Here is a 112,692-nt window from a genome sequence, read left to right as displayed (position 1 = left end):
GGAATATAATTAGAAGGACATGTATTTAACTCGTTTATTATATATATATATATATATATATATATATATATTAAATATAAAACTAAAAATAATTACAAAAAGTCATTGATAATAAAATATAGGATTAAATATATTTATAGTCCAAAAATTTAGATGCAAAATTAGAATTTATCGTTATCTCAAACTATGACATGTTTTAGTCTCTAAATTTTAAGAATAAATAAATATAATTTTTTTAACTCAATTGCATTAAAGTTTTTTTATATGTCAAACATGTTTCAACGTTAACATTTGAGTTGTTTCCATTAGTTGACATGCTCTAGTTCAAATGTCAATCTGGAATACCATTTAACAAGTCCAACCAAAAAATAATGTTGTTGCGCTAAAAGGACATCCATTCCTTTTCATTTTCAAAGTTCATGGACCACAATATATCAAATTTTGTAATAGGGATGAATTCCAATTATGCATAAAAGTTTAAGATCTAAAAACATATTTAATCTTAAAACATAATAACAAGTCAAAGATATGACAAGTTAACTTATTATGTAATATACACTTTTCGTGAGTTTAGTTCCTTTTATATACATGTAGTGGGATCTCTTCGTATACATACATACTTAATATCTTTATCCTCCTAGGGGATATAATAATATTATATACATGTCTCTTTTCTTTCTTTCTCGTTTGTTTATGTTTTTCCTTTCTCTTCTTTAATCTTAAATGGTATCAAAGTGAGGTGTATGAAATGGATTACACATTAATGAGTAAGAGAACATATTTTCATTAAAGGAAATATGCATAAAGATATACAATATTATTTCTTGAGATAAGCAAATATATTCCATTATGTTGCAAGGAATATCCAAGAAATAAGCATATGGTTGTTCTAAAATCAAACTTACGTTTATTATAAGATCTATGTCAATACATGCATCAACCCAAGGAGCATCATTGAAAAGTTGTTAAGCGAATCCTTCGCTACATTGTTGGTACAACTCATCATGGCTCACTTCTTCAACTTGCTTCAAATTTGTGTATCCTGGATGATCGCAAATCAACTATGGGCTAATGTATCTTCCTCGACTCTAACTCATCTCATGGGTGTCACATAAGTAGAAGGTAGTCTCACGAAACAGTACAAAAGTTGAGTATAAAATCATTGCAATTGTTTTCACCAAAATTGCTTGGCTCAAACCTCTTCTCATCGAATTACTTGTTTGTGTATCCATACTCAAAGATTTCTTTGATAATCTTGGAGCAACTTTACTGGTAGCAAATTCAGTTATGCATATCAAATCCAAACATTTTGAGCTAAATTTATATTTTCATTGCGATCACGTTGAGTAGAAGCATCTTATAGTCTTATTTATGTATTAATCACTCTCCATGTTGCAGATGTTCTAACATAACCTCTCTATGGATATATTTTTCAAACTTTCACATGCAAACTTATGGTTGTTATTAATCCAACCATAAATTTAAGGGGACGTATTATGTAAAATACACATGTCGTGAGTTAAGTTCCTTCTATACATGTGTTGTGAGTTCTGTTCCTCTTTAGAGCTTTTGACAAGGCCCCTTCTTTGTGAAATATGCTACCTAAATTTTTTCTCAAAGCTCCAACCCACCGTACATTTCTAAGATCCTCCATTCATCTTTAAGCTTACATGATCTTTATTCATTCTAATTGATGTAATTCACCTTTTCCTTCAAGTTCATCCATCATTTGGTATCTATAACATAAGTCTTCAAGAGTTAAGTGGGTTTATTCGTTCTTCCTAAGTATCCCTTGTTGTAATGCTTTAATTATTTACTTATCTTGATTTGTTATTTGTTTACTTTATTACATATTATTTTCAAACTGTGATTCAATCTTATTTATATCTTTTCTTAAATCATTTTGAACGAGTAGGATTCTTATGTTTTCACGTGTTTTTTAATCGAGTCTTTCTTATTTTGTTTAGTTGATTTAAGTTATATGTAAGTATTTTTAATTTTGAAATCAATAAATTGTGTTTAAAAGTCATGTTAGTTCTTATCCTTATCATGATTCTTTTAATTTTCTGTTTTTATCTTTGAAATCCAAAAATAGTATAACCTTTTATATGTTTTTAGAATAGAGTCATATTTGCTATTAGATCATTGTCAAATTCTTAGAGTTAGGATTTTTTTTTGTGCCGTGCTTGTATTTATGCGTTTTTTTATTCCATTAAGTTTTCATATTCAACACTTTATGTTTTTTGTTTACCACTACAAAAACAAAATTCAAGTTGTCTTGCATTATTTAGTAAATGACAAAGGGAATGAGTAAATATATAACAAAAAAACTACTAAAAATACTTAAAATTGTCTTAGATGTAATTTATATAATATTCTTGGTTAAATTCATGTCCATGTAAAGCATCTTTGAGTCCACTTGAACATTAAAAGTCTATCTACTTGAACTTGCTCAACCTTTACACTTATATAACCTTGTTGGTTAAATGATTGTCTAGTGACAGACTTTCTTGAGTTTTTATTTCTACCACAAAAAAAATGAAAATCTAATAATTTCTCTCTTTAGTTTTATTAAACTACTCTAAACCTATTTATATATGAGCCAAGACTATTAGACTCATATACTATAATAGGCCATCTAATTAGCTATCTAACTAATAAAATAAATCCATAAAAAGTTGCTAACTAATAAAATATACAAATACAAAGACTCAATATAAAATGTAAAATTCTCATTCTAGTCTCAAACCTCCTTCTTAATTCTTTACCCATGCGTTCATCAAAGGTTGTATTAAGTCTATCTTATAGAACACAATTAATAAACATTTTTGTATCATAATTTATCTTCGTTAGTTGCACGATTCTCTTATTGTGTAAGTGTATAATAATTTGGTTTAATTAAAAGGTTAAAGACGTAATTTACAATTTCATTTGATGAGTCAAATACAACTCTTTTTGTCCTGGATCCTTCTATTTATGAACATTTTTATCTCGATAAAATATGACTTTTACGTGTGTTTCATGCAAATTCTTTACGAATTTGTCATAAAAGTGTTATTTCCTCTGATCCAAATCGTTTTATTTCAAAGTTCTCCAAAAACATGTTACACCAAAATTTTGAGTTTGCGTTATTTTATAGAATTTGTTAGATAGCGTCAAACAAAACTCGTGGGTTCATCTCACGTTGAATTTCATGGAATGGATGGTGAAATGAACAAAACTTCATTTGTCTTTGAATTTGTTAGACAAACAACCTCTTTATCTTATCTACCTAACAAGTGAGAGAGCATTTAGGTTGTGTTCTTGGTTACGTAACTGGTGCCTATGCAAAAGGGAGAGTGACATCGGTTACGTAACCGATGTCTTGTGTGTTGTTCTTTATATTTTTTAACTCTGTTTTTGTTATTGCAGGTCACCGAAGTTCATCAAGGTCTCCATAGCTGGTGAAGGTGGTGGCCCAGAGTTGATAAGGTCCTCCATAGGTGGTGCCATTGCTGAAGTTGAAGTTTTCTAATTTTGTGAAGGAAGTTACGTTGTGCGCTGGTAAAATGAACTCATTCTGTGTGATGATTTATGCATCCCCTTGTCCAATTCATGGCTTACATATGGTGTTACTGTTGGCACTTCAAAATATAAGTGCTTTTTGTAATTATGGTGGTGTTTGTAGGAGACCAATTTTTTGTAATTATGTTGGAAACCAACAGCTCCGGCCGATCACCTTCACTAGTTGTGGAGACACACAACTCCTCCGGCAACTCCGACGATATGCAAGCAACTCCTCCACCTGCAAAAAAACAAAACATAACGTAAAAAAAAACCCAACGACATCAGTATCGTAATCGGTGTCATTCCCTTCATAATCAAGGCACCGGTTACGTAACTGGTGCCATCCACTCAAAACACACTTGCAGTATCAGTTAGCTAACCGGTTCATATCACCACCCCACCGCCTCGTGCAATCACTCGTGCAACCACCACCACCCCTTCATCCTCTTCCTCGCCCACCACACCCAACCACTTCATCTTCTCCCTCCTCCATGGACTCAACAATCACACACACACACACACACACACACCATAACTCACCTCTCAAAATACCACTGCGAGCACCACAGACCACCATTCACAATCACATTGGTGCTTCCAATTTAAACTGATCTTCCAAAATTAAACAGTGCACTGGACTTCAAGACAAAATCTTGTTAAGTTGACCAGGAATCTTGGTCAGGAATCTCATAGATGGAAGGAATCTGGCAGCTGCTTTACTTGCATGGAAACAAGAGCAAAAAGGCAGTTTCGTCATCTGCCTAAACATTATGCACTATCTTCGCAGTTTTGAGGGGATGGATTAATCCACCCATCCCCCAAATACTCTCTTCCATATTCGTGAAAATGATCGAAAACGAACGTGCTATATCACCAAAATCTGTTCTCTTAAATATGGTGGAACAGTACAATTCACATAAACGAACACAACCTAAATCCACTAAAAAAAAATCCACAAATTCATTCATTCAAATCAACACAAATTCATCTTCACACTCTTCTCCAAATTCATAAACCAAAGGAACACATCCTTACACAAAAAATAGGAGAAGTTTAAGATTAAAAAATAATAAGAATAGGAAATTAAAGAAATAGTGATTAGAGACTTATAATGGAATAAATATACTAAGAAATCTTATTAATACCAAATTAACTGATTTCACAAATAAATAAAACAATATTATATTTTGTATACCCAAAAAATATATTATCGGAAGAAAATTATTTTGTTGAGAATTACTTTTCTTTCAACAACTCTTTTTAATGATAACTTATTATATTCAAATAATAATAATAAATATAAAATAAAATTTTAGAATAAATTAACAATTCATTTAATTATATAATAAATATATGTAAACATAAATAGAAATTTAGAGTACAATTTTAAGAATAAAATAACAATACGTTTAATTAAATAATATATGAAATGAGATGAGTGTGAAGATCACCGTATAGAAAATCCATGATATTGAACTTCCTTTGGTAAAACACACTTCAATCCAAAATTTAAAATGCCCGAAGGAAACATTTCTTCTCATTTCCAGCAGGGCGTGAGTGTACGCGCCAGAGTTGGCACGTGCTTGGTTCAAAACTGAGAACTGCACTCAGCGCTTCAATTCAAATCAAATCAAATCACATCACATCAAACTCTTACTCGTTCTGCTGCATGCCCAGTACTAGCAAATGGAACTCACCGAAGAACAACAACGACAAGTTGAAGCGAACCGCGCAGCGGCGATCGCAAAACGCAAAGCGTTCTTAGAATCCAGAGCGCAACAACAAGAACAATCTCATCGTGAAGGAGAAAACATTCCCAACCCCAATCCATGGCACCTTTTCAAGTGCCAAAAGTTCCCTAAACCCCAACCCCCAAAGTTCCTCGCCAGACTCGAAATATGCTCCCCCGATTCCTTCTCCGTCACACCCATGCCGCTTCCTCCATTTCCCTTCCCCGGTCACCACCATTGTCTCTCCACTCTCAACTCCATTCTCTCACAGGTACTTCACTTCTCTCACTCTCATTTTTAACCATCACACACCACTCTTCCGTTTTTATTTACCCTAATTTCGTTTTTCGTTTCAGGTGATGCTTTCGCACTTCACACAGACCAGCGGAGGGGTGAAGGTCTGTGTGTTCAAGCTGACGGAGTACCACGCTGTGGTCAGACAGTTGAAGGCGGAGGCGGAGGCGCTGCAGGTGGAGGAGATCCCCTGGGCGACGTTCAACGTGGTGGAGCGTCTCTCGCATTCGGTAGCTGCTGGGCGGTGGACGCCGGTGCGGCCGGAGCACTTTCCCGACGAGGAGGTTGAGCGTCTGATCGCGAAACTCCCAAGGACTCTCCTGGACGTGTTGCTCCCTTTCCAGCATGACGGACTGCGGTTCGCGTTGAGAAGAGGCGCGCGGTGTCTCATTGCCGATGATATGGGCCTCGGGAAAACGCTCCAGGTAACGTTCATTGTTGTGATGATTTCAATTTGTATTTGGCTGGATTGTGTAAACGTGATTATAAATTTCTGATGTGATTGTTTGGATGATTGTGTTAGGCTATTGCTATTGCGGGGTGTTTTCTGGATGAAGGGTCTATACTCGTGGTTTGTCCTGCTGTGTTGCGGTTCACGTGGGCGGAGGAATTGGAGCGCTGGCTTCCTTTCTGTTTGCCGGCTGATATACATCTCGGTAATGTTTTGCTTTCTAAGTAAGGTTGTGGTATTTGTTAATGACCAATAGTGGGGTTGGTCTCAATTGACAGTTGAAACTGTGAGAGTGTTGTTGAAAAGAATGTAGAGTGCTTGCGATGACAGTACAGTTCCGGTGTTTGAGATTATGTTGATGGAATTCTTAGGATGCATAGATGATTGCACTGAAGATGGTTTGGTATTGGGATATTTGAACAGTAAAAGGAAAAGATGGTTTTGGATATGGTTCCTGGACTAGATGGAAAGATTGGTTAAATATGAATCAGCCATGCTTTATAAATATATGGTTTGAAGACTTAACTGTGGAGATAACTTTGCGTGGATGGGTGTTTTGTTGATTAGGTGGTTAGTTAAGAGTGGTTTATAGTTATGCACAGATGATGATGATGATGAGTTGATAATCAAGTAGGGTGTTTTTTGGTGTTGGTAAGTGCCACATTAACTACTTATAAGATTTGGAGCTAAGCTGATTTCATTATTAGATTCAGGAATAATGAACATAGGGTTTAGTAGAACGTTTGGTCTTATGTGGTCATGGAAGTAAGTCCAACTGTTCAGCGCTTTACAACTTGGTGTGATTTCTTTGTGCATTTAATACCACGATTTTCTGAAACTTAAATGAAGCATGGGTTTGCATTAGTAGGTCACCAATTAACCAAGCTTATTGCATAAAGAAAGGGAGAGGGAAGGGGGATTAGTTCCTCACGTGATCAGTGCATTCACTGTGATCACTGAAAGCAATGAGTAAAAGTACAACTAACTGTACACATGGCATGAAGCATGGTAATGGGAATGCACATAGGACTATTCAGTTTATTGGAAGAGGGGAGAAATCCGGAGGAGGGGAAAGAGAGAGAAGAAGCAGGAAAGATCTGAGTAGATGGAATTGCAGGAATAGGCCATGGCTCTCAATGGATTTGGATAATCTGTATTTATTTTACAATTTCTGCTGCTATTTTCTCTGCTGTTATGTTTTACTGATACTGACATTCCACTGATATTTGTAGCAGAAGTGAGTTGTACACTATATGTACCATTTTCAGTAGAGATCTGGTCCCTATTTTCTATCTTTTCGCCGTGCTAGTTCTCTCAGTAGTACAACCTTATACTACTACTAGGCCAAAAAATAAGATCTGTTACTATTTGCTGAGCTTTGGCTGTAAAGGAGGAGAGTTGTATTAAGCCCTTGACAGCCAATGTAAAGCTTGTTGAAACCCTAAACATTTTTCTTATAAATGAGACATCAAAAAGCCAGTGAAATCAACATGAATATTCACATATTCAATTTTGCATTTGTGTACACACATTAAGTTGATTTGTTGCATTGTGACTGTTTAACAGTTATCCAATTTGGCACAGATTTCAAAGCCAACATGATGTGAAACATTACGAAAGATAAGCTTAAATTAAATAGCTTATATTAAAAATAAAATGACAATATGATCTGGAAAATATATTTTTTCTTGCAGGGCCTCACTATGCCCTTTCCGTTAATAACTTACGTGACAGTCTTGACAAACTGGTAATTATAAAAATGACGAGTCGTCTGTTCAGTAATTCACTTTAGTCTGCTGTATATTCAGTTAAAGGGTGTCTGGGTAATTTATTTTGAATACTACAGTAAAGCTGTTGGTGAGCACTAATATAGATTCTACTCCTAATAATTTGAAATATTGCATATTATTTTCCTTTTTCATTGTATAGCCATTTTTATTCCATGTTTTTGTTACAAAATTTTTACTTTCTTGTGCTAGCTTGTTGACATTTAGATGTTTCCTCAAATTCAGTTTTTGGCCATCAAGACAACCCTATATATTTAACAAGAAAACCTAGAGTTGTGGTTATTTCTTATACCATGCTTCATCGTCTAAGAAAGAACATGCTTGAACTTCAATGGGCTCTTCTGATTGTTGATGAATCACATCATGTGCGATGTACGAAGAAAACAGAACCAGGAGAGGTATGCAATGTTTCCATCGTGTTTCTTGTTTGTAAAATTTAAAACACCAAAAAGAAGTTACTTAAAGAGAAAAAGTGTTTAAGAGATCTTTTGGATCTCACTGTTTATTCATGTTCATATATTTATAAGGATTGCTTACAAAATAAGCTTAAGCAAGGAGAAAAGAAGAAACCCCTAGGATACTAGGTTGTGAATAGATACAACAAGAAACAACTTTTTGTTCTGAAGATAATATAAACTATTCTAACACCCCCTTCAATCTAGAGCATAGAGATTGTATGGTCCAATATAAATTGAATCCGAGCTCCTCCCATTGATTTTGTTAGAATGTTTGCAAGTTGATAATTGGATACAACAAACTCGGTGCAAATTTCCTTGGACAACAACTTTTTCAGTACCAAAATGACATTCACTTTCTATGTGTTTTGTCATCTTATGAAACACAAGGTTGGAAGCAATGTGAAGAGTTGCTTGTTTATCATATTACATTCTCATTGGTTGAATTTCACAAAACTTCTGTTGTTGGAGAAATTTTTTTATCCACACAAGCTCACAAGTGAGTGATGACATTCACAAGTTCAGCTCTTGATCAAGCAATTACATTTTTTTTCTTTCTTTTCCAAGAAATAATATTTTCTCCTATGAAAACACAATATCTAGTAGTGGAACGTCGATATATTGGAGACCTTGGTTTAATCAAAATCACAATATCCAAATATCTGGGTACTTCCCTTATCCTTCATATAGTAGACCTTGTCCTAGAATGTTTGTGAGGTATTTGATAATGTGAAAAACAACATTCCAATAATAAATGCAAGGAATTTACAAATATTGACTCACCACAGCAACTGCAAAAGGTAGGTCAGGCCTAGTAATAGTAAGATAAATAAGTTTTTTTCGTAAGTCTTCTGTATATCTTTGGATCTGGGAAGGGCTCACTTTGTTCTGCCAATATTTTATATTTTGGATCCACATGACTATCCATCGATTTATAATCAATCATTCCTGTTTTTTCTAGATATTCAATGCATATTTCAAACGTGTATTTTTGTTGAGCAATTACAAGACCTTTTGATTGAGTCACTTGAATGTCTAAGAAGTATTTGAGACACCCCAACATCTTTGGTTTGAAAAAAGTGTTTGCTCAAATGTTGCTTTAGATGAGTAGTTTTTGGTGACATCATTTCCTTTAATAACTATATCATCAACATACTCAATTAGGTCAATATATTTTCTAAGTGATGTATGACAGTAAAAGACTAAATTATCTACCTCATTGCATTTCAATCCAAAGATTTGAACAATATAACTAAACTTTTCTAACCAAACACCTGAAGATTGCTTGAGACGTAGAGGGATTATTCTAGGCTTCTTCAATAATCTTCCTACAGTCAGGATGTTTAATCCACATTAAAAGAAATTTAAATGAAGAAAAAAGATTTAATACCTCTGTATTTTTTTTTTCTTTTGCAAAACATCTATTTTTGGTTGCCTTTTGTGCATGAGTGTTTGGGTGGAAATTACTGCTGTGCTACTCCTAAGATAGAGGGTTCTTGGTTCCTATAAATGATGATGACATTATAATTGTTGTAGCTACAATTACTAGCACCATTATCTCTTTTTTTCCCTGGATTGTGAATTTGCATTTACAATATATTGTAGTTTGTACCAGTGCTGTATGAATTTGGTTTGAGGGAGGAGATTTATATCAGTGGGATAAGAAGATCTGATTGGGGTTTGGTAATCAAATAACCATATTTTAACATGTGAAGTTCATTTTCATTTTGAAGAATTGCTTTCGGAAGGCAGATTTTCATATTCTTAATATCTGCCTTGTAATTGTAATTTAGTGTATTATCTTTTATTTCTGTATCTTATATTTTGCTAAAGTCAGAAAGTTATTTTTTGTCATCTATCTTTTGTTCAAACAGATACAGGCTGTTCTTGATGTGGCTTCAAAAGTCAATCGTATAGTTCTGCTATCAGGGACGCCTTCTCTGTCAAGGTTGTTGCATAATCACAGCAAGCAGCTGCATCTGTTTTCAAATTGGAGTGAAAATGAAAAAATCTTATTTAATATTTTGGTTTTTACTCTATATTTAACTTTCTGTTCTCTGCGTCCTCTGTTCTTATTTTTATTATTTTAACAATTAAAACTTCTTACATTTTATGGTGCCTTTCTTCCTAGGTGCTCATAGACCGTACGACATATATAACCAGATAAATATTCTATGGCAAGTATATTCATATTGAGTGTTTTTGTATTTAAAATTTTCTATCTACAAAGACTCTCAATGCAATTTTCTGCAAAATGCTTCTATTTACAGGCCTGGTTTGCTGGGGAAGACTAAATACGAATTTGCAAAAACTTATTGCGATTTCAAATATATCAAAGGCAATCAAGGAAAATATTTTGCGGTAATCCTGTTATAAAAGCATTTCATATCCTCTGTATGAATGTGTGCTTGGAAAGCATCTGTATTTAGATATTTTGATATCATTATAATTCCAGCTGCTAAGAAGTTATCTCTTACAACAGAAGATCATTACCTTTTGTATGATGTATTTCAGGATGATCACTTTTGTTATTCCTTTACCTTGGTTGGTAAATATATTTAAAATATGGTTGCAGTTGGCGAATGGAGATGTTATAAAATTATTAGAAAAAAAGGGGCTAATTCAATGGTTATAGAATTCTTAGATTCTGTTTTAGCCTCTTGGAGGTGTTGTTTAATACCCCATCTTTTGCATAAAGATTGTCATCTTTTTAATCCTTCGTTACGTATGATGAGGGAAAAAAAAAGATGGAATTTATATATTTCGGTTTCATATTTCTTTTTGGGTTGTAATTCACTGTTAAGAAATTGACAGAATGGTGGGATTATGCTGCAGGATTATTCAAAGGGTGTGCGCTTGGAAGAGTTAAATGTGTTACTAAAGCAAACTGTTATGGTGGGATCCCATCCCATATTAATCATCTGATCAGTACTTCAATTGTTTTTTTTTTTTGTTTTTTTTCTTGGATTACTGGCATCAATTACATTCCTAGAAGCATTCTTCTTTTTTGTCATCTGCTCTTTAAATGTCTAGCCTGGCATTTTGAAGCTATTAGAGCAGTTTGGCTGTGAAATTTGCACAGCTAAATTAGACTCTGATGAATGGGATTTGATTTTGTTTTCATTTTGTTTATCCAATCTCACCTTGTGGGATAAGGTTTGATTTTTGCTTTAATTTGATGATTTGGTTATTACATATAGGTTTATATCCTTTTTTAGTGTATCAAACAACACCAAGGAAACATTGTTGTTTTGTAAATAATTGTATCTTGGCTTCACAGTAGTATTTACTGTTCTCACTAGCTACTGCTTATTGAGTGATTTTTTATTTTAAATCTTCATTTGGTTACTGAGTGCCTCATTTTAATTTTGAATACTTAATACTGGTGTTCATTTGATTATGTCTGTTTTGTTTTCACCTTTATTGCAAAGAACATGGTTATATGAAGTTGTCCATTGTAGATAAGGCGTCTGAAGGAACATGTGATGCTACAGTTACCTCCGAAACGTCGGCAAATTATAAGACTGTTGATAAAGAGATCGGATATAGTTGCTGCTAAAACTGCAATCGGGGCATTAAGTATTGATGCCACTGAAAGGGAAAGTGAAGACATAGCTTTTGAAAATTTGGATGAAACTGATGGTATTGTTAAGGAATCTTTAACTCTACTGCAGTACAATTTGTGTGTCATCTAATGTGTCACATGATAGACTTAAGTTCATTGGTTTACTAGATTGGGATGAAATTGCATAAAAAAATACAGCTAAGGCAGGATCAAAAGCTTTGGAAATTATTACATTATAAGAATGAATTTGATTGCCTACCACATGAATAGCAAAATTCTAGTTGAAAACCTAGACGAATTAAAATTTGCTTACGATACCAAAAAGGCATGTTATACCGATGGTCACAAGAATATCCAATAAGACCCAAAAAAGTATTAAAAAAAGTCCAATTGTTACCTGTGTTATCTAACGTTACCAACCTTCATTTGAACTATGCCAAAAATTGAAAATTAATTAAAATATCACGTTCTTGTCAACCTACGTTTTGTCAATGCACCTTGTAAAAAATGTTGCTTGGTTGTTATTTTTTTGTGTTTTTCAAAGAAAATGGTCATGCTAATTTCTAATGTATCAAAATTATAATACTATTTCTGTATGTGTGTCTCTTCTCTCTCTCTCTCTCTCTATATATATATATATTTTTTTTTTTTCTTTTTTTGTAGCAGATATGTTATTTTTGTAATGCGGAAGATTGTTATATAAGTTTCTTCTTTCATCTCTCGTACCTGTTTCCAGGCAAGCTTTCTTATCAGGAACTTGGAATTGCAAAGCTTTCTGGTTTTCGTGAATGGCTTGCCCTCCATCCAATTGTTGCAGGATCAGAGAATGCTTCAAAAATGATAATTTTTGCTCATCACCACAAAGTTCTTGATGGAGTACAGGTTTGGAAACTATTGCTTCTTGTAATCCCTTTAGCTGTTAAATAAAATTGTAGAGTGATGTCAGTGACTCAATGTTTTACCTTTTGGCATTTCTCTTTTGCTTTTTGCTGACTATCATAGTTCAGCTTTAGGTTGTATTTGGTCCAACTTATTTTAGGCTTTTCTTCTTGAAAAGAGAAGTTTGGCCTAACATATTTTCTAAAAGGTTCTTGAAAATTAAGCAACTTATTTTATAAAAGAAAAATAAAAGTAGTCAGTTTGAAAACAATGGGTGAGGGAGCTTGTAGGAGTTAAAAATGATAATTGTCAAACAGCTTCTACTTTATTTTAAAGCTAGTTTTTTGAATGTTAACTTTGAAGGAACTTTTAAAGCAATAGTGCCCTAATAAATCATGCTCCCGGACTACCTTCATGAAGTAAATAAGAGGTACATTTTACTTTTGGAATCACCTTTGACTAGTAGTAATCCTGTGTAGTGGCTGGAGGATGATGTTCTCCTGCTGTCTTCATTTATTTGATTGGTTATCATAATAATTTTTGTTTTACATTGGCCTCTTGTGATTTGATGACTATTATGTCTAACAAACATTTATATCTATTTTTTTTATATGAATTTTATCTTTCTGAACTATTCAGGAGTTTGTATGTGAGAAAGGTATAAATTTTGTGCGAATTGATGGAAATACTCTTGCCAGAGATAGGCAATCCGCAGTAGTCTCATTTCGGTCGTCACCAGAGGTATCACAACCATTGCCTTTTTTGTTCTCAAGTTATTGTGAGGTCTATTATTTTGTTTGCCTATTTATGATATTTTCTATGTTTATGTTATTGTGTTTGAAATTATAACTTGTTTTACTTTCCATTTCTCATGTTGCACTATTAAAAACTTTGAAGTTGCATTTTCTGACAATTAGACTCAGTTTTATTGTCATTGTTGTATTGTTCTATTTTCCAAATTGATGATTTTTTTTAATCTTGTTGGGGGCATGCATCGATACTTGGCTCGGCAAATTTTTTAAGCAAATTAAGTCACATTATATTAAGTCTCTTGCTCCACTCATTAAAAAGACAATTTGTTGTGTTGTGTATGCTTAAAGAAAGAACCATGTCATTCCTAACATCAACTATCTTGAGCATTTCTGTAATCATCAAACTCCTTTTACTGCCGTACTTTCTTATGCACTTACATGCAACATGTGTTCTGAATTCCAGGTTACTGACTTATAGGTTTCATTCTTCGTTTAAGTTTACTGACTTATGGGTTACATTTTTATGTAAGGTTAAAATTGCAATAATAGGTATTCTAGCAGCAGGTTTTGGACTTGATTTCTCAACAGCACAACATGTAGTGTTCTTGGAGCTACCACAAAGCCCAACTCTAATGCTCCAGGTTCTGTTTGGAATACCACTTCATTGATTAATTTGTATTTATAACTATTGTTGGGTTGTTGAATTGGTATCATATACTAGTGACTTGTGTTTTCTGTTTGTGACATTGATTTGGTTTGTGTCAAACCTGTGTTCCTATGACGATACTAGTGATTTATTTATATTGAGAAAATGAAATCAATTCAATAAATAGAGGAGATTTGGTATGATACCCGAATAAATGTCACTAGTAATACCAATATAATCTTGATATTTCTAAATATGATCCTTATTTTTTTTAATTACAAAACCCTACCTCAAGTTGGAGCATATAATATGTGTTCAGCTTGCTACACATTTTATTAATCCTTGATCCTTTTAAAGACTTGGTGAATATGTCTGTTAGCTCTATAGTTGACAAATGTTGTGGTGATATCTTTAGGTTCCAAGTTTTCTCTTATGATTTTACAAGGTACACATTTGGTTCTTTCATGAAAGACAAGATCAGAGGCAGTGTGTAATGCTGATTACTTGTCACATATATGGTGCTGTTGTTAGTATGATATTAAATGTTCTACTAGAAGCTGTTAGAATGTTCGAGATATAGTTTTGTAATTATTACTTTAGGGTTAGAGTTCTCTGTATATAGATACTGGTGTACTATTTTAGATGAATCAATTTGAATATATTTCTTCTTTCTTTCATGTTAATCCTTTAAAGTGGTGCATCTGGGGATTTTCATAAAATTTAAGTTCTTTGAGAAATTACTTTAGCCATATCAGGTCATAGGTGACTAAAGCCATTCATTGCCTTGGATTTTGCTTCTACACTTGATCTTGATACAATATTTTTGTTTCTTGTTATTCAGAGATATTAAAGTATTCCTAACAAGAACACAATATCTTGAAATAGAAGTGTCTATTACTAGGTGAGGTTGCTCTGTTAGCATCAATGTGCTAAACCATTTGTGTATTTCCCTTATCTTCATACATATGGCCTTTTCCAAGAATATTTCTTAGGATTTGTACAACTGCATCGCAATGATCTTGACAAGGAGAGTTCAAGAATTAACTTATTGCATTCATTGCAAAGACAATGTTAGGACGAGTCACAATGAGTTAATTTAGTTTACCAACTAATGGTGTACATATCCGAGGGTCTGACTACAACTCTTTGGTCAGATACAAGTTTGATACTTGGTTCATTGGTGTGTCAACTGACTTAGCTTTTAAAATTCCTGTTTGTTCTCAAATATCTAGAGCATATTTCCTTTGTGACATGACCAAACCAACCTTGGATTGAGCAACCTTACTACAAAGTAAGTACCATAGTTGTTCTGGGACTATTGAGCAAACTATTGTTTTAGATGGAAAATACGCTCCTTGTACACTACCTTTGATAACAATGACATTTACATTTACAATAAGGAAGATGCATCCTCGCAAGGAATGATGGTGAAATGTTGAATGATCAAATTTCACTTTGTAATATTCCAAATTGTTGGATGCCATGTTGAAAAATTCTGAACCATAAATGAGGTTCGTGCTTAAGGTCATAAAGGAACATGTGTAGGTGATACACCTTATTGGATGACTACATATGTCTTCATTTGAAGAAACAAATGGAAGTTATGGAATAGACTCAAAGAAGAAACATTAGTAGAATAAAAAGTATTGGTTAAGATCAGGAGAGAAACAACAACCCTTTTTGAGAGCAGTGATATCCCAGGAAGATCATTTGGAAAGATCTAGGAGAAAGTTTGTCTCAACTTAGTGAGGTTATGTGCAAAATAAAATGGAACCAAATACATTGGGCAAATTGTATATAGGGGAATGCGGAAAAAATATGGAGTTAGGATAAAGGTAGAAAATTTGATATCCTCTAATGATACAAATATGATCTTGATATTTCTAATTATGAAGAGATCCTCATTTCTGTAATTGTAGCAGTTTGGAATAGTTTGCGTTAGTGGAGTGTCACTGTAAGTGGGAAACCCTAAAATAGAACTGGTTAATATAGCAAAGGGAATGAAGAAGTCCTATTGGTGAATGGTATACAATAATGGAATTGTCGGTATTTAGGTCAATAACATGTAGGTAATGTCTCCCAATCTTGTACTGGAGGGTTGAATGACAGTATTGGTGGGATAATGTTATTTAGGTGTGTCTGTATGCGATAGTTGGTAATATTTTATTGAAAAATTGGAACTAACTCACTGTAAGATGATAAATCTAATAGAACTAATGGTTCGTCTTTCTTACAACTAATTGTGCAAAGTGTTACACTTGATGAAGTCTTTTCTACCATGCAACAGTTGCAGTTTATGTTAAGTAAATAATGTTAATATGTTTTGAAGGCTGAGGATAGAGCTCATCGTCGAGGACAAACAAATGCAGTTAATGTTTACATATTCTGTGCTAAGGTGATTAGGTTCTTATTTGTTTTGCAGTTTCGGATTAGCGCTTGTTGTGATATGCCTAATGTCTCTTACAAGCTGCATTTGTTGGTGTACTCCCTCTGCAGGATACCTTGGATGAATCACATTGGAAAAATTTAAACAAAAGTTTGCAACGAGTTTCATGTACAACTGATGGCAAATATGATGCGAAGAAAGAGATAGAGGTACCATATTTCTGTTTTTCGTTAGCTAGTCTGTGTTAGCTTCATATTGAAAAGCAACTGTATTTGCAAATTATCTTTACGTTAGTAGGCTATTTTTATATCTGGAATTAGCTCATCATGATTTGTGGGTCTAGCATCTATTTCAAATTTTAAATGACTTATCATTGAAAGATTTCATGTATATAGATATCAATTGTATTGCATTTAGCATGTCCAAATTTGTAACACTTCTTAATCCTCACACTTGGTCACGGTATACTATTTATGCTCAAAGAAATGAAATTGAATACTATGTACAATTTATGGAATAAATAAATGGATTGGAGGACGCCTGTGGGATGGATAGATTAATTCCCTTTCCTACTTGTAATGATCCTCTTCGACCAATTGAATGACTTATTTTTTCACCGGTTGTCAATAAAGTTCTCCAACCTATTGGGATCTTATTTTGCTTTCAAATTCTGTATATTTTTTTGGTTTGAAAGCTTGTCTTACTAATTTTAATATTCTGATAATCTTACAAGATAGACTTCTATTGCCATTATTATGAAACAAAAGTGCTTGATATTTTGCTGTGTCATAACGTTTTTCCTACCTTACATGACATCTGCTTCTTTTTGGGTGGTGGCAGGTTGAAGGTATTTCTTATTTAGATTCATCTTTTAAAAGAGATAACTGTGAAGAGCAATCCACATGCAAAGATGCAGTAGGGGAAACACAATTGGATTTGCAACCTTCTGCGGTAAATTCAAATGAACCAGAAGCAAATAAAGATGATAAATCTGGGGAGGGAACTTCTTTTCTTAACAAGTCAATTCAAAGTTTTAATGTTTTGGTAATATACTGGTACTTGAACTTCAAATTCTTTTGCCTCACTTAAGCACATCATTTCATTGTCTTTGTTTATACACTATTTTACTTGCTTTTTAAATTATTCTAATATGTTGGTAGAATAGGCTGATGATGTCTCCTGCCAAGATTTAGGCACAGCTTCAGTTCTGGATGGAAATTGTGATGCTGATGTTTTTGAAGACGTGGAGAGATATCCTGGAAAGAGTTTAGAAGACACACATCCAGTAATTGAGATGCAGTTTCATTTTCAACTTTCTAATTTATAGAATGACTACTTCGGTGTTTAATTGTCTTATTTTACAGTTGCAGGATATGAAAACTGTTTCAACAACAGAAGCAGATGATAACCAGTCTGCTCAGGTGGTTGAAGCCGATAGTCATTGTTCTAGTCAAGTTGATTTTCTGCGATTTGAGGTGAATTTTATTTTAAAACTTTTTCGTTTAGTAAGTCCATTGTACAAGAAATTGATATTTCTTTTAGTGATTTATTTGTTACTATAAAATTGTGTGCTGGAATATACCATTGATGCATGGTTATATAAATTTATTGCTAGCATTATATGTTATCAAAGAGTATTGTTTCCCATAAACACAACTCTTAAAAGTGGATTTTAAGTCTAGCTAAATCTTGTAAAATCGGCTTATAAGATAAGGTTTGCACTCACTTATATATTATAAATTTTTTCATATCTCTAATCGATGTAAGATCTCCAATACTCCATCATGCTGAAAACTGAACATCTTGAGCGTGAAATAAAATGTTATTGGGTCATTCAATAGTGCGTGACATAATATGGTCAACAAATTTTAGAATGTGAACTTTAACCCTAACTCAACCTAACAAAATTAATTGTAAGATAAGATTTACACCTTCTTATGTACTATAATTTGGTCATATAGATGATGGTAATCGATGATGACTATTAAGTTTTGCATCACTTATGAGATGAACATGACTTAATGCTCATAAAAGAGAAAGGTGACGATGGATGGTAACAAATTCATTGGTCGGTGACAAACAAATTGGGATAAACATTCTTTGATGCCAAATAGAGATAGAAAAATGAAAGAAATAGCTTGAGATTAAGTATCATCTCTTTGTCTCATTTAATCATATATAGGAGATCCATACATCAAAGATACATAAAAGTAATGATAAATCCTCTGGGTTAGATCAATGTTATCAAAACTTGGTTATGGCGGCACCATGGTAGAAACTGCTGGTGGTTTTGCGACCTCCTGCCACAACAAGGCAATGGCAAAGAGGTTTCTCGTGGCGACCGCTTTTTGCATACCTGTTGGTGGGCATAGAACGAATATGGTTGAAAAGTCGATGCAACGACACTGAGAAGAACATAGGCAGTGTGATGGAGGCATGGGCTAGGATCATCACAAGGATTTCAGAGCAGTTGATGGAAGCATGGCCAAGATTGTCACAAGGTTCTCGGATTAGCTTTGGATTATAGAATAGGAAAGTTTTAGATTGTAATTGTGTTTGGGCTTTATCGGGCTTTTAGTTATGTTGGACTTTTTGTGTTTAGGCCCATAGTATATAAGCCTTTGTGAGACATGTTTGTAGACAAAATTGATGAAATGAAAATTTGAGTTTTTCTCTCTCAAGTCTTGAGGTTCTTCTTCGAACTGTCGATCCTTATCTTTGAATCTCCGATTCAAAATTGTGGATCTTCTTCACTTATCTTGGAATTTCTTCCAAGTGGCGTGGTCACGTTCCGCAAATCCCCCAAATCGACGACCCCCATTTTCCCCTTTTCGTTTTAGGGTTCATACCAATCCCATTCCGAGACGCAAATCTCACCCCCAAATCTGAAACCAGATCTACATCATTTGGTAATTAGAGCTCAGTTGGTTTCTCTTTCGAGGTTCGTTTTGAATTGTTCGTTCTTCCTTCTAAGTTATTCAGGTTTCTTTGGTTGTCTTTTTGTCTCGCGGTGGTCTCGTGTTTTGCTTTTGTGCTCCCCTAAAATTCTGAGAAGAGGGGACTTCACGAGTAACAGCTTTACTCAACTCTAGCAACCTCGGCTATGAACCAATTCCGGCCAAAGTAGTTTTTCGCAACTATTCAATTTGGTGTGCTAGTTGAAACAAGGTTGGTTTTGCATCTTGGAACGGGATGGGTATGAACCCTAAAACAAAAGGACGAAAATGGGGGATGTCGATTTGGGGGGTTGCAGAACGCAGGGAAGCCATGCCACTTGGAGGAGATTCTAAGACAAGTGAGGAAGATCCACGACGAAGATTCAAAGATAAGGATTAGTGGTTCGTAGAAGAACCTCAATACTTGAGAGAGAAAAACTCAAACTTTCATTTCATCAAATCTATCTAGAAACGTGTTTCGCAAAGGATTATATACTATGGGCTAAACAGAAAAAGCCCAACACGAATAAAAGCTCAAACACAAAATTACAAACTAAAAAGTTCCTAATCTATAGTTCGAGATCCCTGTGACGGTCCTGGGCATGCTTCCATCATCTGCTCTGAAATCCCTGTGACGGTCCTAGCCATGCCTCCATCACAGTGGTGTGGAGATGAGGTAAGGGAATGGCACACAAAGAAGAAACCCTACTTTGGAGGGGTAGTGACATGTGGAGAAGAAACCCTAATTGCGAGCTCAGTACTAATGCTATCTTTTCTTTGTCTTCTGTTGGATTTAAAACCCAACCGATACTTTGTTAAAAATTGGGCAAGGTTCAATAAAAACTTATTTTAAGCTAATGCCCTAATAACCCTACCCATGCCTATCGTTTTTTTTCTTTGGTCTCATTCTCGTTTGCACTAATTTTACTGCATATCAATGCTCGTCGTCGCTCTCGTTGCCATTCACTTTTGCATTACAATTATATTTTTGTATTTATTTTAAAATGCATGTTATACTTCATTTGACCGTAATCTTTTTGCAATAACTTGTTATGGTTTCCGTTATAAGCTTATAAAAGATTGTTATGTTCTTCGATATTTTCCGTTATCTGATATCGATAACACTGGATCAAATAGGAAACTAAGAATAGATTAACCTATTCCAACTTGTTAACGTATTTTGAATAAGCGTGACAGTTAAAACAATTGTCAAGAATGAAAAGGTCATGCTATTGATTAAATAGTACTTAGTGGAAGTGCATCGCCCCAGAAACGGTGAGGTACATTATAGTGAAGGAGGAGTGTAAGTTGTTAGAACTAGGTGACAATTTTTCATACAACATTTTCTTGTAGTGTGTGAACACAAAATGTTTCTCTTAGAATGCAATGTAAGGCAGGTTAGCGTGAAACTAGGAAAGCAAAATAATCATCAATAAAGGTGCAAAATAAAAATGTTTGAAGAGCCTTTCAGATTCTTGAAAGTATGTCACCTTCTAGTTAGTTCCTACAAAATTTCGAAATAAAACTTAATACCCTCCTGTAAGATCTGTATTTCACGTTAGTCCCTTGCATGCATGGCGTTAATTAACAAAGTTAGTTTGCTGATTTAGCATACTAAGTGACATGTCAATTAACACCAATTGCGCGAAGGTGACAGTTCCAATTCACTAAGCTAACTTTGTTGTGAAGACCAACATGAAGTTCCACAGGCAATGCCATGCTTGAGTAGATTTCGATAATCTCATGTATTGCACGTGCGACTACTCAACATGACATGCATTGCATGTGCTAACTTTTACAATGTTTCTGTTAAAGGGTGATTCTAAGCGTTGACAAAAAAGTGTGTAGAGGCCAACCCATATCTTTGAAAGGCTCAACATGTGGTATCTTTCCTGCCTCCTAGAAAGCAGTGCCGATCATATCACGTTATGCTTTCAAACTTTCAAGAGCCCTAAGAAAATCAACTGTCACCCAAACTTCCTATGCAGGTTAACTCCTGTCGCTCCCATGGCCCTGATTTCTCTTGCAATACATTTTCTCTGAAACTGTTTGGCGGGAAGTAATGAGGGGGGTTGGAAGGTGTATTATAGGAAGAAATTTAAAAATAAAAGTAGTTAAGTAGCTAGTTGTTACGAGGGGTGAGACTTCATGAGAAAGTCTGTATAATTATCTTGTGGGATGCTGAGAAATAAGGGTTTTTATTTGTTGTGACAGGGAATGCACTGTATGAAAGGAAGAATTGTTGAATAATACAGAAAAGGGATATTTTTCTATGTTTTCTTTATCTTGTTTTATCATTTCTTGAGAAGGCACGTAACAGAAACAGTGTAGGATTTTCTGAATGTTTATCAGAACACTGGATTGTGTATTTAGAATGATCAAGAATACAACATATTGAAACAAAATAAAGAGAAATAAGGAATATAATCTGAGTGTTAGCTATGCATATTTCCCTATTTACATAGTGTCATATATTTAATAATAGGTTGCCATACATGTGTACAGGAATTTAATCTACTATAATTTGTGTTTATTATAATCAGTTTATATATGAAATGGACTCTTGCATGTAGTCCGTGCACACATTTTCAGCTTCTCCTGCACCTATTGCTCTCTCTTTTAAACTTGTATCGGAAATAATATAAGAGCTTAAATTCTGGTTGTAGTGTAGGTTTATGTGATTTCTTTGGTGTAGTTTTCGTTAGAGCGTAATACAGACGTTTTCAACTTTAGGTTATTTGCCACCCTTGGTGCTGTGCATAGAGGCTGAATTAGGCCGTTGATTATTATTTATGAATACCAATAACATTTTCTTGCTTTTAGGTGAGCCCATACACCGGAAGGATCCACTTGTATACTTGCATTTTGGGTACTGATAAAAGACCACAGCCACTTTATGAAAATTTTCGACCAGAAGAACTTGAGTTATTGTGTCCTGTTGCTCCTGAGGAGAAACAGGTTCATAATGAAAAACAAAAAATAGAGTTTGTATCTGTTAAGGACAACCCTTCCTATAGGCATGTTCTTCTAGCTTTTGTGGAAGAATGGAAGAACTTAAGGTCAATTGAACGCCGGAAATTAATTGGAAAACCGTTGCAACTTCCTTTGGCTGTTGAATTATGCTATTTGAGTGAAAGCATCAACTACAACAACAATGTAAGTATAGCGAAATTGACTTTTTTTAGTGGATATGATTATTTTTCAGGAAGTTAATCCATGCTTGCTGGCATTAAGTTTTATATATGTCACAGAACAGAAGTCTATATGATTGACAGGGATTATTAAATGGTGGAAGTAAAAGGCGCAAGACACCCATAATAGAGGTTAGCTATCCTTTACCACCAGATGCAGTTTGGAAGAAGGTTTATCTACGGAGTGGGCTCGGTAAGAAGGAAAGAGAATATACTCAAGGGTGGAGTGAGACAGATGAGCCACTCTGTAAGCTTTGTCAAAAGCAGTGCAAGTAAGTTCCATACCAATCATATTTGATTTTATTTTTAATATTCGTGTTCAATATTTAGCAACTCTACTTTCAGGGGTAAGAATGCCAAGGGACCTGAATTTCTAGAAGATCTTTTTTGTAACCTTGTGTGCTATGAGGAGTATCGAATGAGAACTAGCAGCCGATTCCTCCGTGAGGTCAGAACATCGATCATATTCAGTTCAAATTTAGATTTCGTTTACTAATTTTGCATTTTAATTTGAATGTTTCACTCAAACAGTATTGTGTAATTTTGTCCTGTCCCTGAGCTACCATTAAATGTACTTGAGTTGAGATCTTCAGGAACTTTTCAAAATTGAGCATGGTGTGTGCACAAACTGCCAATTGGACTGCCATAAGCTTGTTAAGGATACAAGACCTTTGTCATTGGAAAGGCGGCGAGAATTTATACAAAAAATAGCACCAAATGTTGCTAAGCGGAAGAACATGTAAGTATAAATATGAAAGTATAAAGTATGAAAGTAAAATACTTAAGGTTAATCCTCTTATGTTAATGAACAGTATTACAGGCTTGTTAAAGGACTTGCTATACTTGCTTGTTAACCTTGACACTATTCTAAAGTAGTAGTTCACCATTTGCAGGTTTGAGAAGCTTGTTAATGAACCAACTGAAGGAAATGCATGGCATGCTGATCATATTGTTCCAGTATATCAAGGAGGAGGTAGAATTATCTGAAAGTTTAATCCTACTTGCTTTTTAGGAAGATATATAATATCAATCCCTAGGAATTACCAATAAATTGTACAAGAACATTTATATTCATCATAAAGAGCGTTCGATCTAAATGAGATGTCTATTTTTCTTTTTCTCTGCGTGAGCTTCAGAGTTGAGATAGCAAAACAAGACACAAGTGGACTCATTTTCAAAATAATAAAGTTCTTGTGATTCATGTCCTTTACCAATTAGGTAACCTTTACCATGTTCATGTATGACACAAAAAATTAGCATAAAAATTTAAAGATCAAGCTAATTGGCTTAGATAGACTAAATTATAAGGAAATTGCGGAATGTGCAAGAGAACATTATGATTTGAAAATGGAGATAAAGGAACTTGACCAATTCTGAGTTGTAACTTTGGGTTCATTGTCTATAATAATAAGGTGAAGGATTTTTAGGGATGAGGTAAATGACAATGAAGAGCTATTACCAAAAATAAGATCATAGGTACCTGAGTCAAGTATCCAGGAACCTTGACCTTCCAAAGATTAAGAAATACAATTGTTTGAAACACATGGTGATGAAGATTGACCTTGATGGTTGAGTTTTTTAGATTTAAGTCTCAAATACTCTTGGTACTCGTGAAAACTTAGACTTTCCTCCAAAATATCCAATGTATACATCCTTTTAGAAATAACAATTCCATTTTTGGATTGTGCTACCTCAATCCCTAAGAAATATCTGAATTTGTTAAGGTCTTTGGTGTGAAAATGGTTACTAAGGTGCTGTCATTAATTGAGATGCCACGATGATTAGTTTGCTTGTAAGCACAATATCATCAACATAGAGTACTAGATAGATATATCCAACATTCAAGTGACGGTAAAATACTAAATGATCTACCTTACTGCAAGTTAAATCAAATTGTTGAACAATAATGCTAAATTTGTCAAACCAAGTCCTAGGAGACTACTTGAGGCCATATAAGGATTTGTGGAGACGATATATCAATCTAGAATACTCATCTGAGCAATAAAACCTAGAGGTTGTTACATATACATTTCTTCACGCAAATCCCTATTAAGAAAAACATTTTTGACATCTAATTGATGGAGAGCCCAACGATAAAGAGTAGCCATGACTATGAATAAGCGAATAGAGGCCATATTTCCTATAACACTTTTGGCAAATTTGTTATAATTTCGTGCATTGTTCTGTGGGATCTTTTTTTTATTGAGATGTGTCCATGTCTTGCCTTCCTTTCTATTTCCTCTTGATCCGGGTTATGCTTTTAGCTGAGTGTTTGAATTTGATATCTTAGTTAATTTTTGTCATTCATCACAGTTCCTGCTATTTTGGCGGAAAAAATGGATTATATCTTTGATTTTAATTTCATACCTTATTTAATTATTTCTATAGGGGAATGCAAGCTAGAGAATATGCGGACTCTTTGTGTGGCCTGCCATTATGATGTGACTGCTGCACAATGTGCTGAACGATCTAAAGCAAGAGCGAATGCCAAGAAAAAACTCAAAGAGTTAATGGGCAGTATAAAAAATGGTGTTAAGTGTTCTGTTATCACTAATATTAAGGTATTGTTTTTAGTAATTAGATGATTTAATTTAATCCATTTAATACTATAATTTATTTTAAATAGAATCTGTTGCTATTCTTTGTGTTTTAGAATTAGCATTATGGGAAAAAATCTTGATATTCAGGCAGATCCTTCCTAATATTCGGGCCTAAATTAGTGTACAAAATTAATCTTGTCTTTGTATTTCTTATTCTCAACTTATCAATTTTAAAATCAGTGAAAAAATTTACTTTTCTGCATGGTATATATTGGAAGTCCCACATCAACTAGAGATAAGACAATTTCATAGTATATAACTGAGATGCAAACCTCATCTTACAAGCCGGCTTTGTGGGGTTGAGTTAGGCTTAAACTCCACTTCTTACATGGTATCATAGCTATGTTAGAGCCTATCCTAGCGAACTTTCTTGAACATTTTGTTCTACCTACTATCGAGTCGCTAACGGACCATCCATTTGTAGACCCACGCCCGAGATGTATATATCTCGGCGTGAGGGGGTGAGCTGGAAGTCCCACATCGACTAGAGATAAGACAATTTCATACTATATAACTGGGATGCAAATCTTACCTTACAAGTTGGTTATGTGAGGTTGAGTTAGGCTTAAACTCCACTTCTAACAGAGAGCTTGATCTGAATCATATTTAGTGGCCCTTGCTTTCCAGCCTTGGAAGGGCTTGGATTTCCTCTGCTCTCTCTAGCCACATTGAATTTTTATAATTACTTCCAATGGGAGAGGTCACGGAATCTTCTTGAAAGCCACATCTCTTGAAACCCTAAAGTCCATAGAAAGGACACCTAACCTATAAAAATGGAAACTGGAGAACAATTTAGTCATGGCATAACTTATCAACACCATGACAAATGAGATTAGGGGAAACTTAATGTTCTATGGCAATAATGAATAGATTAGGGATGTAGTGAAGGAAACATGTTCCAATGTGGATAACACCTTTGCAAGCCCTGAAAGTAAATGCATGTTGCATAAGTTGTAACAGGGTGAAGCTGGAGTTATCGAGTTTCCAACATGCTTGGTCGACGTTGGTAGTAGCTGGATATATATATGAAGAGGTCAAGTGGAACTATAGGCACTAAAAAAGAAGTACAAAGGATGGTGGAAAAGGATAGAAAGTACAGTTTTTTAGAAGTATTCGCAGAAGTGAAGTGAGAAGAGAAGGAAGTAGGAGGAAACTCTTGTTGGTGAAATCTATTCCAGGCCCATCCTCTAATAGCTCAGCAATGGAAGTAAGGGGAAACCAAGCTCTTCCAACACACAATAAGTATTGTCCTTGGTGCAATCATTGCAAGAAAATTACTCAAACCACGGACTCTTGTTGGGACGTTCATGGGAAACCTCCAGATGAAAAGGTTCCCAAACAAGAGTACAAAGGCGACGCAAGAGCCTGTAATATGGAAAGGTAAACCTTGAACCATCTCTTTTCAGCAATGAACAAATGAGAGCACTACAAAAGAATCCTCTAACAAATTATGTTCACATTAGAAAAAGGTGGCACAAGCCAAGAAAGATAATATCTTGCATGCTTTAAATACTAGAAAGGAAAATAAAAAATCATGGGTCATTGATAAGAATAAACATATAGTAACACAAGAAAGAATGGAAAAGACAATGTCTCTTGTCTTATTGAATGATTTTGAAAACAAAAAAAGCACAAAAACTCCTAGACCCAAAATTCCCTTCTCCCTTCCTCTCCTCTCTCTCCCCTTATTCCCTTTGCACGCACTCATAACTCCAAGTCAACTATTTTGTTACTACAGAATCAAGGACGTGTGCTTGTGGGTCCCCAAGTGAGGGGTTTCCACCTCTTCCTCTCATAGACTTGATGTATTTGCCTATTCTCCCTTTTTACACCTTCATTTGTATCGGTCATAAAGTTAGGAACAATTTATATTATTTTCTAAGGAAATTTATGAAAGTAGGTTTGTGTTATACCTCACTATTCTAGGTTCTAGGGGTGAACTCTGTTTTATTTTCTCTCTCTCTCTCTCTCTTACTTTTGTTACAAGATACACATCTCTATACATATGAATATTAATATTAATTTAAAGAGATCTAAGTTGAGATTTCTTAATTTGGAGTCAAAGTTGATTGATCGTATCAGGAAAAATAGATCGTCTTTAGTTCTGGTCAGCCATTGTCATTTTGTCTAGCTAGTATTGGATTTGAATCACCTCTTTGAGCGACACCGAACCTGACATGTTGCAAAGGTTGTTTCCTCCTCACCACACAACTTCTTTGCATGGCTTACCTTAGCAAAATGATATCCACATTCCACCTTCCTACCACTAGAGTGATATTAATAGAGTATTAAAGGTGTATGTTAGAGATGTCAGGTTATTAGTGGGTAGTTGGGGGATGTAAGTCTTGTGTTAGGAAGAGTATAAATAAGAAGGGGGGGCAGTGTTGTAAGGGAGCTGACCTTTTGACTTCTGTAGAGTGTAAATAGGATTCTTGACAGATCCTGTGAGGGGGAATTTTTGTCTTCCATGGACGTGTCCTAGCTCTAAGAAACCTAACATATATCATGTTGGTTTCACTGACCTCACTTATCCCTCTCGCCTCTTTTTTTCATCTTATCCATGTGTCACGTTCCATCTTCCCACCACTAGCAAAATGATTGTAATTCATGTTCAACACATTATTACCTATATTGATCTTCGGTTTCTGAGATTTGGTTCCTTGGTCAAGGCTATTTGAGCACTTGGAAAATGTTAGTGGTGAAATATCATTAGAAAGTGCTGAACAACAAAAGAAATTGGACCTTCAACTTTGTGCTCTCCTATGGCAATATGTGGAACCCTTAAAATCTTCTCTCAAGTACTTCCTAGGTATTTAAGGGGTTCAATCCAAGTAAGTTATTGTGATTTCTCAAAGGAAATGTGTTAGATATCTTTAAAGAAACGAACATGATTGATTGTATATCCATGGATAGTCTATGGATCCAAATATGAAATTAATGGCTATTAAGGTTCAGTGGGAAATTTCCATCCTAGGGTTTAAGTCATCTGCTGCTTTTCATTTAGCTGCATGTTGTCGGTTGAAATTGCCATTTGGTAAGACTGATCTGCCTGCCTTAAATAATTCTATCTGTTGACCAAGCATTCTTCAATTTTTATTATTGTGATAAAATTTGGATTAGTTATTTTGTTGTGTTCTACCATAGTTACTCTCTCAGCTGTTCTGTATTGATTTTGTTTTACTATATATGTTGTTGTCACCTATTTTGTTATATATGTTGTTGTCACCTATTTTGTTGAAGATAATAAACTTGTTGATTACTTAATACACTAGCTTCCTGATAGTATTTGCATAGTGTTGGAAGTTCCACATCGACTAGAGATAAGGCAATTTCATAACATATAAGTGAGGTGCAAACCTCATCTTACAAGCCGGTTTTGTGGGGTTGAGTTAGGCTTAAAGCTCACTTCTAACATGGTATTAGAGCTTTGACAGTTTTCTAACACTTTTCTTATCCGTCAAAGCCTTCCGATCACCACCTTGGCCGAGGAAAAATCCACCCACAAGCTTTGGCTACTTCAAATAAAGTAAAATCTTCAAGATTTATCTCCTCTTCTTCTGTGAACTCTAAGAGAGCTTTAAACACATCAACAACTTCAGAAGGCCATGATGCTTTCTCAGAACCCATGTCGCCTTCCGAAAACCCTAAGTTCAACCCCTCGCTCAAATGGACGAACCCTTGCGTAGCAGCGTCAACATCGATGGCATGATTAATGGTGCAACGATGGTCGCATTCGGTGCATTCGGTGACGGTCGTCGGCTGGTCGCAGAAGGAGGGGGGCGAGGTGTTCTCCGGTGGAGTGTGGAAAACGTCCAGGGGAACAACAGGGGAGTCAACGGAAGCGCGTGAGGTTGAGGGGGAGTGGTGACTGCGTGCTCCGACAGAAAGATCGCGTAAGTATTGTTCTTGCAAAGCGGAAATATGAGAATGATCGAAAATAGAGTTGTAAGGATCCTCACCTTGGTCTTGAGTGTTGGAATCCGGCATGGTTACGACCGCCATAACCACAAGCTCCTCACCGGCGCAAAGAAAGAAAAGGGTAATGATGCCTGGGTAATGATGCCTTCGATTCACGTCACAACAAAGAATTGGAGTTGAAACGCCTAAATCACTTATTTATAACCTTTGTCTTATCTCTAGTTGATGTGGGACTTCCAACAATCACGACCAAGGTGAGGATCCTTACAACTTTATTTTCGATCATTCTCATATTTCCGCTTCGCATGAATAATACTTGCGCGATCTTTCTGTCGGAGCACGCAGTCACCACTCCTCCTCAACCTCACGTGCTTCCGTTGACTCCCCCGTTGTTCTCCTGGACGTTTTCCACACTCCACCGGAGAACACCTTGCCCCCTCCTTCTGCGACCAGCCAACGACCGTCACCGAATGCGACCATCCTTGCATCCTTAATCATGTCGTCGACGTTGACGCTGCTACGCAAGGGTTCGTCCATTTGAGCGAGGGGTTGAACTTAGGGTTTTCGGAAGGCGTCATGGGTTCTGAGAAAGCATCATGGCCTCCTGAAGTTGTTGATGTGTTTAAAGCTCTCTTAGAGTTCACAGAAGAAGAGGAGATAAATCTTGAAGATTTTACTTTATTTGAAGTAGCCAAAGCTTATGGGTGGATTTTTCCTCGGCCAAGGTGGTGATCGGAAGGCTTTGACGGATAAGAAAAGTGTTAGAAAACTGTCAAAGCTCTAATACCATGTTAGAAGTGAGCTTTAAGCCTAACTCAACCCCACAAAACCGGCTTGTAAGATGAGGTTTGCACCTCACTTATATGTTATGAAATTGCCTTATCTCTAGTCGATGTGGGACTTCCAACACTATGCAAATACTATCAGGAAGCAGGTGTATTAAGTAATCAACAAGTTTATTATCTTCAACAACATATATAGTAAAACAAAATCAATACAGAACAGCTGAGAGAGTAATTATGGTAGAACACAACAAAATAACTAATCCAAATTTTATCACAATAATAAAAATTGAAGAATGCTTGGTCAACAGATAGAATTATTTAAGGCAGGCAGATCAGTCTTACCAAATGGCAATTTCAACCGACAACATGCAGCTAAATGAAAAGCAGCAGATGACTTAAACCCTAGGATTGAAATTTCCCACTGAACCTTACTAGCCATTAATTTCATATTTGGATCCATAGACTATCCATGGATATACAATCAATCATGTTCGTTTCTTTAAAGATATCTAACACATTTCCATTGAGAAATCACAATAACTTACTTGGATTGAGCCCCTTAAATACCTAGGAAGTACTTGAGAGAAGATTTTAGGGGTTCCACATATTGCCATAGGAGAGCACAAAGTTGAAGGTCCAGTTTCTTTTGTTGTTCAGCACTTTTTAATGATATTTCACCACTAACATTTTCCAAGTGCTCAAATAGCCTTGACCAAGGAACCAAATCTCAGAAACCGACTCACTAATTTCTTGTCCCACGCACGAGATGAATATACCTCGGCGTGAGAGGTGTGTTGGAAGTCCGACATTGACTAGAGATAAGGCTAATTCACAATATATAAGTGGGAGCAATCTTCACCTTACAAGTCGGTTTTGTGGGGTTGAGTTAGGTTTTAAATCCATTTCTAAACATAGTATCAGATTTAAATCGCCTTCCGCAATTTTTTTTTCCTTTGTTGTTGATTTCCTGCCATGGCCAATACTCATGGTAAAAATTTTTGCGGTGGTTTCTCTAGCAATCATGGACGAGGTCGCTTTCCTCGGTCTGGTGGCCGCAATCCCAGATATTGTGACCATTGTCACCGAACCAATCATACATTTGATTCTTGTTGGACTAAGCATGGTGTGCCTCAAGGCTCTAACCTACACACTAAAGTCCACCCTCCTCCTTTGAAGCCCTCTGCTCATGCTAGTATGGTTGATATTGTCTCCTCTACTGTCGATCTTTGTGCCGGGAAGGATGACAAAGCTGAAGCTCAGTTTGGTTTCTCTAGAGAGCAGTATGAAGCTCTTCTCGCCTTGATTCAGCAGTCTTGCAATGATTTTTCTTCCACAGCTACTGTTGTTCATCAATGTACTACCAAACCCACAGGTTTTGTTTTTCCCTTTTCTTGTATTTTAGATAGTGGTGCTACTGACCATATTTGTCCTTTTAAATCTTTATTTCAGAATCTCAAACCTATTTCTCCTATTTCTATACAATTATCCAACCAAAACTCTGTCATTGCTAAATTCTCGGGTACCATTGTCTTGGGCAATCTTATCCTTCATAACACTCTTTTTGTCCCTGAATTTTCTGTTCAACTCATCTTTATTCCAAAATTGCTTAATTCTACTAATTGTCTTATGGTTTTCTCCCAAGATACTTGTCTTATTGTGCAGACAGATACCTTCCAAACAATTGGAGTAGCTAGGAAACATCAAGGCCTGTTTTATCTCTTAGATAGTTCTCAAGACAGACGTAACTTGAGTATATCTAACACAAATATTTCTTTACCACATTTTACTTTCACTAATAATGCTAGTCCTTGTAACTTGTAGCATATGAAACTTGGTCATCCATCTGATAAAATTTTACAGCTTATTGTTTCTGATCATCCTGATATTTTTTCTCCTTCTATTATTGCTTGTGATGCTTGTGCTTTTGCGAAACAAAAACGTTTGAAATATTCTTCCATAAATCTCTTCAATTTTTTGAACTTATCCATGTTGATATTTGGGCCCAATTTCCGTCTCTTCCGATTTTCGTCTCTTTCTCAGAAGTCGGTTTTGTGGGGTTGAGTTAGGCTTAAAACCCACTTCTAACATGATATCAGAGCCAAGTTAAAGCCTATCCTAGCGAACTTTCTTGGACATTCTGTTCCACTCGATATCAGGCCGCTAACGAACCACCCACTAATTTCTTGTCCCACGCACGAGATGAATATACCTCGGCGTGAGGGGGTGTGTTGGAAGTCCCACATCAACTAGAGATAAGGCAATTTCATAACATATAAGTGAGGTGCAAACCTCACCTTACAAGTCGGTTTTGTGGGGTTGAGTTAGGCTTAAAACCCATTTCTAACACATAGGTTGCTTGGATTACTTTTGCATGCCTAAGAAGTAAATTTGAGCTAGTTGTACAAAATGATTTTTTTTCTCCACCTACCTCACTGTCCAAAATTGTGTAAAAACAAGTTATTTACATTTTTACGTATATGATTTACATTTTTTCTGTTCACATTACTTCATGAATCAAATTCAGGAGCATAGGGCTATTGATGAACGAGGGAGTAGTATAATCGAGGATGAGCTTTTAGTGGAGGTTCCTGGAAGTGCCTATTCCTTAGCAGACAGCTAATGAATAGAGATGCTGCATCATGTAAGGGATTGCAGAGAACTACAGAGAATTTCCAGCGTCAATCATTTATTTGTAAGAGGAAAAGGTAAAATTTGGTAGCCTCGTGATGGAAACTGGAACGGACGTCAGTGGAGTTGGTTTTCCATGTGGACTTGTTCTGGAAGAAGAGGTGGAGGCATGAAGGAAGAATTACTTACATCATAACGTCCTATTTTTCATTGCACAGTTAGAAATTCTTTTGATCAGATGTATTGTTGTACAGGTGAAAGGCCATTACATTAAGCCTAAGATATAGGTAATTTCTATCCCATCATTGATTATGGCCTGCCAAGGTCTTCCTACCAATTATTTTGGGGCCGCTTTTGTATAATGCAAAGGCAATGATCGTTGGATCAACTACAACAACATTTTTGACAAAAGTCTTCCTGTATTTTTCATGTTGCACCCCTATAAATATGCAAAATTCTGTTTTGCCCTTTTGTGAATTAGGAAATCTATATGTTAACATTGACTTCTGAATTGTGCAAGTAAAAAATGCCATTGTGCATTCATACCCAAAATTGACTTTGAATTGTAAAATCCGCAAAGCTAAAACTAACTTTTGAATTATTAAATTTAGAAGTTTTTTCAAAATTATTTTTGGATTGTGATTCAGAAGATAAAAGTGACTTTCACAATTTGAAAGCCAACAATAACTTTTGGGTTTTGTAAATTATATTTTTGAATTGTATATTCTGAAAATTATGACTTTCAAATTTTGTGTAAAATTAAAGTATTTATATTTATAGAGTACGGGACGAGCACGTGGAGGTGTAGAAAGAATTTGCTAGTCTGCATGAAATATTGGTTTGTACGGTTTGACAAAATGATGCCATTTTATTGGTATAGTTAATCTTATTGATACCATGTTATTTGTAGTACTTTTTTTTTCTAATTAAATGTCATTGCAGTTTTAATTTATTCCTGTTTTAAGAAGTTTGACATGCATTGAGCTCAAGTCGTTAACTATTTTAATTGGATGACCAAGTCTGTATTTTATATATATATATATATAACATACGTAACATAGTTTAACATTTATTTAAAATTAAAATTCGAAATAATTAATAAAATAGCAAGAAACTTTTTATTTTATTAGTCAAATCTCAGAATATGATTGTAATAAAGTTATCAATATCAAAATAAAGTTATTAGCAAAAGTCATAAATAAAACTTACAAAAAATGTAATTTTGTAAACATGCTTGAAAGATATATATATATATATATATTATGTCAAATCGGATCCACTCCAAATTGAATACTTTTCATATAAACGTCAAAAGAGTCGACCTCAAAAAGTAAAAGCTTCACATAGTTCTAAAACAAAAAAGTTTGCAATTAACCCTTTTCTTATTATATTTGTCATAATTTTCGGATTAATTGACTCTTTTTTTTCACTAATGAGGAGGTTATTGTACAAGTAAAATTGCTTTATTAATGTCGATGCCAATAAAATAATTTTGGTGTGGGCACTAAAAAGGAATAGGGCAACATAATACGATTTTTTTTGTACAACCATATCACAATTCCACCTTTTCATTCCCTTACGCTATATTTACCAAATATTTATTATGTATCACCATTTATTGATTCGTTTGTCTGAATACTAGCTAGAATTAACGGAATTTCGGACTAATAATTTTTGCAATTTATTTTAAGAAATAAAATTTTAACTTTAAATTAATTTAAGTTATATATTTGTGAATAATAAAATAATCTGGTTAAAATTGAATAAATATTAATTGGCTTCTAGCGTCTAGAATATAAATTTTTATATTTCCTTATTGTTTCAATAATCATGTGAATGATGATAATTTTTAAATAATAAAAAAAATATTAAAAATAAAATAGCTAATTTAAATTAGTAACATTAATAATGATATGAATGAATTCAATTATTACTCAATATTTGTGCTCAATTTGTTTTATAAATTTTCTAAAATAAAAATTTACAAACCAAAATTATAGACTTTTTTTGCAATTTTTTTGACAAAAATTATAATTCATCTTGTATCAAGTCTCTCATGTTCCTAAGAAACTTATTAAACTGACATAACGACACCCAAATCTACTTTCCATTTTAATAAAAATAATTTCTTAAGTTTTCCTTCTTCATATTACTTTATATAATACTTTAATAAGTACTTGCTTAAAAACAGTAGATTCATACAATGAGAAAATAGTTCCAATTGAAAAAGGAGTTCGAAGTTTCTACTACAAAACTGTAGCACTCCATTCTTTCGCTTGCTAAGGTATATAACTACACTGTAATCCACGTTCAGTTAAAAAACAAGTTGAAATACCTAGAAAATCCACGTTCAGATAAAATCATCATCCTTCTAAATATTGAAACCAACACTTAGTTAACCTTATACATCAACTTAATCATCAAAACCTCAATCTCAATCTAGTTCACATAAAACTCTTTTAAGCATAATGAGAAAATAAAGTCAACACATTTCGACCATTAATAAAAACTAATTACCATATTTCATAAAATCACATCACAGTTCTATAACCATAACCAACGTCTCACACCTTTATCACCTTAAAAGAAGTTAGATTTCTATCATCAAATTCGTACAGAATCATGTTTCTACACTATTCGTGTAAAAAAAAAGTTAGTTAACTTCCCTAACACTTCAAAGTGAACACGTTTTGTATCTTTCTAGCAAAAACTAACCTTTATCATAGCAAAACCCATGTAACAATAATATGGATTAAATTCAAACCTAAAAGAAAGACAATGATCGATTAGTTTCCCTTTCGCATAACAATGAACACACTTGTATCAATTTGGCAAAAACAAACCTTTATCATAGCAAAATCACATAACATAATATGGACTCAATTTACATCCAAAAGAGAAATCAAGACTAGTTAGCTTCCCTTACCTCTTAAACGATTTGTCTTCTTCCCCGATTTTTCTCCCTTTCGTTTTCGTCTTACTATACGTTTCCTCCACTCTTTCTTGTGCTTCCAACACATCATTTAGAGGGTAAGAATGTGGCTTGCCTCTTATCCTATTTATAAAGCTCCATTCTCCTTAAATCATACGGCCTAAGAGAGATTCACATCTCAAATCCCATTTCATAACTACTATGATTTTCATTAGTCAAAACCAACTTATCTACTCATTTTCAATCACAATACTAATTGGTACAATTTTCTAGGATCTCACACAAATAAAAATTCTCACCACGCCTAAGTTTAATTTGAAGATACCGCACAAAGAACTCTACTAAAGAGTGTGTTTGTTTCAAAGAATTTAAAGTTGGTGAGCAAGTGAGACTCATGTTTCCATTAATCGATTTACGGGTAAATGAGGTGGCAAATTTGAGGGAGGGAGGTTCAATTATATCTTCAAGAAAGTGAGGAGATTTGTGTGGATGCATGGTGCAACTATTGAATGACTCTTCCTTTATTTTAACATGTTTTTGCATTTGCATTTTACACCGTATGAGAAAAGCTCAAAAGAGGGAAGATTTCTTTTGTTCCATGCATATAATGAATTGTAGAAGGAAACGGTGTACGAAGGGAGGAAGATTCGTGAAGAAATGGATTCTGGATAGGGAAAATCGATTATGGAGAAGGGAGGATCTTCTCATCATATACAGTGGAGAGAAAAATCAATTATGAGGTGTGTGTATCTATTCTAAGAAGGAGATAATCGTGGTTGTTGGTAGTGATGTCAAAATGGCCTAGCTTTGCCTGTTTATATGTCTGTCTCGCTTTTGGCCCGCTAAAATTTTGTTGGGAAGGGCCAACCTGACATCAAAAAATGGGTTGAAAGCTTAAACCCGTCCCACCATTGGGCGAGCTGGTCCCTAGTTTTACGCCACCAGTCACACAAAGTTGTCCCTTTTGGAAGAAAAGCTCTCCAGTTTCTTCTCTATCCCTGTTTTTTCGGGAAGAAATTCCCAGCATGTTCTATTGTAGCAATAAGGCATGCTATGTTTGCAACAATCCTAATTTACAAACTCCCTAATTTCCAACCTTAATTCCCAAACTACATGTATAGAGAGGAATTGGCAATGCTAAACGCAAGGCAAATAAGTGCAAACCAGAACACGAACCTATTGGTGCTACTGCTCCACTCTTCTACTCCGCCTTGCACTACCTTGCTCAGCCCTAAGAAGATAGAGTGGAATGAGATTCAGACTATGAGAAGAAGATGGGTGGGAGGGATTCATGTTTACACTGTCACAACGTTTGCAAGCGTTCTCACTCTCGCTTTTAATCTTTCTCAAAAGGCAGGGACATGCACATACCTACTTTTGCTTGCTTTGTTTAATATGTAACAAGTCGGCGAGTTGGCTTGTCCTACACTATGTGTGACCCGACAGGTTGGCAAACTGAGTGGGCCGAGTTATTATAGGTTGAGGAATTCAAAACTATGTCTCGACTCACCTTTATTTTGTTGGTTAGCAGGCTATTTGTTCTACCTAATCCACTTTATCATCCCTAATTTCTTGTATGCATTTGTGGTGCGTATGGCTACCAATGTGGTTGTGGTTGTTGGCTTGTGGTGCGTATGACTACCCGTATTAGAGAGGTCATAATAGTGTTGTCTTGTCGGTAATAATTGAAACATTGAGAATGGATAGTTGTTGGTGGCCATAAAAAATATAAATAAAAAATAAAAAATATTTATAATATTTATAATATTAATAATATCAATAATTATATATATTTTTATATTAATTTTAATCAAAATATTATAAATGATATTTTAATCTATTAAAACATTCTTTTATTTATCATATCTATGATTAGGGATGTCAAAAAAATTCGTACCCACGGATATTCGCGGATAAAACCCGCAACGGATAGAAAATGAATATTAAAAATGGATACCCGCTATCCGCGGATACGAGTATTTTTGATCCCCGCATGTTAACGGATCGGGTATGGGTATCATAGTATCCGTACCCGTGGATACCCGTACCCGCTAAACTTACACCCCTTGATATTTTTCTTTTTTCTTTCTTTGAAATTGGGCATATACATCAAACCTTATATAGACAATGACGTTTATGGTATGCTTGTTGCCAAATGATGAAATCAAAATAAGAATACTTGACATGTGACAATTGAAGTTTATTATTTGTTTATTTTTTAGAATCAATCGGAGAGTGTGGATTTGTTGATCAAAACATTAATTAAAGAATTTTCATTGTGTTGAACATCATTTTATATTTACTTCTACAATTATTTGGACTTGTATCAACTTGAGTTTATTTGAACTTTATTTAAAATTTATGACAATGATGTATTTTATTTTATTTTATTTGAATTTATGATTAAATATTTATTTCTAAATAATTTTGCAAACACCCGTGGGTACCCGTGGATACCCGCAGATATGAAAAAAATAGGCGGATACCCGCATAACGGATACTCGACGGATATGAGTACGGGTACGGGGCAAATATTTATCCAACGGGTAGGGTACGGGGGAGCTACTACCCGTACCCTACCCGTCCCGTTGACATCCCTATCTATGATATTATTTAGGTTAAATTATACTTTTAGTCCCCATTTTCGTAGCAAAATTTGAATTTGGTCCCTCAATTATTTTTTATCTCAATCTGGTCCCTATTTTGGGAAATTTGACCCAATCAAGTCCTTTCCGTTAGTGGTAGAGTAACGGTGTTAAATGGGGTGCCACGTGTCAGCTTCTGGATTTTTTGAATTTTTTTTATTTTTTTTTGAAATTTTTTTTTGAAATTTTTTTTTATTTTTTATTAAATTTTTGAAATTTTTTTAAAAAATTAAAATTTTGCCACGTGTCAAGCGGACATCGTGCCACGTGGCAGTGACAGTGCCACGTGGCAGTATTTGGGAGTTGTCATTTTCTCATTCTCAATTTGGTCCCTGTATTTTATTTTTTGTCTCAATTTAGTCCCAATTTTTGTAAAAATTGTGCAATTTTGTCCCTCTCCAAATTGAAACCAAATTTAATTTCTATATAAATATGCAAAGATATTTCTATCAAAATTGATATTTCAAGTAAATATTTTTAACAAGATTAAGTTTATTTTAATTTATATTTTACGTTAAACTTTATTTAAAATTGTTTTAAAGTTGTTAATAGAAAATAATATTAATAAAAAAATTCATAAATTATATTGATATTTTATTACATTATACTTTAATATTATTTTTTATTTGAATTTATATTTTAAATAATTGCATATTTTTAAAATGTGTAAAATTCAATAATTTCTATACAAATATTTTAGTTAGTATAAAAATAAAAATTATATAATTTAAGAAAAATTAACTAGTTTATGTAACAATAAAAAACAGATAAATTTAAAATTTGAAAACAATTTTAAGTAAAATTTAATGTGAAACAAATTTAAAGAAACTTGGTTTTATTGAAAATATATAATAAAAATATCAATTTGAATAAAAAAATCAAATTTAATAAAAATATTTGTAGGGGGACGAAAAAACATTTTATAATTTTTGTTTCAATTTGGAGGGGGACGAAATTGCACAATTTTTACAAAAATTAAGACTAAATTGAGACAAAAGATAAAATACAGGGACCAAATTGAGAATGAGAAAATGACACATCCCAAATAGTGACACGTGGCACTGTCACTGCCACGTGGCACTATGTCAGCTTGACACGTGGCAAAATTTTAATTTTTTTAAAAATTTTAAAAAAATTAATAAAAAGTAAAAAAAAAATTCAAAAAAAAAATAAAAAAAATTCAAAAAATCCAGAAGCTGATACGTGGCACCCCATTTAACACCGTTACTCCACCACTAACGGAAAGGACTTGATTGAGTCAAATTTTCCAAAATAGGGACCAGATTGAGATAAAAAATAATTGAGAGACCAAATTCAAATTTTGTTACGAAAATAGGGACTAAAAGTATAATTTAACCTATTATTTACAAAGTTCGATAAATTTTTTCTTTTAAATTTTTTCATATTTATCTCTTAAAACTAAAGTACCTCTGTACGTTCACTCTACCTTTAAATTCATATTTTGAAACATACATAACCTAAATCTTCCAACAAATTACCGAAATTCATAGAATCCCTTCCCTAATAGGAATCTTTCCAAGGCTTCCCGTAATTTGCTAAGTTTGGAACAATATTCAAGATGATGAGATGATTTTTACCATCTTCAAACACCCTGATTGATTGATTTGAAAGGTGACAATTTAACTCTTTTAAACTCCAGAAATCACCATCAACTCACAATTTTTAAACTCCAAAAGTAGTGATAATTCATACTTAAAAATAAGATTAGATTGGGTTAAATAAATCAGGTGAGAGTATAACTAAAAATATTTAATCTTTTGAAATATTTAATAAAATATACTACAAATACGAGAAACAATTAATAACTTATACTGATTAAAGTTGACTTATATATGATCTTCTTAACGGAAAAATGTCTGGTATTTAGTAATTACTAAATTTTCTTTTTCCATTACATAAAAACAAAAAGAGTATTAAGGGATTTCTAATTTTATTTTTCTCTAAAATTTCTTACTTTTTTCATAGCCTTTTCTATACAGCAGCCATGTGAGGATAATGGAACAATAATTCTCCCCTATAATTAATAATAGTTAATGCTGTGCGGTTTATCTTATTTTATGTGCAACTTTCAGTTAGATTCTACAGTCTCAGAGAGCACAGAAAAGGAAGGAACGTAGGAAAGAAAGGAGCCTAATAGTCACATTATTATCCTTTCCACTCTGAAACACAAGGACCAATGTTTTCTATTTAATTTTTAATTATTTATTCAGCCTACCGACACTGAAAACCAAAGAAAAGAAAGCACCTTTTTCCGCCATTAATTCACTCACACACTTGAGACTCATCAATGGCAGAAGAAGCTTCCAGTTGACACTCACCATTTCCAAAGTTTGCTCCTTTCTGTACCCCCTCTTCTTGTTTTTCATTTTTCTTTTCTGGGTTCTCTTCTTCTTGTCCTGTGTGTTTAGTTCATAGCTCCACATTTTGCATCAACCAGTCAAGGAAGGTCAAACCCACTTCATTTCACTCCACATTTTGAAAGATTTTAAATTACTGTCACAGTTTTGTCGTGATCTTCAATACTGTCACAAACCAATGTGATAGATGCAGTCACTAATAATTTTTTAAAATCTTGATACCCTGGCTGAAATCAGTGATAAGTTTTAAAACCTTGCACCTTCTTATTTAATACCATGATCTCACAATTTTTTGATGTCTCGTTTGGATCTCGATCTCTGTATATATAAAATATATCTGTTGTTGTTACTCTTCCGGTTTCTCTGTCTCCGGTTGACCTTGTTAATTAATTATTTAATTAACGTGTGGTTTCTATCATAGTAAGAATTTTGACTTTGAAATTATTTCTGTAGTGCTCCAAATTTTGAGAAGAGGTTCTCAATTTTTTAGTTGCCTTTCGCTACAACAAAGTTGTTTAGACACTGTTAATCATGATTGGGACACAACATGATAGGACACCACTGCTACTCTTCACTGTTGTTTGCGTCAACTAAGTAGTTCTAACTTATGTTTTGAAACTATCAATTTGGGGTATTCATAATATTCACTTCATTTTATTTTTATTTTTATTTTTTTTGAAAATAATTATGAGCACTTTTACTTTTCATTTCAGGAAATTAGACAATCAATCATATATATATATTCCCCTTGTAATCTTCTGGTTTCCACTCAACAATTTAACCATGAGCAATTATTAGGTAGTGTTCATTTAAATGCTTTGCAATTATGTAGCATGAGAAGATTTGAGTCTAAATTTTCTTTATATCCTCTACTGCAGTTGATTTGGATCAGTTGTGTTGAACTTGGATGCTGCAGCTTATACAGTTGCTCAACTAATGAGATTCCACCTTGCGTTGTTTCTTTTGTTGGCTTCTGTTCAAGCCAATTTAAGTCAAGAAATTGAACATGGTTCGCTTCTAGTGGATGGAGCTCAAATAAAGGCTGAAACAGGTGATAACTTTATTTGTGCCACCATTGATTGGTGGCCTCATGACAAGTGTGACTACAACCATTGCCCCTGGGGATATTCATCTGTTGTAAATTTGGTGAGTATTTTAAAATTCATTTGTATAGCAAATGAAATGAAACACTCTCTACAATTTATCATCCCCCTCTAGTCCTACTTAGAACTATGGAAACCAATTAAGCTGTTTTATTCTCGTTCACTTCAATGTGGATTGATTTTTCAGGACTTGTCTCGTCCTTTCCTTGCCAAGGCCATCCAAGGTGTGTGTATATTTGCATTACTTCTGTATGATCTAGAAAGTCTTTATGAATATCTTTAGCTTTGGAGTAATTATGTTAATGGTGTTATTCTTTTTGTAATGGTTGCATGATAGCACTCAAGCCATTGAGGATACGACTTGGAGGTTCTTTGCAAGACCAGGTTATATATGATGTAGGAAGTTTGCAGTCTCCCTGTCATCCCTTGCAAAAGAATGAAGGTGGATTGTTTGGATTTTCAAAGGGATGTTTACACATGACAAGATGGGATGAGCTGAATCAGTTTTTCAATGAGACAGGGTGAGAATTTTAACATTAGACTTAACTATGTTCACCTCCTCCATTGTCCTCTCTTCCTTCAATTAAAAGCAAGAGTATGAAAAATAAGATGAGTTATTTAATTTGGTACTTTAACAAAGTAATGACCTTAATTTGCTTGGGTCATATTTTTAACATAATAGCTGCTGAAGGGAGTGTCTCCTTCTGTTTAAATGTTTTATCACAAAAGTATATGCTAGTGGACATCCCTTCATTGGTAGTTAAGACTCACGACTGGCATTCTTAGTTATTTCCTTAAACTTTGTTTTGAATGACTCTAATGAATTAGGTGTTTATTCCAGTAATATGCAGTTTATATCCAGTCATTGCTTGTAATAGGCTCTACATGTGTCTCTAAGTTATTTTACCACTCTAGATCACAAAACCATGCAAATAAAAGCTTATACGACTCTACCAACTCAGTTTCTTGTTCCAATAACATGCAGTTTATATGCATTGCTGGTATAATAGTCTCTATAATTGCATCGCTAAGTTGTTTTACCACTCTTGATCACAAGACCATGCAAATAAAAGCATATTATAATAGCTTGGTTATCACACTCTCTAGATGCTTTAATTATTTTAATTATTGAAGCTTCTAGATTCCATTTTTGCAATTATTGGTGTAGATTTTTCTTCTGGCGAATATCTGACATATTAGTCTATGGTCTGTAGGCTTGATTACATTCCTGTTACATGACTTTGTCTAAATAAATTAAGACATGGAATACAAATGTCACACATGCATGATTAGTATACTACATCTTTATATGCATTATGTAATGGTAGAGGGAAAGAAGAAAGGGATGAGGGATGAATTGTTTAGCTGTGATGTAATTTAACTGGAGTTTGGTATTTGCAGGGCCATTGTGACATTTGGCTTGAATGCACTCCATGGGAAGCACCAGATTAGTCATAATGTTTGGGAAGGAACCTGGGACCCCACAAATGCTTATGATTTTATAAAATACACTGTTTCAAAAGGATACAAGATTGATTCATGGGAACTTGGTAGGACTATGTATAACAAGTGGAAGGGTTATTTGTTGTGTTTAATTTTGTTTGATTTAACCTTGTTCTTGAATCTGGTGCTGTAGGGAATGAGTTGAGTGGTAAGGGCATTGGTGCAAGTGTTGGGGTTGCACAGTATGGGAAAGATTTGATAAAGCTTAAGCAAATTCTAGGAACATTGTACGAGAACTCCAAGTTCAAGCCTTCACTTGTGGCACCTGGAGGATTTTATGAAAGACAGTGGTATGACAAGCTTCTACAGGTTTCTGGTTCAGGCATAATCAATGTTCTGACTCATCATTTATACAATCTGGGCCCAGGTTTGACTGTCCCTTAATTCTTTCTATTGTAGGTCTTCTTGACAAATGTTTAATAATCTGAAATCTCTAGAGGTCCTTCCTTTGCTTCCGTTTCTCAGTTCTTGTGGTTAATAATCTTGTTAGGCAGGAGCACTCAGAACAAGTTGATAATAAGACAGCATTGCATCTTTAATATAGGAGGTTTAAAAAGAAAAACTAATAATATAGTTGGAAGGTAGCTTTTACAGCTAGGAGTTAGTTAGATAAAAGGAGCCCTTTAATAGGAAGCTTAGAAGAAAAAGGGGAGGGGGTTTGGAGATTTGAGAGACTTGTAATTGGAATAATCCAATGGAAAGGAGAGTCCTCATTTGTAGCAAATTTTGTACGTTTGGTGAAATAAAGACGTTTTTATCTTCTTTTCACTGTTATTCTATAAAATAGAAATAGTGCTGATTCTTAACTATTTTGGTCCAACCTCCTGAATCTAAGTGGCATAATGGAAAAAAGTAGTGAGTGCTTTAGAGAGATGAGTTGGTGAACAGAGGAAGGGGATTGAAGACCTGAGAACAAACATGACTCTAGTGAAAGAAAGCATACTGAACATGAGAGAAGTAAAGGCTTTACTTTTTGAAGGGTCCACAAGGATGAATAGCAAGGGCAAAACAATTCTTTGAAATACAAAATGTCAAAAGGTCGGAAAAACTGCGCTTAGACCTCATTAGCATGGAAGAAAATACTGATCATTGGTTCAAATACTGGTGACCAAATTGAAGAATCCTTCTTAGGAGGATGTTGCGTGAACACTGATGGAGATTTGGAGGCAGTGGACAAAGCACAAATTTTGAGAGATTTGCTACGATAAGACAGACAATGAGTGTGGAAGATTTCATTTAGGAATTTGAAATTTTTGTGTCTCAAGCAAATCAGACATTGTGGAAGATCAATTGATGGGGTATTTCCTCGCAGAACTGCATTAGAATATGTGAAAATAGGATCATTCGCAAGACCCAAAAGATGTGATTCAAGCCTGGAAATTGCATAAGACGTGAAGAAGGCTATGAAGAGTACTACACAACTCATCAGCTGACCTTTGTATGAGGAACCTAATTCAGGTTTTCTTTTCAAAGGTGGAACATGAATTGTGTCTCCAATGGACACTCAAAGAAGCGTGCTTAGTGCACACTCATCCAATGAGTTTGGATGAACATGGCAAGGGGTTAGGAAATTGTTCTATAGGTTGTCAATGTGCCAAGCCTCCTTCGGGTCAGATGAGGTCAGGGATTAGAGAAGCCATGAATCTTTTATATCCTTAATTCATCAAGCGAAGGTATGCAAATCTTTGTTGGCAGAGCTTTTGGTCCAAATCATAATCCAGAAAAGTTTTAGTAACGAAATATGTGGCATCCTGTCATGTATGCCAAAATAGTAAACATTTAACAACATCATCTCTAACAGGGCTTTTGCAACCCTTACCAATACCCAACACCATAAGGGAAGATGTTAGCTTATATTTTGTGCAAACAAGCCAAATACATAAGATGAGAGGGTTGAATTGTGTATTTTTGTGTATTTAAAATTTCCAAAAATTTTCACAAAGCTTTGTCTTGAAAACCACATTAAGACAAAGTTTAATATTGTTTCTCATGAAAGATGAGTTTCACGAAGCTCGTTATACACAACTTCAATAGGACAAACACACGGTTAAATACTTCTTTTAGACAACATGTTTTCTTAAAATTCTCCTCCTTAAGTTAGTTGTAGATAAATAACAAGCAATAGAAAAGATAAGAATTGAGAGAGATTTACGTAAGGTATTTTTATATTGGTTCGTCTGAAACACAGACTACGTCCAATTCTTGATCAACTTGATCAAGTTTAAGTTAATGCGAGATACAAGTACTATTTAGACCCAATTGTTTCTAGCTAAACTACAAGTATTGTTTGGACAAAGCCACACCTAGCTAAGCATGAGCGTTGTTTGGATCCACACTTCGATAAACAAAGGTTATGATCTAAAAGATTGCAATGTTTTGCTCATTAAAAGAGATTAGCATCCTAAGATAGTTACAAGTTTGAGAGTACTCTTTTAGTTATCTATGAACACAAACAATGTTCTTTCTCACACATAGATCTGCCTTTTAGGTTTCTTTTCTACTTTGAGTAAAGATCTGCCCGATTTGGATTTGCACATATAGAACAAATATTCCAAAACTATGTATTTTTGTTATAACTTCTTCCTTTTTTGAATTTATTTTCTACACAAAGCCTAGGTACTTGATTTTATTGGTCCAATTAAGCCAACCATAAATTAGAAGACTTAGGATTTCTTGAAAGCCGGAAAGCATTGAGAACAAATATTGTCAGCATCATGTCATCGTTGTTATCAACCTTCTTCACAAACATCTTCTTCACACCCATATTGCCATAATATTTGTTTGGAAATAATTTGATTTCAGAGTGCCGAGTTCTATTGGAAGTGATTATGACCTAACTTTTATGAGTTTATTTTTGGCAGGAGTTATTCATGTTACAAGGCACGAAATTGAGGATGAGTAGGCACTATCATCCACAATACCGAGGTGTACTGAATAGGATCTTAGCATTTTGTTGTGAGCAGCCTAAAATTTTGGGTAGAATTTGTTCCTTGGGCAAAATACTGGTACAATACTAATTTCCAAAGTGCCACTAACTGTACTCCATTTGAGGTGTTATGGTCATTGTCCCCCTTCAAAGCTAGGTTTATACTTGGAGAAACACTAGTGGAAGCTGTAGTGCAAAACCTTACAAACAGCAGAACCTTTCAAACAAAAATGAGACTGTTGAAATGTAATGTTTTTTTATTATCATGTATGGGATCCCTTCTTTAGGGTTAGAGTTAGGACTGATGACTCTTTGTATTCTACCTATTTTTTCTTATATAAACAATGGTAAAATAGTAACAGTGATAGTTTTTTCACTGTTTTCATTTCTCTAAAACCTCTTCAAGTTGGTATCAAGAGCCAAAACATCTTCTCTGGTTCCTCTTCACTGTTTGTCACAGTGACTGTCGAGTCCGCCGCTTGTCCGCCGTCTTCCGCCACCGTCCGCCATCGCCGCCGACGTGTCTACTCCGGCGAAGTCAGGGTTAGGTGCGCCTCGAGGAGCGCAACCCATCCCCGCAAGTCACGTCCCCAGAATCCTCCGCACGCGCCACCACGTGCCGCCACTCTCCGGTGGCCTTCAAGCGCGTGTTCACCACGCGCCGCCTTCCTGGCGCCGGAATTGAGCCGCGCCACTGTCATTCGACTCGCTGGAGCCTCCTGGGTCTATTTGTGCTCTTGTTTTTCTGTTTTGTTGGCCATAGCTTGTACCTAGGGTTTCTTCTCAAAAGTTAAGTTTGTTTTAATGGCTTCTACGACTGCTGGAATGACTCCCTCTCTGTTAGCTACTCCTATTATTACTTCTGCAAAACTGAACTGGAAAAATTACTCCTCTTGGTCAGCTTCGGTGGAGTTGTGGTTTCTTGGTCAAGGCTATCATGATCATCTTGAAAAAGAGGTCTCTACTATTTCAGAGGAAGAGAAACCTAAGTGGCAGAAATTGGATTTTCAGTTGTGTGCTGTTTTATGGCAATCGGTTGAGCAAGGGGTCTTAGACATTTTGAGACCTTACAAGACATGCTTCTCTTTTTGGAAAAGGGCACAAGACATTTTTGCTAACGACATTCAGCGCCTCTTTGATGCAACTCAAAGAGTAGCCTCACTCAAGCAAATGAATCATGATATGGTTTCTCATATAGGAAAGGCTAGGGCTGCAGTAGAAGAATTGAAGAGTTTTTTTGTGGCTGATTCATTAGACGATATCAACAAAAAAACTTGATAAGTTTTACATGGTCTTAATTTTGAGGAGCCTGCACTCGAATTTTGATCATGTGCGTGATCAAGTTTTAGCTGGTGATCAAATTCCTTCAATGGACAACTTAGTTACTAGACTTCTTCGTGTACCTATATTGGTCAAAGATGAAAGTTCAACTGATGTTTTTGAAACTTCAGCAACGGTAGCACCATGAGGAAGAGGAGGAGGTCAGAGCAACCGTGGAGGACGTGGTGGTCGAAGTGGGCGTCCTCAATGCTCATATTGTAATAGAATGGGCCATACCCAGGACAAGTGTTATTCCTTACATGGTTTTCCTGATAAAGCTGCTCATGTGTCCAAGTCTGATCATTTAGAATCTAGATTTTCTGATGAAGAGTACCAAGAATTTTTGAGGTACAAATCTGAGAAATCCAACAATCCTGGCCCATCCTCTTCAATGTCAACTGCATGCATTTCTCAATCTGTGGAAGGTCTTAGTCCATGGATTCTTGATTCAGGTGCCTCCAATCATGTCTCTGGTAACATTTCCTCATTTTTCTCCATTTCCTCTCCCAAAATTCCTCATTTTATTACTGTTGCAAGTGGATCCAAAGTGGCATCTCAAGGAATTGGCAAAGTTTCTTTATCTCCTTCACTAAATTTAAACTCTGTTTTGTACATTCCTCATTGTCCTTACAATTTAATCTCCTTGAGTCAATTGACTCGTTCCTTAAATTGTTCTGTAATCTTTGCTGCTAATTCTTTTGCTATACAGGAACATGGTACGGGTCGTCTGATTGGAGAAGGACATGAGTCACGGGGACTTTATTTCCTAAAACCAAGCTCCTCGGTATCCTGTTTTGCAACTTCATCCCCAAAACTTTTGCATGATCGTTTGGGTCACCCAAGTTTGTCCAAGTTGAAGATGATGGTTCCAAGTCTCAAACACATTCAAGCCTTAGATTGTGAATCGTGTCAGTTAGGAAAGCATGTTAGATCTTCCTTCCCTAAAAAGTCTGAGACACGATGTAATTTTGCTTTTTCTACTATTCATTTTGATGTTTGGGGACCAAGTCGTGTCACTTCTTTTGGTTTTAACTATTTTGTAACGTTCATTGATGAATTCTCTCGTTGTACTTGGGTTTATCTAATGAAAGAAAGATCTGAACTTTTATCCATATTTGTGTCCTTCTTTAATGAAATTAAGAACCAATTTGGGAAGACAATTAAAATTCTCAGAAGTGAAAATGCTAAGGAATATTTTTCTGCTGCGTTTTCCTCATTTTTATCTTCCCATGGAATTTTACATCAGTCAATATGTCCTCACACTCCACAACAAAATGGCATAGCCGAAAGAAAGAATAGACACCTTATCAAAACTGCACGCTCTCTAATGTTGAATACTAATATTCCTGTTCATCATTGGGGAGATGCAGTCCTCACTGCTTGTTTTCTAATCAATAGGATGCCTTCTTCTTCTATTGAAAATAAAGTTCCTCACTCGATAATTTTTTCAAATGATCCTTTGTATCGTGTCTCTCCACGTGTGTTTGGATGTACTTGTTTTGTTCATAATGTCTCTCCGGGTCTTGATAAACTTTCTGCAAAGGCTATTAAGTGTGTCTTTTTGGGATATTCTCGCCTTCAGAAAGGGTATAAATGTTATTCTCCCTAAACCTAAAGGTATTATATGTCTGCTGATATTACATTCTTTGAGGACACACCTTTTTTCTTATCCTCCATGGAGGAGAGTTCATATGTTCAACAGGTCCTTCCTTTACCATCTTGTGATCCCTTGGTTATCCCTGAAACTCAACCTCTCACTCAAAATGACAATGACATTGTTCAACCATCTCTTCTCACATATCAGTGTCGCACTCCAAGGACTCCTTCCTTGCCTGAAGACCCCTGGGACTCAAATCCTTCTCCACCAGATTCTCGAATCATGGATCCTTCATCCTCTTCGTCTTCTCTTGACTCCGATCATATTTGGCCAATTGCCCTTCGAAAAGGTATTCGCTCTACTCGTAATCCACATCCTATTTATAATTTTTTGAGTTATCATCGTTTGTCTCCTCCATATTTCTCTTTTGTTTCCTCCTTGTCTACTATTAAGGTTCCTAAGAATGTTGATGAGGCACTTGGTCATCGTGGATGGCGACAAGCCATGATTGATGAAATGCAGGCATTTGAACACAGTGGGACTTGGGAACTTGTCTCTCTTCCTCCTGGTAAGAAGCCTGTGGACTGTAGATGGGTCTATGCTATTAAGGTTGGTCCTACTGGTGTTGTAGATCGACTCAAAGCCCGTCTCGTAGCTAAGGGGTATACTCAGGTTTATGGCCTTGACTACTGTGATACTTTTTCTCCTGTGGCTAAAACCAGTTCTGTTCGTCTTTTCCTTGCTATGGCTGCCATTCGCCAATGGCCTCTGTATCAGTTGGACATTAAAAATGCCTTTCTTCATGGTGATCTGGAAGAGGAGATATACATGGAGCAACCTCCTGGGTTTGTTGCTCAGGGGGAGTCTGGGTTAGTTTGTAAGTTACATCGTTCTTTCTATGGCTTGAAGCAATCTCCTCGAGCTTGGTTTGGTAAATTTAGTCGTGTTGTGCAGAATTTTGGATTGAAACGTTGTGAAGCGGATCATTCAATATTTTATGGTCATACTTCTCCCGACAAATGTGTTTATCTTATGGTTTATGTTGATGATATTGTTATCACAGGAAATGATATCACTAGAATTGCTCAATTGAAGAACCATTTGTTTAGCCACTTTCAGACCAAAGACCTGGGTCGTCTTAAATATTTCCTTGGCATTGAAGTGGCACAATCAAAAGAAGGTGTCATCATTGCACAGAGAAACTATGCTCTTGATATTTTGGAGGAAACAGGCCTGACAAATTGCAAGCCCATTGATAGTCCTATGGACTCAAATCAAAAGTTAACAAGAGATCAAGGTGAACTTTTCTCAGATCCAGAGAGATATAGAAGGTTGGTTGGAAAACTCATCTACCTCACTATAACAAGACCTGATCTTTCTTATCCAATGGGAGTTGTAAGTCAATTTATGCAAAATCCCCACATTGATCATTGGAATGCTGTGATTCGCATTCTCAGATATGTAAAAGGGAACCCAAGACAAGGATTGTTGTATGAGAACAAGAGAAGTACTCAAGTTGTAGCGTATTGTGATGCAGATTGGGCTGGTTGTCCAATTGATAGAAGATCTACCACAGGGTATTGTGTATTCCTTGGAGGGAACCTTGTTTCTTGGAAAAGTAAGAAACAAAGTGTTGTTGCTCGATCTAGTGCAGAGGCGGAATATCGATCTATGGCTCTAGCTACATATGAACTAGTGTGGATTAACAACTCCTTCAAGAGTTGAAATTTGGTGAAAATGAGCAGATGAAGTTATGTTGTGACAATCAAGCAGCCCTTCACATTGCCTCCAATCCGGTGTTTCATGAGAGAACAAAGCATATAGAAATTGATTGTCATTTTGTTAGAAAGAAATTACTATCCAAGGATCTTGTTACTGAGTTTGTCAGCTCTAATGAACAACTTGCAGACATTCTAACTAAATCTTTAAGAGGGCCTAGAATTCAATTTATATGTTCCAAGCTTGGAGCATATGATCTATATGCTTCAGCTTGAGGGGGAGTGTTGAAATGTAATGTTTTTTTATTATCATGTATGAGATCCCTTCTTTAGGATTAGGGTTAGGACTGATGACTCTTTGTATTCTGCCTATTTTTTCTTATATAAACAATGGTAAAACAGTAACAGTGATAGTTTTTTCACTGTTTTCATTTATCTAAAACTTCTTCAAGTGAGACTTTGAGACAACTGAAGTTTCACTTGCAGAACAAGCTCAAATGATAATTCATACTAAAGTTCATCGCAAACCTTCCAAGATCAAACTAGGTGATTTGATGCATCTAGAAATTTGGCCACATAGATGGAGTTGTGTCTAACAAGCTTCATCCCAAGCTGTCAACATGTTACTATGGATCATATTTGGTTCTTAAGCAATCAGTCTTTTAAATTACAATTCCTACATCAAGCTCAAATGCATCTTATGTTCCACGTATCTCAGCTCAAAAAGGAAATAAGGGATCATTGAGTGGAAGCTGCGCTTCCATTAGAATTTCAAGGACATATGTGTTAATTCCGGCTTACATTTTAGGCATCGAACGATCGGTAAAAAATGATGAACCAGTACAAGTGTCAGTGCAATGGAAGGGAAAAACATTTGAGGAATCCACGTTGGAATACTATACCAAATAGATTTCTTGATTCTAACCTTAAAGAAGTTGTTTCTGAGGGTGGTATTGTTTGGCGAGTACAAGCACAGCAAGTTGATAACTAGACAGGATTGTAGGTTTATTATGGGAGGTTTAAAAGAAAAACTAAAAATACAATTATAAGATAGTTAGCGTAAAGCAGCCCATTAATAGAAAGCTTAGAGAGAAAAGAGGAGTGTTTTTGAGATTTGAGAGACTTGTAATTGAAATGATCTAGTGGAAAGGACAGTGTTTCTTGCTAACATTTTTGGTATGTTTGGTGAAATAAAGAAGTTTTTCTTTTCATTGTTCTTTGAAAATAATGTTAATTTCTAACAAAAACACTTGCTTGAGTTACTATCAGTTGAGGCAACAAGTCATGTTCATTGCTTCTCTTCCATGACAACATAGATGGTGGATGTGCTTGGACAAACTTTTCCATAAACACTTTTAAAAGAATAAAAAAATTAAAATTAGTTTGTCCACGAGCTAACATTAGCTTATAATACATAAGCTCATTTTAGCTTACGGAGAACCTTATTACATTTGTTCTTATTTTTCTCTCCTTGAAGTGCTTAACGGAGAATCTTGTTCAGGCAAGCTTGAGGTCTATTATCATATATATTACATTATTTAAAAGGAAAGTGCTGCACTTTTGAAAAACCAAATAATTGCAAGAGTTTACTAAAATAGAGTATGATCGACCTCTTTTGACAAAACTCATTATCCAGATAGCTAATATGCGAAGGTTGGATTTGCTAATTTACATAGAGACACGTCTTAGCTGCCCCTCATCTGCTTGATTGTCTTCACAGCTACCCAAAGATTTTTATGCTAATAACGAATGGTAACATGAAATTTTCCTATGTAGAACTACCTGCTCATATACTTCAATACACACAATATTTCTGTTTAATTTATTTTTCTCATAAATGCTAGAGACATGCCCTGGCAATTGATATATTTATTTCAATATTTAACCTTATTAGCTTGTGTGGTACAAAAGATGATACACTTTGTTTACGTGTTGGAAAAATACTGTTCTTTGTCATTCATGATCAATTTCTGAGTTGATATGTCTTTCAGGTAGTGACGAGCATCTTGAAAGGAAGATTCTAGATCCTGAACGCTTAAGCAGAGTGAAATCAATTTTTGGCAATCTTTCTGAAACCATTCAAACATATGGTCCTTGGGCTTCTGCATGGGTAGGAGAAGCTGGTGGGGCATACAACAGCGGTGGCAATCATGTATCTAATACTTTTCTTAACAGCTTTTGGTAAGTGATTTCCTTCCATCATTTTCTGTTCCTCTTCTTCATAGCTGAAGCACAGATTATGTTGTTACATTTAGCAAAAACAATTACCAGTGATGTGATTCTTTGTTAGTTTTGAAATTGAAATGACTTAGGTACTTAGATCAACTTGGAATAGCATCCAGCTACAACACTAAAGTCTATTGTAGGCAGACCCTAATTGGAGGGAACTATGGACTTCTTAATACCACCACCCTCACTCCCAATCCTGACTACTACAGGCAAGTACAAATAGATAATTGTAAAAAGAAAAAAAAAAAGGAATACCTTTTATTTTTTCTTCAAGGTCACTTGAAGTTTTGTGCTATCATGTTTGAGCATATCTAAACCTGGTTTCTGGTTTTCTTCCTAAACAGTGCACTTTTGTGGCATCGATTAATGGGAAAGAAGGTTCTTGCAGTTTCAAGTGATGTTTCTTCTCCCTTTTTACGCGCATATGCCCATTGTTCAAAAGACAGGGTAAGTTCCCTAGTTTTAGTTCAACTTGGATAGCTATTGAATCACATTACTATCTGGTTTGCTTTTCTATATATGATGTTTTTATTAGCATTCCAACTACCATAAAATCAAACATAATATAACATCATATCAAGCTTAGCACACTTACACCTGATATTCAAATTTAACCATTAGAGTCAAGAATATGTCACATGAAGTTATAGACTCGAAAGTTTTTAACAAATTGAATTTTAGCCCATCCACCTAGTAAAATATTTGATTCCTTGTCTTTGACGGCTTGTTATATACAACATTGTTGGTGATAAATTTTGGAAAATTTGTGTAGAGGTGTGTGACTCTGTCACTCTTATATATATATATATATATATATATATATATACTAGAAATTCTTTTTAAGTGGAATCTGCTAGGACCTGAGCTTTATAGTATATGACTTAACATTCTATAAGGCACATGAAGGATGTATTCTGATATGGTAGGTTTTTAGCATATTTCTAGTTCTTATCAATTTCATTCTACAGGTTGGTGTGACATTACTTCTAATCAACTTAAGTAATGAGACACGTTTTACTCTCACTATTCGAAACCCTGCGAGTGCAAGTATTGAAAATGAAGTAGCCAAAAACATCCATAAGGAAAACTCATTCTTTGATAAACTGAAGAAGACATTTTCTTGGGTAGGAACAAAAGGGTCAGAGGTCACATTTAGGGAAGAGTACCACTTAACTCCAAAAGATGGTTATCTCAAAAGCCAAACCATGGTTCTTAATGGTATTCCACTGGAGTTAACAGATGAAGGAGATCTTCCAAGGTTGGATCCAGTGAGTAGTAATGTGAGATCTCCAATATACATTACTCCTTTGTCCATTGCATTTATTGTATACCCCAACTTTGATGCTCCAGCATGTGCTACACAGAGAAAGCATTAGTTGAACATTTCTATAGCAAATAACTTGGCACTGGGACTAATGAAATTGCAAGCTCATGGTAATTGTAAGTACTGAGCTATTATTGGATTCACATGAAAGTTAACACCTTGCAATAATTTAGATTTGAATGAACATGCAAGTTGTATCATCTAGTTGTAAGTAAACTGTTTGATAAAATTTAGTTTGAAGTCCAATGATGATGAAGTGATTTTGTTTCACTCTTAGTTAGGAAATTCCATTTATGTCCATTGGAAGATATCAACATGGTTGACTAATAATTGTCTTATTAGTGTGGTTAAGAGTTTGTAATCAAGTTTGTGAGTATAAATAAATTATATTAATTTTTTATTCTCTTGTGTGGAATCTCTTGGATTAAAAAAAAAAAATCATATATTACGGACATAATGAATGGAGATTGAGCTAAATGTGCTATTGGTTCTTAAAAATGTCGTGATTATGTGTTCTTTCCGAAAGATTTGTTCATTAATTCGTATATTAGTCTCTCTAGGGGAACTAAAAGTCAGTATATTGAGATTAAAATCACTCACTTTTAGAGTTTGAAAATGAATAAATCTTTGGCTTAGTAGTATTTATGATTTTATCATTTGTAATAATGATTTAATATTTTTTTATTTATTTATTTTTTATTTAATATGGTTTTTATATGTTTTAAAATTACTTAATATGATATTGTTCGTTAGATTAGTATTAATGTCATTGTTTCCATTTTGTTTCTCGGATTGGACAGCCCTTAAAAAGAGTGAGTGATTACATTTGTAGATTTCAGTTCATCCAAAAGGAGTGGATGATTACATTAGTAGATTTCACTTAAAAAATTAACGTTATTTGATGGAAGACTGTATTGAGTATTTTTTAAAAACATAAAAATTAAATTGAGTAAAAAAGAAACAGAAAAAAAAAATTAAAGTATTGTTAAAATATAGAACTATAACGAGTATGTGATTGGTGTAGAGGTTTTAGGATTACAATCTACAAATTTGTATTCGAATATACAATTCAAAATACAAATTTGTATTTCAAACTGCACACTCTAGAAAGTCTCCATATTACTTAATATAAAATTGAAAATCCTAAACCAAATTGCACATTCTAGAAAGTCTTCATATTATATAATCCGAAATTAAAAATCCTAAACCAGAGGACAAATTTGGAATGTTCAAGTTTATATGTTGAAATTATGGAGGTGGAGTTTGTCCTATGTATGGGCTTAGTAAATACCGAGCCCATTATAAAGTTAAATATAAGCCCAGAACCCGAGACAAAGGTGGCACAGCACACCGAGACTGAGAAGGCATGGTTTTAAATTTTATTTTGTTAAGATGTTAGATTAGCATGTTTCCTATGGTTTAATTTTGAAATTTGGAAATTTATCGCAACAAGTTAACAAAAATAATTTATTATTCAGATGGAATACCAAGAAGAGAAAATTGATTTGAATTTCTGGAAAGACCAAAGCACTGAAGAGCAAAACCACATGATGTTATGCCAAAACAAAAGGAGAAATAGAACGAAGAACTCCTCATAGTTAAAAAACTCTTCAAGACAAAAATATTAATTTTTTGTGACAGAAATATGAACTTCCTGGTAAAAAAAAAAATACGAGTTATATAGAATGAATCATGCCCAGAAAAGGAATAACGATGTTGATGATAGAATCATAAATAATCTCAGAAATCAATCAATACTATATATATATTTCAGAGACAAATATCTCACAAGCGGATTGTACATTACTATATTTGAAACCAGTATCCTGGAACATGGAAGCTCCTTTAATTGAAAAATGCAAAGTAAAAATGAGTATGAGTCTCATGGAATACACCCCTATTTCCCAAGCAAACGACGGCCACGTTGATTTGCACCATTCACACGGATCACCAACTTATCCATATCATTGTCAAAATCACCCAAGGCACCATTTTGCCTGCAACATTACCAAAACCAGTATAAATTATGACATCTTCAAATAAGTGAAACGGTTCTGAATAACATTAACTAGGAGTACTTCCTGACCAAACATTGTTGCCAGCGTCAAAAAATCTCTGTTTGGTAAAATTAGAGAGATCATAGAATCTAATAAACTTACCTCTCAAGTTCAGATCCCATGTCAATGGCCATGTCTTTCAGTTCTCCCAAGAGATCACTTATATCTGACAGTGCATCGTCTTGCTTTATCTTTTCAACCTGTTCAGGACATTCTAGTCATTAGCTGAATTCGATGCTGACAAAATTTCTTACAATATTGTACAAGGCAGATAGAAAGTCACAAAGCAAAAATTAGTATCCAGAGTGCACAAACATTGACTATAGAATAAGATTGTTTATGTGCTGAAATAGTTGCAAAACTGTCAGTGTTTTTAAACAAAATGGTTGGCTCCACACTAGTGATATGGTGGTCATCAAGAACAAGCAGAAGCAGAACAATACTACAAGAACATATATTCAGATATTAATCACATTTCGAAGTACTAAGAAACTGAAGCTTTGTCATGTTCAGCACTTCAAATGACTTCAACACGAACAGTTAACTGTTCATCGAATCAATACGAACCTCAACTTTTTCAATTGCATTTGTTGACTCAGAAGGTGCTGCCCGTGACTTCGATTGGCCTTTAGTGGCAGAAGTCAATCCTAACTTCTCTCTTTGCTCCAAGTGATTGCCCTTTCTTCTCACAGGATCATCTACATCGTGAAGCACATAACAAATACAATTATCATGCAATCCAAATCAGTTGATATTAAAAAGATGAAAAGAGAGAAAATGCCAACCTCCAAAATTAACTGGGCCAGTTATCACACCCGTCTTTTTCGGTTTCCATGTTTTGGAAAACATGCCACCAAGACTTCCCAAAAGTTTTTCTCCCTGTAAATACATCAACGAAACAGTCAAAAGAGTAGTGCAGAATACCAATTGAAGCAGCAACAATTTTTTTCAGAAGATGAAGAAGCTGTAACTGAGAAAATAACAAACTGAGAAAATAACAAGATCGATACCCGACTCAGATCATGATCAATATCAGCAGCAACATGGTGGCTCCTTGTAATCTGCTCCCCCTGTTGGTGCAGCATCACCAGAGTCTTGGTAGCATCCTCCCTCATTTCCTCAGCAATCTTCAAACAACTGTTCACTGATTTTGTGGTCTCTTCAGCCTTGTAAACAGCATAGTTCTCCAATTCCTGGACAGATTGACTCTCCAAACCCCCGGAATCGCGGAAATCGTTCTTATACCTATTTCTATGTGCAGAAGAAAGGCCATAGGAAGATGATGAAGAGTGGCCACTGACTTCAACATCATCATCAAAGGGGTTGGCGTTGGTTAAAGTCTTCTTAGAGGAATTATACTTTTTATCTTTTGACTCTTCATCAGAATCAAAGGGGTTATGGACAGGACCAACAGAGCTAGGTTTAGCCTCTCTCAATGGAGTTTTCTTTGAACCAAACATCCTCTCTCTCTCTCAACGATCTTGTGTATCAATTTCACCCCGGGAAGACAAACAAGCACAAATCCAAAGATCAAAATCAAGTTCTATACCACGAACCCTCTACTCAAAATTCAATTTTGAAATTACGATGAACCAAGTTCATAGAATTTATGCTGAAATAATCAAAATTGCAGTTAAAACCGAAGGAGAGTCACAAAATTGAAAGTGAAAAACAGATTAAAAAAAAGATACAAAGAATGGCCAAAACAGAAGGTAGAAGGAGAAAGGAAGAAACTTTGGTACCTGCAGAAGATAATGTAATTAGACGAAAGAAAGAAGAAAATGAAGAGAACGAATTTAAGGTTAAGAACGTTGGATGGTTTCAACGCGGAAGCTCTGCAAAATCGCGTTGAAAATTCACTGTTGGAATTGCTCGCCGCAGATGAAAGCGCTTGTTTGAATTAATATTATATCATTATTGCATTACATTAATGTCATCAACAAATAATAGTTGTCAATTTTCTTACACTACCTTGTTTTGTATTCATCCTTGTACTTTCAAATTGGTAAATTAAAGCTTTCAAGTTTCAAAATTTGTGATTTTAATAACTTTATAATTATATTTAATACTTAGTGGCAACTTTTAACGATCACAAAGTTGATAAAAGAATTGAATTTATATAAATGATGTGTTATTTATTATACTTAAATTTAATATTTAGTAATGATTTTTTTTCTTACTATAAAAGGACTAAGTTTACGTACTAAGGCACGAGAACTAATTAATCTAAATTTAAAGTATATGAACAAAAGTTGAGTTTGATGTAAAAAAGAAAGGCAAAAATAAACGTATTTGAATCCATTTTAAATTTATAAACATGTTAATAGTTTTGAAAAAAACAATTGACTAAAATGTGAAATACATTGAATGAAGGTCATAACTTTTTTTGCTATTGGTTCTTTTATTTATTAGAGAAAGAAACATTTAAGTATATTTATTTCTATTAAAAACTAAAATATATAAAGATTTTTAATTATTATTTTAAAAATTAATTATTTTATAAATAATTTATTTCTAACTATTATTCTAAAAAAATTTTGTCTTTAACAGTAATTTTAAAGAATAATTTTGTATACATATTTTATTTTTTTAATTTTTTATTTAACAATTATTTTAAAATTAGTTATATTTTTTTATTTAATTCTGTATAAAAATTAAAAAATCGAACTAGGTGATAATGTTTGTATTTTACAAGTATGATAATAATATTGGAAAAGAAATATTATTCATTTCTAATTTATTTATTTAATGCTTTATTAAAAGGAGTAAGTTTATAATTCCATAATGTTATAAAAAAAAGGTAACATATGAAATTTCAGTGTATATATATATATATATATTTAAATAAAAAGTTTTGGGTGAAGTTTTTGAGTTAGTTTGCACATACAAGCAACTGATTTGTAGTTTATTAAATACAAATTATTTACAATTAAATTAATTCACAACTATTGAAATATTATTTTAATACTTTTTAGTTATGCTGTTAATCAATTTTTCCCTTTTGAACTAATCTACCGTGGACCTTGTAAGAAGTAAGTGGGTGGATGCCGTCTTAGACTAAAGATCGTACATAATTTCCCTATTTTTACTTATAATGAATTTGTCTAAAAGTTATGTCACGTGTTTATATTTTGGAATTATTTTTCCCACTTAATACAGTTGATTTTTTTTTATAATAAATTTATATTTTTTGTAAAAATAAAAGGTTATTCTTTTACTTTTCAACTTTCCTTTTTCTAAAATGAAGGGATTGTATTTGCAAAATAATTAACGCATCTATTTACATTTATTATAATAATAATAAATTTTTTTTTATCATAATTTTTGTTATAAGCGTGTTTTAATTTTTATTATGTATACATTTTTCTTTTGCAAAACATATGTATGTGATTTCATTTAATATTGATGTAATTAGCGTTATTAAACATAAATATGATTAAACAATTTGACTTGTATAAAGAAAAAATTATGCAATAATTTATGGATTTTCAGACTGATTAAGTGTCAGATCCAGTATGATTAATTATTTGAGGATTATTATTATTATTGGAAAATACTTTAATGTTGACTATTTTCATAATTATGATTAGGAAATAATGAAAATTTTGATTTAGATAAATATTAGCAATTTAAATTTTATATTTACATTTTTTATTTGTTTGGTTTTTAATTTATTTTTTATTTAATTGAGTTTTAATATTTGTATCTTCTGTAAAATTGATTTTATTGTCATTTGGAAGATGATCATATCTCTACCTAATAAAAAATTTAATTAGTAATTTAGTTTTTTTATTTAGGCATATTCTTCATTTTGTCTCTATATTATTTTTTTATCCATTTGAGTTCTTATATTATTTAAAATAGAGATAATGTGATCCCTTAGCTGAAATCAGTATTAATATCATTAGGAAGTGACCACCTATGAGTCCAAACCCTTTTTCTTCCCTTTCCAACTCCTTCTTTGATGACATAATATCGTCAAGATCGCTTAGAACATAGATCCAAGATATTTATTTGCATTGTCAGAGATAGACACATGAATCCAATTGTGACTTGGGGTGTTTGTTCCTAGGATTCATGGAAGACAACACTAACGAAAAAGAGATCATATTGTCTTCATGTAAAAAATAAAGAGACTCAATCAAGTTAAAAAATATAGAGATTAAATTACTAATTAAATTTTTTATTGGACTAACACGTGGTCATCTTCCAAATGGTGTTAGTGTCAATTTAATCCATATTGACTCTATTTAACAAATATTGAGGCTTAATCAAGTCATAATCAAACATGGAAACCAAAACAAATCAAAGACTTAAATACAGTGACCAAATTACTAATTATGTCAATGTTCTAATTTTATTTAATTAATTATTATAAAAAATAAGAAAAAGTAAAAGTGGAGATAGATTTTGTTCCTAGACTTTTTTCTTTAATTTTTGAAAGATGTTTTAATTTTGTACTTAGTTTGCAAGAACATTAAAAAAATTATAAAAATCATGGTTAATGGTTGGTGAGATTAAGAAGTTAAATGATCATATCTAAACATGCTAATTTGGCCAATCTCACATGGCTTGGCCCTTGACCACATGGGTGAAGGTAGAAAAAGTATCCAGGGCAAAAGGACCACATAAGAAAAAGCTCACAAAGCCAAAATAGCCCTTAAACCCCCCATGGACCAACTTATTTAAGTAGGTCTAAGATCAAGATAGATAGGGTTGAATCAAACTTGGGTTGATTTAGCTCTATCCTCGTTGCAAGCTGACTCAGTTGGACCCTTCGAGTCGGGCTAGGTTGGAATGACTCTTAGCACGAGTAGAATCTAATCAACCTTCAACTTGACATATCACAATTTGATAAACTTTGAATTTGTTTGAAAACTAAGAATGTTGTCCAAGATTAGTTCATCATTTGTATAAAGTAAAAATAGAAAAGAAAGTAAAATAGATAAAAACACATGATTTTGTATTGATTTATATGAACATAATACTATGTCTAATTCTTGACTACTTTTTAAGTTCAACTAGCATGTAGTAAATGCAACACAAAAATTCTTCAATGTCACTATGTTAGACTTGGAAAATATATCTCAATGGTAATCTAGTATTAATTTTCTAGTCTAGACTTGATAAGAGTTAGTCATCTAAGTGTGTTAGTCATAATAATTAAGTTTCGACAGACTAACCATGTCCTCTCGTGTATGATAAGGATAAAGATGATTTTTCAAAACTTAAGGTATTACATTATCTATAAGACTATCTAATCAATTATATGTTCTTCGAGAAATCACTACATGACATATGAAGATATAAGAACTTTGAGTAAGATGCACTACAATATAAAACATTATTTCTTTCAAAATTGTTAGACCATCTAATGCTAGTAAAGTTGACCTGTGTCTTTTGAAGTACATCTTGACACAATAATATAACTTGCAATCAAAGGACTTTGTATATGTATGCTAAGAATATGTTTATGTGAAAGAAAAAAAACAAGCCAAAAACACAAGGATGGAGAGTTAGACTATGTTTTTAAACATTTTTTAAATTTCACAATGTATCATATGATGATGTATAATTAGACAATAATTCTATTTTACAAATGATATGTAATTTTATTTTATTTTTATAAAACTTGGTTCATAAAGCTCTCCATCTTTCGTTAGAGCAATACAATAAAATACAATGAACAAAGAAAATGGAAAGGAAGATTTACGTCATAATTTTATATTGGTTTGTCTGAAAGTGAAAACTACATCTAGATCTTAATCAATAGATTGAGTTTCACAATGTAGACTATTACTACAAGTCACAAATTGAGTATTATTCGGAACTCAGTCACTCTTGAGTAAAAATCTAAGTATTATTCGGACATGCAACCATTGTTGGCTAAAACTCTGAGTATTGTTTAGAGTGTAACCACTGCTAGCTCTGAGTATTGTTTAGAGCATAACCACTCATAGCTTAAAGCCTTGAATATTGTTTGGAACACAACCCCTACTGACTAAAAACTTATGTATTATTTGGACATCAACCACTTCAAGCTAACCCACTGAGTGTTGTTTGAAATGTTGATACTTTTGGCCAAGTATGGTTGGGACAACTACTCTTTAACTAAACAAACAAGGTTCACAAGATTCGCTCACTAGAGATTATCAACGACTTACGAAGCACATAAAGTATAAACACTTTATTAAGTCACCAATGAACACAATAATGATATTTAAAAAGTCTTTATGGGTACAAGAATATTTTAGTAGTGTTTAAGCACTTAGCAAGTCCTTCTCTTCTTTTCTTCTTCGAAGGATAGATTTATATAAAGCATGAAAGAAAGACCTCTTACAACTCCTTTTCTAGACAACTCATCTTTTCGCATTTGATGAGTGTGATTGTATAGATGCATTAAATGTGTTCCTTGCAACATTAAATGTTAATCTCTTCTTCAAGCAATATCCTATTAGTTGATAATACTTATTATTGGACTTTAAGAATAAAGATAACTCATGTTTTCTAGTGGAGCTCAGTTTTTGTGACAATGTTTGAAGTAAATGAAGCTAAAGATGTATTATTTGTTATAAATTTTATTGTATATGTTTTAGTCTTACACATAAGATAAATCAATTAGTTGAGTCTAAGAGAGAGGGTAAATTGAACTCTTTTTACGTTTAAAACAAATTTTGAAATTTTGGAGAAATTTTGTATGAATCAATCTTGATCAAAGAAATTGAGATTTTAATTTAGAAAATTAAAATCAAAGATCAATTCAATTTTAATGCATCCAATAAAAAATCACAACAAAAGCAAATTACTTATTTGCGTGAACAACAAACATACTATAAAGTCTTTATTAAAATGCAATAACAAGAAACAACAAAGACTAAAAAGAACCAATTCAATACATTAAGCTCAAAATAAAAGATCAAAGGAAGAGAGAGAAAAATGCACACAAAGTTTTTATACTGGTTTACTTTTCAAATAGTTATATCTAGTTTGTCAACCAACACTAGCAAGACTTCCCACTTGATCTCAGTCAATTACAAACACACAACTTTAAGAACAATACAAGAACACCACTCTTGAACCCTATAAGAGTTGTTATCTAAACCAGTAACACCTTGTTATTGTATTGTCTTTTGAAAACATTATTCAAAACCAAACACACCTTACAAGGAAGAGAAAGATAAAAGGAACAATATCACTTGATAACCAAGACTGCACACAGAAATAAAAACTCAAGTGATCATGTGTTGAGTTTCCTCTCTAAGCACCCAGTTGATCTTCAAAACACTTCGAGAAGATCCTCATGAAATTAACTCTCAAAATGATTGCACATGTTTTAGAAAATTTTCACTCAAAACATTTGTATAGAAATAGGTCAGAACAATGAGAGTTATATAAACTTGAACGGTCCATTTTAATAGATTAAAACTATATTTTTAAACTATTAATTTCGCTTACTCATGAAATCAATGCATAATGTTCTAATCCTTCTAGAAACCCTAAAAAGTTTAATCTGGTTAAAACAAGTTTTATCAGATTAAAACTTCTCTTCATAACTGATCATGGTTCTAAGTTATTTTAATCAATTAAACTGAAAACTTAATCAACTAAAATGTCTTTTGCTGAAGAGATGGTAACATTTTATAACATATTAAAGTAATATTTTTAATCAACTAAAATTTCCTTAATTCCAAGTTTAGTACAAAAAGTAGTTCCAAAAATTTTCTTAGGAGTTTATCATATTAAAATCTAACAAAATGAAAACTGAGCACCAACAAACTCTAAACAATACTAACTAGATTTCTTTGCTCAAAGACATTTCATCTTTGTTCTTCAAAATCACAAAAAACATAGTGCAAATCACAACCAACTCTAGAAATCCATCACACGATTCTCATGTTCATTAAACGATACATTCAACATGCATTAAACAATAGATTGTAGCATGTAATAGACGATAAATTATGACATTTATCAAACGATAGATTGCAACATGTACAAATAGACTGTGACATGTATCAGACAATAGAACCTTTTCAGTTCTTTTCTCTATTTCATTTTAATTCGTCTTTGCTTTCTCTTCTTCAAGATCCATTGATTATAAGGTTGGACTCAACAAATCTTCATTTCTTTATGTACCAACCTTTTTTTGTCAACAACTCGTTCAATATGTAAAACATTTTTAATGGCACAAGGGAAGAGATTCCGATAGAGTGAGTACCTAAAATCTTACCTTTGTTAATTCCTCTAAAGGCAACATTTTCTTCGTCATATTTTCCCAAGTTAAGGAACACAAACTTTATGATCATTATGTGTCACAAGCATCTATTGTCCAATAACATGCTTAGTACAACACATATACAATAGGAATGATAAGTTCTTTTAGTTCCCAAATCTTTTTGGGTCATTTCCTATTAGTCTTACAATTTTGTCTCTTATGATTGTATTTGGCACTAGTATGCCTATATTTTCCATAAGGTTGGCAAACACCTTTAACATTTTTATAAAACCATTTTTTTCTTTTTATGACCTATAAACATCGTAGACTAGATTTTTCATACACATGTCTATAGGATAAAAATAAAAGTTTTAGAGATTTTAGATTATTTTTAAATCATTCTTTCAACATGTGATTTTTCTTTCTAGATTTTCAATTTTCTTAACATTCGATTAACGAGTTTGTTTTAGGGTCAATACTTTCTCATTAATTGTAATTTCAGTTTTCTTAAGCTTGTAATATTTTAAAAGCAAACTTTAAACTTTTGCTTTAGTTTTATATATTGTTTTAATTACAACTAGTTAGTCGATTTTCATAGGATAAGTCATTTTCATTTTCTTCATTAGATGATGAGTTTGATGGGCTAGGAGCAATTTTAAAATAAGATTGAAAAGTAAAGGTTACATCGTCATCTATATTTGTCATGAGACATATATTGGCTTATTCTTCATCTGACCCAAAGTCTGATGCTAAGTTTGAATCTTCCCACATAGTCATCAGTGAATGCTGAAGAATCAACAAATGGGTTGTGGTTAAGGGTGAAATGCCACTCGAACCCAAAGCTAGCTGGTTCTCCTCAAAATGCATTAAGGCATAGTAATTGACTAGACATTTAAGGGTAAAGCACGATTTCAATGTGGGTCGCGAGAACGTTCCAAATCGAGGCAAACTTTGAATACTAGATATAACCTCAAAATAATAAGGATCAAGGTCGGTCGGTGAGACGATGAGGGATAAACTTCATTGTCGAGAGGAAAACAACCCAGATCACCAACTAAGGGCCCTAAATGACTACTCAATGATAAAGGTGGTAGGGGTGTTGAGACAACCAATAAGTTTGCCTAGAAGTGGAAAGTTCAAATACTATAACATTGGAAACATCGCTTCAGGAGAAGAGGAATTGTGGCTACGTTTAATTCTCAATTTGGAAATCTCTCAACTTGAAAACGTGGCTACAATGGATTTGGACTTTCTCTTTGTCATTTCAGTTGGATTATAGGATACTCTTTATGAGTAACATTTAATTCAAAATATATTTTTCCAATTAAGGATTAGGTATTTTTAATTTTGGTAGCCACAATTTAGGGTTTTGAATTCAAAATTCAATATCATTTACATGCCTTATATGCTTTACACACCTATATATTTGGTTTGTAGTTTACCTTTGTGTTCAAATTCTAACTTTCTTTGATAAGTTTGATATTTTGTATCCGATTTACCTTGATCTTCACAGAATTTAGAACCATATGCAGATGAACATGCAAACACCTTTTCATTCCTTCTTTAAAATTACTCTAGAGAAGGAAAACTGAAACATAATGATTTTAAGGTTGTGGTATGTGTCTGACTTCACTAAACACGTCTCATTCCTCATTAGAAATGGTCTCACAAAACATTGAGGTAATATACTTAATTCATCACTAATATGAATGTGTTAAAACTTTTTATGAGTTATATTTTCTAATATTTCTATATGACTCAAGTCATTGATAATGTTTTGTAATTATTTATTTTCAGATATCATTATCCTAAACTTTTTTATGCTTAATTGCATATGTGTTTTAAGAACTTGTGCATATATCTGTTTTACACTTCAAAATTCTTTTAATAAATCTGAATTTAATTTATTTCATTTTAATTTTTTATAATATTTTAGTTTTAGTTTATAATTGTTTTTCAAAACAATATAGATGTATGTGGAATTAAGTTAATTTTTTTTCATAATGTATAATAATTTCAATAGAACGTATTATATTATTGTTGTTTTTGGTAATATAGAAGTGTTATCATAAAAACAATTAAAAGGAAAGAAAATTTTCGAGAAAATATTACTGTTGGGAAGAACACAGTTGAATGGTTTGAAAAATAAAATATTTGTAGTAAATTATTTGTAAATCCATTTTGAGTTGATAATTAACGTTTTAAATTTCATTAAAAGTTAATTATAAATTTTTAATAGTAATATTAACGAAAATTTATGCAAACTTTAAGTATTATTCTTATTATTGCGTATAAAAAAACTAAGAAATCAAAGAATCAATTAATATATAACCATTTGAAACATCTTAAACAATATTTGTATATAATAAATAATTAAATATTTCATCTAAGGTAATGTAAAATAATAATTAAATAATGACCATTATAAATAATGATTGTATTGAAACATAATAAGATTAATAATTAATAATTTGAGATTAGTGTATTAAATAAAAATTAATAATTTCAACAAATATTATGAAATGGTGAATCAAATCTTATCAATTAATATATGATATATTAAAAATAATTAATGTATGAATTTTGAAAATATAATTAAATTTAATTAATTAAAGAAAAAATTAATCATACAATTTAATTTGTATATGCATATGTATGATACTAATAGTTATAGATTGATGTATTAAATAATAATTAATAATTCAACAATTAATATTAAATTGTGAATAAAATTTTATCACTTAATATATGATATATTAAAAAAATTATTGTTTAAATTTTGAAAAATATAATTAAAGAAAGAATTAATCATACAATTTAATGTGTAAAATTGCAAATATGCATGATACTTAATAATTTTAGATTGATGTATTAAATAACAATTAATAATTCAAGGATTAATATTAAATGGTGAATCAAATTTTATGGATTAGTATATGATATTTTAAAAATATAATTAATATTTGAATTTTAAAATATTATATTTTAATTAGTAAAATTTGATTCATCATTTAATATTAATTGTTGAACTACTAATTTTTATTTAATATATCAATCTAAAATTATTAATTTATTAATATCATACATATTTTAAGTTACAAACGTTAAATTGTATGATTATTTCTTTCTTTGATTAATTAAATTTAATTATATTTTTTAAAAGTTAAAAAATAATTACCTTTTTAATATATCATATATTAATTGATAAAATTTTATTCATCATTTGTTATTTATTATGAAATTACTAATTATTATTTAATACAGCAATCTAATATTATTAATATCAGACATATGTACACTTATACAAATTAAATATTGTAAGATTAATTCTTTCTTGAATTAATTATATTTTATTTTAATCAAATATTAATTACTTTTTTAATATATCATAATTGATAAAATTTGATTCACTATTTAATATTATTTATTGAATTACTAATTATTTTTTAATACATCAAACTGAAATTATTATTAATTAGTCTTATCTTATTATGTTTCAATACAATCATTATTTATTGTATTCATTATTTATTTATTATTTTATATTATCCTAGATGGAATATTTAATTATTTACATATGTTTCAAATTATTATATTAATTGATTAATTGATTTCTTAGTTTTTTTATATGGAATAATAAGAATAATATTTAAAGTTTACATACTTTTTCGTTCAAATTAATATTACATATATTTTCCAAACTATTTTCCCAACAACAATGTTTTGTCAAAAAGTTCTCTGTTTTATTTTTAACATTTTTCGTAATAAAAGTTTTATATTATCAAAAACAACAACAATATAATACTTTCTATTGAAATTATTATACATTATAAAAAAATCATTTAATTTCACATACAAATTATATTATTTTAAAAAACAATTATAAACTCAGATTAAAATATTTAAAAAATAAGATTAAAATAAATAAAATTCAAAAAACATAAAACAAATTTATATTAATGATGAAATTGAGTATTTGATCTATTTATCTTTTATGACCGATATATCTAATAAGAGAGGAGACTTGTGTTTAGTGGAAGTCATACACGCATCACCATCTTAATAACCTTACAACTAATGTTTAAATTTTCCTTTTTTTAGGGTGATTTCATTCAAGGAATTAATTGGCTTTAGCATATGCTTCTAAATGTTGTGAAAACCCTAATTTAATTAATCTATTCAAACAAAATATTTTGAAAATGAGAAAATTTCAAACAATTTTATTTTTTTATCAAGTTAATATCAATATTGATATTAAACTAAACAAAAATCCATTTATGAAAGAGGAAAGAGATATGATACTTATGACCCACTATACTCATGGGACCAGGTGGATATTCAGAGCCAAGCTTTTTCAAGAATAAATTATAATATTAGGAAGAAAAAAAAAAGATATTTTATTCTCTTTACTTGATCCTTTAAAAGCATTTTTCTCAATTATAATAGAGCAAAATAGAGCATTGTTTGGGTTAGATAAATGAAAAAAAAAAAACATATATCATTCTATTATACCAAGGGCTTATATAATAAAGAAAGTGACATCACTTTAAAGTCACTTAAGAGTTCTTAGAGTTATATGAATTTTTGGTCCATATTTACCATCCTTCTCAAACATTTTTTTTTTCAAAAAAAGTTATATATTAACTAATGTAGATAATTTTGGATTTCTTAATAAATTGTTGTTTGAGAAGTAGGAAAATGGTCAACAAAATTCATAAATCTCTTAAGTAACTCTTAAAAACATTGAAGCAAATGTCTTTTCTTCATTCCAAAAGTCCTTTCATATAATCTTGATCAATGTTTTAATCCATTTTCTATAATCAAACAATGCTTAATCTCATTTTGCCCTAATGTGATTTGAATGATTTTGCTAGAGGACAATGTGTTTGAACCAATAGTAAATAAAGTCTTTGAAGATCTCAACTTTGATTGCTCCATTAATTTTCTTACCTTAGAAACATGCCACTTGTTGTAGTTCATAGTATATTATTTAGAAAAAGATGGCTATGAATACCCAACTAGCCCCAAAAATATGTAAGCCCTAAGTATTTTATCTCTCTCTTTCTTAAATGAATTTTGGTTATGTTTAAGATCAATTAAACAACTTAATTTTCATTTTATGTGAACAAAAGTAATGAAAACCCATAATTGAAAAACATTACCAAACAATTTTAAATATATATATATATATATATATATATATATATATATATAAGAAAAATAGTAAAACACTAGAATTATAACTTTATTCATATGCAAGCCCTATTGTAATTAAATTAAATAATTTCTACAAAATATTGTTGATTTTATACTTTAATGAAAATTCATAATAAAATTTTAAAGACAAGGATAAAATATATATTTGCTAATAACTTAAAAAGTTATATTTACCTTCTCAATTAGATCAGCAACTTCTTGAACAATAAGCATGTTCTCAATTAAACCTTCACTAATATAATGGCAAATTTATCTTCAAATCTCATCAAGATCTCAACCTGTTTAATTATAAGCATACTAAAACATATGAGAACCCTTTATGCATATAATAATATTTTTTTTATCTTAAATATTGAATATCAATAAAATGTGGGAATATTAAATTGTGTTGTATATGGATACTTACTTCATTTGGATCAGAATATGTTTTTTTCTTCCAAATATTCCTCGTAAGTTACTGTTAAAAATCATAGAAACAAAATTAACTTAATTGGTGGATAATTAAAACTGATAATAAAAGTTGGAAAAAGTCAAATAATATTTTAAATTTCCACTTGCTTGTAAAACTCGGTCAAATACCTTCTCATCAAATCAAATTTATCCAAGTGTTAGGGCACCAGATGAAACTCAAAAAGTTTGGACAAATTTAAAATTTGATAGTGAATGCATATTTTTAGAATTTGCAATTAATAATTAAATCATAAAAAATAGGGATTTGGGTTGTAAGAAAATTACATAATCAACTAATTAGATTTAGAACCATAAAACAATATTGATATTTTATGAAAGAAAATATTTCATTCTATGATTTTAAACATTATATCATACTACACACCAGTGACGGATCTTGAAAAAAAAATTTAAGGGTGCGAAAAAGTATGAAAAAAAAAAAGAAAAACCAACAATATTTTTACACAACCCTAAACTCTATCACTGCTATAAGGTAAGAAAAATCAGTAAAAAGTAATATCATGTGTGACAAAAGAAATTTGTTATTGGTTCGTTCATGGCTGGATTTGAAAAACACTTCTACACACTACACAATGATCTATCCTAACCAAGAGACAAAAACATGTTTTTACGAAAAACAATTTTGGTTCTTGAAGGAATAACCTATGCAAAATTGAATGCAATCATAAACAGTACAATAGTTTAAAATAAAGAGTTAAAACCTATAGAATAAAAAATGGAACAAATAATTTGATCCATTTAAAAGAGCCAAACTATTTTTTGTTCAGGGAAAAATGATTTACAGCATAAAACTGTGTTGATTCAGATCATGTAAAAGATGAAAAAGAAAAGACTATATTGTAGGAGTGAAAGCAAAAGCTATGGAGAAAAATAAGTAAAAGATCTGGGAAGGACTCTAGTATGTAGTGTGAAGAGAAGAAATGGATCTTCACAATGAAAGGAGACATTACAATGTAAATGAAATCAAGTGTGAGGAAAAGTTGAGAGAGACAGACTTTATAGGGTAGATAGATGTATGAAGTTTAGGGTTTGTGAGTTTGTTTTCAAGAAAAATTTGCATAGATAGAAAAGATAAGAAAAAATTAAATTTTTTTATAAAGTTAAAATTAATATATGTATTATTAAAGTGGTGATATGTAAGCCTAATTCAACCTCGCTAAATCACTTTGGTAAGTTAAGGTTAATTTCCATATATATATATATATATATATATATATATATATATATATATATATATATATATATATATATATATATATATATATATTGCAATTTAGCCTTATTTTTAATTGACGTGAGATTTCTAATTCACCGTCTCACACAAAGGATATCAAGCGTGAGAATTAAGGAGGTCTAGAGCGGGTAATACGATAGGTTCAAATTTCACCTAGGATAAACTCTTAATCACTCATACCATATTAAGAATATAAGTGATGTCAAATATCACTTTAATAAGTCACTTTAGGAAGATTTAATTAGACTTCTCAAACTTAATATGTATTAATTAAAAAAAATTAATTATGTTTTTGTCCTTAAACTATAACGTAATTTATATTCTTCCATATTTCAAACTTTGATCATATTATATCTTCATACTTAAGAAATGCATGAACGGAGTCTTTATTGTTCAATGATGTTACCCATTTTTTAAGATGATAAACGACAAATCACACTAACCTTTTAAGACGTTCACAAGAGTGAAACTTGTGGATTGTATCCAACGTGATTTACCGTTTGTCACGTAAAAAATAATTAATGTCATTGGACGAAAAGAACTGTATCCATACATTTTTCAAGTATACATATCTAACAAGATCAAAGTTTCAAATAAAGATCAAAACCAAAATTGCATTATAGATTAGGAACAAAAACATAATTAACCTTTAAAAAAAAGATTTTGGAAAGATGATTTAAGACCTCACTTGTGCAAATTAATTATAAGTTAATTTTATATTATTACAATATTTATTTAATTTTATTTTTCTCTCTCCTAAAATTGTATATGAAGAAATTATAATTTAATTAGACTGGTAAGATATTAGTGACTATTGCTTTTGACATCTTAATAGCTCATTTTCATATAAACATTCCTTAAATAAATTTTAGCCTTAGCAAGTATATTTTATATTTTCTTACTCAGAAGATTATTTTTTTCGTCTTTTAGTCTTTATGAAATATTCTTTTCGTTTTATATTTATCATATTGTTTCAATAATTTCAAATGTATCTATTATTACCTTTAGTTCCAAAATTTATTTTTAATTTTAAAGTATTACCTTACAATTTTTTTGATAGAGACGAAAGCGAAAATGTAAAAATATTACAAAGGCAAAAAAGTATATATATATATATATATATATATATATATATATATATATATATATATTTATTTATTTTAATAAAGAATACGAAAAATAACAACGATCCAAATAAAAAATAATTAAATTTCACAAACACTAAAATTTAAGAAAACAAATTGGAAAACAAAATAGAATTATATATATTAACAATTTCATTAATTGAATAAAATATTAAATTAACATTTATGATATAATTAAATGTGATATTTGTGAAATAAAAAACTTTTGTTATATTTAATAAATATATCATACATGAATAGATATTTTTTGTGTCACTATCTTGTAAATTTTAATTATCTCTCTCTGTATATATAAAGTATAATTATATTTATATTTGTTTTTTAAATTTATTGAAACACATATAAAAGTAAATTATAATGTCGGTTTCAGTGGAATTGGTCAATCTTTTAAGTAAGGTTTCAGATATTTTCTTTTTGGATGAAAAGAAAATCTAAATAAATGTTATAATTGAAATGCAGTCAGAAAGGTAAATAGTGCACAAAGTTAATAAACATGCTGGGTTAAATTTACACTACAACCAAGTCTTAAATGTACCATTTATTAAGATTTATTTATATATTCATTTATGACAGCATCAATATATATTAATAACAATATTTAAATAAATAACATTTCTATCCTATATTAATTACTTTATTTAATAAATATAAATAATATTAAATAACTCTTCTTAAATTAATTCTGGTATGAACTGTTTCATCAATCAATTATAAATATTTAATTAACATAGATCATATTATTAAGTATTAATATTTATTAAATGAAATTAAGTTTTATATCTAATAAATAACTATCAAACATATAAACTTCATTTATATATTTGAATAAAATCATTTATTATAAATGTAATATATATATATATATATATATATATATATATATATATATATATATATAATATTTAATATAAATATAAGAAGTAGGTCATCTCAATTCTTGAGAAAGTAACCCTTACATTTATTTGACCTGATCAAATGCAAATGTCACCTACTAGATAGCTTTATCTATCTGAACCTTTATGATATGTTCCATTTGTCAGAATTGTGAGTACAGGTATAAGACCCAGGATAAGAGGGTAAAATATTTAAGAAGGAAAACTGGTAGTTAAAAATTAGTATTTATATATTTAACACTATACATCATTGTTTTTAATTATATGTTTTTTAAGCATCACAATTTTTAATTAGTCTTTTTTATAATTCAGTATTTATATTTTAAAAGTTGTAAATAATTGTTTCCGATTTTCATTGTAACTAAAATTTCATCATATTAATTATAATTAAATTATTCAAGATTATACATCATTAAGAAAAATTAGGAAAACCGTGACAAGAAAAAATTATTAATATTATTATATAGATTTAATTGTAATTCATTTCATATTTCATATTTAATGACTATTTACTTTTAGATGATAAAATTCTCAACTCAAACATAAGGGTGGCAAAGGAGGACATGTCGTGTGGGTTGATCTATAGGATCGCAAAGAAAAGTTATGGTAGACTAAGATTTTGAGTCCGTTAACTCATTTAGGTTTGTTATGCATGATCATAGTTTGTGTAGGCTAAGAATAGTGACAATTTTAAAATTTTAGCAAACTTATAAGCCTCGGTTTTCAAATAACCGAAGCATATAGCATGTATAGGCCTCGGTTCTGGAACAAATAAGGCCTATACCTTTGCGCTAAAATAAAATAAATGAAAAAGGGTGTCAATTTTGAAAAATTTTCGAACTATAGGCTTCAATTGCTTTGGAACTGAAGCATATGGTCGAATAGGCTTCAGTTATGCCAATAACCAAGACCTATAAGTCCGGAAAAATTTTGAAATCGCCACTGCGATTTTTTATATGCTTCGTTTTGTTTAAAACTAAAGCATATCACGCAAGTTAAAAAGCCAAAAATGCACTTGTGAGTATGGCTTATTTGTGTTAATTAATAGATTATATGATTAACTCAAACAAGTAAGAAACCTATCAAGTTAATTTGATTGACGTGAAATTTGTTTGAAAATTGATTGAGTAATTATTATATGAAAACCAATGGAGAATCCTATTATGTGAAAACTAAAGAATTAAAATGTGTTAATCATATTTGCTTAAGTTTTTTGCATTCTGCATAATTTACTGCTTTAAACAAACCATGTTACTATTCTTTCATCTAACCATTTCTACAAATTCTAATAATGGAACTATTCTAAGTGGATTTCTTATACCGAATTTGTTGGGAGAAAACTGTTCAACCCTTTCTATTTTCAGCTTAGTTAGTTTTATGTGCAACAAACAATTCATTTTTTGAAGGCATTAGACGATAGCGTAATAGAAAATTCAACAAAGTGCAGTATTACAGGCAATGTTTGAAGAACCCTGGAGGTGAAATCAGGACATTCCATGTTGGTGGTCTCAAGGTGGATGAGAGGCTACTTGCCATGATTGTCACCAAAATCATGGTACCCCATTGAAACAACCATTCAACCTTAAATAAGGGTGATTTGATTCCCATGTACTACATCTAAAACAACATTCAGATGGACTAGACTTTCGTGATTCAAGATAACACGATGAAGGCCAAGAGACTCATGGACTTTAGACTCCCATATGTGGTGTTGATCTCCAAGTTCATTGAGTACTTTGGCGTTGATGTAGAAGATGTGTTAGAGGATTCTACAAGAATTCAATATCAAGTTCTTACCTCAATGTGCATACGATGAGATTTACCTTAATTGGTGGTACTAATGATCATGAAGCTGGCCCAAGTAGGACAAATCAAGAGGATGAAGAGGAACCCATTATTGAACCAATGGAGATTATCCCCTACATCCGTCAAAAAAATAGAGGCCCTGGTATTCCCACTTCGAGAGTCTGATCCTTCATCAATTGCATGAACTCAATATGTATCAAGATCCATACCATACCTTTTAAAATGAGACGTTCCATGAGTTGGACGACAAAATGACATTTGTAACATCCTGGTCGGATATTACGAATATAATTAATAAAATAAAGAAATAAAAGTAAAACCTCATTTTTTAAAAACTCATTTCCCAAAAACGCGAGAAAATTTAAAACCTTTATTACATCGAAAATGATCTAAAATCCATAATGTATAAAGTCGAATAAAATATTAAAGTTGGCCACGTAAGTGTTTACAAAATTATTCAAAACCATAACAGAAAATAAAATTAAACTCCATAAAACTTTTCCCAGCTAGCCCCTCTTCGATGCTATGCCTCACTAGATCCACCTGCAACATCATCTGCTCACGTGTAATGCAATACACGATCATCGCAAACACAAGCAGATAGGATGAGCTAACAATATAAAACATATACATACATATATACATACATACATACAGTTCAAATATGTGCACACACATCAAAGGAACTCTTATCCTTTAATTCCACACAACATGGACACCACCATGTCATCCATGCTTTACGTCTTTAGATGAATACCTCAAGATGTCTTGCTGCCACACCTACAAGTCACAACTTGTAGAACACGTGCGGGAAACCTGCTATACACCACACTTTGTAATGCTAGGTGGAGTTCCCAATACTTACATAGTTTGTAAGTCTCAAGACTACCAAATTCGTCAGCTAAATAATGAGGAGGACAATCTATCTAGACTCATCCGTATGAACCACAACTCGCACACTCACACCGGCAACACTCGCCAACCCGAGCCACAACTCAAGAGTTTCTCATGTTCATCTGCCATCATGAGCCATAACTCAAGAGATGTCATTATGAGCCACAACTCTAGGAATGCCATGTGTTTAACCCCTATTCTGAGCCACAACTCAAGGGATACGTTTCGAGCCATAACTGAAGGAACACTCCAGCTACCGCACCTTTATATGTATCACCAAAGCCTTGTAGACCATGCACATCAAAAGCAACAAGCCCTCTACCTTTGCGTTATCGCCTAGCACTACTCCTGAGCCGTCAGGTGAAATTCACTTCTAGACTGCCTGGCGGACACTACAAACCGTCAGGCGCCAAGCGCCTCTGAAGCCTCTAATCTTGCATTTATTGCCTGGTAGAATGAGCCTTGCCGCCAAGTGCCACACGCTCCCAAAGCCACTGAATTTGTAGCTATCGCATGGTGATCCAATGCTTGCCGCTAGGCGCTACACCAGTATAGCGAGTTGTACTGATTCTTCACAACCTACAAAGTTTCTTCCACACCTTTGTCTTCCTCAACTCTTACCAAAGATTTAGATACTATGCTAACTATGGCCAACACTGTTTTCAACCCTCATGTCCTATCCCATATGCATTCCATTAGCTTTAGGTTGTCCCAAGGATAAAAGGTCATGCATTCATACTTATCAATTCCACTAACCATTATTGTACTATTCCTCTAACCCTTAATACAAACCTCCTTTGTCATTATGAATTTATTCTTTTAAATCCCTTGCCACCTTATATTACCCTTAGGCACATTGATTACACTCAATAGCCATCCCAATGCCTAAGTCCTTTTTTTTTCACAACCAACCTCATTTACAATATAGATTAGAAATACACAGTATTATTTTTACTACTAAGACACCTCCAATCACAACTTAACCCATAATTTAAGTCATGTTAATATTCATTCCTTTATCTCACTAGATCATTCGCCAAAGTTCATAGTTCTCTCACATAAAGACAATTTCGCCTCACCAAAAGTCCAATCCATGCGTCTGCCCTCCCAACAACATAGTGCAGAAATCACTGTGCTGGCGCCTGGCGGTAAGCAACATATCGCCAGGCGGTGCATAGGATCCTGGCTACTACTCAGAATTTCCTGCACCTGCGAGGTTCCAATAATTCCCAAACTTCATCTCTTTACCTGTTCTCACAACCCTGCCACATATCACACTTACAACTTGTACAATTTCTCGGCCCAAAGCATTTTAGTAACATTTCCACTTCACTTAATCTACTGTTAATCTCAAATAATTAAAGCCCCCAAATTCCTAACCCTAGAGCACTTTTCATCCAATACCCTCCAAATAACTCCGATCATAGTGTATTTCAACAATTAACGACATCTAATCATCAACCAAAGCATAAAAGTCATGCTTCTTCGATTAGAACCAGTCCAGAACATAGAAAACCTAAGAATCGAGCCAAAACTGCCCACGTCGCCTGACGGTTGTTCATCATCACTAGGCAGTTCATCCAAAAACCCAAAAATTTGGGTTGAACAGAGTGCGTCGCCCGACACACCGTTCATGCCGCTAGGCGTTTTCTGGTAGAAATCCATAAAATAGACAAAACTGTATGTGTCGCCTAACAGCTTTGAATGAGCCGCCAAGCGATTTCTGAAAATTTTCCAAAAATCCAGAAACTCAAAATTTTTGACAAAAATAAAATAAAATAATGCACTTGACACTTCCAGAAACTCGGAAATGTATTCCCTAGGCTACCCTATGTCTTTCTCTATCTTACTCTAAATTCAATTGATTAATCACATTGGCTGCCCCTCTACTAGCTAGGGTTTCTACCACTTCACATTCATGCCAAACATTGAATTTGGGTCTACCAAGGTTAGAACCCATAACCATGCCATTGTCAAGTTAATGCACATCCATTCAACCAATTCATGTTTCGTGATAATTCCTAAAATTCTAGGACCATATTATCACTCATCATGATCAAGCAATTATTAAAACAATAATCAATTAAATAACACACAATTGGCATGCTCAAGACTCGAACCCAAATCCTTTCAACACAATCAAGTACTCTCAACCATTTGAGCCAATACTTTTCCACATCATAACAATTAACATTAATTGCCATAAAGGCTCCTACTACCTGCATTTATTATTTATTTATTTATTTAATTTCCTCGGGTTTTACAACATCTATGATTTATTGACCTTGTTCCAAAACAGAAACAATCATCAAGATGACTGATTGGGTTGGCTTCTAGGGTCATGTATTGCATTTGTGGTGTTGTATTGTTGATTTATGAGTTTTGTCAGTTTTTCAGTTGGTTGTTTTTAAAATTTAGCATGTTAATTGTATCAAGTTTCATTTATTTTTTTTGTTATCATTTCTGCACCTATGTATCGTGGCATTTTATTAATGAAATGGTTTGCTCTTAATCTCATTCTTAATTTCTTTAATTACATTTGATGAATCTAAAGGGGAGAAGAATTAAGAAAATGAAGAATTAAGGAATTAAAAAGAATTAATGAACCAAAATTCTAACACATACTACACATACTAGTGAGAGGGGGAGCATGTGCATTTGTGTGTTTGTTATCTTGTGTGCACTACTTTGGAATATTTTTTCAGATTCACAAGCTTGACAGTCAATGGAAGATGTTGCTTAATCAATTCAATGGAGATGGACTTTATCAAATCAGGGAGAGATTGTTAGCACTAATGATTTGATGCTTGAAGATTTGATAAAGAGTTGTAACAGTTGCTATTTTGAGCGCAAAATCACTCTAAACTTTTGGAAAAATTCTCTCTCTAGATCACATAGATGTGCAGTTGTTCGTGAAGAATCTTTGATTTTCTCGGAGTACCTTTTGCTTGGTTTAGAGACTTGGAGAAAGAGGTTTGGTTGGCTAGGGAGAACGATCATCCAGGTTTGATCTTTCTCAAGTTTCTGGGTGTTGCTTAGTGATTTTCCAAATCTGAAAGTGGGATCTTGCTACGCTTGTTGAGGCTCTTGTGGGATTCAAGATTCTTGGTATTTGTTTTGCATATTTTAGAAGTGTAATAATGTGGAATTGTGTAAATCTTTTGAAAAAGTACAAGTCAGACTAGGGTTGTCTTGATAAACTAGATGTAACTCAGTTTTGAATGAACCAGTACAAAAATTTGTGTGCTCGTGTTCGAATCTTTCTTGACTTTTGATATAAAGTTTCAAAAAATCTAATCTTAGTAATCTTTTGTATGGTTCTTGTATGGTTCTTGAATGATTTGACAGAATCTGAGGCTGTATTTCTATTTGTTGTTGTCTGTGATCAATCTTATAAGTTGCTAAAACCGTTTTAGGGTTGATCATGAAATTCGTATTTTTGCAGTATCTTTTATTATTTCAATCAACTATCCATGTATTTTAATTTGTTGAAATATAATGGTTTTTCATGTTGACTCTCTCCTTACTGAAATTAGTTTCATTTCTACAAATATCACTATTTTAAACTAACGTTCCCCAGATAAAATTATTTAAATATTTTTACTTTAACTTTATTTTTTTGGAAATTCTAGGCAGACCATTCAAACAAATGAGTATAAAATTGGGGAAATGTTTATGTAGGGGTGGGTGGTGAGAGGGAGAGTAAAAAAACAAAAGAGACAAATTTATATTATATTTTTGAAGCCCTATATAACCATGTCTTCGCATTGACTTGATCTGGTATCTTACCCAACAACTTGTTAGATTATTAAAATATGACAACCTAGCCAACTCTTCCATGTAGTTTCTCCATTAATAATTCGAGGCTACCCTCTCTATCCTCTCTATATATTCAACGCAGATAGAAGCCACTTCCAAGCCATTCTTATAATTCTCAACAACAGATTCATCAACCAATCAGGGACGATCTGATAACACAGCTCAAGAACAATGGCTCGGTTCCTTAACACGCTGATTCTTGTAGCAATTGCAGTTTCTGCAACAATTCCAAAAGCCACAGAAGCTGCAGAACACACAGTAGGTGACAGCACTGGTTGGACAAGTGCTCCCACCGGTGGCGCTTCATTCTACTCCGATTGGGCTTCCTCTATCACATTCAGAGAGGGCGACATCCTAGGTCAGTTCTACTATATCATCGTATATGGTTCAGATTCTAAGTCTGAATCTAAGTTGAAAACAAAAACTACCTATTTTGTCTTTAAGGTTTTTGAGTTGCTTAAATTATGATGTTTGTTTAATGCAGTGTTCAGATTCAGCTCAGGCCACACCGTGGCAGAGCTTAACGACAAGGCAAGCTTTGACAGTTGCAGCGTGGATCAAAATCAGGAAGTGTTGAGCACATCACCTGCTAGAATCACTCTCAATCGTACTGGGGAGTTCTATTTTGCATGCACCATCCAAGGCCATTGCAGCAGTGGCCAAAAACTCAGCGTCAACGTCATTGCCTCTTCATCTTCACCCTCATCACCACCTGCTTCTGGAACCACTCCAACCCCACCTTCCGCCGGAGCAGCACCATCACCTGAATCAACCCCCACCGAGCCAGGCTCAACTCCACCACCACCACCATCACCGGGCTCCGCCACCTCCATAGTCGCAACCTTCTCTCTTCTTCTCACAACCCTTTTAGTCAACTCATTGTTCTTCTAGACTTTTCTTCTTCTTCTTCTGCATTATTTGTGTTATAGTCCATTTTATTATGCGGGGTGGTTTCAATTTCTGTGTTTGATTTTACACACTTCAGTGACGGATATACGTGTAGGGTGATTTCATTATTCGTCGTGATTGTATTTTTGTAGAGTGATGAAATAAATTTGATCCATAGTTCTATGGGATTGTGAATTTGTTTGGCTATGCATAGATGAATAATTGTCCCATCGTGGACTATTTCTACATTATTCCTGTTAATTTATATAATATCTATCATTAATTTATATGTAAAGTCCTAATTTTCCGCTTATGAGTTTTTTAAAACCAATCTTGGAATCTTAAATGTTCTGCCAAATGTACAACAATTAAGTAATGTAATTTCAATCTGTTGACTATGAATTATTAAGAGCAACGGTTGAGACCAAGGCCAATAAGGTAGGAGGCGGAAAAAATAAACAATTAATCTCGAGTTTTAGTTATTATACGTTATTATTGTTAGAGCTATTAAAATCGGTAATTCGACCCAATCTGACTTGACCCATCACAGATTGATCATTTAATGAATTAATATAATCCGATTCACTTTTTAGCGAGTCAAAAAATTTTAAATCCGGTCTGGCCCACCATAGGTTGGCGGGTTAAACGGACTCGGATTCACTCAATTAAAAAATACAATTTTTTTATTTTTTTCAGTCAAAACTAAATTATAATTCTAATTAAAATCTAAATAAACTTTAATACAATCCAAATACAAATCAAAATAAAAAAAAAATACAAATTATTTATGTGTTGGCTACAAAAAATAACCTAACATGACTCAAATGTAAATCACAACTTAATAAAAAACACTTATGTGACCCTTTTACATGTGGGTTTGTGAGCTAACCCGGCTCACCACGGTTCAACTTGGGTTCTAGATGAGTCCGATCAAAAATCAACCCGTATTGAAATTTGTAAAAAAATTTCAACCCAACCCAGTCCGAACAAGTGGTGAGCCGGGTTAGTTCACGGGTTCTAACCCATTTTGAAAACTCTAATTATTGTTGAGATTCCTCTATCGTTCATATATTGGGAGAAAGAGAAAGGTTTAAGCGAACATTTTTCAATATCTTAAACTAAAACTATCTAGAATCCTAAAATATAAACTAAGTTAGCTCAGAAATATTAAGAAAGGAAGTACAAGAAGAATTAAGAAATGCCTAGATTGTTTCGGCATAGGTATAGTTAGCATATGACGTTTGTAACTAACCAAATAATAACTAATTATTATGTACTAACACGATTAAGATACATGGGTCATCCTAGGTAAATATTCATTAAGATTAACATAAATATATAAGGTACTTACAACTATCACTTGTTTACTATCACATTAGTTTTAACCCAAAAATATTTACTTGATCGTCGGAGTATTCTTATAGAAACACCATCCCTCTAAGCTTGAGATCTATTGAAACAAGAGGAAAACCTTCAATCAACATAAGTTTAGTCAAAGAAATATACATAGTTTTAACATGATAGAACTGTTGTTGAGGCTCATCCAAACCACTATAAAAGGAGAAATGACAAAGCTTTTAAGGATCATACGTTCATCAAATCATTGATCTTTTCATCTCAACATTCATTACTGTTTTACTTTTCCTCTTTCATTATATGTATTGCATTGTCTTCAACATGAAAGGCTAAGACTATTGGGTTTATTTCTTTTGTAATTTCATAAAGGATTTTGATGCTAAATGCAATAAATATTGATTCATTGAATTATATACAGATTTACTTTCATCTTTTTTTTTTTTAATTATGATATTTGTCTTAAGATTGTTGTAGAAAAACTTAAAAGCCAATCTGATAACTTCAATTAGAATTCGTTTTAGATTTCCAATAACTCTTCTTTAAGTGAAATGTAAAATATTTACACCATTTGCATGCATAGGTGTAGTTTGCATTGCACTATATTCATACTAAGACTATAGTAATCTTTCTTGGATTATAAAGAGAAGCTAAGTGAATTGATTGACTGATTAATTATGATTAATACACTTATTTGCTTAATAATAAGAGGTAGAAGAGTAGATACAATAACATTGTACATGTAAAGTATAAATAAGAGTTACTAGTGTAGGAAAGAATTTTGACACCGGTTGTTTTGACTATTATACATCAGTTAAATAATCGAGACATATCTAGACGAGGTAAAAAGGGGTGGGTTTTTTGCCTTAGTTATCAACCGAGACGTAAACTTCAATCTTAGGTCTTAGTTCTAGAGAATCGAAGCATAAAACCATTAATAAATAATAAAAAATAATAATAGGAATGTATGACGTGTTTTGGAGAACTAATCAATTCCACCACAATACAATGGTACCTGGACACCAATGGCAACAAGAAAACTCAAACTTTACAAGAAAAAAACCCAAGAAAGATATGAACTCCACCAAAAACACAAGAAATTCAAAACAAACACTCATCAAAATTAGACTTTGAGTGGCGACGTGACAAAGTTCTTCGTTTACGCACCATAGAATGGAGGTTGGGAAGAATGACAGAGAATGGTGCAAAAAAGAAGAAGAAGAATAAGAAGAAATTGTGAAGTTATTGAGTGAAGAAGTAGTAGTGAAGATGAAAAAGAAAAAAGTGAGCGAAAAAGAAAAAGTGAAGCCTTTGAAATTTTTGCAAAATTTAACCTTAGGCAGAATTTTAGGTCTTGGTTATTAAAATAATTGAAGCATAAAAGGCAATAGGCCTGAGTTGTACTGATAACTAAGGCCTAAACCTCTGTGTAAAATAAAATAATTAAAAAATAGAGAGACAATTTTAAAATTTTAGAAAACTTATAAGTCTCGCTTTTGAAACAAACGAAACATATGGTATGTATAGGCCTCGGTGCATATAATAAAATAATAAAAAAATAGTGGCAATTTTGAAATGTTAGCAAACTTATAGGCCTCGGTTTGGAAACAATCGAAGCATATAGCATATATAGGTCTCGGTTTTGGGGCAATCGAGGCTTATATCTTTGCGCTAAAATAAAATAATTGAAAAGAGGTGTCAATTTTGAAATTTTTCTGAACTATAGGCTTTAGTTTCTTTGGAACCGAAGCATATGATCGAATAGGCTTCGGTTATACCAACAATCGAAGCTTATAAGTTCGCGAAAGTTTCAAAATTCTCACCACGATTTTATATGCTTCGTTTTCATTAAAACTAAAGCATATCACCCGAGTTAAAAGCCAAAACGGCACTAGTGAGTATTGCTTGTCTGTGTTAATTAATAGATTATATGATTAACTAGAACAAGAAACCTAACAAGTTAATTTGATTGACTTGAAATCTGTTTGGAAATTGATTGAATAATTATTATATGGAAACCAATGGAGAATCCTATTATGAGAAAACTAAAGAATTAAAATGTATTCATCATATTTGGTTAAGTCTTTTGTATTTTGCATAATTTATTGCTTTAAACAAACCTTGTTATTATTCTTTCATCTAACCCTTCTACAAATTCTAATAATAGAATTTCTCTAATTGGATTTCTTATACTAAATTTTTTGGGAGACGACTTAGGTTAGGTTTAACCCTTTTCTATTGTCATCTAATTTAGTTTTTTGTGTAACAAAAAAATTCATTTTTGAAGGCACTATACGATAGCGTAATAGAAAATTAACATCTATTTGATAGCTACAATGATATATATCACTCATCGTAAGGTTGAGATACTTTATTAAAAGATCAAATGGTTACCACATGCAACACAACGAGTAATGAAAGACCTCCCATGAAGAAGTACAAGAAAACCACATGGACCAAATTGGACTAACGAAGAAGTGGACCCATTAAGAGTTGATAATGCCCACATGAAACAAAAACCTAAAAGAAGGCAACATGATGAGTCCTTAACCCCTACCAAAGATGGAGGAAAGTGTTTCAAAAAAGTAAACATGTTGAGGAGGGAAGTTTTTGTTAGCAAATTTGCATAAAATTGATAAAAGCATAAAATAAAAGGATTTCCTGAGGCGTGTAAAAACACTGCCCTTAAGGATTTATCCGTAGTATATGCGCAAATCCCCCAGGGTACAACAGGAACATCTCAGATATATCCTGAGGATAGTAGAAACTAGCAAGATAAGTACTCTTTAAAGAGTAAGTATCCCAGGATATAAGAGAAGAGAGAGAAGGAAGAAAATAAGAAAAGGAGAGATGAGAAAGGTTGTGTTTTGGAAGAGGATTTAAGCTCCTATTTATAGGTGATGAATGGATTTAAAAAAATCCATGCTCTATAACTGAAGCTTAGTGTGGAAAATAATATATAAAATGTGGATGTGGGATCAACATGTGGTGGAGATCTTGCTGCAACGACATGCACTATCCTAAAAGGAGGGAGGCTTGCTAATGTTGCAACAACTGCAACGCTATTATTTTTGCAATACAATTATAAATATATATAATAGTTTCTTCACCTTCTTTCTTTTATTTTGTTTAGTTTTGTCTTAAATAAATATATAACTCATGTTTGTGTCTTGTGTTTTTGTAGGTTTCTTAGAAGCACCTCCCATTTCTGAGGTTGTCATATTTACACGAGTGAAGGGCTTAGGAGGAGTGTAGCCCAAGGGACTGTACCCATCACCCTAGTTTTGATAAGGAGAAATCCTTGGAAGTGGATAAGAGAGCATTTTGAAATTGGAGAAGAGATCATATTGGAATGGAGACCATTATGCACACATGGAAGTGAGAGAATGCACCTTTTTGAAAATTTTTGCAATGATGGAGAATATTTTCCCTATCTTATCATTAGGACTTCTAGAAAGATATTTTTGTGATTTTGCTAGTGTATACCTCACCTTTTATTATTGTTTGGAGGTCTCTTTCTTGGCTTATTTGAGAGGACTTCCTCTTTACTTGTAAAGAGTTGTTGATTGTTGAATTTAAGACACTTTTGTGTGCATTTGTGATTGTCTCTCTTTCTAAAGTGAGTTATTCATTAGTCTTATCTTTAACTTTGGTTCAAGTGACAACAAGATGCACTCATCTTGGGTTGGTCCATCCCCAAGTGGCAGGCCTCCTTCCCCATCCTCTTCCATCTCCTCTCTTTTCCATCATTTTGTTCATTTTATTTGTTTATCTTGAACTCATATCTTCTCTTCTTTCTCTTAGAGCTTCTATGAAGTGAACATTCACATATAAACAAGATTAACTCTTATCATTTAGTCTTAGAGCTTTGGTTTAAGGTTGTGTTTGTGCTTAATATTGTCTTATGTAGCTATCTAAAAATGGCTCAAATTATCCTATACTTTACACTTGGTGGCCAATCAATTTGTTTGTAATATCAACGTACAAAAATCCATTTGACTGAATCCGCTTTATGTTGTTTTGATATAAAATTTTAAAAGTAGAGTTGAAAAAATGCACAAAAAAAAAAGTTTAAATGGTTTTAATTAGGGTAGGCTATTGTATTCCTATTCTATATACTGCGGTAAAAATGTATCTTTTGTCACAGATAACTCCATTCAAAAAAGTATGCTACTTTTTTGTAAAAAGACGATCCTTCTCACTAAGTATTTTGAGATACTATTGAAAGGTTGATATCATATTGGAGATAGTGTCTATTTTAGAGTTTAAAATTTGATTTTGTCCCTGAAAAAGAGTCTCACAAGGATAAAAAAGAAAAATATATTTACATTGTTGAAAATGTATCAAAAGAAATTTTCAATCGAGATACAAGGAGAAAACATTCATCTTCTAAACCTCTTTCAAATGTGAACATTTTGAACTCAAATTCATTAGGATAACATTCATTGTAATTTTTCTTTACTTTAAACTTGATTTTTTTTTTCTGAAATTGTATTTAAATAATTCAAACATGCCGGTAAGTGTTGATAAAATTGTGGGAATTATTTGTTGTTGTGGGTGGAGAGAGAGAGAGAGAGTAACAATAGAGACAATTTTATACTATACTTTTGAAGCCTTAGGACCATGTCTTTACATTGACTTGATCAGGTATATATGTTACCCAACAACTTGTTATATTATTAAAAAATGAAAACCCAGCAAACTGTTCCATTAATAATGCGGGGTGGTTTCAATTTCTTTGTTTGATTTTACACACTTCAGTGTCGGATAAACGTGTAGGGTGATTCAATTATTCGTCGTGATTGTATTTTTGTAGGTAAAATAAATTTGATCTTTATTCCACGGGATTGTTAATTTATTTGGCTATGCATAGACGAATAATTGTCCCATCGTGGACTATTTCTACATCATTCATGTTACTTTATATGTAATTTATTATTAATTATTTATACAAGTCCTACTTTTCCGCTATGAGTTTTTTAAAACCAATCTTTGGAATCTTTAAGTTTGGTGTAACGTATAAAATATAAATACTCTCACTTCTGAACAAGAGAAAAGAAAGTGTTATGCCAAATGTACAACAATTAAGAAAATAATGTAATTTCAGTCTTTTGACTATGAATTATTAAGTGTAACGATTGAGACAAGGTACGAGGCGGACAAAATAAACAATAATCTCGAGTTTTAGGTATTGGTGTTCATACAATAATACAATAAAGAGAAATAGAGGTTTAAGACTATCTAGAATCCTATAGTTATCAGTTAACTGAAAAAATATTATGAAAGATCCAGAAAATCTCGAAATAAATATCTAAAACTAATTATCATATCTAAGCAATTAATAAATAATAACTAACACTAGTGTAAAAATAGCTTTTCATGATTAGGTATTACATCCATTCATTAAAAAATATGTAAAAAAAGATTGTGGCAACTTTGTAATTAGATGAAGAGATGCAACATCAATTTATTCTTGAACCTATGTAAAATGTGATGCAGCATAACATTTGCATTGTCAATGCTTAACCGATGTAAATTCGTATTATGAATAGCTTATCATATCGATTTATTAAAACCTATTTTATATAACGACGAATCTTGACTATAAATTTTAAAGAGAAAAAATAATACATTTAAAATTTATATATGTTCTAAGTAGTTAATGTGAAACTATACATCTTTTAAGTAAGTGTAATTCTTTGAATCTTACAAAGTTTCTATAATCTAACATTAGAATTCTTATTATTACATCTCAAAATATGTAAATAATAAAGAAATATCTTGTTTTCATCTTCATAATATCTTTCTTTTATCATTTTAAAAAATAATTCATCCTTACCTATTTAACAAAAACAGTATAAAAATAAAAATAATTTATCAAAATCTAATAAAAAATTGAAAGACAGAATTATTTAAAAGAAAAATATATAATAATTAAGTCACAATTTATATATAGTATATAATTTTTTTTTTATATTCATAAAATAATAAATATATAAAAAAACTCATAAGATGAAAAATATTATTCATTAAACTTATAATTTACTATCAAGTGAGACAAAAAAAAATTATTTCTTATCTTCAATCATGGAAATATATATATATATATATATATATATATATATATATATATATATATATATATATATATATATATATATATATATATATATGAATGAAAAATAATAATAGAAAGCATGAGTTGTGTTTAAGACATTTGAGGGTGAGAATATGTGAGAAACCAAAAGATAATGAGAGAGCATAAAAAATATCTCAATATGTGTATTTAATTTTATATTTCATTATTTATTAAAACTAAATATTATATTTTATAAAAGAAATAAAAAAAACTACCTAGTTTAATTTGTCGTAATATAATATATAATACTAATTTTAAATTTTTTAAAAACTTTAGGGGCCATGCCCCCTGCACCAACAGTAGATCCGCCTATGGTAATATAGACTTTAAATTACATATTTTTACTCCCTTTGCTGAAACACTGTGGTGTTCTTTCATTTTCATCTCTTCTCTCTCACATATAATTGTTCATTTTCAGTCTGAAATTATTGTAATTAATTTTAAGTTATGTAATTAATGTCAATATGAAATTATTATATTAGATTCAAATATTATTTATTAAATGTGGAACTCTTATTATAAATGTATAATTGTATAAAAAATATATTTTAAGAAAATATATATAGAGGGTCTTTCAAATATTAAAGGAAATGTCTTAACGTAAAAGTGATCCCCGTACTCCACTTTATCATTCATCACCCACAATGAATACAATTAAACACATTTCTTTTAGAAATAAAAGAAACTAAGAAAAGAAAAATACATGCGCACACGGACGGACCTTTATACAGACCGTTGAGTCATGGCCTCCCCCACAATTTTCTTTAATTTTTTAAATTTCTAACTTTTTTTTTTGAAAATTTTAAATTATACGTAAAATAGGTCAGAAATCGATGAAAATTAAATTAGGTATTATTTTATTTTTTTTATAAAGTACGATATTTAATAATAATAAAATATAAAATTAAAGATAATAGAGAATAAAAATATTTTATACACTGTGTTCATATTTCATTTTCACTTTCACCTTTTTTTTTTCTAAAATCAAATGAAGTTATATACAAATTTATTATTTTTGTTCTTATTTATTGTATGTCATTTTTTATTCTTGAAGAAGAAAAAAGTATATTTTTCTTATCTCACTTGATAATAGAAAAAAAAATATTTTTCTTATTTCACTTGATAATGAAATATTAGTTGAATATTTAATATTAAAATGAGATCATATCAAATACGACATTAAAATTATAAATTTTAAATATATTATTTTGACTTCCCAAAATTATTGGTTAAGATCCTTCGATGCATATATATAATACTTTAAAAATTGATAAAAATAAATTATATTGAGATTTCATGACCCAGTAATTCTAAGTCTCTTTACAATCACTTAATTTTACATAATTAAATCCTACAATTTATAAAATATGTATATTATTAATTGAAATTAATTTTAAGTTATATAATTAATGTCAATATAAGTATATTATATTTATTTAAAATATTATTATTTATAAAATATGTATATTATTAATTGAAATTAATTTTAAGTTATATGATTAATGTCGATATATAAGTATATTGTATTAGTTTAAAATATTATTAATTAAATGCGGAAGTCTTATTATAAATGTATAATTACATAAAAAGTATTGTTTTCATATAATAGAAGGGCTTTCAAATATTATAAAAGAAAGTTGTAATAAGGGAAGTTCTATGCACAATAAAAATAATAAGATATATTACACGTGATATAAATTAACAATAATTTTTAAAAATGTCATAAATATATTATATGTATTATGAAATGAAGCTAATGAGAGAGAGAAGAAGAGGAAGAATAGAGAATAAGAAAATATAGAGCAACTTTGTGTATATTATTACTAATAGGAAGAATCCTATTTATAGATACAATATGTAATCTGTAATCTATAAAAGAAGCAAATCAACTAGTTAATACAAATATTTACATAAAGAGTAATGAATCATATTAGTATCAATCATCAATCATCTCAATTTATGAGTAAATTATCAAATCAATGGACAACCATTAATTCATAACACTCCTCATTTAGTGTCCATTGATAAGAGAATGTGTCTCGTTAAAACCTTACAAGGAAAAATCCCTTGGGATAAAAGAAAACCTAGTGAAGAAAACAAAGTACAACATTTTGTATTCTTTAATACAATATTGTTCATCACATATTCTTTTTTCTCGTAATTCTGTATGATTAGACGATGATGCTACTATGGTTTGTTTCATATACCATCATGAAACCATTGTGCTACCACATGTGAACAAACATCTTGTTTATGATAAATCGTTATAACATTGTGATAATATGTAAAATAACATGCATATACATAACTCATTAGGTCTGATTCTGAATCATTTGGAAGGAATAAGTTCATATTTGTAGTACCCTTAAGCAGTGGCGGAACTTGACCAAAAATCTTAGAGGGGCCAAATTATATTTGTTATATATAAATTATTATTTTTTAATTAAGAAAAACTAATTTCTTTACATCATTTTTTTATTCAAAATAAGCACTCATGACAATAGAATCCAAACAATATAACAATATTATATATGAAAGAGTAGCATAAAGTTTATCATCAACAATAATATAACAAAAAAACAAAAGTTACCTTTAGTTAGAGTGTTCCTTCAACTTTTAAAACCTATACAAAAACATTCAAAAAGTTAAAACATGTTGATGACAACCAACTTATTGCTAATTAGAATTCAATAAAAATAAACTCAATTACCTGTAACAATGAAAACATCTGAGCTAGGTCGTCCGCTTGGTTTTTTACTAAAAAGATAGCACGACAAGCAATATGCAGCATCTTTTAATGGCGAATACTCTAACCATGAAGAAAATAAGCTAAACCATGTGTACTGAAATCTTCTTGGATGATCATCTTTACCAGACAACGGATAATTTTCTAGATGCATTTGATATGGACTCCATTTTAGATAAGTCCTTCGTACCTCATCAATTTGATTTGGTGGGTATTGCCAAATTTGAAGACGCTTCCCGGATCACGTTCTAAAGTATTTTCAAATTCATTATATGTAACTTTAGAAACCTTAGAGAGTTGTTTTTTGTTTTCTTCAATATTTAGATTCTCATGAAGTTTCTCAATTTTAGATGACGTAAATGCATTTTTTTCATCTTCATCATAAGCCTTCCTCTTGAAAAAAGAATCAATTATTTTACTCTTTATCATAATTTTTCTAATATAAATTTGTCACCTCTCACCTATTTACAAAAAAATAAAATTATGAATACCCCAAATTAAATCTTAAAAGCAAGACTCAATATTTTAAGAAAACTAATAACTTCTAAATGATTAACTTCTCTTCCCTTAGAGTAGATTCCTAATATAACTCTATCTACACAAAGAAAAGTTTGATAAACAATTAAAGCATGATTTTATGATCTCTCTAACAAATAGAGATATGCCTAGAGCGTAGAAAAGTCACATACAAGAGGGAAACAAATTGCTTCAAAAAAAGGGAAAGAAATGAACTTACTCAAAAGAAGAAATTGTTCGGTCTAAAATGTTCATTAACTCTTCAATTTTGTCGTAGTGCAATTTGATTTTGAAAATAATAAGGGATTAACGATAAAAATTGAGATGAAAATAAAACGAGAGAAAGAGATGGAGGCACGGAAGAGAAAAACCAAATAAAAAAGTATAAGAAATTATAATAGAAAAAAAACATAATTTTTAAATTTTAAAAAAAAATTCCAAACTAAATTAATATAAATAAGATAATAATATATAAATAAAACAATAATATATAAATAAAGTAATAATACATAAATATATTTTTTTAAATATATAGAAAATAAAATAAAATAAAAATCAATTAATATAAATAAAATAATAATATATAAATATTATTTTTTAAATAAATAAAAAATCAAATAAAAAATGGTTGGGGGAGTCGTGGCTCCCCTCTGTCACAACGTTCTTCCGCCACTGCCCTTAAGGTAATGAAGTAAATGTTTTACTCTAAACCATTTTCCTCTTGTAGTTGAAGAAATATATCTTGCTTAACAAATTTACAACAAATGCAATATTAGGTCGAGTATAATTGGCAAGATACATTAGTATTTCTATGACACTAAGATATGGTGCTTCTGGACCAAGAAGATCTTTATCATTTTCTTGAGGTCTAAGAAAAGCATTTATCAACACCTAAAGACCTCACAACTATTAGAGTGCATAATGGACGTGACTTGTCCATTTAGAACATTTTTACGCACCTTAATTATATAAGTCTCTTGATGTATAAAAAAACACATTTGTTTATATATTCAATTTGTAATCTCAAACAAAAATTTTATCTTTTCAAGATCTTTCATCTCAAATTATTTCTTTGAGCAATCAATTGCCTTTGTGAGCTCGTTAGGAGTTCCAACAATGTTTATGTCATTTACATAAACAATAATTATGGCAAATTCATTTTTGGATCTTTTCATATAAATACAAGAACAAATAGGATCATTTCTATATCCTTCTTTTAATAAGTACTCAATAATACGGTTATGTCACACGTTCTAATTGCTTTAATCAATAAAAGGGCTTGTTCAATTTTATTGAATGACCCTCTTTAGATTTTTCCTTGTTGGGCAAATAAAATCCTTCAGGAATTTTCATATAAATATGATTCTCAAGAGAACCGTACAAATAGGTTGTAGCATCATCCATTAGATGTAAATGCAAACCTTGTTGTATAACTAGGATAATCAAATATTGCAATGTTGTTGCATCAAATACCAGAGAATATGTCCTTTCACAAATCAATATCAGGTTTTATGAAGAACCTTGAGCAACCAATTGTGCTTTGTATCTAACAATTTCATCATTCTTAATTTGATTTTTATGCAAAAATCCATATGTACCCAACAGGTTTGACTCCTTCAGGTGTGCGAACTATAGGTCCAAAAACCTTTCGTTTAGCAAGCAAATCTAGTCATGTTTCTTTGCATATTTTTATTTTGGCCAATCATTTCTTTGTCGACAATCTTCAATAATAATTTATTATTGATCCTCATTGTCTTTCATAGCATTCATTGCTATATTATATGTAAAAGTTTCGTCAATGTTGACTTCATTTTGGTTCCATAATATATGATTCATGACATAATTTATTGAAATCTCATCATCTTCAACAATTTCAAGTACCTAAGGTTCTTATGGAACTGAATCATTAATTATGTCAAATGAATCTTTTGGGATTTCAACCTTTTCGATTAGGTCATCTTGCATTTTAGCTCCCTTTCTCATTTAAAAGTTTTTATCTTTGGAATCAATAGGCCTACTATGCTTCAAATGTGTCTTTGGAACTAACAGGCCTACCACGCTTCAGGCGTGTTATTAATTAATATCAAATATACTCGAAACATTAGCAGCTGGTATATATGATTTGATTACCCTTTCTGTCAATAACCTTGTGTTTGGATGAAGCATTTTAACAACATTGAGAAATTGAAATGCATTGTATTTGAATTGCTTGCAATTAAATTTCCTTCATTTTCTAAATAACTTGTTTGGATAAAGAAATTATAATACCTTACATTTCAATTTTTTGTTTGGATAAAATAATTGAATTTCTTGTAAGATAAAATTTCATTTTAACAATAGTTATTTTAGACTTAATTATGTTTTGAGTTCATGATAAAATTATGTTTTGAGGGTATTTGAATTTCTTCTAATTTAGCTAATTGAAATACTTCAAAAAAATGCATGCATTTTAAATGCTTTTTAATTTCTCTATCCAAACAAATTATTTCATTACAAAGAATTTCAAATTCTCCAAATAAATGAATCACCCTCTTGAATTGTCTCATCCAAACACACCAGAAGAACATTTGGTAATTGATTGACTAATTTTATAAATGAATTATCCTTTGAACTTCCAGTTCACATTTTATAAATGATAATTCAGTCCAATCAATATTCTTTTCCAATTGTTTTCTTTCTCCTCCTAATGTTGGAAAAACTTATTCATCAAAGTGATAGTCGAAAAGTCAAAATGTAAATAAGTCAAACTATTGGTAGTTCAAGATATTTTATTATTGAGGGAGAATCATATCCAACATATATTCTCAATCGTCTCTGAGGACCCATCATAGCTCCTTTTGGTGGGGAAATTGAAACATATACACCACACTAAAAAATTCTTACATAAGAATATTAGGTCATCGACAAAAAAAAAAACCAACTGCATAATAGAGCATTTGTGATAACTTGTTGGCTTGATGTGAATCAATAATGCAACATGGAAAATTGCATATCTCCAAGTAGCCATCAAAAGATTAGCTATCATAAGTAATGGTCTTGCAACCAATTTTAGACATTCTAGTAATGATTTCGCAAATCTATTTTGAGTATGAACATGTGGTACTGGATGCTCAACTTCAATTCCAATTGATATACAATACTCATGAAAAGCATGAGATGTAATTTCACCAGTATTATCAAAACAATTTTTTTTAATCGGATAATCTGAAAAGTGAGCTCTTAATTGTACTAATAACTTTGCAAATACTTGATTGCGAGTTAATAATAAACAAATATGTGACCATCTAGTTGATGAATCAATCAAAACCATGAAATGATCCATATGGTGGGTGTATTGGACCACAAATATCACCTTGCATTCGTTTTGAAAATAAGATTGACTCATTTCTATTTTTTCTTGTGATGGTCTTATTATCAACTTTCCTTTGTGAAGGTATAGTACATGAAAACTCATTGGTTTGAAGAAGTCTTTTGACTCTTAAATGTGTGTACACATGAGTTTTTCAACCTTTTTTTTTTGCATCATAAAAAATGATCATGTCAACCAAGGAATTCATTCTTATTCGTAAACTTTTGGTTTACCATGAGATACATTTTAATTGTACTGATATATGTGTAGTACAAACCATCCAACTGATCATGCCAAACAAGGCATTCATATTGATTCGTAAACTTCTGGTTTACCATGACATGCATCTCAATTGTACTAATATATGTGTAAACCATGAGAAGTTTGATAATTTCTCCAATACACATTTTTTTTAACTCAATCGTAGAGATATAAAGATATTTCATATCTTTTTTCATTATTTGTCTCAATTAGACAAATATCATTGAAACTTAATAAGTTTATATTCAACTTTTTGGTAGAAGTATAATAGCTCTTTCAAAGCCTTCACATATATTTATAGTACTATAAATAATACTAACATTTCTCCGCATTACCAAACAAGAAAAAAATTATTACTCTTGAGAATTGTATAAGTTGTTGCATTATCAATAAGACACATATCCTCATCATTGGTGTTAATTCCAACATTCATTCTTCATATAAATATAAATATCAATATGAGAAAATCATTTTTTTAACACTCTCATAACCAATGAGGTGATTCATGCTTCCATTTGGTTTAGAAAATAAAATAATAATATCAGGATGAGTAGCATCTATGTGGCCTTAATCAGAATCACCATCTTCATAAGCAAAGTGTATTTCTATGTTCTTCTCATTATTTGTAAGATGTTTTGGTGTACTACAAGTACAATTCAAATGGCCTTTACCATCGTAATGATAATATATATTTTTATCTTATTTGCCAATATTTTCACATTTTTCTTTTTCCTTTTTCACATTATTGTGCCACTTCAGGTGACAAAATGTGTCTTTGAAATTTTCTTTATAACCATATTCATAATCAATATCACGATCATGAAAATATAAATCAAATGTTGTTGCATTCACTTCTGGGAATGGAACAGAATCGATTGGACAGGTTTCATGATTTTCCATCGAAAGCTCGTTGTTTTGTTCAACCATACAAAGACATGAAATAGATTCATAATATTTATTGCTACATTCACTTTTGGGAATGGAGCATATTAGATGGATCTCATGATTTTTTATCAAAAGCTTCATTATTTTGTTCAGCCATACAAAGACATGAAATAAATTCATAAAATTTGTGAAATCTCTTCACAATATTGTTCTCGCATGAACAAATTAGTTGCTCAGATGCTTTATTTATTTCTTTAATGGTATCACCAACACCCATTGCATCTAAACATATTTCAACATTTAATATCCAATATAAATAATTCTTCCTTGTAACATCAAGAGTCACAAATCCAAATTTTGCAACTTTTCACGTGTTTAGAACTAACACATAAAATAATAATAATAATAATAATAATCACAATCATAATAATAATAATAATAATAAGATGGAGAAGAAAATTAATAAAGTCAAACAATTCTTATCCCAAGAATAAGAATATAAGATAAAATTGTAAATGAAAAAAGATTAGAAAGAGCCTGGATTGAGACACGCAAAACATTGTCCTTAAAGAGAAAAAACTTTCACTAGTCCTCAGTTGGTTGAAGTATGGTGCTCATAACGTGTTATGAAATGAAGCTAATAAGAGAAATAAGAAGGAGATGAAAATTAGAGAATGAGATAATAGGGAGCAACTTTGTGTATATTATTACTGATAAGAAGAGTCATATTTATGGATACATGTAATTCATAAAGGAAATAAATCAACTAGTTAATATAAAAATTTACATAAAGAATAATGAATCATGTGACTATCAATCATATCAATCATATGAATAAATATATCATATCAATAAAGAATCATTCATATTCATTCATAACAATATGATTGTTATTGTATAAATTCAAATTAAAATTATATATATTTTGTCAACATAAAAAGTTTATTAATTATTACCATCATAAAAATATTACTGTTTTATATACTAAATTTTTTATTAATAAATATTAATAAAATATCTTTAAATATCGAACATGAAAACGTATAACTAAATTAAAATATCAATTATTCATAATATGTCACACTTTACCTCATCGCCCACAATGAAAAGAATAAACATATTTTTCTTACAAATAAAAAAAAACGAACAAGAAAAAAGAAATGCTGATATTTGTCAAAGAATTTTTGAAAGACAAAAAATAAGGTTGGGTACAGGGTTTCTCGTGATTCGAAATTTTATTTACTGAATCTCTAATTCATGAAACTCAGAATAGTCGACTCATTCAAGAGTCCAAATGGATTAAGATAATAATAAAAAAATTATAAATTTATAAAACTTAGAACTTAAAATAAAGAAAATATAAATTTATAAATATATCTAGTGAAATAAAAATATAAAATAGATTTATCCAAAATAATATATATACATATAGAGAGAGATCGAGGTATAAATATAGATAGATAAACATAATTATACATCTATATTTCTGGTCACTGATAAACCTGCTGCACTAAACTGTGGAGAAATTATCATTATCTGCTTATATATGAATATATAGTCAGCAAAAATAAATTAGCCAAGAATCTAGCAAACTAGAAAGGCTATAAAGGTAGCAAAAAAGGTTTCAGAGAGAAGCAGAAAAGTCTGCTTCACATCTTACAGCAAGAATTTTTCCCCTTGCTTTGACAGTGAGGGCTTAGTGTAAAAAATCTCAAAAACTGAAGTTAAAATTAGCAGTTTTTCAGAAGTGAAGAAGGGAGAAAGGCCCTGTTTGTTTCACATGAAGCGACAAAAAAATTTCAAGGAGTTAAAAGCTAAATGAGGTAACGAAGAGGTGCTCTTAAACAATGCCTCTTATTTATATATATATATATATATATATATATATATATATATATATATATATATATATATATATATATATATATATATATTCTCTCTGGTTGTGCAGCCTGTAGCAATCTGCACCTCTGCATTTAAAGCTGTCTTCTTATTTAATGACGGATGCAGAGAAATAAATAATGATGATAGCATCTTCTCTTATGAAACACCAATGACCAAAGTGAACAACAACCCCTTGTCCTTTCAAATTCAAGGAACTGTGCTATGTATATTTATGCTTTTTGTTTCACTTTCATTGACAGCTTCTAGCTCTCTCTCTCTCTCTCTCTTTTTTCTGCTGCAAGGTAAGTCAGATAACAATTAATGAGTTATGCAGAGATTTTCCAGGTGTTGTGGTGAGTTGAGGCTCTTCCATTCCATGCCATTAATATGATCATATTTCTCATTGGCTTTTGAGTCTGCAATCTGGCTCTCTATCTTTTCTGTCTTTAGGGAAAACTGATCTGTGCTCAGAAACAGAAACATGGAGGGATAAGAGTTTTTCTTTCAGGTGTCTGTTAAAAACTCCATCTTCACTTCTATTCAAGACTATATTATACTATATATATATATATATATATATATATATATATATATATATATATATATATATATATGTGGGTGTGTGAGTGTTATACACTAACCTTTCTTCAATTTTTCTGTAGTTTCTATGTTTTGGTTTGTTTATCCTTCTGAAAATAACTGAAAAACCTACCCTTTCCCTCTTGTTTTCTTCTGGGGTTTATCAGGATGGAGCCACCTCATGTGATGGTGGGGGCTGAAGAGGAATGTCACAGCAATGAATCTGGTTGGACAATGTATATTGGGTCTCCAAGAGATGAGGATGCACATTGTTATGATAAAGAGGAGAAAGGTTATAGCTTGGATTATGATTATGAAAATGATGCAGAAGCTGATGCAGATGTGGAAAGTGATGATTCTATGGCTTCTGATGCTTCTTCTGGTCCGAGTCAATATGGAGGCATCACACAGTTTCAGAAGAAGGAGGAAGTGAAGAACAAGCATTGCTCAGATCACAAAGCAAGTAAATCAAAAGGAAATCATCAAGTAGTTGAAAAAAGGGCTGAGAAGAATCATAGTAAGATGGTTTTGATCAGTAGTAAAGGTAAGGCTCCTGCAGTTTAAGAATGGTAGCAAAAAGTTAAGGTGAATGATATACTTAATGTGAGGAATTATAGATTTCTTTGAAGGTTTAGGTTATTTTCTTAGGTTTCAGTTTTTTGTTTTTTGTGACAAATTACTATGTTTCGTTACTAGAATTTATCATGTTTTAATATTTGAATCAAGAAACATTGGCCACGTTTATTTTCTGCAGCATGCATATGCATGTGTTAGTGATTACTTCTGCAAAATCTGTATAATTTCTACCACTGTTTTGTGAATGAGAAAGAGGAAAAACTAGGTCATGACGCTTATGAGGAGTTCAAACAGTGAGTCAAATTACTATACAATAATTGCAATGTTTATTTTTAGGCTTTCACTTCATTAAACAAGGCACAGCTTAGTCAATAAAGCAGTTGTAATAGGAGGTACGAAAATTCTAAATATGAAAAAGTAATGAAAACGATGCTCTATGAAGCACTTTTTTATAAACAATTTTAACTATTTTAATTATTTTAATGATTTCTTTTCTAAATTATTTAACTTTGATTCATGTTTGTGCTTGATTACATGATTATAATATGTATTTTTTGTTTCATGATGAAAATGTAAAAATCATTGATGACATGCATCGGGGACAAGGTCGCTTTCCATTTAGAAGCTCCCGTTGGCAGATAAACCAACTACATCGGCATACAAATAACTCATGATAAATATTATTACCTTAATACATAAAATGTTTTACATTATTTAATATTCTAAATTAATGTTCCCACCTCCCTCAACTTCGATCATAATAACATACAATAATATGGATGAATCATTTGAAGTTTATGTTAGGTTTATAAGGAAGGGGTATCACTGGGGAGACACAACACACCAATGAGACCTGAGCCCAACCATATAAGGCACTAACACCACTCTCAACCCAAAACCTTAAGGCCATGGGTTTATGGGTCTTTATTCTTATATAGTACTCCACTTTCTCATTTTTAGCCAATGTGGGACTTAGAATCACACTTGGATTCCTAACAGTTTAATTAGAGTATTATCACAACTTTTATCTTAAAAGAAAAGGATTTATACAAGAAAAGAAAATGTATTCAAATTGGTATAATATGTATTAACCGGTCAAGCAATCAAGACAAGTGGACTAGTATGCAGATAGATCGGTGGAGTTGATCATTAGCATTGAGCACGACATATCGATTGGCATCCGGAGTGATTAACCAATCTAAAAGCAGTTTTATGCAAATCAACCAAGTAATTGTGTTAAGATGCAATTGGATTGCGATTAGCCTAATGTTAAGTAAAAGTTTATTACAAACAGTATAAAAGGTTCGAGTAAGGTATTGAGTTACATTGATTACTATATTTAATATCTTTACGCTAGGAGAAACTTAAATATCAAAATGTCTTCTGTAGATACCATTGGAGCAGTTCAAGACAATCAGAATACATTTGAGAATGGACAAATTAGAGACAAAAATGACTAAAAGACCAAGCCTTCAAGGAGCTAAGAGTGTCTAACTAGTTTTATAGAAACAAAATTGTTTTGGTCTCTTTAAAAGATGTAGAACTATTGAGCACATAGAAATAAGGTATCAGTTGAAAGTAGAGGTTCATCACTTGAATCACTTTTTGATATCAAAAGAAGGCGAGCTTCCATAAAATCAATAATCTTATCTCTCTCATAAGTTCATGTCAAGGACAATTTAAATATATCTTTCTCTTTAACCCTCTGATGCACTTTTTTAAAGATAAAATTATGATAAAGCTCTAAACTGGTTAATACCTCATATGTGACTAACAATTTAACAGAACCAAATTGAGGTTGAACGTTGGTATCATATATGGGGATGAAAAAGTGGTTTCAAATGCCAAATATATCATTATCATCACATCATTCTTTTGTAAAGATTTGTTTTAATATGTTCAATAATTTCACATTGTTTAAGAGTTAAGGTTAATGAAAATTTAAATACATCTTTCTTCCTAAACCTTCTCAAACACATTCAAAGATAAAAATGTAGAATTGAAAAATAATTGGTAATTTTATTTAAATTTAATATTTAAATTTTTTTAAATAGGATAGTATAACTTTCAAATTAAAATAAGAAATTTAATAAACTAAAAATATTAAGGTTAAAATACCTTTATGGTCCCAATTTTGGTCAAATTTTTTTAAATAAGTCCTAATTTTGGTTTTGTGTTCAAATAGGTCCTAATTTTCGTCAATTTTGTTCAATTGGGTTCTTTTTTGCTAACATCGTTTAAATCATTAACGATCATGAACAGTGACTGCCACGTGTCATTTTGTGGTTTTTTTTTTATTTTTATTTTTTTGAATTTTTCTAAATGTACACGTGTCAATCCAGTAACTTGTCACGTGTCACTTCTTGGTTTTTTTTTGAATTTTTTTAAATGTCCACGTGTCAACCCAGTAGTGTGCCACGTGTCAAAGTCAATATTCTATATTCAATTTGATCCCTATATTTGTTATTTTTGTTCAATTTAGTCCCAATTTTTGTTAACATTAACCAATTTGGTCCCTCTCCAAATTGAAACCAAATTTAATTTTTATATTAAAATTTACATTTTTCATTAAATATTTTTATATAATATATTAAAATTCACATCATTATAACTTTGATATAAAAATTAAATTTGATCACATCTTCGATATGGACCAAATTGGTTAATGTTAACAAAAATTAGGACTAAATTGAACAAAAATAACAAATATAGGGACCAAATTGAATATAAGACATTGACTGTGACACGTGGCACGCTACTGGGTTGACACTTGGACATTTAAAATATAAAAAAATTCAAAAAAAACCACGAAGTGACACGTGACACACTATTGGGTTGACACGTGTACATTTAAAAAAAATTAAAAAAAAACTTAAAAAATAAAAATAAAAAATTCAAAAAAACCACAAAGTGACATGTGACAGTTATTGTTCATGGCCGTTAATGATTTAAATGGTGTTAGCAAAAAAGAATCCAATTGAACAAAATTGACAAAAACTAGGACCTATTTGAACACAACCAAAATTATGACTTATTTAAAAAAACTTTAACGAAAATTGTGACCAAAAAGGTATTTTAACCAAATATTAAAGTTAATATTGATTGTGTGTGTGTGTGAGCACAGATGTGTGGGTGTTTGCGTGTGTATGTTTGGGTGCGTGCGTGAATGTGTGTGGGTATGGGTGTGTGTACTTGTGCATGTGTGTACATGGCACATGGTAATTTAATTTTTTTTTAAAGAAATTTAGGAAAAATTAAAAAAAATTAAAAAAAAATTCACAAAATGACAACTGACATATACGGACACCGTGTTAACATCAGCTTAATGGCATTGATCATAATGATGAACCTTTTTAAAAAATTAAAGGACCAAATTCAACCAAAAAATAATAAAGGGACCAAAATGAATCAAACCAACAAATTAGGAGACCAAAACAATAATTAAGCCTTAAAAAATTATTTTAACCTTAATACATAAGTTGTAATTAAACTTAATTACTAATTTGGTTTCCAATTAAAGAATATGAAATTGGATCATTTCAAAAAAATAGATGAACTAAATTAAAAAAAAATTTAAATAGAGATATTAAATTGAAAACAATCAATGATATACGAGCATTTAGCATAACCAAGACATGATACATGATAATTCTTTTAATTTAAATTATTTTTTAAATTAAAAATTTCATGAATTGACACGTATTTAAAAAATTAAAAAAATTAAAAAAGTTAAAAATTTTACAAAATAATACAAAGTATGTATAAACACAACGTTAATGTCATAAAAACCAAATTAAACTTTTTAAAATATTAGATGACTAACTTAAATTAAAAAATAAAAAAATTAAAATAAACCAAACTAATAAATTAGATAATTAAATCATTAATTAAAGTAAAATTATATATATATATATATATATATATTTATATATATTTAGGGACACACATAGTCTGTTAGTTCAACCATTCCTGAAGTGTAAAAGGCACCTCATGTCGTGCCAAGAAAGAGCCACATCTTTTGTTTTTTTTTCACTTGACAAAGCTATTTTTTATTTTTTTATTTATTTTTTGTTGATTTTTGTTGTTGTATGACATGGGACAAGTTGGGTTTATCTAACATGAACACAAAAACTAATTTAGGCAAGTTAAATTTTGAGGAAAAAGAATATGGGCAGAGAAAATGGGAAAGATCGCATTTTCGTTGAAGTAAAATTGTTTGTTTTGAACCTTACAAACCATAGTAAAAAAAAAAAGCGTCTTCAAATCACGACAAGTATTATCTGATTATTGGAGGGTAGTAATAGAGAACAAGGACATGGTTTTCTCTTCATTACGCAGATACTTCAGTATGAGGCCCCAAAACTCCAAGGTTCAGACCTTGTATGACCACTGCAAAACCATCTTTTCACCCTCTGGAACACCCCCTCCTTCGTCCCAGGCTTTGCAGAAGCTCTCTTCGATTCTGGGTATGTCTCTTTGGTTGTTCTCAAACTTCAAGTTTGCAATTTTTTCTCCAATTGTTCTCGACGTTCAGTTTGTAAAATTGGGCTTTCCAGTGTTGGGAATATTGTTTTACGACATTACGATTAAATTAAAGCGTTATGGTTAGTTGGTTTTTTATTTTTTAGATGTTGTTTTGCATTATAATGCATGAAAGTTCTATCATTGTTTTGGTTTTTAAGAATAGGAATATACTCCTAATTAACCTACGGAGAGAAAACAACTGAGGAAACGTGGACGGAGTAAGAGCAATATGACTTTTAAAATGTCTAAGCTGTGAACTTTATTTCAACCACCAATTAATCTAGGTTATTTTATTGCAATGCGATTTTTTTTGTTACAATTAATAAATAATCTAGGTTATTTTACCTCTTTGAGAGGTCCAAGATGAATTGTGGAACAAAAAAGTAGCTTTGCCCGTTTATATTTTTTGGGGTTCTTTCACTAAACTGAAAAGAGTGTTTTGAAGAGTGGAATTGTGGGGAATTTGGCCTGTCGCTGGATTTTGATGTCACTGATTTTGGGCAGTCATTCAACGAATATCAAATATGATTTTGGTAAATTGTTGTCATGTTTGATCTGTTTAGCGAAACGAACATTATCACTATTTTACTTGTGCAAATTATGAAGGTATTTATTGTTTCTGCAGAATTTTGTAAGTTGGTGATTCCTATCTAAATCCAGATTATTTTTCATATATTTTTGAACTTTGAAATGCAGATGTTGCGCTGCTTTGGATAATGGAATCTTGATTATTGTTAATTATTCGTGACTTGGCAGACACTGTTAAACCTGCTGATGTTGGCCTTAAAGAAGAAACTGCAGATGATGATCGAGGGCATGGCTTTTTTGGTGCTAATGTGCTTAATAGAGTAGCTCGATGGGCTCAACCAATAACGTATTTGGACATTCATGAATGTGATAGTTTTACGGTGAGCTTTAGTATGCACCACAGTAAGATAACTATTTATATTTGCTAGGTGTGTTTACTCTGCATCCGAGCCTAGATCTGTTTCTTGTTTGCATGAATAGTGGCTAAAAGTGCAATGCAGAAAACCAAGAAGAATAAGCAGAATGCATAAGCGGTGCCAGTTGAACATTTTGTAGTCCTTTTAAGTGGAATCAGGCTCATACCAGATTTTACTTGTATGTTGAATGATCAAATAGATTTTAGATATCATTGGTTTTATCCATTTGCAAGTAATACATGAACATGTTGGCCAATTTCAACCTCTCGAAGCAACATATTTTCATGTCAGATTCTGCGTTTATGGTGGATGATTGATCATAAGATGTCATTGGTTTATCCATTTTCGAGTAGTACATGAACATGTTGGCCAATTTCAACCTCTTCTTGGCAACAATATGTTTTCATGTCAGATTCTGCATGTATGTTGGATGTAAATATTTATGGGTTCGTATGTATGCTGTGTTAGTAGATTGCCTCTGCACTGCTGGAAGCCTGATAGCTTTATGTCTACATGTCTGTGCATCTATAGATTTTTCAATATGTTTGCCTTCTGGGTACTAGTATAAGGTGTTTATTGTACGGTTCATTAATTCATATATAGCCAAACTTTTCATGGTATTTTGTGAATTGGGTTGTCATGACATTTTCATTATAGCATTCATTATAGTTGTTTTCTTGGGACAATCTGATGTGGAATGAGGTATGGATTTTAAAGTAAGCAATGTCAATTGGTGCAGATGTGTATATTCTGTTTCCCAACTTCTGCAGTTATTCCACTCCATGATCATCCTGGGATGACTGTATTCAGTAAACTTCTATATGGCTCTTTGCATGTGAAAGCTTATGACTGGGTTGAGCCTCCCTTTGTCGTAGAAAGTAAAGGACCTGGATATCCTCAAGGTTTGACTTATATATTTCCTTTACTTATGACTTTCTTATTTAGTCTCCTTTGTTTCATTTTTGTCTCCTATTTTATTATTAATTTTTATGTATGCTGTTTTTCTTTTTGAATAAGGTGAGGTTGCCCTTATTAATTTTTCATTCGAAAATTGAAGACACTGTTTTTCTTTTTCTAACTCAATTCAAAGGCTTAACTGTTTATTTTTGTTCAGCAAATTCCAATCTAAATCCTTATTAGAGGAAATTGGATCTGGATATCCCTTGTTTAGCTAATATTACATTCACACTTCCTCCATTTTTTGACCCCTTCCAAAAAACTCTTTGAAATCTTTAATATTGTGACAGATACACCCTTAAATATACCATTTGTTCCGATAGGGAACAATTTTCGTGAGAAGGAAGTCGTCATCTTAGCTTTTATAAAAGGAGGAGTGTAAGGGGGGTTGATGATACACATTTATGTTCTGAGGTGTATCTGTAGGGTGGGAGCGGGGTGTTGAATAGAGGTTATAAAACACTTCGGAATGCTTTTTGTAACAAGCCATATCAATTAGACGTTCAAAGGTGGCCGTTTAATAGTATGAACATATTTCACAAATATTTTTGTTAGACGTTTGTTAAAGCAACTAGGAGCTGGTATATGAGCAATAGACATAACAGTGTGACACTTTAAGTTTTTATATTGGTTCATCCAACTTGAGTTACGTCCAATATCCTTTACACATAATAAAGGATTCCACTGATCAAACTTAATTGCAAGTATTATACACAAAGTCACTTCTAACTATCTCTTTATCAATGCTCAAGATAATGCACAAGTATTATTTAATGCTTAGCCACTTTTGGCTTTCTTGTATACATATTTTCATTCTTGTTTGTGAGAATAGTTTTACACAATGAAGATTTTACAAATAAGGTTCACTCTCTCTGTCATCTAGTTAGCACGTAAATACTTTACGAAAAATGTTGTTTGAATAACATTAAGTTCAGGTAGATGACTTAGATTCCTTAGTGTTTTTTGTATGCGAAAGCTTCTATATAGTCTTGAATACGATTGATGGAGCTTGGTGTTGATCTCTGTTCTTGTGTCAGTTCTATATTCACTTGTATAATACATCTACTTTTCATGTTGAGATATTCTAGATTTCATCGTATATTCTCATACGTCAGTCTTCGCTTAGGCTTCCAGTCCATATACTCTCTTGCAATGTGTTGAGTCGTTTGCAGTTTTGGATACACTATATGTAGCTTTGTCTAGCGCTTTGTTTGTATATCATTGTCTAAACTGTTGTAGCGTGTAACACTTCATGTTGCATAATCTAATCTAGTGTAGCATTTAGTGTTCCGTGTAGCATCATCTAGGCTTCACATAACATCGTGTTTTTTTTTTATAGATTTTGATCTTTCGTGTGTCCGACTTGTTCTTCTCCTAATACACGCTAAATAACTTTGATAGGTCGTTGTAAACGAGATTGTGTTGATTGATAAAGGATTAGATCATACATGATTAAATTGTCTATCCTTGTATTAGCTCATTTGTGTCTAAGTGTCATGTCTGCTTAATGCCATATTCATGCCTAAAATGCATTTTCATTCTTAAAATTATCCAAATATAGTTCCTTCAAACAAAGTTATGGCTATGTCACATTGCGGTTTTCTTCAACACAAACTGAGAAACATGTTATAAATATAACCTAGCAGAACAGAGAGTGCATCTGTCACATTATTATGATGGATTTCAGGGGATCTTTTGTAGGGTCGGAGGTGGTAAGAATGTAACGTTACCTAAGCGGAGGGGGTCCTAATGTGATTTTCAGTAGATCTTCTTTTGAAATTTGACACCGTGAAAATCATCATGTTAATGGCTTATGCATTCTGCTCTACTGCATCCGTATTTTGAAGCTACTTATTAATTAAGTTTTTTTTTTTTTTTCTGGGGCAGTTAGACTAGCAAAATTAGCAGTTGATAAGGTGTTGAATGCACCGTGTACATCAGTCTTATATCCCAAACACGGTGGAAATCTGCACTGTTTTACAGCGGTAACGCCATGTGCGATGTTAGACATTCTCACTCCTTCTTATAATACTGAAGAAGGAAGGAAGTGTACTTACTATCATGACTATCCTTATTCAGCTTTCGGTAAGTAACTGCTCTGTAACATTGCTTCTTTTATATGCATCATTATAATATATTGTGGTGATCAAGGTTTTAATGGCACATCATATCACATGATTCAATTGCTACATGATTATGGATTAAGGAATGAGAAATTGAATTACTATTCTTATTTCTGAAAATATGGTGATGCCCTTAAGAAGTTAGTATTCCTTTATAGAACTCATGCATTGTTTATAGGAAGTGAGTCAAATATGAGATTTGTACGAGTGATTTTGTTGATGCCTGTGTCTCTGCAGCAGCTGGAAATGCACCTGTATGTGATGGGGAAGAGGAGGAATATGCTTGGCTTGCAGAGTTAGAATCACCTCGTGATCTTTATATGCGTCTGGGGGAATATGCTGGTCCAAATATTCAGCACTAGCTCTGGTTGCTTCAATTTTAAAGCACTTTTATGTTTCCAGTTATGAAGGTGGGTGACGTTAACGCCTGAAAATTCAGGTATCACATATTGTACCTGGAAGTTAGAGACCAGAGGATCTAAATTGCTGATGAATGGCATGTTCTAGTTTATATATATATGCCTCCTTTTGCCAATGCGTTTGAGCAAAGATTTTGATAAGTAAATCTCCAGTTTCTTTGCTCTAAACTTACACAACTTTTTATCTTTTTTCCTTTGTTATGAGCAGATGTGAAAGAAGAACAAAAATCACTTAATTTGTGCTTTTATATGCTTGGTTGAAACATAAGCTTCCCAACGAGAAATGCTAAGTGCAATCAATGGCCATTTTCTTTCTCATCTCATAACTATAATAGAAGACCTCTTTAATTCCACAATTCAAAACTTATAGATCGTATAATCTAAAATATAATTTCAAATGATTTATAAAATACGATGACAGGTCATAGATTTGCTAAAAGAAAGTATGAAAGTGAATGAAGAAAATGTCCAAACATCCCCAACATTGAACACTATAAATTATTGCCGTAAACAGAGGGACTAATTCACAAGTACTCTTTTTAAGAAAATAATAAGTTACAACAATGGAACCAAAGTCACTCGGTAATTGGTTCAGTTCAAAACACATCTTTAGGCCAACTTATGAAAACCCTCGAAGGCTACAGCTATATATCAAAACTCAGGATTTTCCTCGGTAAGTCAATGTAGTTTATCTTTTATCAGTTGTGGTTCACTCTAAGGTGATCTGAAAGCTTCACCAGCATATCGCACATCTCCAAGTTCTTCAATTCGAAGAAGCTGACAAGAAATTGAACACATTTGTGGTGGGGAATGTTAGATCATTCATCATAATGCAAACCATCAACATGATATTAGCAATTGACTGGTAAAGAAGCATTCTAAAAAACACTTTTTCTAGCTAGATCAATGCTATTTCATCTGCTGAAAACAATATAAATGAAGTTTGAAACTAGAAATACTAAAAGATAAGTATACCAAAAGAAAAATGAGATACATATATGGTGACATGATTAACAAACACAATTTGCAGTAGTCTAGTTAAGATGATTTCTGATTTCTAAATTATTTTAAAATATTCATGATATTGGCAGAGCTTAAACCTTGAATCAAAGAGAAAAACACAAGATTCCCATTACCTGATTGTACTTTGCCAATCGCTCACTTCGGCAAGGAGCACCAGTTTTTATCTGGAAAACAGAACATGGATATAATGAGTCTGAAAGTGATAACATCACAATTTAAAGTAGCCAAGAATATTTTTATTCAACAAACAAATGATTAAGGATGTAGAACCTGTCCACTGGCCAAGCCAACAGAGAGATCGGCAATGAAATTATCTTCAGTCTCGCCACTCCGGTGACTAACCATGACACCCCAACCTGCAGCCTTTGAGTCAAGTGCAGCCTGAATAGATTCAGTTACTGTACCAATCTGGTTAACCTGCAGTCCATGGTTAACAGAAACATCAATTGAAGTGATAATTGTTTTGTAACCTTTACAAATTCGGCCACATGCAACTGGTGTTTGATTAGTTTCATAAGATTCAAATGAATAAAATTATCTGAAAGAGAAAATGTTAGGCAAACTAGACTAAAACTAGAATGAAATGAAATAACCCAATTGCATATTAGCAACTAAGAACTATAATTGATACAAAAATTGGGAAAAACTGCTAACCTTTAGAAGCAAACCATTGCAAGCCTTCTTCTTGATGGCCTCAGCTATTCTGACTGGATTTGTAACTAACAAATCATCTCCTACAAGTTGAATATCAACTGAAGAAAGCAGGGAAGACCATGAACCCCAATCATCTTGATCAAACGGATCCTCAATTGACACAATGGGAAAGTCTTTTACAAAGTCTTTATAAAGTTGACCAAGACTCTGAGCAGAGTGAACATGAGTTCCATCATTTGGCTGCTTCTTGAAATTCAAATCATACTTCCCATCCTTGGTGTAAAACTCGGAAGCCGCAACATCCATACCTATTTTAATCTGCACCATGGATTTTCATTTCTAGATAAGCACAAGTGAGTATTCAAATTATGCAGTTAACAAAATGAAAGCAGCATCCACCTTTCCGGTATAACCAGCCTTCTCAATGGCATCCATGAGTAAAACCAACCCCTCCCTGTTATCCTGGACATTCGGTGCAAATCCTCCTTCATCTCCAACATTACATGCATCTTGTCCATATTTTGCTTTGATTATCCCCTTTAATACATGATAAACTGTTCTACCAGAAATAATCAAGTTAACAGATTGTCACCATATCAAGATCACAGATGATGAGATTAAAAAGGTCATGAAATGTATGCTATAACAATATATAATATGCAATCAGGAAAATTGGAGTTTAGACTAGCCATAAAATCATATGCACTAACAACATTAGAATGAAAACTAATATCTGAACTTATAAAATCACACTTACCAGAATGATTGAGCTATGACCAAAAGAGAAGAAGCCATTAAGTTGGATGCAAAAAATGAGAAAAGACATGCAAAAGATGTATGATTACATGTCACAGGCATACTTCCTCAGTGGTACAATCAGTAATAAAGCAGAAGGTTTCTAACCTTCACTGCCCATGCGGAGTGCCTCAGCAAATGAAGTTGCTCCAACTGGTAGTATCATAAATTCTTGCATAGCCAAATTATTTCCAGCATGACTGCCCCCATTTATAACATTAAAAGCTGGAACTGGCATAACAAGCTCCTTTGTTCCTGAAATCTCCTGGATGTGCTTGAACAAAGGCACTCCCTTTGCTCCTGCACCAGCTCTACATACACTCAGTGAAACTCCCAATATTGCATTAGCCCCTAGTTTCGATTTGTTAGGAGTTCCATCAATTTCCAGCATAATAGCATCGACATCAGCTTGGTTCCTTGTTAAACACGAAATCATAAATGTCAGCTGACAGTACAGCATGTCTAAAACAGATCCCCATATTTCTGGTTAGAGTTAATCTAAATATAAGTTTATTTCTTTATTTATTTCAAAACCAATAACAACCCCAAAGAAATGGTGGAGATATAGTTTATTGAAAGCAAAAACAATATAAAGAACCAAGCATAGCACTCCGAAAGTGGTGTCCAAATCACATGTATGGCGTGCTAAATACACCAGTTCAGAATAACTTCTAACTTCATATCACAAGATTTCAAATCAATTTGATCCAGAGCTGTTTCTATGGAATCACTACACACTGCAGCAGAAGAATGACTTCATGTTACCAACTTTTGTAATGATTTAAGGATAAATAATCATTAACGAAAACAGAAATCTAAGCCTTTGATATTGATTGCTTACTCAGCATCAACTGCTGGTATAAAGGAAGCATTATATCGACAGCTGACAAGTTTCAAAATCCAAAAAATGATTGAGATTTGATATACATACGACATATATATGATTGAGTGTGTGTGAATATTTGCAAAATTGATTTGAGTTAAAATTATTCTCAATGTAAAGTTAATTATGTTTAGATGTCTTCTCTTAAAAGGTAAATTGATGATAAAGTAAAACTTCCGTGTAAAATGTTCAACCTAAAGCAAAAAGCCATTTTTTATTTCCTTAACTCAAACCCAAATTTGGAGTGAAACAAACAAGTAACTCAAACAAAATCACATCTGACACAATACAAAACCAATCCTGATAAACCGTGACAAACAAACACACCCTGAACATCAGTTTTCATCTCTTATTATTCATTCCCTCTCTGAATTGGCTCATTCAATTTTACAACTCCACCTACCCTTAATCCCTTCGTGATTCATTTTACTTCTACATTCAACAATAACAGCAATAACTAAAGAAAAAAAGAAATATATTACCTAACGTCGACGCCGACAAGTTTAGGAGCCAAGACCTCGTTGATGTTCCTGACGGCATTAAGAACACCCTTCCCTCCGTAAACACTCTTGTCCCCATCCCTCAACTCCAAAGCCTCATAAATCCCCGTTGACGCGCCGCTCGGCACCGCCGATCGGAAAAGCTCGTCCGTCACCAGATCCACTTCCACCGTCGGGTTCCCCCGACTGTCCACGATCTGCCTCGCCTTCACCGACTTCACCTTGCACTCCCTCCCGACCGTCGTCTCCGCCGCCGCCCGCACCGTCAGGGGGCGCCGCCCAGTGCGTAAAGTCACCCTCTGAGTTGTCCGATGGGTGCAGAAAGAGGAAGGAGAAGAAGAAGAAGGTATTTTAGTGAGGGGTTGATATGTCAAACTTAGAGCCATTGTTGTATGAATGAGATTTGTGAAGAAGTGAGAATGTGGGTGGCCTAAAAGGTAACGCCTTTTATGAATGTGAAGGAAAGTTATGAATGTTAGGGTTGGTGGGAAACTCCGCTGATGGCGATGAAACTTACTTAACTGGAACAGTACAGAACAGAAGCTTAAAAAACAACGTTTTTGGTCTTTCGGAGGTTGTTGTGTCTAAAATCTTTACTTCGAGTTAGGAAGGTGGTGGCGTGGTAGGTGGTTTCTGCATGCGCTTTTCCAATTCTTTGTACTTGGCACAAAATTACTTGGTTAGTCAACTGTCTTATGTATAAAATTACTTTATTTTTA

The 112,692-nt window shown here is 32.3% G+C and overlaps 7 protein-coding genes across 14 annotated transcripts; 5 read left to right on the top strand and 2 right to left on the bottom strand.

Annotated features, from left to right (window-relative positions):
* The first annotated feature begins 5,175 nt into the window (after window positions 1–5,175).
* LOC114196136 (SNF2 domain-containing protein / helicase domain-containing protein / HNH endonuclease domain-containing protein) lies at window positions 5,176–33,026 on the top strand. 2 transcript variants are annotated; one of them, XM_085666518.1, is made up of 24 exons: window positions 5,176–5,547; window positions 5,633–5,995; window positions 6,094–6,226; window positions 8,034–8,206; window positions 10,138–10,211; window positions 10,405–10,440; window positions 10,534–10,624; window positions 11,099–11,158; window positions 11,758–11,905; window positions 12,565–12,710; window positions 13,347–13,448; window positions 13,990–14,100; window positions 16,435–16,500; window positions 16,602–16,700; window positions 17,332–17,535; window positions 17,657–17,776; window positions 17,856–17,966; window positions 22,251–22,583; window positions 22,703–22,890; window positions 22,964–23,066; window positions 23,212–23,357; window positions 23,512–23,591; window positions 25,007–25,179; window positions 32,446–33,026. In XM_085666518.1, exons 1-24 carry the CDS (start codon window positions 5,233–5,235, stop codon window positions 32,539–32,541), a joined length of 3,471 nt encoding a protein of 1,156 aa, XP_085522644.1. In that variant the 5' UTR covers window positions 5,176–5,232; the 3' UTR covers window positions 32,542–33,026. The 2 variants fall into 2 exon arrangements, with proteins under 2 accessions (XP_085522644.1, XP_027942484.2); XM_028086683.2 differs by having other exon boundaries at window positions 5,177–5,547; window positions 11,725–11,905.
* A 7,202-nt stretch (window positions 33,027–40,228) lies between these two features.
* LOC114195991 (heparanase-like protein 1) lies at window positions 40,229–54,624 on the top strand. Of its 5 annotated transcripts, none has more exons than XM_028086456.2 (11): window positions 40,263–40,475; window positions 41,218–41,302; window positions 41,383–41,650; window positions 41,795–41,831; window positions 41,945–42,128; window positions 43,009–43,157; window positions 43,244–43,477; window positions 52,663–52,852; window positions 52,984–53,109; window positions 53,245–53,347; window positions 53,869–54,624. In XM_028086456.2, the coding sequence occupies exons 3-11, from the start codon at window positions 41,441–41,443 to the stop codon at window positions 54,274–54,276; spliced, it is 1,641 nt and encodes a 546-aa protein (XP_027942257.2). In that variant the 5' UTR covers window positions 40,263–40,475; window positions 41,218–41,302; window positions 41,383–41,440; the 3' UTR covers window positions 54,277–54,624. The 5 variants fall into 5 exon arrangements, with proteins under 5 accessions (XP_027942258.2, XP_027942257.2, XP_027942260.2 ...); XM_028086459.2 differs by having other exon boundaries at window positions 40,263–40,593; XM_028086460.2 differs by lacking the exon at window positions 40,263–40,475 and adding an exon at window positions 40,958–41,135.
* Window positions 54,625–55,959: 1,335 nt separating this feature from the next.
* LOC114164260 (SNAP25 homologous protein SNAP33-like) lies at window positions 55,960–58,197 on the bottom strand. 2 transcript variants are annotated; one of them, XM_028048862.2, is made up of 6 exons: window positions 58,024–58,197; window positions 57,292–57,893; window positions 57,067–57,160; window positions 56,849–56,979; window positions 56,384–56,481; window positions 55,960–56,221 (listed from the first exon to the last, which is right to left on the bottom strand). In XM_028048862.2, the coding sequence occupies exons 2-6, from the start codon at window positions 57,739–57,741 to the stop codon at window positions 56,122–56,124; spliced, it is 873 nt and encodes a 290-aa protein (XP_027904663.1). In that variant the 5' UTR covers window positions 57,742–57,893; window positions 58,024–58,197; the 3' UTR covers window positions 55,960–56,121. The 2 variants fall into 2 exon arrangements, with proteins under 2 accessions (XP_027904663.1, XP_085523025.1); XM_085666899.1 differs by having other exon boundaries at window positions 57,292–57,761; window positions 58,024–58,173.
* A 21,858-nt stretch (window positions 58,198–80,055) lies between these two features.
* On the top strand, window positions 80,056–81,058 carry LOC114162693 (cucumber peeling cupredoxin-like). The gene is made up of 2 exons (XM_028046650.2): window positions 80,056–80,333; window positions 80,460–81,058. Exons 1-2 carry the CDS (start codon window positions 80,147–80,149, stop codon window positions 80,864–80,866), a joined length of 594 nt encoding a protein of 197 aa, XP_027902451.1. The 5' UTR covers window positions 80,056–80,146; the 3' UTR covers window positions 80,867–81,058.
* Window positions 81,059–98,121: 17,063 nt separating this feature from the next.
* Window positions 98,122–99,313, top strand: LOC114195996 (uncharacterized). The gene is made up of 3 exons (XM_028086465.2): window positions 98,122–98,349; window positions 98,447–98,504; window positions 98,743–99,313. The coding sequence occupies exons 1-3, from the start codon at window positions 98,325–98,327 to the stop codon at window positions 99,137–99,139; spliced, it is 480 nt and encodes a 159-aa protein (XP_027942266.1). The 5' UTR covers window positions 98,122–98,324; the 3' UTR covers window positions 99,140–99,313.
* A 4,100-nt stretch (window positions 99,314–103,413) lies between these two features.
* Window positions 103,414–108,234, top strand: LOC114163157 (2-aminoethanethiol dioxygenase, putative (DUF1637)). 2 transcript variants are annotated; one of them, XM_028047289.2, is made up of 5 exons: window positions 103,414–103,617; window positions 104,432–104,583; window positions 105,359–105,521; window positions 107,464–107,661; window positions 107,940–108,234. In XM_028047289.2, the coding sequence occupies exons 1-5, from the start codon at window positions 103,467–103,469 to the stop codon at window positions 108,059–108,061; spliced, it is 786 nt and encodes a 261-aa protein (XP_027903090.1). In that variant the 5' UTR covers window positions 103,414–103,466; the 3' UTR covers window positions 108,062–108,234. The 2 variants fall into 2 exon arrangements, with proteins under 2 accessions (XP_027903090.1, XP_027903089.1); XM_028047288.2 differs by having other exon boundaries at window positions 107,937–108,234.
* Window positions 108,235–108,574: 340 nt separating this feature from the next.
* On the bottom strand, window positions 108,575–112,606 carry ENO1 (enolase 1). The gene is made up of 7 exons (XM_028047287.2): window positions 111,956–112,606; window positions 110,699–111,006; window positions 110,195–110,349; window positions 109,796–110,113; window positions 109,412–109,558; window positions 109,255–109,305; window positions 108,575–108,895 (listed from the first exon to the last, which is right to left on the bottom strand). Exons 1-7 carry the CDS (start codon window positions 112,357–112,359, stop codon window positions 108,833–108,835), a joined length of 1,446 nt encoding a protein of 481 aa, XP_027903088.1. The 5' UTR covers window positions 112,360–112,606; the 3' UTR covers window positions 108,575–108,832.
* Window positions 112,607–112,692: the final 86 nt, after the last annotated feature.

Source organism: Vigna unguiculata, chromosome 9 (genome assembly GCF_037176805.1).
Source record: "Vigna unguiculata cultivar grain cowpea cultivar isolate G323 ecotype 2 chromosome 9, ASM3717680v1, whole genome shotgun sequence".
In the NCBI taxonomy this organism is placed as follows: Eukaryota; Viridiplantae; Streptophyta; class Magnoliopsida; order Fabales; family Fabaceae; genus Vigna; species Vigna unguiculata.
Note: the sequence above shows the minus strand (reverse complement) of the source record. Positions and strands in the feature narration are given on the sequence as shown.

Bases quoted from the DNA above. Each gene is read 5' to 3' on its own strand.
- LOC114162693 (XM_028046650.2), top strand. From the start codon at position 80,147: ATGGCTCGGTTCCTTAACACGCTGATTCTTGTAGCAATTGCAGTTTCT. The intron at 80,334-80,459 runs GTCAGTTCTACT...TGTTTAATGCAG, and splicing joins CAGAGAGGGCGACATCCTAG to TGTTCAGATTCAGCTCAGGC.
- ENO1 (XM_028047287.2), bottom strand. From the start codon at position 112,359: ATGGCTCTAAGTTTGACATATCAACCCCTCACTAAAATACCTTCTTCT. The intron at 109,306-109,411 runs GTTCTACATCCT...TCTGTTTTCCAG, and splicing joins TTGGCTTGGCCAGTGGACAG to ATAAAAACTGGTGCTCCTTG. The intron at 108,896-109,254 runs GTAATGGGAATC...ATTTCTTGTCAG, and splicing joins GATTGGCAAAGTACAATCAG to CTTCTTCGAATTGAAGAACT.
- LOC114195991 (XM_028086457.2), top strand. From the start codon at position 41,441: ATGAGATTCCACCTTGCGTTGTTTCTTTTGTTGGCTTCTGTTCAAGCC. The intron at 41,832-41,944 runs GTGTGTGTATAT...GTTGCATGATAG, and splicing joins CCTTGCCAAGGCCATCCAAG to CACTCAAGCCATTGAGGATA. The intron at 53,110-53,244 runs GCAAGTACAAAT...CTTCCTAAACAG, and splicing joins CCCAATCCTGACTACTACAG to TGCACTTTTGTGGCATCGAT.
- LOC114163157 (XM_028047288.2), top strand. From the start codon at position 103,467: ATGGTTTTCTCTTCATTACGCAGATACTTCAGTATGAGGCCCCAAAAC. The intron at 103,618-104,431 runs GTATGTCTCTTT...GTGACTTGGCAG, and splicing joins GAAGCTCTCTTCGATTCTGG to ACACTGTTAAACCTGCTGAT. The intron at 107,662-107,936 runs GTAAGTAACTGC...GTGTCTCTGCAG, and splicing joins CTATCCTTATTCAGCTTTCG to CAGCTGGAAATGCACCTGTA.
- LOC114164260 (XM_028048862.2), bottom strand. From the start codon at position 57,741: ATGTTTGGTTCAAAGAAAACTCCATTGAGAGAGGCTAAACCTAGCTCT. The intron at 57,161-57,291 runs GTATCGATCTTG...ATGTATTTACAG, and splicing joins TTGATCATGATCTGAGTCGG to GGAGAAAAACTTTTGGGAAG. The intron at 56,482-56,848 runs GTTCGTATTGAT...TGTCCTGAACAG, and splicing joins ATGCAATTGAAAAAGTTGAG to GTTGAAAAGATAAAGCAAGA.
- LOC114196136 (XM_028086683.2), top strand. From the start codon at position 5,233: ATGGAACTCACCGAAGAACAACAACGACAAGTTGAAGCGAACCGCGCA. The intron at 5,996-6,093 runs GTAACGTTCATT...TGATTGTGTTAG, and splicing joins GCCTCGGGAAAACGCTCCAG to GCTATTGCTATTGCGGGGTG. The intron at 10,625-11,098 runs GTAATCCTGTTA...ATTATGCTGCAG, and splicing joins ATCAAGGAAAATATTTTGCG to GATTATTCAAAGGGTGTGCG.
- LOC114195996 (XM_028086465.2), top strand. From the start codon at position 98,325: ATGCAGAGATTTTCCAGGTGTTGTG. The intron at 98,350-98,446 runs GTGAGTTGAGGC...TTCTGTCTTTAG, and splicing joins GAGATTTTCCAGGTGTTGTG to GGAAAACTGATCTGTGCTCA. The intron at 98,505-98,742 runs GTGTCTGTTAAA...GGGGTTTATCAG, and splicing joins GATAAGAGTTTTTCTTTCAG to GATGGAGCCACCTCATGTGA.